The sequence below is a fragment of the Melanotaenia boesemani genome, chromosome 17 (assembly GCF_017639745.1).
Source record: "Melanotaenia boesemani isolate fMelBoe1 chromosome 17, fMelBoe1.pri, whole genome shotgun sequence".
Lineage (NCBI taxonomy): Eukaryota > Metazoa > Chordata > Actinopteri > Atheriniformes > Melanotaeniidae > Melanotaenia > Melanotaenia boesemani.
Genome location: NC_055698.1, coordinates 15,603,254 through 15,715,251, shown reverse-complemented (window position 1 = coordinate 15,715,251; position 111,998 = coordinate 15,603,254). Strand labels below are relative to the sequence as shown.

The window sequence follows — 111,998 nt, the reverse complement described above, 5'->3', positions numbered from 1 at the left end:
GTAATGGCTTAAGATGAGCCAGAGCACACAGACCAGCTGGCAAAAAAGTGCTGTTGTATAACATTATTACATCTCCCCCTTCTTACAACAGAAAAAAGCATTAGCTTCAACATATGTGAAACAGAGACTCTGTGATTTAATATATCGTAATTATGGCATCATATTGTATGTGAGGATGCTGTGGGATTAACCTGAATTTTAACTGCAAATATTTTAGGCTTACTTTAGTCAGGGTTGGGTGTTTTTTGTTTTGTTTTTTGTTTTTTTGCATGACCATTTATAGAGGTAATCTCTAACCCTCACCCAAAAAGTTGGTTTATAAAACTATAAAACTGCAAATGGATTTGGAGCAATAAGTCATAATATAATCATGGACAGATGAAGTGAAAAATGTATTTAATCTCGACACCATGCAGTGGCTAGACGATATTAGCCAGCAAAAAAAAAAAAAAAATCTCCTTGAAGTTGATGTGTTGGAAGCTGGAGGACATTGAAAAGTTTAAGGATTTGGGCTATTAGGACATGGGTCAAATTATAATGGTTTCATGGGTCATAACATCTCTACACCTCTTTTTTTTTTTTCTTGGTCTGTAGTGGTCAAAACCCACCAAAATTGATCAGAGGGGGGAAAACTGCTGAACCAATGACAAGATTATAGGCAGCCAAAGCTCAATGATGCATGTTGGGAAATAGAGTTGGCCTATGTCATTCATTATTCAGTGGGTAAATGAGCTTTTTAAAAAAGTAGCTTGTTTCCAATACAGTGCCATTACATCCCATTGTACACTGCACTGTGTTGTATGGGGCTGTGTAGCTGGAGAATGGTGAAGGTGCCCATGATCTACTGCATGCCAGCATCAGAATTGAACCATGGAGCAATGGAAAAAGTGTCTGACATTAAGTTCAAGTCATTATGACTCCAAGATTTGTAATCTCAGTCCAATTAAACATCACTTTATGATGAAGTGATCTTCTTTGCAATGAATAAAACTTATATTACAGAATTCTCACCAAAATCTCCACAGATGCAGCAGAACCAATATCTGCTGAGTAGATTAATAAGTGGTGACCTTTCTGGTTTGCGATGCCATTTAAAAAATAAATAAATAAAGCTCAGGACACCAGCTTAATGAACAATAAAAAAAAGTTTATTACAAAGTGACATCTTAAACAGATCTGCAGAATCTGAGGTCTCTAAGCCAATGTCGAGGATCCCACTGGCCATGTGTACCAGTGGGCTTATATATGTTCACTGAACTTTCCTTAAATTACTTGACGCCACCCCTGAAACCATCATATAGAAAGCAACAGGTGCAGTCTCCTGTCAATTGATTTAAAGAAACAGACCCTAATGCTTAAATGTGCTTAATGCATCTAAATGTGATTACACTGCCAACATAATGCTCATAATTGGACACTACAAAAGGCTTATGGAGAGATGTGACAGCTGCTCAATGTTGCTATAAACTTGGCTTATTGAGGCCTACTTGTAATTCCCCTCTGCCAACTCCTGTGCATTCAGAAATTGACTGACTTGGTCTGTGTACCTTAAAAATAAAGCATTAATGAAACTATTCAGAATATCGTTTATCATTAATTAAAATGAACCAATTTAATTTATAATTGCTTTTAAGTTTGTGTTTTAGTGGTGTGGTGGATAAAATATGTACATGAAAGCTGAGAAGACTGGAGATATGGTAAATAATACTAAATCAGGCCTTTTTACCTTTAATAGGTACTGAAAAGCACTTAAGAGTGCATTTCTCAATGATAGATGTCTTACTCCATATATACACACACACACACAATACTTTTGGGCAATATGGCCATTCAGTGTCTTGTCTTAGGCATTTTGACACATGGTGCTTGTAATCAAACTGCCAAATTTCTGATTGAAAGGCAGAAACTTTCCGATGGTTTTATCCATCAGTGAAATAAATAATAAAAATAAGTAAAAACATGTTTCACTACTCCCTGTTCACATGAAAGACAGAAGAGTAAAACATCACAATAGTTTCTATTACTTTCCCTTTTTATTCACATGGAATAATCAATCTTAAACACTGAAAATGCCTTTCTGTGGTTTAACAGAACTTCTTTAACTCAATAGTAGGAGCAGCAAGTATTTTAAAGTCACATCTAAGCAAGCGATGAATATAACCACTAACACAGGTATCTTGAGAGGGACCAAAAAAGAACAGAACAGTTCTCTCTTTCATACAAACACTGGCTAAGATGGCGTCTATTCCTGACCGCTAAACTAAACAGGTGAACGAACAAACCTCTCTCTCTCACACACACACACACACACACACACACAAAATGTTAAAAGTACTCAATCAGTTAAACACTGCTACTAAAAAAAATTATAACATGTTGATAAATAGGCAATTCTTATAAACTGAGTTATTTGCCCTTATTACAAATGTTACACAGAAGCTTTCAGTCAGTTGCTTTAGTTTTTTTTGTCTAAACAAACATAAATTTCTCCCTGTTGCTAAACAATGTTTATAAAAAAAAAAAAAAAAAAGAGGAAATGCTGACAAACATTATTAATAAAATGCAGCAGACTTTAGCAACATTCTGAGAAGAAAGAACCTTCTCATTGTACAATAGACAGTTTGCACCTCATCCTCTCAGAACTGCCACTGCCAGTGGGACTGGATAATTGGTCTGTGTTGAAAATGGTCTGATGACCATTGTTTGCTTCAGTGTGGTCTGGTTCATTTAGGTTTTGGGTCAGCAGAGGTTACTACTGCACTGGCAGCTTTGTTTTCAGTAGCTTTAACTGGAAGGTTGCCTCTCTCACGATTCTCAAGATTAGTTGCTGGCCGAAGCAGAGTGTACACCAGTGTGGTTCTCATACTCCAAGTCTACAGGAGCTTCTGTTTTCATCCCTTCTACTGAGTTAGAGTTTGTTTTGCTTACTGTAGCTTTAACTTGCAGACATTTTGAATCCCATCTTCTTTTGTTCATTACAGCTTCAGATTTAGTCTTCACCATTTTTGAATCCCATCTGCTTGCCACAGTTTCAGATGAGCTGCTAGCACAGGGGTTGACAGGATGATCTGGCACTGATCCAGAGGGATGTGTCTTCAACTGGAAGTTGCTTTTTTTCAACAGAGATATTAGCTCTGAAAACAAACTCCAGTTCACGGCAGATTCATTGTGAATGGGTCTTGTGTCTTCATAATTCAGAAACTGGGGGGTAGAGTTCACAGCAGGATTAACTGAAGGGAACTCAGAGATTGATGGGGAGCTAGGCTCACCCTTAACCTGCACTGGGCTGGATATACATTTAGCTGGCAAAGGATCCTCTGATGTATCCACTGGCCTTTTCCTGCTTGGAGGACATTTATTTCTGGGTAACATCTCTGGGTTTTGACTGATCGTTGAACCAACAGTGGCAAGAGAGGCCGATTCAAAGACTACTTCTTGTTTTACATCAGATTTTGGGAACTGAGAGATTGCAGGTTTGAATTCTGGTTGCAGATAAAGACCATCGCGAGTGTCTTGAAGAGTAAAACATGTGCCAACAACGGGGACTGGAGAGACAGACTCTGCCTTTACAGGAGAATAGTTCCCTTCCAGACGACTTGAGACTCCTGGAGAGACAGACAGCCTTTAGAGAGGACAGAGAACAGGTCACACCCAAATGATTTTAAGACTCCTTTGACCTCCAATCCTCCAACTGTGGACATCTTTTCAGAAAGAGACATATCTGGTTTCAGTTCAGCTTCCAAGGGAAATTGAGAAATCCCTCTCAATTGTGTCATAACCCTAACAACCAGAAGTTTGGACACGGGGTACAAGACAAAAAGCAGCAAATTTCCTTACTATTTGCAACACGGTCTCTGTGCTCTACCTGGATGCACATTTCTAGCATTTCCAGCTGTGGTGCAAATTTTAAACCAAGAATCACCTAGTGCAAAATGCAGGTGTGAACTGCAGATAAACTGAGGGAAACTGTCCAAACAGTGTCTAATTTTAACCATTATGTACAGAGCCAGAATGTATAGTATTCAAGCTTACCACTGTCACTTCTTTGGTCTGTCATCTGTTCCTTTAGGACAAGGCTATAGCAGTCTTCTGGCTGCTGGCCTGTGTAACAGAAACAGGTTTCTACCCATATTCCTGCTCTTTTGGCAATGTTATTTAGAAAACAATCGAAGACTGAGCTGGTGAGACTTACTGGATTTCTGCCTCGTATTGATGGGTAGAAAGACTATGTTTGGTTTTTCCTCATCTTTTATATCACACACCATTTTCAGAGCTTTAAAAAAAAAAAAAAAAAAAAAAAAAAAAAAAAAAAAAAAAGCAGGTTTCATCTCAGTTTTTGTACATTTCTTTCATTCATAAACTACAAAGAGTATCTAATTAATCTGGAAGATACCTTCACAAAATGAAGATGTTTTGACAAACTGGTGCAGCTCCTTTCCCAGCAATACACACTTGAAAACCCACAAACACAAAAAAAGGAATGAAATATTTAACATTTCACAGATATATGCAATTATATGAGCATATCTTAAAGTTTTCAATAAAACAATTTATATACTTAAGGAAAAACAAAAAAGGTACCTGTGCGTCCACCTTGTGGAAACGCTCCCGCTCTGAGAGCTCTTTCACAATGCGCTTTACAAGATCCTCTTTCTCAGAAGAGGGCAAACTTTCATCATGCCAGAACATCCTTAGAAACTCAGGGTGTTTTCTCCACTGAAAAATATGTAAATTATAATTTCCAAATATGTTCAAATATATGATCAATGCATTTTTTAATCCGGTCGGCAGTGCATTGAGACACATACTATGTATTTGAGCTCGTGATCAAGGCTGGCCATGTGCTGACAGATGTCGCGGCATGAAACCGTTTCCTCACAGCTTTCACAAAGAAAGAATGTTTCCAGAGACATCCCTCGACACTCCCACACCAAATCCATTCCTGATGAGGACACATCATTTACCACACTGGATGTTGGGGTAGCAAAAAGAAAGTGATGTGTAAGATGGACACACTCACCAATGATGGGTTTAGCGTCCTGTCGACTTGCTTTCAAGAAAATGGACAGATGACTGGAGCCCTGAATTATTCTCCCTGTAACATTCACCCATCATTAAAAATTCATTTAATGACTAAATTACATGATGCTTGAATGCTAAACACTAACCAGCTGAAGTTACTGTGAATGCCTGTGATATTTTGGGCTCTCTGGGTCCTTCAGAGTGGCTTGGTCCAGACAGGTCCAGCTGTCCTGTACTCACTGTAGCAGCCTCCAGATTTGGACTGTTGATTTGATAAGGTGTTAATTTCTGTTTACTTTCTAGATCATTCTGTGGCTCCCTTGAAGTTTGATCACTCTTCTGCTCTTGTCTGATGTCAGGATTCACAAGAGGCTGTGAATGATCAGTTTTTTCAACTTTGATCACTGAAATTAGATGGAAGGGTTTGTGTAAATGTGTAGTAACGCAAACTGCATATTGATCTCCTCTTTGCATACAAACATTTAATAATTAAAAATAAAAAAAAAAAAAAAAAAAACACACCACCACACAGAAAGTGAAATAACTCATTTACCAGGAGTCTGTGTCAATAGCGTGATTTCACTGTGCGGCTGAGCATCTCCATCAGGCTCAAGTGGTTCATGCTTGACGGTTTCTGAAAATCGGGCAGAGGTAGTGCAATTGTTCATATGGAAATTAACTTTTACCCACCACCAAATTCACGTGGATAATGTTGAATGACAAATTCATTTTACCTGCCTTGACCTCAGCTTGACTGCTAGCAGCTGGGATGGGCAATGGATGCTTTTTATTCAAAGCTCCGGATGACGGAAGCTGGTGATGAATCCGATCACCATCTAAGCTTTGGCCTCGTACGGACTGATATACAGCCAGATCATTTTCTGTTGTCAAACGGCACTTCTTTTCTGATGAAAAATTTACAAGGTGAAATTTGCATCACTTAGTCTTCATGAACTTTTTATATTCGAGTTCTCACCTGTGATCTGGTCCAATAGTTTTTGTCGGTCAGTTTTAGTTTCCTGCATTAGCTGGCTCTTGGCAGAAAATCCTGGCATCTCACTGAATGGGACCAGTGCTCCTGAGACTGTTTAGTTAAAATGTTAATTGAGATTAATCATCTCTGTTTTGTCATTTAGTCAAAAAAAAAGCCCAGAAACCAGGTTCTGGTTAAAAGAAAATACTAAAGTGTGGATAAAATCAGATCCAACTTTAATTTACCATCATCTGAGCTTGAAACTTCACATGGACTAGTAACTTCCCGTCTCACCACCTCTGCAGTATCTTCTGAAGAGGAAAAGGTGACCCGTGGGTCTCTCGGCCTCACCAAGACTTTTACCCTTTCAACAGCTGAGGATCAAGAGACAGAAAACCAGGACAAAATTATACAATATAAGAAATCCAACTCCACAGGATTGAAAAGCAGTTTCTGAAAGAATGCATTTATATAAATAACTGTCCAAAAAACGCTTTCATGCCAACATGTTAGTTCTTTAAGTTTTTAAATAAATCCTGACACTGTACGAGCTCAGTGAAACAATGCAATGGAAAATGTCTCCAGGAATCAAAATTAATGATGGTTTGACCAAATTTGTGAAACTCCAGTGATGTTTTTCTTTTTTTTTTTTAACAAAAAAAAACAAAACAAGAAAACAGTACTCATACCTTCATTTTCTGGAAGAAGAGCCAGCTTTTGGTACACGTCCTTCTTTACTTCCACTTTCTATACAGAGAAATAAAAATTTGATATTTTCATCCCCTCAAGATTAAGTCTGAGATGCTTTTACTAAAACATGATACTTATTAAAAAAAAACAACAAATAAAATAATAAACAAAAAATGTGGGTTAAAACAGCACTTCAACTTAGTATAGAATAGTTTAATCACTGAGGATTGTTTTAAATGTCAGTAATGGCTCCACAGTCTGAATACCACACTTATTTAGGCACAGCTACTTTTTTCTTTTCCCCAATCATGTTTCAGAAAATCAGGAGTTAAACCATTTTCCAACAATAAAAATGTTCAGCAACATTCTGCAAGAGTGACTTAATAACAAGTAAAAAATTAGCCACAAACTGCAAGTTTAGATTTGGGTGCATCACCTGGGCATTCTGAGATCCTAAATTTTTCTCAACCTCAGCCAGATGGGCTACTATATTTTTCAGCTTGCTTTCCAACTCTGCCTGAGTTGAAGTCCATCCAGGGTACTTCATTTTCTAATAAGGAGATAAAAAGCACACAGTTAACATCTGGCCTGTTTTCCCAGCCACACCCATGTCAGTCCATGGCAACTCAAGTGTTATAAAACATGATATTTTTTAAAAGATTTTAAGTTCTACCAAATAAAAATGGTCCAGTTAAAAAAAAAAAAAAAAAAGTTAAAATAATGCAAGTAGTAATATCAATCCAGGCCTCTTCAACATTTCTGTAATTTAAGCGATATGTCACAATACAAATCACAGAAGTTGAAGTAAAGAATAGCATGTACATTTTCCACAAGTCCTCATGAGCTACGTACCACATAGTTATACTGGTGGCCTAAACTGAGAGGGTGATCAGATCGTTTTAACCTGACTGAACACAGTTGACAGTAGACTTGCTGCTTTCCTTCCCATGACACAATAATGAGTTGATTTAAGCCTGTGTAGAAGAGAGAGAGGAAAAAAAAAAAAAAGGGGGGGGGGGGGCAGACTTGATAAAAAAAAAAAAAAAAATAATAATGTATTCTAGTGATTTTAGAGTTACTTATTTCTGATATTAAAAACCAAAACACTTGCCGACTTTAGGATGGTTTCCACTTTGCTTGGTCCCTGCAGATGTATGAGAAGGCTCTTTATGTTGCCTTTTGTGCTCAGATGCTGCAGGCAAGGTAGTTTTCAGGTGAGGAGCAGCAGGTGGGTTTCCCTTATGAGCATGTGGTCCAATAGCGGCATTTGCCTTCAATGAATTCTCCATATGTGCATTTTTAGAAGCATTAGCATTTTCAGAGCCAGGTTTAGGACCTTTAGGAGTAGCCACAGATGTTAACTTGGTTTGAAAGATGGTTGAGGTGTTGGCTGCAGTACTTCTGGGAGTATTTTTATGCCTTGATAAGGCGTCAGTTCTGCAGGTAGCTTCATGCAGCCCTGTGGCTCTTGCAGCATTAAATGAAGCAGATTTAGCTTTGGTTGCAGTTCTTTCTCCTTCCAGTGTTCTGGACATGGGTACAATTTTTGAGGTTGAGGCCATTCTAGAGAAGGTTGCACTTGAATTGGTTCCCATCCTTGCGGATGAAGTTTTTATACATTTAGATATGGTTGGCATACTGGGGGAGATAACTGCTGACCTTTTCATTTTAGGAGGAGTTGCAGCTTTTTTACAGATTGCACTTGGAGTAACATCTTTGGAGCCATTTCTTCTGGAATAAGGCAGCAAGCGGACAACATGCGACCCTTTTGCGGGCACATTTAAGGCCCGCTTACCAAAATTGTTAGACTGATAATGATGAAAACTGCCAGCTGACGTGGACAACTTCATAAAAGTCTTGGTTTGAGCTTCAGAGGAGGGGACTTGGACTCTCTTGGTCATTGGCATGTGTCTGACTCTGTCTGCTGGACTGTTCCTCTCCTGATCCACAACCTTTAAAAAATAAATTAAAAAATAAAAATAGACTGATCATTTTCATCTGTTATACTGCAGAAACAGTTTCACAGCAATCAGATGAATTACACATACTAATGTACAGCAAAACATTAAGCAACCAGCTTTAGTGCCATCTACACACTTAAATGTCTTTGCTTCTGTTTGAGAGTTTTCAGAACCTCTGCATTTAAACTCTCCTCTGGGCACTTGTAGGGGAATTTCTGCTTTCCTACCCGACCTGATGCACTAGTCACTATTCTCAGCTGACTTTGAACTTAGTACAACATCAGACACTTCCCCTTTGGTCCCTCTATGAGCTAAGGAAACTAGCAATCCAGTTAACATTTGTAGGATGTGTCTGAGCAACAAGTGCGTGGAACAAGAAGTTCCCTGGTCATGAAACTGTCTGGGGAGGAGAAAAAAAAAAAAAAAAAAAAAAAAAAAAAAAGAAAAAAAAAAAAGAAAAACCCTGCTTTGTAAGCTATTTTACTGTACAAGTGCCCTTTTTTTAAAAAAAAAAAAAAAAAAAAAAAAAAAAAAAAAAGACAGAAACACTAAGGGCTTTGTGCAGAGTTTTGTCTGTGCTACTCTTTTCTTTTTCACTTGACCTTTACATTTCTTGCATGTTATTCCAGTCTGACCCATTGAAGGAGAACTGAACTGCAAAAAAAAGTGTCTATTTGAAGAGATACTTTGTCTTAAGTCGTATCATAAAATTATCACCTGTACCTAAGATTGTATTTTAAATGGACTAGCTAGGTTTAAAAGATTCTTAGGTTTGCCACCTAAATTACCACATGCAGGACGACATTAGGTTTAGATCATAAATTTTCCGACCACCTCCGCACATATGCCGGGGCTGGGGGGATGGAGACAAACAAACAATTGACCTCGAAGTTGTCCACTGTAGAGCCGACATGCTGAACATGAAGTGCTGCTGAGGCGTTACCAGGTCTAGCAGATGATGGTTTTGAAGCTGAAGTGCGTATATTCAAACTGTTGCGTTGAAGATTAAGGGCCTTCAGTGTGTGAAGGGCTGTGGAGAAGAAAACTTATTAAAAATGCTGCACATCAGATGTTCAGGCTCTCATATAATAATTACGTAAAAAAAAAAAAAAAAAAAAAAACATTTGTGATTTTTTTTTTTTTTAAAAACACACACACACACACACACACACACACACACACACAGAAACTAAACCAGAAGAATCAAATCTTTGCAAAAGTTGGTTTGCCCTTACCTGTGTAAAAGCTTTGCTTTGAAATATTGTTGTATGTTTTTTCACCAACATTAACAACCTGAAGTAGACAATAAAATGCGTTAGTGAGCAGTTTTCTTACCTCGGTCATGTTAGTGTTGAAAACAAACATATGACACATTACCCCATAAACTCTTCATTGTTGACGGAAAACAGTTAGTCATACTTGTAAGTTCATTCAGAATCTGATTCTCTGTCATACTAGTGAGTTTAAAGCTATATTGAATGTCACTTATTGAACTTGAAGCTTGCCACACTGTCCTGCTTGCTGAATGAGTGAAGAGCACGTGTCATATTGTAAGGCAATGCACATGTGTGTAGCACATCTGATGTACAAGACAACTCAATGTACTTTACATAGGACATTAAAAGCATTATAGCAAGGTGCAGAAGAAACATTAATTAGGATACTTAACACTAAGAATAATTAAATGGAAACCAAACAAGCTAAAGAAAGAGAAACTGACAACGGAATATTTACAGTGAGGTAGTTATGGTACAGATGTCAATAGGAAATACATTAATACTGTCAATGTACAGTATTGATGTATATCAATTCAACATACCCCCCACCACCAATTCACACATCATTCTTTGTTTAACTTGAAACCAGTGCAGAGATCAGAGAACCAGAGTGATATGGTACAGGACAGGCTATGAACAGACAGCCAGACACTACAGAGCACACACTTAAAGTTAATTTAGAAAAGTTAAATTAACCTAACACATTTTTTCTGGACTTTGGGTGGAAGCTGGAGAGCTCAAATAAAAACCCACACAAGCAGAATGATCCAGGGAGAGCATGTGAACTCCCCAGACACTGCAATCCTTGCTTTAAGACAACAGTGGAGTTTCCACTCTGTAACCTGCATTTAAGAAGCGTCTGTTCATCCAACTCTGCCACCAACCAAGCCATAAGTTGTGTTTATTTGGAAGCCAGACCCACTAGCCCTTGCCTCCTAACCAGATAAAATGGATGTTGGTCGAGTTAAGCTAGGTACACACAAAGAATATCGGGCTGTTTTTGTCCCAATTTTGCCCCTTCCCAACCAAGGATGGCAAACACCAGATTATCTTAAGTCTTATAGAATTTTCCTCTAAAATGATTATTTGCTTTCAGGTGTGTAAAGAATGAATTCGTCCAGATAATCGGCTCCAAAACGGGTCGCGGCCAACAATCAGAAGTATTGAACATGTTCAATATTTCACGTGTGTGGAAAGTTGACGACTTCCGAGTTGTAACTGTGTGGAGTGTGACGTGGAATGGAATGTAGCCAATCAGAGAGCGAGCTGACTGGAGAGCAAGGAAGGATATAAAGTCCTTCTTCACGCTGTCCAGTCTTATTTTTTTTTCAGTTCAGGTTTTTTTTCCTGTTAATAGTCCCAAGACCACCACCATTCCCTTGTCTTGTATACCCTCTTCCATGCTGGGCGTTGCGTTTTCCAGTTGTTGCCATGGTTCTTCTTTTTTCCCTGTTTTTGATAGGTTTCTTCTTCTTTGTTTTTGTTAGATAATATTTGATCACAAGAAATTTCCGGCTCGGAGGACTAGATTCTAGATCAGCTGCGGGACAGCATTGTTATGTGTGTGTGTGTGTGTGTTCTTCTGTGCTGAGATTATTGGAGCACACCACACACAGTATGATCAAAACATTCATGTGTGAGGTCTCAAATAAATCTTTTTAGATTTATAAAAAAAAAAAAAAAAAAAAAAAATCCTTGAGTGTACCAGCTATTAGAAGATCCAACATCCAGCTCAGCATGCCACCAACAACTAGACTATTAGTTTTGTAGATTTTCTGCAGTTCTTACAGAAAGTGATTGTGGGCAGAACCATTAACAATAAACAGACTGTTTACATACAGATTACATTTAGACTAAAAAGCTAATTTTAACATCTACTCACCACTCGACGCATCTTCTGGTGGTTTAAGTCAGTAACATGGTCGACTATGTCCTCTTCTGCGATTTTCCGAGAGCACCTTCCACAGAGGTACACTGAATCATGTTTATCACGACGACATTCAAAAAGCTTAGTTGAAACTGGGAGGAGACAGACAGACAAATTCATCTAAACCAGTAATTACTGATGTCTGAATTTCATGTTTGGACAAACAAAGTGCTAATTGAGCTGAGAATATGTTAAATAAGGGAAGGAGGGAATCCAAGACTTCAAAGATTGGCAAATTTGCCAAAACCTGCTTGTGTCACTCTAAACGCCTCATTACTGTATTTGGCTTATCTTAGCCAGATTTATTTTAGGCATTGTCAGCTTAAAAAAAGGTTTTTCGTCTTCCCTTTTTGTAGATGACAAGATGACTGTTGGAATAAAAATGTTTCACTTAAAGCCAATTCAGATGAAAAAACAAAAAAAAACCAAACATATTACTTATATTCATTTTGTGTGGACAATTCCTCACGTGACTTTTTAAAAAGGTTTATTCTTCAGCTGAAGAATAAAGATAAGATGTATGAGACCCAGAACAAAAAACCCTTTTTCTGAGAGTCATTATATTAACTTTAGTACCCTCTGTGTTCTTCATCAGCATCACAAGGGAATAAGTGAGAAGTATCAAAATTTTGTTTCTGCTAAAATCAATTTACATGCTCACCTCCTGGGAACAAGTACACCTCACGGGTGGGCTTGACCATTGCTTTTTCTTTAGAAGGAAAGGATCTCTTCATTTGGGATATGGGCTGAATGAATGCTGTCCGTTTCTTCAAGCCCAGAACAGTCTCAGAATTTCGATGGAAATTATCCTACACACACACAAAAAAAAATAAAAATTTCAAGAACAGGTTAAATATCTGATGTATCAGAGACATCTATTGTACTGCCTCCTCCCCAGAGTGTTTTCAGAATTCCTCTGTTCTGACTCACCTTTAGCTAACAAGGAAAAAAAAACAAAAACAATCTCAACTCTTAATTTAAAAAACATAGATGGTTGGCAAAAACTTTCAAAAACTAAGAAATGCCTGGGTCATGAAATTAGGACAAAAAGACAAACTGCAAAGGCAAAATGTGAGAAAACAAAACCCTTCAACACAATAAGTAAAAGTTTAAGTGTAGGCAGAAAGCAGGAAACAACCAGCAATGACTGTGTGGCACCCACAGGGTCTCCGAGTAGATTCTACTATAGAACAAAATCTGCAACGGAAACCAACAACCTCTTCTGTGTGCACATCTTAGTTGCGGGACAGAAAGGCAACAGGGCTTCCCCCTTTATTTAGTCATCTGACCTGAGAACAGGAGAGATGCTTCTCAACACATTTGATATGAAAGATTAGCCAGGGTGCTCAGCAGCAGAAGCCCAATACCTTTAGATAAATGTAAAGCTAAAGCACTGTGCTGCTGAAAGCACCGCTGTGAAAGTTCTGGTTCAGTCTGGAGGGTGGCGCCAGAGTCATAAAGGCAGGAACCTGGCACGCCCTCTGACACTGAATAGAAACACAGGCCGGACAGCAACTAGTATCCAGTACTAATGGATAAAAAACAAGATCAGATTGAAACTGGCATGACAGACAACTGCGCAACTGAGCTTGGAGCAGGAGCTCACAGAGCAAATAAAGAGTTGGTACTGTCTGCTGATGAGTTAAGTGCAAATCAACTAAAAGTAATGGCAACTGCGACAACCACACTTTCAACGTGAGTCCTGGGTGTATACCTTGACTTATCTCAAGGCTTAAAGGAGGGGGAAAAAAAACTCACCTTGTTGAGGTCATCCAAATGGTATGTTGTGCCTGCTCAGCCCATATTTTGTTCAGTTTTTAATTAAAATGCTAATATTAAGTCAAAACAAAAAGGAAAATACTTAAACACAGTCACAAGAGAAGGTGAAAGAGAGTAAAGTAGGTTTAACTTAGAATCAATGTCATCCGCAAAAGAAATCATGCAGGTGATTAATAATAATATTTAAAAAAAAGTTTGGATCAAGCATGGGTTGATTTCTAGCAATAAAGAAAACAATCCAGATCCTTAACAGGACAAAGATCAGAAAGTGGATGAGTATACAAAAGAACAGAGTATTAGAGTATTGATAAGACAAGGGAACAGTACAGATATTTGCAAAGAGAAACCCTGACAAACTTCCATCTAAAAAAAAAGAAGGAAACCCAGGTGAATAAATACACAAGAAACTGGTAGATAACAAGACACAGCTGAAACTAATTAGGGCTGATTAGACCATCAAAAAGCATCAACACTTCAAGGAGAGCAAGTAAAATAACCCAAGAAATTTAAGGTAAGTGAGGATTTTGACTATAAAACAGGAAACTAACAAATAAACAATGGTTTTAAAAGTTGTATTCAGTTGCAACTTCACAATCTTTGCTAATACATGTCCTTCCCTGACAGCACTGTTGCTTTAAGGGGATGTTTGCCAACAACTGATTAGATAGCTGCACAGCCTGTTAAGGTCTTGTTGCTCTGTTTCTCTCTGGTCTCTTTCCTCTCAGTGTAAAACTGACAGCACGCAAATGCAAGTGACAGTATGTCCACATTGACTTCTGTCAGTGCTTTAACGGATTAATTACGTCTGCAGAGGAAGAGGCGCAGTGATCAGAAACGATATTCAGGCATGTTTCTGCCTCACTGTTTAGGCTTCATGTCTTTGCCTTATGATTGTTTTATTTCTAAAATGTAAAGTCCAGTTAGTATAGGATTTGTGTTGATTTACAAAGTTTCATCCCCACTGACGTTCATGGCATTTCCTTTTATTGATTGCAGTACATTTCTTGTTAATAAAATGCAGAATCTACATTAAAGTGCTCTGATTTATTTCAAGAGCTATACCGTACAGATTACTGGGCAACTGGTACCTCATTAGCACCGTTTTATCAGTTTCTGGCAGACGATCACTTTCTGGCACAGCACCGTACTCTAACCGTTGTCTTAACTGTTCGTTTGAGCGACCAGAAATTAATACTGTGATTAATAAGAGAAATATAATAAGGGGTATGAGCAAAATAAAACTGTATCGTGATATAAAGCAAAACTGACCCCCCATTGCACTTTTTAAAACCTCTTTCTTGAAACGATGTAGTTTGAATTTGTTCGTGATATTTTAGCTAGTAGCTTATTTAGCTAGTAGCGCTCGTAACTGATCGGAGCTGGAACAGCACAGATAAAGTTATTAACACTTAAATATTTGCTCACTTATACTTAGCAGCCAACCAAACCACTTAAATGTTCAATTAAATCACCTAGGTCATGATTAAAGTTGACGTTAATATAAGCAAATTTACGGCTTCGTCAAAAAGGTCGACTGTAAAAAGTTTATTAGCTAATTAATAGGTATGAAAAATGAACTGACGAAAAATGAGAAAACATAAATACATATATGACAAAGGAGATTAACAAACAACAAAAGGTCTAACAATACACATTTATTAGCACTGCGAACTACTGAAAAATCCATAACTTACCACATTTGATAAGCATTTAAGAAGCCTTATTTTGGCGGACGCGCCTCGTTGCTCCGGGTTGTTTTGATGATGCCTCTTCACTGTCGACTCCTGTGTAGGGATGTTATGCTCGAGCAGTCTGCTCGATCACGTGTCGAGCATTATCAACATCATTTGTATTAAGTATACAGCTGGGCCCTATTCTCATATTCTTGTGGTAAAGTTTATGCAATCATATTTCATTTTGCCTTGAAATAAAAGATTTATCCAACTTCCAATAATGCAGTAAATTGCACTCACTTGATGCCCTGATGAGATTAAACTGGATGCTATAAGTTTGAGTTTTTCCCAACTTCAGTGTGATGGAGGAAAAGTTCAGTAATGAAGAGCAAATGGTGTAAAGTGTTAGGAAGCTCTCACATCTTCCATAGTGTAACTTTAATCTCCATGAGCTTACCTACACAAAGATACCCGGTGAAATCTCTTTACTTGATCTCCAGTGTGTCACTCTCTCTCAAGGCGAGGTGCTTATTTCACTGCCTTTAAATAAAAAAAAATCCCTCAATCCGTCCTTTACTCATCATTTCTCAGAATCACTGCCACCACAGTGTCACAGTTGTATATTCATTAGACATATTGCATGTCATACTCGGTTGTTGTGAGGTTCTTCTTTTGTGAACAGACTCGAAGCCATTCCATATTGATCGTTTGTGTGTTAGGAAAACAGTAGTTCAGAGTTACTCTTGCAGACTGTCTCTCAGGAGAGTGTCAAGGAGAACAGTGGCTCAATAACTCATCGCAGACCAGCACTTTCACACACTCACACATAATGCAGTGGGAAAATTGTTCAAACTACCCCCCCCCCCCCTTTCCCCTACAACAGCGAGGCCCTGGGCTTTTAATAGATGCTTCGGTCCACCTTTGATGAGAGCTATCGATTGGCTACACAACCCCAGGAGCTCCAGCCAGCATAGCCCATGTGGAGTTCAAACGTCTCCGAGAAAAGTACTGAATCTAACAAACACCAGGAAATGGCTGACCAAATTATTTTAAGATAGCCAGCACAAAAAATGAGACTCCTGTACCAGAATAAAAAAATAAATTAATAAATAAAAGAGGAAGTATTTATTAGGACAGCAGAGCGGTTTTTACTTTGTTTTTTGTTAGTTTTATTCTTTTTGTTGTCTTTTTTTTTTCCACTTTTCTTTGTTTCAGCGCCGAGGAGGACATGGTCACGCCTCGCACACGCTGCTCAGTGTGTGTGATCTTTGAGAATTTATCTGTTCATCTGTGGATGTTAGGATTTGACTTGGGTTTTATGAGTTGTTTTTTCTCTCTGATGAAGCTTTCAATAAAAAAAATGTGGGAAAAAAAAAAAACGTGTCGAGCATGTGACACGGAAGTATCGTGAGCATTGTCTCTGAGCATTGATTCAGCATGCCAAAAGTCACGTGATAGACCAAACGAGGCCTCGTTACGTCATCAGCGCGTATCGAGCAGCAAGCGGGATCTTTAAAGGGACCGGGCTTGTCAATCTCTCAGATTCCAAACGCTGAGGAGATCGCGGGTTTTTGAGAGGAGATTCTGTAGCGATTGTGCGACATTACATTTTGAAAACAAATTTAAGAAAAGCATCACATCAGCACGAGCTTATATTGAATCACATTTAGCTTTTAGAGATTTGGGGAATCAAACGTCTGCTCAAGACACCGTTGCCAGAGTTAACTGCTGAAGGAGCTCGGAGTATGAGAGAAGGATGGAGCGGGTGGTGCCTTCAACATCACAGGTAAGCTTAATTCCCCTTTCTTTATATAGATGTTTTTTAAATAGCCTTGCAAAGAGCAGACTTTAAAGTTAATCATAAACTTCAACCAGAAGCATCAGAGGAAACGTCTCAGTCTACAGCTGCAGAGGAAAACCACCACCTGCAGGACCTTAGACACCAAGCTGGTTTCTGATCACCATCAGCAGAGAATTTAATGATTTTAAACTTGGTTAATTACAATTTTGTTCTTGTGTTTCTTTCAGGTGCAACCTCTCCAAAGCTGGAGCGGTAGTGTGCCAGAAGAGGAGCAGACTGAAGCCTGACAGAAAATATGTTTTTAAATAAAAATCTATGACACATCACAAAGTTACCAAAGTTTTTTTCTCATAACACATTTCAAGATTCAAAGTGTCTTTGTCATTTGCACAGTAAGGAAACAAGTTTCCCTGAACAATGAAAATCTTACTTTGCCGTCCAACCTGAATGCCATAAAACATTATAAAATAAAAATAAACAATTTGAAAAAAAAAACTAGATAGAAGATAAACAAACAAAAAAAAAAAAACTGAGTAAATAATCTATATAAATGTGCAGTGTGCTATAAACTGTTGTGCCACATTTAACAACGATCAGTTATACAAAAGAAAACTCATGAGGTACGATAACACGCATTTGCAATATCTATTATAAATAATAAGACACATGAAACAGTAAATAATTTTATTACAACTGTATAAAATAACTAACACAGTCACTATACCTGTTACACAAACACTCCTTCCCTCATGCCTTCCCACTGAGTAACTACTATCATTACAGATTGGTTTACTTAAGTTACACCACAATTCTGTTACCTAAACAAATGTTACCTAATACCCCTCCTTGTTATTTATATGAACAACAGAAAATAAGTATTCACTCGGATGGTAGATTACGTATTGTTTATTGAACATGTATTCAAAGTTGAGATAGGAATGACAGATGTGAGGTGTCAGTGCTGTCCTTCTGATACATCAGACTCCCACAGCCAGCAGATGGAGCTCTTTGGTTTGGTCAAATGATTCAGAACACTAAGCCATTTTCAAGCATTTGGGTCAAAGTTGGCTCGATGATTCATGAGGCCTCGGTTTCACCATCCCTACTCCTGTGGTCACAGATTTCTGATGGGTCACAGATTTCGGTGTAACACGGCCACACACCTGGTGTTGGATTTTTTTAAACTTTGCAAATACTGTGCTTTGCTCAATTTTTCCGTGTATTTAACTTTATTTATTGCATTGACAAGTGCTTATTGCCACAGACTGTCGCGATGTTTGTAGCGGAACTATATCATAATGGCAAAAAAAATAAAAACATAAAGCCATTTCCCGCATTGCACGAAGGAGGAAGACAATATGGGGTCCCAAACAACGGAGGAGGAGGAGGAGCAGCGGTGTCTATAATAAAAGTAGCTCCTCATGTAGTATGGAAGTATTTGTGTAGTGATCCGGGAAATGTTTTTGAGATTAGTGAAATACAAACCATTCTCATACAAGTTAAAAGAGGACACTTGAGGACAAAATTATTTGTATGTGTGTGTGTATATATATATATATATATATATAATATATATATATATAATATATTCTTCATCATCATAACAACAAGGGAATAAGTGCATTTTGCTTCTGCTAAAGTATATTAATTTACATGCTTACCGCCTGGGAACATGTACATATCCAGGTGGGCTTGACCATTGCCTTTTCTTTAGAAGGAAAGTATGTCTTCACTTGTTATATGGAGTGAATGAATGCTGCCCGTTTCTTCAAGCCCAGTATAGTCTCTGAATTTTGATGGAAATTATCTTACACACACACACAAACATAAATAAATTAATAAAATAACTACATAAATGAAAAAAATACTTAAGCACAAATAAATAACTACAATAAAGATTCAAAAACATCAACAGTCTCTGCAGCCCTTAGGTTTTCTGGTCGAGGGAAACAAAGCCTTTCTCAGTTCATCTGGATCTGATATATGAGGGATATGGGATACTACATGCATTCAAACTATGCAAAACCATGCAAACTATGCACTATCAGGCTAAAGCACTGTGTTGCTGAAAGCACCTCTGTGAAAGTGCTGGTTCAATCTGAAGGGTGGCTCCTGTAACTTGTCTGTGATTCATGATGCCCTTACTGATCTCTGGGACACTCTGCACAACTGCAACAATGCTAATTTGCCCTCTAAGGAGTGGGATTTCTGGGACTGGCTTACTAGCGGTTCCTGGCTTTTTGTTCTGACCAGAGTTGCTACTCTCCTAGCTATATTTCTCCTTTGTGTTCTGGTTGTTTTTTTGCTGTGTTCTTCCTCTGATCAAATGTATGCTTAACAGAACGTTCAATTTCCATGTTCATTATTATGCTCCAACTGATATCCCTCTATACTATGATGACGGTGATTTGGAGTTCTTTGAGTAAATTTTCCCTTTATGTGTGATTAATATGCTGCATTTTAATCAAAGGGGTGGATTGTAATGGAAAATTTTATACACATGTCTTTGCATTTGCATTGTTACAAAACCTTGTCTTGTGATTTACTAAGGAAGGAGGATGACTTCTACCCGGAATTGAGTGAGCTCCATTTACCTCCCCTTCCAATCTTCTGATAACATTCCTTTGAGACAGAGGACTAATGATTTATCTTGATGTGATCAGCTCATGCTCGTCTATATAAACCAAACCCAAATGCATCTGTTCAGATTCACGCAGCCAAAACTTCTTTGACTGTGGGATTCTCATTGCTGATCAGCTCTTAATAAAAATACTTTGTTTGATTCTCACTTCGTGTGTGACCTTTGATAAATAAAAATTCCACTACACTCCAGAATCATAAAGACAGAAACCTGGAAAGCCCTCTGACATTGAATAGAAACACAGGCCAGATGGCAACTAGTATCCAGTACTGATGGACCATAAACAAGATCAGATTGAATCAACTTTGTTGTATGTCTTATAAGACACTACACTACAGTACACTGCGTGTGTGTGTGTGTGTGTATATATATATATATATATAGCAACATAGGTATGATTTTTTCCAATTCTCCAGCTGTAGAAGTTTTGCTATATTTTTGCTATAAAGTCCAGAAATTGTATACTTCCATTCTTTCATACCTTCGTATACTTCCAAATGTTATTTTCTCTATTGACATATACTGTGCCATATACTTAATCCAAACTCATACAGTAGGCCCCATGTCTTTTTTCCCATTTCAGAGCTATCTGATGCTTTGCCTGTAATATAGCCAAATTAAAATGGGCGCTCTCTCAAATTTAGATCTGATGGATACAAATTTAAGTAATTTTGGGGTCCAAATTCATATTTACAGACAGAATCTTCTGAATTTCATCAATCACCCTTCTCCAGAACTTCTTTATTCTGTCACATTCTCAAATGCAATATATTTATACCTTTTTTCCACAGCATTTAAAATATGTGTCAGACATTTCATTGTTGTATCTATGCAATTTGACAGAGCTTATGTAGGTCCATCTTTGTCTAACGGTACTTTTAAATTGGTGTTGGCTGTTTGAAAGGAAAAAAATAAAAATATGTTATTCATCCCAAAGGGAAATTGCAGTGTTTTATTTATTTTATTAAAAGATGATAATGTCTTGTTCCAGAGGGCGATGATTGCCAGCAGGAATGATCTCCTGTACCTTCTGTCTTAAACTGGACTTAATGAAGCCTCTTACGAAACAAAAGCTTTTTTTTTTTTTTTGTTTTGTTTTATTTTGTTGTTTTTTTTTTTTTTTTTTTTTGTTTGTTTTGTTTTGTTTTGTTTTTTTTGTTTTTTGTGTTTAAAATGTGAAGAATCGTCCATTATTTTCACTTTGTGCAGCATTTTCTGGGCAATCAGCTCTTAGTACAGAACCAGCCTTCTTGATCAGTTTGTTTAGTTTGTCAGTCTCTGGCTTTGATGCTGCTGCCTCAACTGATGGCTGCAAAGCTGATTGCACTTCCACAACAGACTTATAGAAGATATGCAACACTTTGGTGCAGACATTGAATGATCTTAGCTTCCTTAAGAAGTGGAGTCTGCTCTGTCCTTTCATGTTGAAAGGCTCTGTGTTGCATTTCCACTCTAATCTGTTGCTCAGCTATTGTGAAGTTCTGACAGGTCATGAGATGATGCTGTTTTAATGAAGTTAGTTTTTCAGGATCGTGAAGAAGGTTGTGGACAAAAGGAACAATAGCCCTGTATATTGAGATATTGAGATATTGAGATCGGTGAAGCAATGAACGCTTTGGTGAATAAGTTAATTCTGTGTCCTTGCTTATTTAAGTTCCGGTTTGTCAGGTGGTGAGATCTGCTGCTCTGGCATGTTTCCTGTTGACACATACAAATTCATCATGTGATGGCGCTTTGATAGCAATGTGTGGGCAGGCGATAGCTCCGATTACATTAGGAAAACCAGCTGTCGCTGTAAATTGGGCTTTAATGTTGACGTGTTTAGCTGCATTGTATGGGGATTTGATATACCTGCTTGACATTTGTGTAATTCTGTCCCACACAGTTGGCACTGCTCGGCTCAGAGTTGACGGACACAGTCCCGACCGGTCTGCCATTTCCCTCTGGAATGCCCCATTTGCTAGGAACCCCAGTGTGGTCAGCACCTGTACGGGCACCAGCAGCGCATGGCCCCACTGTGATGCGCTCCAAGGCCGGTGGAGACGCAGCTCTGTGCACAGTTCCAGGAAGATTGTCTCTGGGAACCTAAAGTAGCTGATGAGCCAGTAAATCCTCCCTGTCTCTAAACACTCATTGTAATTTCGTTGCACGTTTGTTGCAGTAACAATAAAGTTCTATTCTTTGTATTGTACCATTTACAATGTCTTCTAATACTGCTAAAGCATCCATTGGTTTTAACGGTATTTTTTGCACCACGTTGTGCTTTTATAGCCATGTAATTGCAGACATGTGTGTTAATTGCTCATCAGTATGAATCGTTCATGTGTCTCCCATGTGCACATCACTCAGTCTAAAGACTGTTTGAGCCACTGGTGCTGTTGTTGGTGTTTCAGAAGAAAGATGCTTTCAAACTGGTGACAGATGGTTATTATTTTAAAATAATCTAATTTACAACATGACAGAACAATAGCTGCCCTTCCTGCATCACCTCTCTATACAAAACTACTGCACTTGTTGCCTGCATTCCTCTTCAGAAGTACTTCATTAAAACAGCGTCTTCTCATGATTTGTCTTAATGGCACAATAGCTCGCTGCACAGTCTATACAACATCATCATCTTAGGGTCAAAAGATTGGCATTGGTACATGCTAAAAGGTCATGTTTTCTAAGTGATACTAACTTTTTTTTTTCTCCAAATAAGTAAAACCAGATGAGGGCTTAAAAGTAGATAATGGTCCTTCATTTTTTATTAAGCATTATAAGTGAGGATTTGTATCAAGATAATCAAATAGTCAACAGAATGTGGGTATAAAACCGTCTAATAAAATAAACAAAAAAATAGAGCCATCTGCAACAAGTTCTATTTTGATGTATTTATTGCCAATTCTGATCACTTGTCGCTCTAATTTTTATTGCTAGGCTGAATAAAAGTGAGGACAGGGGTGCAACCTCTGGGGAGCCGTTTGTAATTATAAAAGGTTGGATATGTGTTAACACCTCAGCTTCAAGGCTGTGGTGCAGTTTAGTTCATCTACAGAGAGAGGCTCCAAATCTAAATTGGGTGCTGATATCAGAGATAAGCCAAGATATTAGCCAAAATTTTACTGAAGATTTTTGTGTCGTTATTTATTAATATATTTATTAAGCTTATTTTTCCTGGGGCAGACTGACAGAAACGTGGCTGCCAATCTGCGCCCACGGCCTCTCCGACCATCACCAAACATTCATCCACATTCATTCACGAGCGATGCACTGGAGGCAAGGATGGGTGAAGTGCCTTGCCCAAAGACACAATGACAGATGACTGGGGGAGTGGGAGTCGAATCACCCACCTTCGGGTCATTGGATGACCTGGTCTACCGCCTGAGCCACTGCCGTCCTCATATGCCATCAGTCAACTGCTCTCCTCTGGCAGAGGAGTGAAAACTATAAGATGAAACTGACTATAAAACTGACCAGTGATGAGTGGTTAAATATCTGCAAAACAGTCTATAACTAATAGTTTGGATCTTTGGAGGTTGTTTACCTGGAAAAAGATTATAGAGTTTTTCATAACATCACAGATTTAGATTTGTGTGTTAATCAGCAAATAAAACAGCATAATAAAAAAAAAGTTTAATTTAACACAGAACAAAGCCAACATACACGTAGCGAAACAAGCTAACATTATCAAAAATTCAAGTTTTACATTTACAATCCAGCAAAACTAAAAACTTTTATACTACATTTTGATACAGTCATTTGTTGCCTGTTGTAAACTTTACAAACACTTCTGACTCAACAGATGCAGGTCCTGCCACATACTGGCACAGAATAAGGTATAATACTATAATACAGATAGCACATAATAAGACATTATTCAAGTAATTCAAAGGATTTACAATTATGTAAACTGAGTAAAAGTGGATGTACCTTTAAAAAAACAAAATCAACATTTGACAAGGGAGCGAGCTGTGAGACAGTTTTACACTTGAGGTTTGAATTTTAAGCATTAAGATTTCTCACTTCATTGGTGGTGTGTAGTTTAACTGGCTAAGCAGCTACAGCTCCTTGGTGCAGCCGGCACAGGCTCAAGTCCCAGCCTGAGGCCCGTTGCTGCAAGTAACCCCCCCCAAAAAAAGAAAGATAAATAAAAAAGATTTCTCACTCCTGCTCAAATTTTATGACAGCTGGAGTAATTGTGAAGCACTTTGGTTAAGAGCTGTTATTTTTAAATATGCTATATAAATAAATTTCACACTGACATTTAAAAGTGATATTCATGCACATCTGTCAAAAAACTCAATTAAAATATCAATATCAAATTTGGGAAATGTCAGTTAATTTCACTAAAACAGTTGTGTTAGCTTATTAATTTTATTGGCAGGTTGAGTAACCCTTAAGATGAATCCATGTATAGACTTACTGTCTGTCTAGTAGTTTAACTCAACATATTTGGAAAACAAGCAAAACTACATTTCTTTCCTTTTTAAAACAGTCCTTTAAGTAAAAAAACAAAGACACAAAAACTTTCTGTTATAAAACATACATCTCTCACTTAAACCATCTGAGCATCAGTATTTCCATTAACACAATAAACACACCAACAAAAACAAACTGACAATCAGTGGTTACTTTGTGATCGGCTTGCCCAGTAGTGGCAGTACTTTTGCTCCTGCTGCGTTTCCAAGCTCTCCCATGGTGGAGAAATTCCAGTTGCTAAATAATGTCCATGTGATTGCTGTGAATACATCTGTTTCACTGTGTAATTGGCAGTTTGGTATGTGCCATATCCTCCAGGAGCAGGGTTAACTGAAGAGAAGTCAGAGGCTGATTGAAAGCTGGGCTCAGTCTTAACCTGTACTGGGCTGGATATATATTTAGCTGGCAAACGATCCTCTGATGTATCAGCTGGCCTTTTCCTGCTTAGAGGACATTCATTTCTGGGCGCCGCCTCTGGGTTTCGACTGATTGTAGAACTAATGGTGGCAAGAGATGCTGATTCAAAGGCTACTTCTTTTTTTACGTGCACCAGAGGATCAGATTTTGTGAGCTGAGAGACAGCTGGTTTGAGTTCTGGCTGCAGAGAAAGACCACTGCAGGTGTCCTGAGGAGTGAAACATGTGCCAACAATGGGGACTGGAGAGACAGACTCGGCCTTTACAGGTGAATAGCTCCTATCCAGATGACTCGAGGCTCCTTTGACTTCCAAACCTGCAACTGTGTACATCCTATCTCTTCTCTGTCCAGCTACTAAGAGAGAAGCAAAAAAAAAGATAACTGTAATGAGAATGTGTAATTTTCTCTGTGCTTGTCCTTGGGTGAGTACACGGTTGAAAACGGGTATCTTCCAAATACCAACATCTATACACTTACATAAGAAAAAATTATAGGAAATAGGGGAGGGAGCATATAACTTACTCTAAAATCTCAATGAACATTTTTGCATTTATGCTACCAAAAATCTAAATTATCCCCCAAGAGCAGTGATACAACCCTCGTACAACCTTGTACTTTTTTGGATGTACATTGGCTCTGTTGAATTATCACAATCCAGTATGGTATTGGACAGTGAGACATTCAGACCTCAAGCGTGCTAGCAGACTGAATGAACTGAAAAATGAGGAGAGGGATCATGTGTCTGGCTTTAAACAGCAACAGTCCAAGTGTCTTACTCAACAGTCGCTTTGACATCCTTAGATGCTACCATTCACACTGCGCCATTGTTTTGGGACTTGGACTTACACTGAGATCATTCAAAGTCCCTTCGGTCAGGCTGACCTGGCTTTGCAAGGGAGGGAGAGCAGATTTCCTGTTAAATCATTATTCTCCCGTTTCCCAGAACCATTTTCCATTGGGACGTCCCTTTACGCTTTAGTTGTTCCCAAAGAGAACATAAACCAAATGCCCAAGAGACCAAGTCAGTCTACCTGGGCCAACTTATGGCATGTGCCATCTTCTGCATTGTACTTTGGATTAATAAATATATAATGCTTCCACCTTGTTTTTCTCAGGACTATTTTTTTTTTTACACTTGCAGCTCTTTTGCCACAACAGTTCTGTATGTAACCGATCACCTTCAGGAGTTGTTTGATTAATCTTACCACTGTTTCTTCTCTGGTTTGTCTTATGTGCTTGTGCTGACAACCTCTCTATGGGAAGAGATCTGTCATCTCTCTGCTGGTCTTCATGGTGCCGGCCTGTGCAATGGAAGGCATAATTCATAGTTCATAGGGGTGTAAAAGTTTTTGCCCTGTACAGTCAATGCATTTGATCAGTTCGGTGTGCACAGTTGTATAAAGAATATTTGGTAAGAAAAAGTGCAGTTTGTAAAGTCAAATCAGATTAAAGCACCTGTTCAATTAGTAAGAGAAATGGCAAAGAATTAATGCAACAAGACATGAAGACATGGTCACAACTACTTGTTCAAACTTGTTTTAAACCTAGAATGGGAGGACTTGTTAGACAGAAAGGCAACAGTAACTCAAATAAACACACGTCACAACCAAGGTATGCTAAATACCAGCTCTGAACACACAATGAGTCAGTCCTTGAAGCAGATGGGCTACAGCAGCAGAAGACAACACCGAGTGCCACGCCTGTCATCTAAGAACAGGAAATTGAAGCTACAATTCCCAGAGACTCACCAAAATTAGAAAAACATTGTCTAGTCTGATTAGTCTCTAGATATGATAGTGTCAGAATACAGATGCTCTCATTTGTAAACAAAATAAAAGCATGGATTCATCCTGCCTTTAATCAATGGTTTAGGTTGGTAGTGATGTAATGGTGTAGGGGACATTTTCTTGGCATTTTCTTGGTCCTAAACAGTACTAACAAGTTGTATCTAATAAAGTGGTTGATGAGTGTATCTAAATTAAACCTGGCAATGTCCTGTACTTCCATTATACCATTTAGATGTGCTTAAGAGTCACTCAGAGCTGGGGTCCTAAGTCTAACAGATTACAGATGCTCTGAAGCAAGATAAAGATTTATTCCTCTGATTTAATGCTTTGTTCTGTTACAGCTATTACCTGACCTAGCATTTTCCTTTTCTCCTGCTCTCATGAACCATGCTTTTGCACATGTGTACTCAACAGCAAACTAAAAATTGGATTATTCTTTATTAACTGTTTCACATAGTTGTGTAAGAATGAAAAGATGTGAGACTTTAAATGTGCTGCTGAAACTCACTCTTCTGTTCAGTCGCAATAAGGGGTCTATGGAAGAAACTTGGTTTCTCTTCATTTCTGATGCTTTGCACAATTTGTAAAGCTGCAAAGAGAAAAAAGAATTTATACAAATTAGTGTGTATTTTTTAATCATTGCAATGAACATTCATAAATTAAGTTGACTTTTACCTTTGCTGATGGGAACTGTACGAACAACTTCATGCCACTCTGATTCAAGCAGAATACACTTAGGAGAAAAAAAAAAAAACTTTTTTCAGGAGGGGGATTAAGTTGTGAGATATACAGAGAAGCATATCAAGATAAAATGATTATTTCTGGACCTAATAAGTTACCTGTGCGTCAACCTTGAAGAAATGCTCCCGCTTTGACAGCTCATGCACAACGATCTTCAAAAAAATTTCCATTTTCATAAAATGGGGGACATCTTCCTCAAACCAGAACTTTTGCAGTAGGTCAGGGTGTTCTTTCCTCTAAAAAACATTCAACATCATACACAATAAATACAAGCATGCAATCAACACATGCGTTAATCAGGTTAGCAGGGGATCATTAAAAACAATACATACCACATATCTGAACTGGTGATCAAAGCTGACCATGTGTTGACAAATGTCACACCTGGAGAGGATCTCCTCACAGCATTCACATAGGTAGAAAGTTTTCAGAGAGTTCCCCCGACACTCCCACACAGAGCCCATACCTGATGAGGACACAGCATCTTTAAAGACACACTACGTAAAACTCTGCGTTCCAAACTCATTTCATACCACAGTAACATTTATTATGCACATTTCGTTTGCCTCTGGGACGCCGCATGATGTTGCAGCTGTGCTTTACGGACCATGTTGCACGCTAGCAAGCAGATATCAACAACACCGGTTGTTTTCAATGTGCACAATGGATGATTGAGGAAAAGGATATTAGTGGAGAAAAAGAGGAAAAGAAAGACAGAAAGAGAGAGCAAGAGTTAAGACACGAGTAAACATAGGACTGGTTTTTAGGGTCTGGAGAGACCTCCAGGATGCAAGGAAAGGGTACAAGATGGATGCCAAATTAGCCGTCGACAGGCGACACGTTACTGAGAAAATCTGCTAAAGGTCCTTAGTGGTTCTTTAACATGTTACAGGTTTCTGTAAAGTAGCAGCTGTGTGGGATGGACAAACTCACCAATGACTGCTTTATTATCCTGTTGACTTGCTTTCAGGTAAAAGGACAAATTACTGCAGCCCTTAGCTTTTTTCCCTGTAACAGCCATATATCACGACAAATTAGTTCATTAAATGACAAAATGAAATGAAACTTCAATGCTCAACACTAACCAACTGAAGTTCCTGTGAGAGCCTGCGATGCACTGAGGTTTCCAGGGCTTAAAGAGTGTTTTGGGGCCTGCAGATTTCTGCTGCTGGTTTGACCAGGGGATGATTTCTCTTCACTTTCTAGATACTTCTGTGGCCGTTGAGAAGTTGGACCACTCTTCTCCACTGTGACTCCTGTAAAAATACAATGAGACTGGTATAAATGTGTGATACTGAATGCAGTGTACAAAGAGATCAAGATTTAAAATCTAATAAGGATTAACATACAAAAACTTCAGCACAATCACTCTGATGCTTCAAATCATTTTACTTTTAAATTAATCCTCAGGTACTTATAACTTAGTATTTCCTTGTAATATTTGCTTAAACACATTTTCAGTTGGTTAACTTAGTAATGCAAAGACCATGTGAGTGTGTCTGTTTCTTTAATGATTATATTTTTAAATAGTTTCTTAAATATTTATAAAGTCAGATTTGTAATCATCATATCTTGTTCACATGGCTTGGGTACTTTGAGGTTGAAAGCAATTATGACTGAATTAGTAATTTTCCAAAAACATACAGGCTTGATATGCCTTTGATATGAGATATATGATATATGAGGTATACAATGTAAGATATGATATATATGAGATGGGATTATATATGACATGATAACAAAAAATTAGAAAAGCAGGAAAAAAAACAAACAAAAAAAAAAAAGAAAAAAAAAAACAAGGGAATACTTACCATGACTCTTGGTTGCATGCGTGACATTAACCTGAGGTTGAATCTCTGCATAAGACTGAATCTGCTGGATAGTATCTACATTGAGTAGAGGTAAAACATTAGCTCAGCAGGAAATTTTTACCCAATTATTAATTTTATAATGGAGGGAGAATCATACCTGTTATGGTTTTTACTTGAATGTCAGGAGATGGGGTGGAGTCTGGAGTTACTTGACTGAAGCTGGTACATGACTGAAACGGACTCTGAATCAGATCACTGGCAGGCGGGTCTTCGATCAACTGATCTGCAGTCAGATTTTCTTTCTCTTTTGAGCTGGACTCGACATCTGAGTTAAAGCCGTAAAATACACGAGTAAATGGTATCACTTCATATTTTGTGTGCATAAAATAACTTACATTCTTTACAGTTCTCACCTGCAATTTGAGTCAGAGGAGTCCGATGCTGATTTTTATCCTCCTGCTCTGATTGGTTATCAGTAGGTAATCCTGTCTCACTTTGCACTATTCCTATGAGACAAACATTGTAGTAACTAGTACAGTGATTGTAATTCATGCCTTTTTATGTCTAAAAAATAAATAAAAGTTTCAGAAACAAGATTTCACTCATAGCTGATGCTTTGATTTGGTTATACCATCATCTGAGCTTGAAACTTCACATGGGCTGCTGACTTCCAGTCTCAAAGAAGCCTCTGCATTGTCATTCACAGCGGATGATGAGATTCTCCTTTTCATCATTTTTTTCACGAATTCCACAGCTGAGAATCAGAAGAAAGAAAAGGAAAATTACGATCTCAATAATAGCTGGATGTGTAAGGACTCATACACCAAATAATATCAGTGGCTGGTCACTTTATATTTCCCTTAATTTCCAAGCATCTTAAAAGAAAAAAAACTACATTTGAGCACACTTAAATGGGCATCTTTTATGTCACAGTGCAGAAGGGAGCAGGAATTTATGAACTGCTCACTAAGGCAAGGCAAGGCAGTTTATTTGTATAGCACATTTCATGTACAGGACAATTCAAAGTGCTTTACATAAAACAAAGACATTACAGATATTTAGAATAGTAAAAGGCATCAACACATAATCACAATAAAATAATAAATTACATTAAAATTATTAAAAGCAAGATAAGTTTAAAAAGTTACCGTGCAGATTTCATGCATAGGCGCATGAGAAAAGAAATGTTTTTAACCTGGATTTAAAAGTGTCTACATTTGGTGAAAGTTTAATCTCCACTGGCAGTTTGTTCCACTTGTTTGCAGCATAACAGCTAAATGCTGCTTCTCCATGTTTAGTCTGGACTCTGGTCTGGACTAGTTGACCAGAGTCTTTGGATCTAAGAGCTCTGCTAGGTTTATATTCTCTGAACATATCACAGATGTATTCTGGGCCTAAACCATTCTGGGATTTGTAAACAATCAGAATGGTTTTAAAATCTATTCTGTGACTGACTGGAAGCCAGTGTAAAGATTTCAAAACTGGTGTGATGTGTTCAGATCTCTTAGTCCTGGTTAAAACTCTAACCAGGACTAAGAGATCAAATGTAAACAAAACAATTTGTAAAGTCAGCTTTACACCAGTTCAGTTTTTTATTATAATAACATAATTCTACCTTTATTAGGTGCTTATTATCATTATTACACTAAAACACAATATGCATTTTTTTGGACATGTGTGTTAAGCGTTTACCTCTTCTAAATAAGAGCACCCTGTACAGAGTGCAGCATGAGATGTGTGTAGCTTTCAGCACAGGCTGACCAGAAATATGGCAGCTCTTGTCCTATAAGGTTTAATAGCTTAAGTGAATTTACTTTTTATTGTGTATTTTTATTCTGTGTATTTTATATTCAGTGTCTTTATTTTTGTGAATGCACTGTTTATTGCATATATACATCACTCTGGGTAGCGGTGGCTGTTTTAAATGTGCTTTATATATAAAACTGACATTGGCAACAGTACAAAAAAAATCTTTGACTTTGTAGTTATAAAGATATCCTTGATTTATTTGGGATATGCCGTTTCAGACAGGAAGTAAATAAAGGCCTGATGAAGAGGTTAAGCTTCATGCACACACACAAAAAAAGGCCCCTTAAACACACATTTCCATGAAGATTAAAAAAAAAAAAAGTTGCCATAGCATACCTTTTACATGAGGTATGCTATGGCAACTTTTATTTTGTTTTTGTTGTTTCTGGGACAAGGAAAATATTTACCTTCAACTTCTGGAAGACCACCCAGTTTTTGGTAAATGTTCATCTCTACTTCTTTTTTCTAGTAGAGGAAAAAAATAACAAAAAGAACATATATACAAAGGACGTTTAAAATGGCACAAAAATGCATCCTAGTACATAACTGTGTACATAATATATACCCTTTTAATTAGATTAAAACTAATAAATATTTATTTGTAAATTTAAAGCTCATACTACTGAGTTGTTTTTCTTCTGTATCTCAATTTCTAACATTCAAATGTTATATATGTAAACTTATATAAACAAAACCCCACACACAGAAACTTTACAATTAAAAATGAACCATAAGGAGGTGTTTACAGGTTACCTGGATGGTCCGTGAGTTTGGCATGTTTTTCTCAATCGCAGCCAGGAGAGCCACAGTCTGTTGTAATTTGCTCTCCAATTCTAATGGCTTTGCACTCCACTCAGGATACCTCCTTTTCTAGTAAGAAAACACATCGAGAAACGTCTGAATCAATATCCTGTGTCATATGTTTCAGCTGTATTCAGCTTAAAAAGACTTTACAGTTACATACCACATAGTTATACCGGTGCCTGAGGCTCATCAGGTGATGGTGACTGGATGAATTTAATCTGACCAAACAGAGAAGACAGTAGACTTGTTGCTTTTGTTTCCACAACACAACTATGAGGTAACTTAATCCTAGAGATAAGTAAAAAAGAAAAAGAAAAAAAGAAACAGGCGTTTGATTAGACTCAAAGACAGAGTTTTAATACAGTGTTTTGATATAATAAAAATAATACTTGCCAACTTTAAAGCACTCTGCATTTGTTGTTGCCTTACTTGTAGAGACATTGGAAGTCTCTTGATTAGGCTTTATGTGTTCAGACCTTTCAGATTTTAGGTGGGGAGCAGCAGGTGGATTTCTCTCTTGAACATTAGCCTCCACTGAATTCTTTTCATTTAGAGTCTTTGGAGGATCATTATTGGCAGGTTTAGCAGATACTTGAGGGATTTTTATTGCAGCCACAGAAGTTATCTCGGTTTGAGGTGTTACTAAGTCTTTTGATGCAGTTTCAGCACATCTGAGGGCATTATTTTTAGAAGGCGGTGTTGTTCTGTAGGTGGCTTCTTGTATCACTGTGGGCTTTGTTTGAGGGGCGGGTGAACCATTACGTGATACTTGTTTTCCTTGTGATGAGGTTCCACTTCTTCTTTCCTGTGGTCTGGCCATGGTTGCAGATTTTGCACCTGAGGTGAGATTTGAGACAGCTGCACAGGAAGCAGAAGTACTTTCTGCTAATTTGGATGATGTTGTTGTGCATTTAGATGTGGTTGCTGGGCGGATGGAGGCTGCCACTTCCTTTCTTTTAGAAGTTTCCATCTTAAACGATTCCGTAGTTGCACATTTTGAAACACTAGCATCACATCCATTATTTATGCAATCAGGAAGCAAATCGGCTTTGTTTGTCCTACTTTTGGACACACTTATGCTTGATGCATCTTCACTTCTGGGACCAACTGAACAAGTGGGAGAGTTGTCAGCAGACTTGGAGACTTTGCTTGTTTTGGTGGTGGGTTTTGTGATTGCAGAGGTCTCTGCAGTTGCAGCAGCACAGTTTTCTGAATTGTCAGACTTCATATCCGCCACCTTCAAAATGGAAGAAGTATAATTAGTAGACTGCTGATTTTCACCAGTAAGTCATAAACAAGTCAATCCCTGCACATCAAACATTAGCCTACAGGTATATTTACTAATTTGAAACTTAAAGGTATTATTAGATTTAGATGGGTTTTCTGTCTTTAAAGCCAATACACAGAGAAATCAGATGCTGATTTAATGCTGCAAAGACGACTCTCTGGGGCTGAGTATCACCACTAATTTCCTGAATGATTTGATATTATTCATTATCAGATGTTTATGCAACACCAATTTTTCTTGAATATTAAAGACGTTCTTAACTTTTCTTATAAAACACTGATTCTGTTTACATGACCAACAAAATCCGATTTCTGGAAGTAATCAGATAATTGTAATAATCTGATTTGATGCATCTACGTGCATGCCTGAAATACGATATTTGAAAGATCATTGTTTATATTTATCAGTCCATAATCAGATGTATTTTGAAGTACGTACATGTGTGGTAATCACTTCCTGTTATTTCCACGTCTTTGCTTTAGCTGCTGATGTGGGAGGTAATAAGCTGCTAAATAGTTTATAGGTGAATTTAATCCAATGGTGAATGAAAAAAATCTGTATTAGGCATTATCTTAGTGAGTGAAGCTGATTTTGGACATACAGGTGCCTTGTCATAGCTGTAAACATTATCTACAAAAACCCATTTATTATCTCATTCATGAAGTTTGATAGTTTTCCAGTCTTAAATTTGGAATTTATTTCAACAGGTGTCCAGAAACGTTATTACAAGTGCTATTTTAAAAATGTTAGTAAAAACACTTGATGCTTTACTATTCTTACTTATTCCTTGTTGAGTGAGTCAAGATTAAACCCACAGAAGGTGCCTCAAGTTATATGACTTGCAGATGTTGAATGCAAACATGTATTTAGTCCCATTTTGCTCCCCCTAGAATAAAAAAAGTCTGGGTTCTTTGTTTGGGGTCTGATACATTTTATAGCATGTGAAGATTAACAGAGCCTTCAGCTGAAGAATGAAATTTTAAAAAAGTCCATTTTGTGTCTCCTGTACTTGACATCACCTCATCTGAAGAATAATCTGCAGAAATTTAACCTTAATAACAGGTCTGTAGAAATTTTTTTTGGCTAAAGTAAGCAGACAAACTGTGCTGCAGACTGGATGAAAGTGATGTTTGTCTGAAGGATGCCTAAATTTCTGATCATTTCTAAAGCCTAAATATACCAAAATTCACTGACCTTGACACTGTCATCAAGTGCAGCTGAGCCGTTTACAGGTTTAACACAGGAGGGAGATGAGGTTGAAGAGAGCTCACACACTCCGACTGGCCAGAGATTATGGTCCTTCAGTGTGTGAACGGCTGGAGAGATGAATACAGATAAATTGCTGCACAGTAAAAGTTCAGAGGCTGAGAAACTGCATTACACAACTTTTTCATCTGGGGCGCCATATTGACATTGCAGTAGAGTTTTGCTTTCCGTCACACCTTAGCAAACGGATATAAAAACAGTAGCCGTTTTGAACGTGCACAGTGGCTGATTCAGCAAAGAAACCCGAGAAGACATTGTCGGAGGAACAGAGGTCAAGATAAGACCGTCTTTTACTGGCTGGAGAGAGCTAACATTACAAGATGGATACATTATTAACTGTCCATAGGGGGCGCATGACTGAGAAAATTGCAAAAGTTCTGTAGTGCGTCTTTAAGTTGTGCTTATAATTTTTTTTTACCAAAATCCTCTGTCAGACTGCAAACTTGTTCGTATCTTTCCTCTCAGACGAATAGCAACCTCTTGTAAGTTGATATGAGTGGGAAGTGGGGGTTACTCCGTAGGATAAATTTTCATTATATAGCCTAACCTTATAGCCTAACAAGGGCATAACCTTGATTTCCTTATAAAACTAATCATTACAATAAAAAGATACAATTGTAGAAAATTTAATTATTAAAGACCACATTCTGCAGGTGGATATGAGAATCACTGGTGACTTGGGACAGTTTATATTTTTACGGTTGATGATCGCATTTGCAGTCTATTGCATTAATGGTGTTAGGAAGACTAGCAATAGAATTAAATCAAAATCCCGATGACTACTTGTTCTTGAATGAATGTCTAAAACATACTGTATTTCTCCCTTAAGAAAAAAATAATAATGTTGAGACACAATCTGTAATATTTCACTTTTTCTTCTAAAATAACAAAATGGCCTACAAAGTTATTTTAAAAATATGACCAAAATAATTAGTTCATACTTAGTTAATCATTTTATTTAATTAACAGAACAGCAGAAAACAACAAAAACGCTGACTTTGTTTAAACATGTCTGCACCCAAATGTAAGAGAGCACCTGAGTGTTTGTAGGAATTGTTCTTAGCTAGCAGCAAATTCAAGATAGGAAGACTTTCATGAATACCACAATCTTTGTAAAAAGTTCGTAAAATGAACTGTTGGTATGAACGGCTGGTGAATGAGGCACAATGTTTTCTATCACCTAGCCACAGATCATCAAAACTTGGGAAACTTAACCACTGCAAACATTCTGAAAAAAAAGAAAGAAATGAATCATTACAAACCTTTCACCACGACCTCGTCACAACTGGTTTCCCATTCTGCAGTCATCTCCTCTATCGCTCCGCTTTTCGGTATTTCTGTGGACTCTTCAGAAGACGTGTCATCTTTTGAACACAGCCGCCGTCTTTTAAGGCTACTCCCCACATGCTCATCTGGACACGTGTCCTCTTGTGATCCTTCAGTCAAGCTTCTTGGCCTTTTTTTGTCGCCTTGTTTGGGAATGTTACTTAACGGTGTTGGGATATGTTTGATACTTGAGTGTCCTTCTGTTCTACTTGTTGCTCCATTATTTTCCTCTGTGTTCTGGCAGGTTTTCTTAACTTCTTCGCTTGGTTTTTCAGTTTTGGGCTTCTCTGCCTTCCCATTTATTTCCTGACTCGCCTCATCTGCAGTCTTTATCTCTTTTTGACAGGTTGTTGGAGAAGCTTCCTTTTGTGTTTTCAGTTGTTTTTCTTTCGGTGTTGGTGTCTTTCTGCCATCACTTGTTTCCTCTTTCTTCTCTCTTTCTTGCCTCTCTGCGTTACTGCTGTTATTCTCACCATCTTTCTTGAGGTTTTGATCCATCTTTCCCATTCCACTTTTTTTCCTGGGAACTGAAAGATATGGAATATCACAAAGTGCACTCAATAATGATTACCTGTGATTTAATGTCATACATCCATTTTGTAATAATACTGAACTACAACAAATCAGCTGTCAAAAATCATGTTTGAAAGTATATTAATTTGACAGTGCAGACCAGAGCCTCTCCCAGCAGGACCAAGAAAGACAGCGTAGGCTCGAAGTCACAGATTTTTATGCCATCTCTTAGATAGTATTACAAATGGTCATTTGTTAAAGTGCCGTGCTACGAACAGCAAAACTATATATAGACATCTTTGTGCCACTCAGACCCTCTTTTCTCTCCCTCGAGTCATTATTTTCTGGCATTTAAATCATTTTTAGCTTGGCCTGCTGGTTATCCAAACTGCTATTATCATATATACATAAACAGCAGATACACACTAATGACTCTTCCACTGGTGTCAGCATGTCTACGGGCATGTTGACCTCAAATTATCCACGTGTGTTTTCCATTATTGGCTGTTTCTGGTTTTAACCTAGTTTGATACAAACTTAATGATTCACCTGGTTCTGTCTCACCATCAATTTACCCAATCTACCCAAAACAAAAGTTACATCAAGGAGGATTACAACAGGCCTTTTACTAGGGGAAAGTGTTTACTGTTGTTTTCAAATATTTTTGGAACTGTACACTAAAGGAAACCATTCTTAAAAAAACTATTTCTGCTGTGACAGCAATTATCTTTAAATTATTATCCATGTTTACTACACAGAGAAGACTTCAAGAGAATAAATATGGTAAATTTATCACAAGGTAGAAACAATCCATAATCCTCACGAACAGAAAAATCACTTTATACTCATACATTATAAGGCAGAGCTGAAATTAAACATATTAGAGACTAGTGTAAGATTATGGAAGATTACATGTATATCCATATGTTAAAGCATTTTAATATGAATAAACTTTGTGTATAAGTCTATTTAATTATTAGGATGTTTTGCATCTCATCTGCATCCTGGGAAAGAACTTCTGTTTCTGTCTGTTTGCATTTAATAGTTGCCCAAAGAAACAGCGACCTGTAACAAGAAACAGCTGCTGGAATAGAAACTCACACAAAGAAGAAACTGGTTCTGTAGGAAAGTTTTGTGTTCTGTCGTTAGAAAAACTATATTTTGAGGCAGGATGTTTCTTTAAAAACATTGGACTCTTCAAGATCTATGATGAGTATCCATGACAACGTAAACATTTTTTACCAGTGGAGTAAACTGATCAAACTCTCCAAAAATTGATCTAGTGAGCGAAATAACACCAAATCCTACACATGATGAAGAGGATGCAGGGCAGGAGCAAGGCAAAGAGAAAAGTGAAGGAAATTCAAACCATTTCTACACAAAAGAAATACAGAGGATGCAATATTATGTGTTTCACCAAGACACGACTGCAGTAACATATCCTAGACTGTCATTTGTTCGGCTCGGCTTACCCAGCTTCTTCATTGGTGTTATTGGTGGTTTAAGGTTCCCTTTTCTCTCTCTCTTCTTTTCATAAGCCAAACTATTCATTGCTGTGATAAAACAATACATAAATAGTAAATAAAGCAATAAATTTACAGATTCCAAAGAGGATCATTCATTACAATCAACAAACACACCTTTGTGGTAGCTGTCTGTCTCCCATATGGGCTTTTTCGGCTTCACCTTCTTAGAAAGCAGAAAACATTGACATAAAGCATGTGTATGTGTCTGTGTGTATGTGTGTGTGCAAGGCTAGAAAACACACTACTATGATACATAAATTTCTAGTAAAGAATACCTGCACGTTTGAGGGAGCGTGAATACACGCCGCCTGTTTTGCCAAGTCCATTAAGGTCTCTGCATCGACAGTGATGGAATCCAGTGACCCTGGGTGGAAAAGGTCCTGCACAGAAACACACACACACATTATTAACATGTACTGACTACAATATTTATTGCCACTAGCATACACAAAAATAAAGTCTTTGTTGTATCAAACAAATAAGTATGTTCACTCAGAGGTGCCTTCAGTTCAACAACGGTACAGGTCATACCTATCCATAGCAACCATTTTACCCAATGTTGTTTATGACAACTATTATTTGTAGAATTACTTGCACTGCAATTTGAGAGATTATATCTCTAGACTGGCTTGTAAATACCTCTGTCACTCAGAAAGAGGTGGAGGAGGTTGCTGGGTAAAGGGAGGTCTGGGGATCTATGCTTTAACTGTTTCCCCTGCAACTCAGCCTCACGTAAGCAGTAGAAAAATGGACAGATTGATAGTTAAATACAGCATCACTCAATGTAATCTTGGCTCTCACTGCTCCACAGGCATTTGCCACAACTATATCAAACTGTTAAGATTCAAAACCTAATAGCTCTTAAAAAATAGAAACGTATTATGAGCATTGTTGTCTTTACAGTAATTAGATCTAGAAGCAGAGCCATTTTACTTGCTTTTTTCCCCAACAAGGTTGTTGCTAGTTTTCTAATGAACAGAGTAACAGGGACAGATGGCTATGACAACCCAAGAATAGTGATAGTGACCGACTCATTTCCAAAATTGCTGAATTTTTGAGGAGTGTAATATGGCACGGATGGAAATATCAGAGGAATTCACAACTAGTGCAGATACCTGAAGTGAATCCCACTCTTAAACCGATATGTGATAGTATGTTTTCGTATTTCATACAATTCTCTGATTATGTCCTTGCTGAGTGATGCTGAGTAAACAGAAGGTACTCAAGTTACATATGACTTCCAGATGTTGAAAGCAAAGCTGTGCTGTCATCTATTTCCTAGTATATAACACTAGGATTTCCAGGATTTTCAGCCTCTCCTGAAGTTCTCCCTCCCTCTGCCACATTTACTAATTCAATAACCTCACTAAATAACCTATTTTTTTCTCAAATCACCAAGGCTTTTGACAGCACCTCATGGAAACGGTCACTTTTGACTTTACCTGCAGTGCAAATCTGTAGTGATGAATATGTTTGTGCTAAATCTTTATTTTCTGTACATTAGATGCATTTAACACCAGAAGAGCCAAGAGGACTGTTTTAAACTTTGCATATTCAATAACTGCTGCTCCCTGACTTTTTCCAAGAACTATATGAATTTTCTTTAAAACAAGTTTGTAATATTTAGTTTGTAGAAGAAATATAATCATTTTGACCCATTTTAGCCACAGGTGGTCTTTCCGACCATAGGGGATTTTGTGCCGTTATATTTTTAGATTCCCGCCGTTCTGGCTCAGGTAAACTGGAAGTATTCTTATCCAAAGATAGATCGATGCTGTATTTAAATCATACTGCACCTTGTAAGAATATTAGGTTTTTATCACATGCTTTTGCAACCACACCTGCTTTTATACTTAACTAATTTGGGTAAATAATCACAAGTAACACTGAGCAACAGCAAAAGTGAAACAGACACCATTAACTAAAAAATAAATAAACACACACAGGGATAAAACACTGACCAGAAATCTCGTAACATGTTCCCGACTGAAAACATGAGCTTCAGCTTCCCTGCTTGACAGCTTCCTCACACAGAGCAAGCACAGAGATGCCACTCCTTCTAAGAACAGATCATAAGTCACCATAAACTGTCTCCCTGAAAAAGTAGCAAAGAAAATTAGTATTCACGTCACTGTTCTGCAAACCAAAACAGGCTTTTTATTACTTTATTACTGTGTTTGCATTCAGTAGGAGAGAAAATCTTATTTAGTAGAAGTAGTAAGTAACTGTCTAAACCAGAAACAAAACTGAAGGAAGGAAAACTAGAAACAGACCTCCACAAAACCATTGTTATTTTTTTTTTTGGCCAATGATTGTGTGCATTACCTTTTGGTTAGAAGCTTTAATAGCAAAATTATCCCTATCTCCCCACAGTAAAGATCCACCCAGTGATCCAGATCACCCCCAAAATGTAATTACTTGTTCCTTATTCCATTTCTAAGATTTCCTGAAAAGTTTGTCTAAATCCATCTAACTTTTTGAGTTATGTTGCTAACAGACAGGCAGGCAAACCAGCGCTGCCAAATACATGACCGCAGTCTAGGCGGAGGTCATGTAAGCAAATGAGTAAAAGCTTTCTTTTAATTTTACAGCTTCTATGGAAACCTAGCTTGTAATTACAGTTTTGCTGATACCAGATTATCCACACGATTTCTTGCGAGAGCAATAACAGTACTCACCAAGCAGAGGGAATTTTTCGTTTTCTTGGAGTTTACTGAAGGTTTCGCATGGTGGAACTGTAAGGACATAAAAAACAAATGTAAATGCAAAGAATTCTAACTACTGCATTAACTATTAAAAATGAAGAAATAACTACCACAAACCTTCACGCTTTAAGATTGCACTGTGGTGCTGAAGGTTGTGTAATACTGCAGCCCAACATGAATGAAACAAGTTAATTATTAGACACCATTTTTCTGGAGAATGCATGGTGGTACATTACTGTATATGACAACCAGCTCCTATTATCCTTGTAGGTACACAACACAAACACAGGCATAAAAAGTACTTTATCACCGAGTTTACTGCAGAGATTGTAGATATATAGTCTGTCTTCTGCCGTTTCTGAATTTTAAAGCCAATTCTTACCTCGCCTGTAATCAGAATTGTCAAGGTTCCAAAATATCCAGGGTGGAATATCAAAAATCTGCAAACAAAAGACAAAACATATTTACGACTACTAAACAAACTAACCTTTTTATTCTGTTACATAAATGCCCATTAGGCTGAGCTCAGTCGTCATAAGTCTACATTTTTACCTTCAGAACAATCTGATCTTGTTTCCTTTCTCTTTCCTCCTCCAGCGCCATTGACCTCAGGATGTCCTCATCCAGCTCCTCCTCCCAGGCAAAAGGCAGCCTCCAGGGATTCTGGTACAGCTATAAGTTAAAGACGAAAGCTGGCTATTACACTGGTGAAATTTGTTCTTTGCAATCTTTAGCCTGATTTCCAAAAAGTTTGAATGAAACAGGCCTAGTTTCATATGGCTTGCTGGGTCCATGTGATACTGACCCTTTGGCCTAAGTTTGCTTAGTACATCTAATTGTGATTATAGCACCTAAATGATTCTAGTAATTAGACATTGAGTTCATTTTTAAGTATTATTTAATACTATATAGTATAATATTATTTATATATGCACACACACACACAGTTGGGCAAATGACTTGAACTTACAACTACAACCCCCATCACAGTCTGTGCTCCCTTTCCACTGCTCCTCCTGTGCCCCCTCCCTCATGACCTTTAGCTTACACCCACCCAACACCTCCAGTTCACACTTACTGCTTCCGGCGTCTTGCATTTCCTACTATTTATTTTCCACTGTGTGTCTTGCTGCTACTATACTGTGAATTTCCCCGCTGTGTGACTAATAAAAGAATCATTAAGTATCAAAGTGTGTGGGTGTGTCGGTAAGGTTAACATTCTTGCCATTACCCTACTCTACTAGGTAAAAGCAAAGGTAGTGTGTGACACGTATAGTCCCTATAAAAAAACACCAAGTTCAGTTGGACTCTAATCCCTGTAACTGTATTTCTACATCTCTGTTAACCACTTGCTATTTTAGTCCAGCTGCTGTCAGAACAAGTTCTTACTCCAGTATAACATATGTTTTTTGGGGTTTTTCCACAACAGAAGCCATGTGTAGGCAATACTGGCATGTAGCAGCGAAGCTGCGGCTTGGAACGAAGGCTCACCTTTTCTTTTATAGTTTGCATGAATAATTCATTATAGCGGCTAAAAATGCACCCACCTTCTACCTTACTACCAGTATTTGTTTGGGTTAGGGTTCATCCACACAAACAATTATTTACTTTATTTACTTTCAGAGGAAATCCAGCCAGTCTCTTCAGTTAAAGTCCTTTGATTAAACTATTAATCCACTGAATTGATTAATGAGTTAATACTGTAGTTTGTACTTATTAGTCCTATAAGTAGGACTAATAAATAATGAATAGGGTATACACACATTACAGGATTATAAAGGATAAACAGTTTTTATATACTTTTAATATATAATACTAAAAATGATTTTGTAGTGTCTAATTACTAGCATCATGTACGCAGTATAATCACAATTAAATGTAGGCATAAGGGTCAGTGTGACTGTCACATGCCCCGAGCAAACTAAATGACCATCAGAGTAGACAGTACCACATGAACTTGATAAACTCAATAAACCCTATAGGATATAGCGTCAAATGTTTCCATATACATATGATTCCAGATGTCAGCTTAGGAATATTCGTTGTCTGTGAACCTATATAAGTATGAATGGGTAGTGGGATTTCTATAATTGGCCTTAAAGATCTCACAGATTGTGTAGATCTGTTTTTGATGCCAGACTTTTCGTAATAAACTTTTTATTATTCATCGAGTTGGTGTCTGGAGACCTTTCTGTGTCTGCAAGCCATGTTTTCCACATTACCTGCCTAAGAAAGTTACATCAACTTCTAAACCTAATTTTAAAGGTTTAAATGTGTAAGAGGTTAAAAAAAAGTTGGCAAATAAAGTTGCCTTGCATTGCCTTAAATAAAAATTATTTGCATCCAAAGACATTGCAGATTGCAATCCTCACGCCGCTGTCATGGTGCACTGCCTATAATGAGCACACTGGACACTGACTCCACAATAGGCCTTTTAATGTTTTTTGGAGCCAGCATTCCAGATTTCACTGCATTGTACACAGCAGACCTTCACAAAGTTAAAGCATAGACCCCAAACAATAAATAACCTCTGCTAGATGAGTACATTAATTATTTGTTACTCAACATGGCAAATGCTGGCCGAATATATGTGATGGGAAAATCTTATTGATGATAATGAAGACACAGCTAGTCATTAAAGATTGTGATTAGGACTGTTTTTCCAGGACTGTTATCTTTAGTACCCCGCGTGAGTGAGTGAATACAGTTGTAGAACACAAAGGACTTTTTTGCCTCCTTCTGTGGTCTGTCAACATGGACCTCCCTTCAGGGGTCTAGCACCAGGGGCCAAGAGGGACCACTGTTCCCAGGAGGATGGGTTATATAAGGATGTGTCCTGAGACTGTACTTCAGTTCTAACATTGTCGGCTGGCTTGTGTTAACTTGTCTTCTGGTTGCGTTTGAACTCCTGTGATCGCAGTAAACAGCTGTGTCTTCTCATCGATCTGAGTGTCTGTCGTTCATGTGAGGAAATTTTCCTAACAATATACGTGTCACAATTGCTCACCAAAACGTTTATGAGATGTTTTTGAGACTCGAAGTGTTGTTCGACAGAGGACTGAGGGAAAGCATCCACACAAGCAAAGCACAGGCAAATCGGTTCAGCCTCACCGCATGCGTTGATACATGTCACGACCATGGCTGTTCCTAAAACAAACAGGCAAGCGAATAAATACAGACTATTATACATTTAATATATAAACAACTGCTGGGGCGAACCTTACCAACAACTGGTTTATTTCTCCTCCAGCTCGTCCTGACGTAGGCAAACAAACCCAGATAAACCTTCCCTAAGGGCATAAGGGGACAAGGAGGAAAAATACCATTCGATGAATATCAAATGCTTTTTAAAAACAAAATGTTAAAGCCATAATGCTGTGTAATGTTCAAATCTATACAAACATTAATATTAAAAATCTAAATATTGCAGAAATGCACAGTAGAAAAGAAGAATGTACCTCTCATGTCATAACCCCAGGATCCTTCAGCTGTATGGAAAATGCCATATTTAAAATACCTTATTAATATACAATAAATAAATAAATAAATTTTGATGCCAATAAGTGAACAGTACCTTTGCCAAAGTATTTCTGCAGCATCTGGGTAAGAACATTGGGAGCAGATTTAATTAATTGATTAATGCTTTATTTTGAATATAATGAAAATAATAAAACCACTAAAGCAAAGAAAAACACAACAAAACCAATGGCTAAAGGTTTGATGTAAAATCTATAATAATAATAGCTGTTGACAGACAATATTTGTACTTATTTAATTGCAAAGAGATGTCCGACAGTCCTTCAGAAAGAGTCTAGACTGTGCGAGACGGCGAGTGATGTGCATGTGGTTAGTTATAATCTCTTAAATTAAGATTTTTTTTTTTTGTGATGCCTGCAGTTATCAGTTCTGTGTTGTAGTAATTAGAACATGTGCTGTTACTGTGACATAAACCAAAGTTTATCTTCAATTCAGGGTGAGCCAAATTCAGATATTTTATATATATATATAAAAGTATTAGACAGTAGTTGTTTATGTGTTTTACTGAACTGTGAAGTTTCCAACAGCTTTCTGCACAGAAAGGGGGATTTAAAAAATAAACTCAAATACAATGTCAAGCATGAAATAAAACTTTGCATTTCAGTAGCCTGTCAGTGTAAATAAATCCTTTTAATGAGACTGTACTGAAATGAATGAATTAGATTTACCTGTTCATGTTTCCAAGATGACAGATGTTTTTGATATGTGAAAATACTGTCATAGATGTGCCTACAACTCTGTTTTAAAGAGAGAAGAGATTTTTGGTCAAATTTCTGTTCCTAATAGCAGCTGGTAAAACAATTATTACATGTTAAATTATAACTTATTACCTGACAGCAAAATTTGCATTTGTGTTTTACAGATGACGTAGGATGTGTCACGGCAGCATGATACTCTACAGAAGAAAGAGGCGGGAAAAAAACAACAAAAGTCATGAAAATGGTGCTACAAAGAGATCAATTTCCTGCCTATTGTAGAAAAAATTACCAAGACTCTGGAATGAGTAAAAGTAAATAAGGTTTATTTACAGGAGAAGTATTGAATAAACGAATTACTTGCAAATAATGAGAGTGGTCGTCCCGACTTGTGTGAAGTCGGGAGAGACTCTGATGATTCATCAGAGAAAAACTGTTTCATTAAGCTGGTCCCCAGCTGAAGGTCAAACAGCAAAATAATAAATGAGGAATAGAAGACTGAGTGGCGCCACTTTCTTCTAGTTTTCAAACAAAGCCCACATACCACAACAAACTGATATCCCAAACAACTATTGCTATCTAGCAAGAGTAAAAACCAGTCTCAACTCTGCCATATCAGAGCTCTGGGAAGAAAGTGGTCAGTCTGACCTCACACACGCATACACAATGAAAACTGTAACTTCAGTCTTCTGTAAAATGAGAACACTATATGAAAACGTAATAGTGAATGGATTAACAATAATAAATAAATAAAGAAAACTGAATATACATGTGATTATTATATGAGTATATATGAGTGATTACCATATGCAGCAAAATTTCTTTCACATGCCACAGACATTTAACATGTCATAGAAGATCATACCTAGCCTGTTCCCTGGTTCAATGTTTGTTGTCAAGCTGCTCTTTGTGATCGATTCCAGTTTCTTCAAAGCTACAAACCAACATATGATCCATTATAAAAGCATCATTGAATGTTCCACTAAAGAGCAAGTTGAGACAGAACTTTCAGAAGAAAAATTAAAAACAAAGAAAAAAAAACCTTCTGTGTAACACGTGAAATCCACAGCCTTGAATTCATTGGGCTTCAGGCTCACTTCCTGTAATACAAACATTTTTACATTAATTAATACAAATAAATGAATGGATTTCAAGAACGTGCACTTTGTAAAGGACACCTACCTTCATAGAAGCATTTCTAGTCGCATGAATTTCCTCTGTCTGCTTTGCAAAATCAAGCATCATTGGGGCGAGGAATTTGTAATCCCTGTAGGATTCCTTTGACAGCAACGTAGAGGGATGCCAGGCTTTCTGCGTAGGAAACATATAAGATGAATTATATTTATGTTCAGCTGCTTTAAGCAGAATTGTGCCAATTCATTCCCCATTCACTGCCGGATATTGACCTTACATCAGCTCAACAATTAGAGCAGCTGTTCACACAGTTATATTGCATGGAAATGGCTAGATTTAACTAACAAATGCTACCATACAGAAGAACAGGGCAACACTATAGCTTGTGAACATTCAGGAAATAAAAGCAACTTTAGGAATAATGAACCCTAGACAAATTAATTCAAAGCAGATATGCTGGACCACAGGAAACTATTAGCTCAGTTGTTGCTTCGGGTTCCCCAATGGAGACCTCAAAGCAGCTCAGAAGAGTTCCCTCCCTGAGAATCTGAGTTGTTCTTTTAAAAACTGTGAAAACATAATCCAAGATCTCCTTCAGCAGAATAATGTGATGTCATTTTTCAACCATTTTCATTTTTTTTTATTTCAGACCTAAGATGCATCTTTCTCAGGCAGGTGATGTGGAAAAATAGGATCAATGTCGAGGATCCTAGCGAGTGTTCGTACCCATGGTCTTATATAGGTTTGTAAATGGAAACACACCCCTACCAGAAATATATAACCCTGTCCAGACATGAAGCCCAGAACTCAAAGCAAATAGCTGTCTGCTACGGCTGGTCATAACCTATGCTAAGAATCAGACACTTCACCTACTTACAAAATAACAATAGATGTGATCAAAGCTCAGGACATGTTTGATGATCGCGTGGGAGGCCACGGTGAGTCTGCACAGCGTGCACAGGTAGTGTCTCTTCTCACCTGGCCCGAGACAAATGCATTCAACCAGGTGCTGCATGCCTATAAGAACGTGATCAGAGGACATGGATAAATTATAGACATTTTAATTCAACAACAGAAAACATTTTACTCAACTATTCTAATATCAGATAAGCAAATACACAAAAGCCTTTTTTAAAATTATTTCAAATCAGGTAACAGTTTGGAAACACATGAACAGTTAAAATGGAAAAATGTGTTTAAAAAATAGAGTTTAATTTCATATTTACAGACCAAGAAGTGGATGCTTCCTACTGCTGCTGTTTTGGTAGGCATGGATTGTCGTCCTCTTTGGCTGGGTAGCTAGAAAGAAAACAGAAATGTTAAAGAACAGACTGAAACCAAGCAGAGTATATTTAACATATAAATTCAGATATAGTGAGGAATCAGTCGCATTTCAAGCTCAATTAAAGGCTTGTGAAATTTTAAAAACTTGATTTTCATATCACATTAATTTCCTCTGCAGATCTGCACTGTTTTAATACATTATGACTTCTTGCTCATCCATTTCAGAACCTTAAAAATGAGAGTTGAACTGACTTAGTTTCCCTCCACTTGTGAAACATTTGTTGTTATAGGAGGGAACATTCCTTGGGCATATGCCTGGAACACCTTGATAACCAATTGAAAACAGCTCACATCTCCATAGCACATTCATGTTTTGCCAGCTGCAAGCACCAACAGGAACAAGTCTAATGACTTTGGCACACAATCAGGTAGTCACGCAAAGACGCTGTCAAACACAAGTATATTCAACTGTTCAAAAGACACGGATTGTTTGTGTGTTGACATTCTGGCCATACATAAAGCTCAGGTTTAATCCATTTTCATTGTGAAGGATAAATCTGAGTGGATATATTTACCTTAACTGGGTGGAATAAATGTACATTGTGGTTACACAGAGAGAGGCGCAGTGGTTTGGATTACATGTGAATGACTGGTATAGCAGCGTTTGATTTCCACATAAAAGTAGATGAAATGCTTTACTTTGTGCCCTGTTTCTATGCAAAAAATGGAATATATTTTTCTTTTGCATTAAAAAAAAAAGTGTCATTTTGTTATTGTGTCCTCAAGAACAAGAAAAAAGTCCTTGCTTCTTGCAGCGTATGTAACAGCCTTAAGACTGCAAAACACAACAGAAGCGTGTCAACTGCTAATTATCTGGCGCGTGTAACCTATGCGTCTTCGCTGACGGCATAAATACTCTACCAGAAACTGGTTTTGCTTCAACAGACATCTTTAATTTACTTGGTAACGGCACAAGCATGACACGCAGGTCCACCATTGTTGTTGTGCTTTTCGCGGGTTAAGGCGGGTTGACGGGACTCGCCTTGCAAGAAAATTTCACCCTGGAGGCCACTGTCAAATCTTTGTGGTTTAATCCACCCAAAACTCTGTAACTGAGTAAATAAAAAGCAAGAACGCAACAAAACTTTTGCTTTTTACTGTCTCAGCATTGTGGTGTAAACAGGGCCTTAGTCATGGTATTCAGAGTATTTCTCAGAGTCCTGAATAATCAGAGATTTCAACTCACCTTCAAACAGCTTAATAAGTCTGTCATTTTCACTTAGAATCTGCATCGCTGCAAAGAATTAGATCATTTTCATTAATATACAGCTTTATAAAATTCTCAGATACAACATGGAAAAATGAAAGAACCATACCTTCAGAGTAGGTTTTTGAATTAAGTTGATCCACCAGATTTACAGGTAACTGTAACATCTGCAAAAACATAAAGTGATTCAAATGCAAAACATCCAGCAGTTGCTCATAATGCTGCTAAAACAGCTCTGAAGCACTGAGGCCTCGACTACACAAAAAGTCTGAGGATGTCCTGCAGCCTTCTCCACCAAGACATTAGCAGACATCAACCCCTGTAAAGACTCCTCCTTCAACCGGCCCATTGTTCAGCTCCGTCCTTCACATTCTCCATTTCAACATTTTTGGTAACTTACAGCAATCAGCATTAACAGTAGCTGAACATTTGCATATTTACAAATTTGCTGTAAAACACTGGTTCCCTCTAACAAAAAGTCCAGCCTTTCTTTAAGTCGGCAAACACTCCTTCACTCAGCTACAAAAATTTCCTAAAGCCGAAGTCCCCCCGGCCCCCTGCAGTTCCATTTCACAGCTCAGCAACTGTGTGTTCTCATGCTTTCTTGGAAGAATACCCCCTCTTCATTTCTAACTTCTAGTCTCAGTTAATTAAGGTTTTTACTGAGTAGACTAAAGAAGCCTATATTTGTCATCTGCGGTTTCAATAGATGAATGATTTCTACAGCAGCTGAGAAAAAGTCAGGGACCAGCAATGCTTTATGATTTTATTGGACAAAGTTATTCACTATACAAATTTTAAAATGGTCAAAATGACAGTCTTGACCATTCTTGTGTTAAATGCATCTAATGTATACAAAATAAAGATTTAGCACAAAGATGTATTCATCACTACACATCTGAACTGCAGGTAAAGTAAAAAATGACCATTTCTGTGAGGTGCAGCCAAAAGGATTGGTTGAGTATCTGATTTAAAAAACAATAGTTCATTTGGTGAGGTGATTAAATGTGGGCTATTTATTTCTTTGGAACATTTGCAGCTTCTATACACTAACCTGCAGCCATAGTACGTCTTCGGTACCCCTGAGCTTTGGCCGCAACGCTGCTCTCATGTTCATGCCGGCAATCCAAGAGAAACTCAGGTTGTTGGGGTTTGTGTAGTTCTGCAAAGCAAAACTCAAATTAAATATCCAAATGTTTAAAATACTTTACTTTGTGCCTTTTAATGACATTCAGCACTTACAAAGTAGTTACTGTAGTGGTCCTGAGAAAAAATGTGGCTTAAAATGTTTTTAACTGGACAATGTTGCTCACAAACATGGCACAGGTAAAAAGATGTACACGTCGAGCTGAAACACATCGTCAACAGAGACAGGCCTGCAAGAGAGTACATTTAAGATAGGTCAGTTACTGTACCATCAAACAGTGGGTCTTAAATTTGTTTAAATGAAAGTGATCCAGCAAAAATACACAAATAATTCAAACCAGAGAATTATGTTAATCTTTCTTACATCAAAAATCTGTGTAAAATCATATCAGTTTTAATATTGTTTGTTTTATAGGATTCATTATTCTTCAATTCTCTGAAGAACTAGCATTTTCCACATGTACAAGAAAAGTTTCCTGCATTATGTTAGCCACAATATCTCAAAATTGTCAATATGGGGTGTGGACAATGCACATAATGGCTTAAAGTCAGGATAAAAAAAATAAAAAAAATATATATTTTTTTTTTTTACCAGATCATCTCTTGAAGACAGTGGACAAGACATGCTATAACAAGAAGATATGCTTGAGTTGGGACGATTCTCAGGGTGAACAACATGACCCTTTTGCTGTAAATGTCCATTTTTGCTCCCTCACGTACGTAAATAGGAACATCCGTTTCCAAACGTTGCAGTCCTCATACATCCATGTGTGTTTCGCGTTGCCATAGTTATTAAGTCAATTCCTCTACTAGCTGGCAGTGCTAAATTCAGAGCTCACCCCGGCGAGCCGGCGTCAGTTTCACAAACTGTTTAGCAGCAGTAATGCATCACTTTAAAGTTGTTTTCCAACACTCTAAACACTGGTGCAATTTCTACAGTTGTGCTCGTCTTCATTCTTCTGCTTTTTTGTTCTCTTTCTGATTTTCTTCTTTTATTCTGGTTCGTTTCTTTCCCTGGTCCCATGTCAGCTATTCTGCTCAGAACTGCCTTGCGATTTCCGGTGGTATTCCCCCTTCTTCTGCATCATGCAACAGATAGCTAAGCTCCCTGAAAACAGACCAAATTACGCGAGTAACCGGCACGTTAACAGATGCCGTCCGCATATCCGTCTTCTGCGTTGAGCATGAATGCGCCTGAAGTCTGCACACATCCAATGTGCACATGGGGACAATTTACTCACCTACGACGGGTTCGTTGATTGCAGATTTGGTTTGTGGGTCCACAAAAACGATGGTAGGTATGAAACCTTGAGCAAAATAAAATAATAATAATAAAAAAAAAACATTAATTCAAAAGGGAAAACCTTTTATGAATTCTGAGTTCATTGGAATGGAGTGCATTTATTAATTCTTAAAGTTAAAATACACTCACTAGACACTTTATTATGTACACCTGTTCAACAGCTTTTTAACACATCAGCTAATAGCCAATCACACGGCAGCACTTCAGTGCATTTATAATCATGTACAAGATCAAGACAACTTGCTGAAGTTCAAACTGAGCATCAGAATGGAGAAGAAAGGGTCTTTGAACGTGCCATGGCTGTTGGTGCCACATGGGCTGGTCTCAATATTTCAGAAACTGCTTCTCTACTGGGATTTTCACACACACAACCATCTCTAGGGTTTACAGAGAACAGTCTGAAAAACAGAAAATATCCAGTGAGCAGCAGGTGTCCAGCAGAATATGCTTTGTTGATGTTAAAAGTAATAAAATAATGGACAGAACTCAAATCACCACTAGTTACAACCAAGGTATGCACAATACCAGCTCTGAACACAAAACACGTCAAACCTTGAAGCAGATGGAAAAACATTGCATGGTCTGATAAAACAATATGAAGCCATGAATCCACTCTGCCTTGTACAGTTTAGGCTGGTGCTGCTATAATAGTGTCAAGGATATTCATTAGCACACTTTATGCCAACTGAGCATTGTTGAAACACCACGGCTGGCTTAAGTATTGTTACTGACCTTTTACATCCTTTTATAAACTACAGTGTACCCATAATGCACCATGTTACAAAGCTCAAATCATCTTAAACTTGTTTCTTGAGCATGACCATGAGTTCACTGTACTCCAATGTCCCCAGATCTCAATCCAATTAAGCACCTTTGTAATGAAGTGCAACAGGAGACTGTCCTCATAGATGTACAGCCGACAAATGTGCAGCATCTGCATGATGCCATCATGTCAATATGGAATAAAATCTCTAAAGAATCTTGCCAACAGGTTGTTCTAATTATGCCACGAAGAATGAGGGCAGTTCTGAAGGTAGAGGGGTCGAGCCGGGTACTAGCAAGGTGTACATAATAAAGTGGCTGCGAGTGTATAAGCAGATGTGGCTGTGGAAGTGCAGCATGCACTTGGATTTGTTACAAACAAAAAAGCAATGTTATCCTTCTCAAAATAAACTTTTGGCTTGAAATTTCTGGTAAGCTTATAATAAAGTAGGCAATATGAGCACTAAAGCACATGAAAAAGCATGTCGGATGAGGAAACATCTTTCAAAAGAATCAGAAGCACTTCTCTAAGGCATATACCAAGACCTACAGGACTCATCTTTAAAACTAGATGGTGGAAGAAGAGGAAATTATCTCACCACTTCTCATTGTGTCTAGAAAAAAAACAACAACAAAAAAAAACACATCAGCAAAAACAAAATCAGTGTAACAGACATTAGGTATAAGTGAGTCTTCTAAAACTTTAACCTACAAAGAGATAAAGACAATGAACATTACCTTTCTGGAAAGTGTCTATCATTTTCTGTGTAAAAACAATAGAAACAGGTATGAATTAAATATAGAGGTAACATCACGAAGTGGAACAAAGTTTTTTATTTGCACATGCTGTGGAAAAATCAGAACATTTTGGAAAAGTTTTCAGACTTGATTAGTACTTTGTACCAGGATATTTATCCAAGCTATTTACATGATCCAAATTATGGAGGAGCTAAGGGGAGTTCAGCTCCCCTTAAAAGCATATGAGCTCCCTTAAAAAAAAAAAAAAAAAACTCAACTGAAAACTAAGGATGAGCTCTAAAAAAAAGAAATGCTACATAAGTAATATTTTATTTCATTTTCAATAAAGTTCTTGATGTTTCTTAAAGAAAAATATAGCATTAACTTCTCTGTATGGTTGGTTCATTCAGTTAATAAATTCAATTTTTTGATTGATTTTTTCACAGATAATTCATAAAATTTCTTTGAGCACTGTGGACAGCAGCATTATCCATTTCTTCAGTACTGTGAGATGCCAAAACAGCAACTACTTAATTTAGTCGTTTAAATAAAAAAAATAAAAAAAAATCCCTATATGAGATTTTTCCAACTGCATCAGCAGCATACAACAGTAGCGAAAGGTTTTTGGCAGTAACCCTAATTATCACTTCTCTGCCATACACCAGTGGCCTTGGAGAAATGTGTGCGTCTGCATTTACACTTTGGTTTAAAGACAAACTAGCTTCTTTGTTTTTTTTGTTGTGTTAAAAACAAAAAAATTTTGCTTCCGTTGTAGCATGAAAGTACTCAAAAACTGATGTTTAATCGCATCTGTGTTGTTCTAGAGTCAATATGACAAAGTGTCCTAGAAGACAAAAGTATGTAAGCACGGAGCATTTATTAAGTTAATATTAAAATACAGGTACAAAAAAACAAGCAATGAAACGACCAGAATCGACTAACTTAACTCTCCTGGCGTTTCATCTTTCATTTACTAAAAGGGCTCCTCCCCTTTTCAGTTTCTTTTTAAAGGCTTTACTCTGAATTGTATACATCAATGACATAGAGTATTATTCTCAAAGGGTTTGTTTGTCTGTTTAAAAGCACAAGCTTTAAGTGACCATAAGGGTACAGGGGTTATAGGGAGGGTAACGCATATACAATTCTTCAAGAGTTCATCCATCATACTTTCTTATATCTGCAGCACCCAATCATAAACGGCTCTATGATTACACTATTTGAAGCGATTAGTTTCCCCACCTCATTGTGTCCTCTAGTCTTTCCCTCTTCTACTGACAACATCCCAACAACCCAGATAAACCCTCCTAACATGGATGTAAATGTTTTACCTAGTGTGGGAGCTGCCGACATTAAACTGCAGCTGCTGGTCATTTATCTAACTTCTTGGTAATTGTTACCTTATATCACAGGTTTCCCTTTTTCACAAAAACATCTTTTGCAGAAGGACCAGTTTAACCATTTTTCAAAGGAATAAAGTAACCATAAAGCTCCAGTAAAAGATTCCACAATCTTGTGTTAATGTAAAATGACAGCAGCAACACACTTTCAGCGTCCTCTCAATTCAGTTGTCTTTACGTTTGTGGAGAGATGCTGTAATGGGAAGATGGAAGCCTGTGGTTTCCAAAAAGTAAACTGCTTTATCATGGAACAACTTAAGTTTACTTTTGTTTGCTGGGTGTTTTAAAGTAAGAATTTTGTGCCATTTTTCAAAAAAATAAGCCATTGTTTTTACTCTGTCCACCTCACTGAGATCATTGATATGTCTAAAACCATATGATGAGGCAATCATTTATGAATTTAAAAACAACCATGTGCCAGGAGAGACCTTAAAACTGGCCAGTTGTGAGAGAATCTAGACTAGTTTTCAGCCTCAACTTTGATCTGTTCCAATTAACTTCAATTAATTCAATTTACATGTTAAAATGTAAGTAAAGTCAAATACACACCAGTTGATGTTCCAGTGAAAGCAAATGTTTCTTGAAAGCAAATACCTTGGGAAAATCAGTACGACACACCTACAAGAAGGAAAAAGAAAATTTAGAGGCTCATCATATATACATACATAGAATAATATAAGTAACATAAGTAGCCGTCGTTTGAACAAGTCAAGTAAGGTACTTTATGTTAAAAAGGAAACCATTATATTTTCCTCTCCAGGAAAATTAAGGGTACATTTACACCAGCCATTCTGATTAGGATTGAAGTTTTTTATGAAGTTCAAGGTGTGAATGTGCGACGGAGCTCTGGTCTGTTCTACTTCAAGTGAACCAAATGCAGGAAGCAGACAACACAAAGCATTGCGGGTACAGTGGAAGGTCCTGTGGGTAAACACAAACAGAACAGAAAGCCGAGAGCTATAGCTCACAGTCAGACATGGAAGAACGCTATAAAAGCTCTGTTATCAGATACTTCTTACCAGTCAGAGGTTGCCGTAACAAATCAGCAGAGCTGAATGAAGCACAATAGAGATGGCATCCTCTGCAGACCTGTTAGCTCCATAAGTCAACTAGTGCCCATCCACATCTGCACAGTGTCTTTGATGCAAGATAGTGTCAGTCTCTCAAAGCACTACAATTCTCTGAGGGACTCTTCTGAAAGTGTACAGGACTATGATGACTATGTGACTGGGTACATCAGCACTTGTGTGGATAACAAATCAGAAAGGTCCTGAACCAAAAGACCTGGATAAACAATCAGGTACGTCATATGCTGCGTGCTCGCTCCACTGCATTTAAATCGGACAATGAGACTGAGTACAAAGCTGCAAAGTATGGACTGAGGAAGGCCATCACCAGGACTCTGCTGAACTCTCTGCAGAGCATCGACCAGCACTGAGTCCACAGGGGAGCTGCCTACATCATCAAATAGCCCACCCACCCCCATCATGAACTGTTCACTCTCCTCCCCTCAGGCAGGAGATACTGGAGTCTGAAATGCAGGACATCCAGACTCAGAAACTCTTTTTCAGAAACTCCATCAGACTCCTAAACAGCTGATAGGAGTCTGTAACAACAGCCTGTACCCTGCACACAATATTATTTACCGTTTATGTGTCTTGTTACTTAAAATAGATATTGCATATGCATCTTACCGTCTACCTCAAGATAGTTTTTGCACAGCTAATCATTCATTGTTGAATGTGGCAGAATAGTTTATGTAACACATTGCACATTTATGTACATAGATTATTTACTCAGTTTCTTTTTTTATCTTATCTTTAATCTAGTTTTCTTAAGTTGTTTTTCTTCTATTTTATAAACTTTGATGGCATTCAGTTTGGTTGGCAAAGTAAGAATTTCATTGTTCAGGGAAACTTGTTTCCTTACTGTACAAATGACAATAAACGCTTTGAATCTATCACAAGTGTAAGGTAACTTCCAGTAGTCATTGAGGCAGGTAACTGCTGTCTTTCTGAGCAGAGGGATGATGGTGTGGGCTTTGACAGAACCTTGGCAAAAATAAGGATTTGTGCAGCATTTCCATCCCTGAAGGCTAAGAGCTCTGCAAACTGGAACCTCCATGAGAATATAAAGCACACTCAAGTTTGCATTTATCAACTCCCACAAACTTCACGTATTGTTCATTTACACACCACTGTGTTCTTCATTTCTTTAAGAAGGACTCCCCATTTCTTATATGTTTAAAACCCCCAAACAAGCATTTATAACCATCTACTCTTTCAGTTTTTTCTTTCAGCCACAATTGCTCTCCCATGTAGAAGACCCTATGCACAAATAGATGTAAACTATTAACTCCATGAGCAAAGCGATATGAAGCCGAAATAAATTTTTTAATAGAACCCCCCAACCCATGATTTTTGCTGTTACACCCTGCATCTTTAATAATATCCCTCTACCATGCTGCTTCAAGTAGGTATTTAATATTTCCTGTATTTTTAATAACTCCATAGTCCAAGTTAAGGGAAAGAAAAGCACATTCCTCAAGGTGCTAGCCCAACATGTTCCTACCCTACCAGCTTTGCCTCAAACATTTCCCATTCCACCTCTGGATATTAACAAAAAAAAAAAGTTTTTTTATTAACAATGTGGAAAGTACATGATATACACTGCTCACAAAAAGTTAAGGATTCTCAACTTTTGGGTGAGATTTACAGAAGATGTAAAAAGTACATGATGCACTGATTTTATAATCATGAATGTATTTGCATTTAATAAAAACACAAAAAACTTCATAGAGAACAGCCTGAGACTGCAGACATGTCTGGACCAAATCTGGAATACTTTTGGCACTTATGGCTCAGTTGTGGCACTGGCCTGGGTTGTGTGGACCAGAAACGGACCAGAAGTCAGTTGCCAGCCTGACTTGGATAATGGCAAGTCCCCTGTGGCCACATGTGGTCCAGATGTCAGCTGTTGGTCTAGATATGGATTACGGCAAGTATTTTGTGGAGTGTGGAAGCCTGTCTTGACATAGATTATGGTAATTTCCTTTTGGGCCATATCTGGTGGTAATGTGGCCAAGTTTCAATAGCCACATTCACAGTTAGTCAAAGCAGCAAGTCAAGGCCAAACTTGGGCCAAACAAAACTGCACATTTGGGACAGACATGTTTTTTGCTATTTGGGGCATGTTGTGTGATAAGTACTTAAACAGTTGTATGTGTCAATTAAATTTTAGTCAAGGTCAAATTAAGTTCAAATGTAAAGCTTATAGTGGATTTTAAGTTCATTCTGACATACAAAAAAAAAAAAAAAAGCCAAATCTTTGGCGGCGGGGGGGGGGGGGCGACGATTGGCTAACAACCTCACTCTATTCTTCAATAGATTTGATCAGCCATCTGTCCCTCCCCCTGTCCATCTATGGCCTCTAGTGGGCCCATCAATGGACCACCTATCAGCCTGGCATTGTGGTGGATGAAGCTGTTATCTACCCCCTACGGAGATCCTTCTCTCACATGGAAAAGGCTGGGAGCACTGTGAGAATCATGTTTTTTTTATTTTTTCAGTGCCTTTAACACCATACAGCCCACACTTCTGAGAGACATATTGGAAATCACAGGGGTAGACCTCCATCTCACAACATGGATCCTGGACTACCTCACCAACCGACCACAGTATGTGAGGACACAAGACTGTGAGTCCGACAGGGTTGTCTGCAGCACAGTTCTCCAGGGAACAGTTCTGGCTCCCTTCCTCTTCACCACTGAACAACAAACTGGACTGGACAGACAACACTAACGTACTGTACAAGAAAGGCCAGAGTAGGCTGTATCTCCTAAGGAGACTCAGGTCTTTTGGGGTGCAGGGAACACTGCTGAGATCCTTTTTTGACTCTGTGGTGGCATCAGCTATTTATTATGGTGTGGTCTTCTTGGGAGCAGACTGCTGACAGGAAGAGACTGAACAAACTGGTTAAGAAGGCCAGCTCTGTCCTGGGGTGCTCCCTCGATCCTGTGGAGGTGGTGGCGGAGCAGAGAATGATGGCTAAGCTTTCATCTCTGATGGAGAAAATGCCCCACCCCAAGCAGGACTTTTTAACAACACTGAGCAGCTCCTGCAGTGACAAACTGCTTCACCCGAGTGTGTGAAGGACAGATAACACAAGTCCTTCCTTCTGCTGCGGTCAGATTGTACAATCTGCACTGCTCCAAGTAGCCACACAGCCACAACAGGAAACTAATAATGCACACAGACGAGCAAAATCAATACTTGTGCAATACTATTAATTTTTTTTATTTTTTTTTTGACACACGCTTCTATATAGATTGTTTTTATATTGACTTTTTAATATAGTTTTTGTTCTGTACAGTTTTTGTTCTTATCTCTAATCCTGTTTTTTACACTGGTTTTGCACTATCATCTTTGCTGCTGTAACACCGAAATTTCCCCAGGATTATCTTATCTTATCTTTACCCACTTGTCACTTATTAGAGGCCTGTCTGCCCTGGGGTATGGATCCAGCTTGTTTTTTTTTTTTCTCTCTTTAATTTGTTCTTGCTTTTTTTAAAGCCACTTTACCTGTACATTAAACCCTGTATGAGGGTTTTGTTTCCAAAAGCTTGCATCAATTGACTGCAGTGCTCAGAGATATGCATCTGCTCTAACTCTGTTTAGAAAAGCAAGAGCTTGCCCATGCTGAACAACCAAATTTGCTTTTCATTTACCAAGCTTCACACATGTGGGCTCCAAATCAGACAGTACAGACTCAGATGAAAAGACAAAACAAACTACACCAGTCTGCAAACTCTCAAGCTCAATGTTTAGGTACAATTCCTGCAGTCCATAATACAAACAACCATTTTCTTTTCATAAGGTCCACCAGGGTTTATAAGATATAGTGAAATACTTTGCCCTCTTGCAGAGGCTGACAGCAGTGGTTCCCAGCCTATTTTCCTTGGGGACCCCCTTCATGCAAATATGAAAAAGCCATGGACCCCCTGCCCCGCCCCATGCTGATACCGTGCTTGGTTTTCTGATTTCAAAAGTGAGATTCTCACCATAAATACTGTATTCTGGCTGAGTCCTGTCCTTCCATAAAGCCAAAGTTAAACTAACAACATATAGCCTTACCTTTTTTTTTTTTATTTTTTAAATTAAAATAGCAAAGATGTGTGGACATTAATCACAGTGGCTCTGAATGTTGAGACCTCGGGGAGTCCCAACTCCAGGCTGGGAACCACTGAGTTTCCAAGCTTGTCTCCTGACAGGAAATTGTAGTTATGGGAGATAACTCGGTTCTGTGACATGTACACCAATGGTTAAAACTCCACTTTAAACAATGGAAGGAGGATTTAAATGCCTTGTTTTAAAAGGGGTGTCCATATTTTTAAAATTTGCATCTATTTTTGGTATCCTATGGGTTCATTAATTGTGTTTCCCATTTAATACATTCAAGGGAGGCTTTCCCACATCCGAATCAAGAAACACATGATGCTGTATAATGAAGACAAAACATCTGCCTGTATAAATTAATAACTGATAAGATTAACTTTATACAGAGTAAACTAATGAAAACAAGAGTCTAATAGCTAATCATGAAGCTGAAAAGTCCTGGAGGCGACAGCGTGGAGGTAGCAAATGTTTCTGACCCTCTTCTGAGTATTGTTGATGGGAATCAATGTCTGTTAGCTGGAGGAGTTGAATCTTTTAGATCCACATCGCTCTACTGGTATCTCTCATTTCAGTTATCCAGCATCAAAAGGTCAGTGGTTATCAGCCACGGTAGTGTAATCTTCCTGCTGCAGAGCCTTCCTGTTGGCTATTACCTGCATTGCTCAATGTGCAACAGTAGAAAAACCATGAACTTAACAGACCAAAAAAAAAAAAAAACAACAAAAACAAAAAACAACCCACCTTCATTTATTAGAAAAAAAAAGCAAAAAAAGCAAAAAGCCTTTTAAAATCTTTGTTTTTTGACAACCTTAAGGTAGAATCAGCCATTTAGCCTTTTTTTTTTGAAGGGGGGAGGTACTCTTCGATTGAGGGTATCAAGGGTACTCTCTAAGTATCCTCAATGACAACACTGCCCATGTCCAAACATCTCACTGGGAGATGCTGCTGCTGCCCCCTCCATGTCCCTTTAAAAAAAAAAAACGGCTCAAAGCTCAGGGATGGCTTGGGTCACAAGGCACAAGGCCAACGCACAGGATTGATTTGGGCTCCAAACTGCACAGAGTTCAGTCTGATTTGGTATCAGTAGGGTGCTCCAAAACAAGTGTTGTGGAAATTTCATATATTCACTTTAATATTGTGTTATACTGATCACTCTCAAGGTAAACAGATTGTTTAAGATCGTAGTACCAGAGATTTATGCTGAGTGGCTTGTTGCTATCGTAAAGTTGTTGCATTCCTTAGAGCAGTTCACACTGACCTGTGTGACTTATCTGATACTAGATACCTTCAGGATGACCCAGCAGGGCATCCTGCCTTAATGTCAATGGGGTTGTTTATGTGCTCAATAAAATGCAAAAGCTCATTTGGTTTGTTGAAGTGTCTAATCCTGTGTGAGAAACAGACAATCTCTTCGTTTTTATCTTACAAGATATATGATGTGCTGTGACGTGATCATTCTGCTTAAAAGATTTCTTAAAGGATCTACTGCAAAACACCACAGGTCCTCAGCCTTTCCTGTTCCCATCTCAATGATTCAAAGCAGTTTTAGTGGCATTAATGTGTCCTACACAATATCAGACAGGTGGTTTAAAGGTCCCATATTATGCAAAATTCACTTTTTAATGGTTTTGGAACAGTCATACTGGTCCCCCCGCATGTGTAGGAGACCCGTAAGTGTGAAACTCTTTCAGGCGCTCTCTCTCCCCCCTGCTCCACCTCTAGGGAAGTAAGCGCTGAAATGAGCTTGTTTGAAAGCGTGTACGTTATGACGTCATAAGGGACAACAACCACTCCCCACAGAGCGATGGACCCGTCTACCGGCTCTCAAAGCCCGCCCTCTAAAAATCACCTAGCGCCCAGTGTTTTTCCCTCTTCGGCAACCCTCGTTAGCGGACATGGCTAAGCGACAGAAGCACTGTTCTGTTTGTGGCTGCATAAATGAACACGAAAACGTTTTTTTACTTCCATCCACTGAACCCACGAGGACTGAGTGGATTAATTTTATTTTTGGAGGAAATGTACCCGGAAAACTTCCAAAGGTTTTGCATGTCTGTGGCCAGCATTTCAAAGAGGACTGTTTCCACAACATGGGGGCATGGAAAGCAGGCTTCGCCAACCGTTTGAAGCTGAAGCCAGGTTCAATACCAACTGTCCGTGACACAGCTGGAGAGGTAAGAGCTGGCAGTTATTTTATCGTTTCGGCCTTATTAGTCTGATAGCTTGAAAATATATTAACCTGTCAATCACCTCATGACGGGCGATGCGATGGGCGGAGCCAACAGCTGAGCTGCTCCACCAGGGTTCCGCCCACCATAAACGGCACATTTCTGAAGCTGCTAAAAAGAGGGAGGTGAAGAGAAGCCGCTGCACTCAAACTGAGGGTTGATTTGTCCATACCATGGCGGAAATATTTCATTTAGATATTAATGAATGGTCTCAGATTGGGAATAAAGTGTATAATATGGGACCTTTAAATAAATATTGTGGCCAACAGATGTGCAAATCATGTAAATTGTTTACTTGATAAATTCTCCAGAGGGGTTCTGCTATGGTATGCAATGGAAATTTTTTGCTTTTGAAACAAACTTTTGTTTTGCATTGCAAATAAAAAGAGATGAAATTTGAGGAGAAGTTACCAAGCAGAACAGGTCTCTTACACATTTGATTCTCAAATACAAAATCTCCATCTTGTGTTAGTTCTACACATGACATTCCCTATCAGGTTCACATAAACAAAACATCACTGAAGAATAGGCAAACTTACATTTTTCCACTGTTTATTGCATCGTGTACAGCATGATGCAATGGTATGGCTTCAACACATGCAAGCAGCCAGCAGAGTTTCTAAAGAACTGCACGCAATCCAAACAACTGAAACCAGGCAGATATGAGCACCAGACATGCATGCATCAGGATATCAACCTCCAAAGAGGAGCAGAAGAACAACATGGCCTAAGGTTTTAAGGAGAAATTATGTAAAAGAAGTTACCTACAATTGCACAAGATTCTGCTAAAACAGACTGTATTAAAAGCTTGCATGCAGCTGACTCAGACTGTAGTATAATTAGAACTGCATGCAGATTTACCATGACTCTTGTGATGACCACAAATGTGTAACCACGCAGTGCAGACGGGCCAATGGCCGGCACTGCAAAGCCATTATCGAAACTGTGTTGATTAAATAAAGTTGATAAATTAAGTGACAAAAAGGCATTGCTGGTCCCCGACTTAATCCACACCCCATCGCTCTACTTGAGGTTTCATTACAGGGTATCTACTAGACCTGAAGCCCAGGTTGCTTTTAAGTGGCCTTCAGGTCATCTGCATTGTTGGGTCTGGTGTCTCATCTTTCTCTTGACAATGCTCTGTAGATTCTGTACGAGGTTCTGGTCAGGCGAGTTTGCTGGCCAATCATGCATAGTAACGCCATGGTCACTGAACCACCTTTTGGTACCGTTGGCAGCTATTGCTGCAGCCCTGCACATCTCCCTCTTACACGTGGAGGATAAAGACTCCTACATCAGGATGCTCTTTATTGAATACAGCTTGACTTTCAATACGTTCATCCCCCACGAGCTCACCCACAAACTGTTTTCCCTGGGACTACACCCCATCCTCTGTGACTTGCTCCAGGACTTTGACTGGCAGGCCTCAGTCTGTCAGGATCAGAAAAAGGACTTCAGCCAGCATCATCATTAACATTGGCACACCACAGGGGTGTGTCCTCAGTCCCATCCTCTACACCCTGTTCACCCATGACTGTGTGGCCTCCCACAAGGACAACCCCATCCTGAAGTTTGCGGATGACACCGCTGTGATAGGATGCATCGCTGGCGGGGACGAAGCAGCCCAACAAGGACAACAACCTCACCCTCAACACGGACAAGACCAAGGAGATGATTGTGGGCATGAGGAAAGAGAGAAACGCTCATCAGCCACTGCTTATCAGCGGGCTGGAATTGGAGAGGGTGAGCAGCTTTAAATATCTGGGGGTCCACATCAATGAGGACCTCACCTGGACACTCAACAATACACAGCTGGTGAAGAGAGCTCAGTAGCAGCTGTACCTCTGAGGAAGGCTGAGGAAGTTCGGCATGTCACCAAATATCCTCAGAAACTTCTACAGCTGCCTTGTTGAGTCCATCCTGACCAGCTGCATCACTGTGTGTGGTACAGCAGCTCTACTGTCACAGCAAATGCCTGCAGAGAGTGATGAAGACTGCATGCAAGATCACCAGGACTCCTCTCCTCATCATTCATTGTTGAATGTGGCACAACAGCTTGTTGTGGCTTTTGCCGGTCGAGTTCCCTGCTCCGAGACCGTGCTCCGTCCACGAGAAGGGGCGCGCCTCCCAACCGGAGTCTCGGTCGGCTCCGGCTTTGACAGTTAACTTCACTCGCGCGTTAAAGAGAATCTGACTCCGATACCTTTCTTTAAATGGTTTATTGCCTGTCACTGTTCAACATCTGTTTCCTTTCAGACCTTTCACACACATTCACACACATATAACCATTCTTACAACATCCCTGATTTGGGGAAAGAACTGGCCTTCTTCCCAGCTTTTCTCGGAACCCTTAGGCCGCTCTGCTCTCCTGGTTCGTGTGTGTTTATCATCTGGATCTGGTCCCGGCCGGCTGCTCACGTACGCTGTTTTTAAAGGTCATCCTGCGAACAGTGTCCTTAACTGACTTTTTCTCCACAAGCTTATGTAGCAAACTGCACATTTATGTACATAGATTATTTACTCAGTTTTTTTTTTTAATCTTAGCAAAGTAAGAATTTCTTTGTTCAGGGAAACTAGTTTCCTTACTGTGTAAATGAAGCTAAACAAGTTACAACTATTTGGGGACTACTCATCTTAAACGCAAAGAAAAACCCCTTGACTATTTTAGAAATAAATTATTCAACTGTCGTATAAAGCAGAGCTGTTTTATTTAAGCAGCATCCGCCTCATCAAAGCTCAATTCAAGTAGTTTGCACTTTCCTGTTTAAAAGGCTCAGCACTACAGCAGAGGAAATGGCAGGTCTTCCTGCTACTGAAGGTTTTATTTATAGTAAACGGAGTAGCAGCCAATAAACCACGGACTATGTCGTGGCAAATTTCTTCCTAAGCATCGGGATACATGTGGTAGTGGGATCGGGAATGACAATACTGCTGTCGATAAAAATGAGAGGGCGCGCAGAAAATTTGGGAACCATTGATATAATGCATTGCCGACTCATACTCGTTTCACACAGTTTTTCTCTCGTTAGGATCCTTCTGACAGAAAGACAGACCACACTGCCCTTTACTTTTCTCTTCCTTTCTGAAATCGAACAATTTCTGAAAAAGAAAAAGAAGTTCCACATCCAATGTGAACTTTAACAACCAAAGACTGCACCGGATGCTGTTTTTTTTACTGCGTGCCGCTCTGTGCCAAGCTGACTTTCTACACATGACTGATTGATGACTCAGAAAGACTCAGCCTCTTCCGCGTGCATGAAAACGGTTAGAAAGCAGAAGGCAGCTTTTTCTATACGGTGTCGCTCAATTTAGTTGCAGCCTCTGAGATTTTTTTAAATATAAAAGTATCACTCACCTGACAATAGAGGCTGCAGTCCATGGTGGAAAACTTTAATAATTTTCTTGGCGGGAAATCAACAGAAAGTTGCCATCAGCTCATTAGTCTCCTGTCTGCACGCTCCTCTCAGTTCTGGGGTGGAGACCTTCCTCTGTAGGGGTATTTGTGTGCCTGCTGGTCGGGCTCCTCCCCTGTCTGGTGGGACGGGTCCACACAGAGAACACATAATGCTAATAATTAGACACTACATGGATACAGTTATTGAGGTTAATAAAATAAAATATAGTGAATGTGCAAATGTCAATGGGACAAAATAAATTATGAATTTATGCTTTTGTTAGAGTCCATCCTGATATATGAATATGACTGGGTGTCAAGGCTGAATCTAGAATATTTCTGAAGGGCGGCCAAGCACAGACACAGAAAAAAAGAAGAAAGGGGTCTGGGTTTTATCTGATTAATACAAATTAATAAAAAAATAATGGCTTATTAGCAGACTTCAGCAAAGCTTGTCAGAGAACCATTTAATTTGAATCAGGTGTGTTGCAATGGGGAGCGATCAAAAACCTGCAGGATAGTGGGCCTAGAGGACCAAGGTTGGGAATCTCTGCATTAGTGGTAACCTTGCTTCAACACACCTGAATTAAATTATTTGGCTTTATATATTTATATTGTAGAAGTTATCAATGTATATTGTGTGGAAAAACAACAGGTGTCTCCTCTCTCAGGAAAGTCTGTAAGCAGGATATTAATAGTATGACATTATAACATGATATCAAAATGATCAACCAGTCAGCCCTAAAAGGCTGTGTGTGTGTGTATACAGAAATAGAGTCAGGGAGACTATATAAGCTTGGGGAAATGCATGTACGTGGTCTTCTGATCCTGAAGGGGTGTCCCCCTATTCGGCCGAATAAAGGAAGATCATTAAGACCTCTGTCTGCAGACTCTTAATATCAGCAGCCCTTTTGATAAAGAATTTATCTACAACAATATATATATAGATATAGATATATATAGGTATATATATAGTTTCATTTGGAGAATAAGAATCAATGTATTATAGCAACCATAGTAAAATGGTCAAAATTCAAAACAGTAATGAAATTACAAATACTTCCACTTTAGGGTTGTGGGGAAACTGGAGCCTATCCCAGCAATTAGCAGCCAAAAGCCAGGGTACACCCTGAACAGATGGCCAGTCCATCACAGGGCCAACAAAGAGAAACAACATTCATTCACGCTCACACTCACTCCTGAGGAAGATTTAGTGTCAGGGTTTTCCTAACATAAAATAAGACACAAGAACTCAGGATAAGTTTTCAGCATATCATGATGGGGAGAGACCAGAGTCAGATAAGTTCTAAGTCTTGTAAATATTGAAATTTTTATACTGTTTTTCATTTTTTTTGCTACCTTAAGAAGCACAACTGCTAAATGACTGTACCGCTGCAACACCTAAATTTCCCAGCTTGGGATGAATAAAGTACTTCTATTCTATTCTATTCTATAATCACTCAAGAGTGTCTGTCTGTCAACTCGAAAGTCTTCACCACAGCTGAACCTCTTTATTGAGTGGATTGTGTAAATGAGCCAAACCAGATATGCGAATATACTTCAGAGAAGAAGTGCAGTCATCTTGTATATCAGCACCCACCACATCATGTCTACATTGTTATGTGGGTGGTGGGCCAGTTGTTAGAAACGTCAAAGAGGAACTTTAAATGTCAAAAGGTTAAAAGTTTCTAACATTTAGAGTGACCTATTAACCTAAAATGCATGTCTTTGGACAGTGGGGGGAAGCCAGACAACCCAGAGAGAACTCACACATACACAGGAAGAACATCCAAACACAGAAAGGGTATTGCTCCAACACATCCCCAGCTGAGGCTCGAACCACAACCTTCTTGCTGTGAGGTCAGTGCTGTATCTATATTAAATAAGTACACACACTACTGTTGCATATTACCAAAGTGTAAGGAAAAGCAAAAGGATTATCATTATTTTTATAATACCTTGATCATGATTGATATTTTTTCAATTTTATACTTTGAACTAATAATTTATTTGTCTTAGAAATCACTTTAGTATTCACTTATATGTACTTTGTACTAATGGTATTTTAATCATCAAGGAATGTATTCAGCTGCATTTATACTCAGTGTGTGTGCTCGGGAACCAAGACTGAAATATGATAAGAAGAAGAGATCACTGTGCCAGACTCCCTATATTTTATCTTAGTAGAGAATGCTTAAACCTGTAAGCCTTCAAGTTGTTTAACTCTGTACCTTTCTTTGTGCAAGGGAAGGACTTCATGAACCTCCCCTATAAATGCTTTGTAATGTGTGAAACAGCTCAGCGTATGTATCATACTCTTATGGTGCATACACTCCTTCCATTAAAATTGTATACATGAAGTAATGCTCTGTGTTTTTCCTGTGTTGAAAGGTTTAGCTTTGCAGTGCTTGTGTTGTTATAAGAGACATTAAAGATGAACTGAGAGGACAAATTGACAAATCAACTGAATTTATTTAAAATATTAAATGCACTGAAAATCTTACACATCCAACAACTGCATGTACAAACTCAAATAATTTAACAGGACATCACTTTATTCAAAAGCCAGTAGAAAATGAAAAAGACGCTACATGAACTTACCTTGTAAAAACAATTGTGGCCACTACAGCACCTAATTGTAACAGTCACTGTAAGATGGCAGACCTTTTCACAAACACTATAAGAGCTGTGCATATATTTTGGTCATGTAAAAACCTCCCTGGTTGGTATGCTGGCACCAGATTACGACCCAAAGGTTCTATGAACAGAGATTGTCCTTGCCAGTCCAATAAGAAAAACTGCTAATATGGTTGAGTCCACATTCTTATGCTTTCCATTTGAAAATCCATTTGATGTACTGCTATTTCATCAAATTTCTGTCACTGAACCACAGCAGGACGTGAGTATATGCTGGGTTTTTAGTTGTGCTTGTCGTTGAACAACCACAGACCAAGTGTCATTTTCTAACCTTTCATGTCCTTTTTGTCCATAGACTATTTACTGTATAAAAGCCACTGTGAGAAAACATGTTAGTATTTGGAACAACACTTTTTAAAGCCTCAATACTTGCTTGTATTGTAGATATCAAAGGTTAAACACATCTTAATGTGTAGTTTGCTGTAATCCAAATGAGACCACAGTTTCCTCATGCAGGGGTTGTATCGTTAGCAAATGTAGCATAATGCAGTTAAACTTCTTTTGGTCTACTCTTCACAGTGATGTGGTTGATGGAGCACACTGTTAGGAATGCTGAGCTACCTTTTTTTAGGATTTATGGGATAAAGCAGAATGGAGCTAGTAGTGAATCAAAATCTGTCACTGTTCTTATCTGGGTGCTACACTGTGCTTTAGTTTTGGTCAAAGCACCCAGAAGGTCATATAAGATGAAGAACAACTGAGTGATTGTTCTTTTCACACAGAACATGCCATACCTTCATAGTCCATTTTCAGTTAACTGGCGTCAGTTTCCTTCACAATTTGGAGAAAACAAAAAGCTTTGTATTGCTGTAAACAACATCTGGAAATAGACTAACCATGTAGTAACACTTGCATCAAAACCAGATTTATATCAAAATCTCACAGGGTCTATGTTTGCTATTTTGTGCTTAATGACTGACATAAAATCTGTGTTGTTCTATATCTTCATGTATAAATGAAAGAATCATGATAAATCATGCAAAACTTTAAAAAGGGAAGACTCTTATGTGGGTGGGACAGTCTCTTGGACTGGACAGCCATCTTTTTCAGCTCTTTCCATTTCCCTCATCCATTTCCTGTTTGATGACTGGGGTGCCTTAAAATAAAACAGAAATCACCAGTTATACCAGTTGTATACATCTCAGAGAAGCAACTTCTTACTGTAATGTGCAACTAAAGTTGTAACTGACAACTTTTTTTTCTTTTCTTTTGCTAACCTTTGAAGGTCTACAGCAGAGTCAAGCCAGATGTTCATTTCTATAATAATATTCAGTTAAAGAGACAGAAGGGTGTGTCGGTGTGTGTGGCTGTGTGAATGAATGTTGTGTATAGGTGTATGTGTATGAGTGATTATGATCAGGTAACTTCAGGGTTAAACTGGTGTGTTCTGTACTACGAAGCTGGTTCACTTCTTCCCAGAGTCAATCACCATGGTAACTTACGCTGAATGGCTAACCTGCTCTGGAGGAGGTAATGTTCTGGATAAGAGATCAATGTGTATAAGGCACCACCTCTTGACCAATAAGTTCTCTTGGAAAGTGACCTGCACATTTTTTAGAAGATCCTGTTGTTTGATGGAAAAATAAAGAATTGTGATTGTCTGCTGTAAAGTATGTTAAAGCAGCCGTTTAGCTCCACTACGATTGAATCTGAAATAATGAGATTAACAATAATGGTCACACATGGCATAACTACAGAACCATGAATTTATGGAACACTCTTGTGCCTTCAAGGTGAAGAATTAATATTTCACACACCCACATGAAGTGCTGAGTCGCAAAAAACTGAATGGAAAATTTAAACAAAGGGGACTGAGGAAGCGCTCTGCCCGAATTGTCTGGGCCATAACAAAGTGAAATTGAGTGATAAGAGTGCCGTTCATTTATGTTGCCCCATGAAATAATATTGTATAATCTCACAAATTTACTCATTAACAGAGTGGGCCATTTTCTGCCAGCATTACTTCCTGGCATTTGCTGTAGTAACAGTGTTGCTTCTGGCCTGGATGATGTGTTAAAATTTTTCATATTTCTAAAAAATAATTGTTTCCATGGTGGGGTTTCTCCATGTCTGCGATTGCTCAGATGCTGCAAACACCACCCCTTTTAAGTGAGTGAGAGACTGATCAGGATGGGATAACCCTGGGTTGAATTACCGAGTTGATAACCAGCTTCGTAGTACCTCTTATCCAGATCCTGAATGTCTGGGTAAGTCAACCCAGGTAACAGAGAGATATCGTAAAGGCCTCAGGTGGGTGTTTTTAAAATTATTAGTTGTTCTGTTTTTTTTTATGTTGTGAAGGCCATGCTCTTCAGGGAGTGACGGGAACACTGCTCTGCCCAGAGAGCGTTGCTAAGGCAACAATCAGGGGAAGCAGAGGCCCTTATCTTTACAGATAACTCACACCTGGAAACCACCACTTTGGTTCTCAGTGTGTCAGAAGGGAGAGAAGTTTTTATTAAAGTTTGAATCTATGACTGCTATGACACATATGATGTGAGATGATGTTTATAATCAAAGACTGAGTCTATGGATTGCCTGATCAATACTCAGTTATATTTTTCTATGTTTTATGCATTACTTATTCACATTTTATACATTCTTGTTCATTTACTCAGTTACATTTTATCCTTAGACTCTAGTGACATTGGGTTTTGCTTTTAGTTAATAGAGCTACAGCTTAGTTGTTATTATTAATCTACAGCTTACAGACAGAGCATTCACAAACAAGACACAAACAGGAGACAGGGTTTTTTACACTACTGGGAAAATAGCAATACCAACAATAAAAAACTTGAATAAAAGGGTTATAGTTAACTTCGGTTAACTTCCCAACCAAACTCATTTCTCTTATATTCTTCTACCCCCACTGAAGGGAAGAGAGAGCACCACTACGAGCAGGTAAGCCCAAGATTCCCCAATGCCCGAAGAGACATAAGAATTCGCTAGGTTATTACTTCGACACCAGGTAGTGATCCTGTTAGGACGATAGTACGGTAGCTTCATACTCCTAGACCCAAAGGTTGGCTTATCTACCAGAATAACTCCTCAGGTCTATCTTCGCATGAGCGGACGATAATAATCAGGAATTCTAAAGGGGTAAAATTGCTTGTTTCCGCGCCAAAAGAATCGAGGTGGAAAGGTTCGCCCATCACCTCGCGACTGGAGTCTCACCGGTCGTTAAAGATCCAAGAGAGGAAGCAACAGGACGTGAGCCTGAAAGGTCGGTCAAAGAATTGACAATAGGGTAAATATTCGTCAGCGGTTTCGACAATGTTGAGCACTTTGTATCACTTTTTGTGTGAAAAGTGCTTTTAAATAAAATTTGATTTGAATACAATTTATGAAACAATTGTCTACAGTTATGTACAAGAAACCTTGTAGTTGGGTACAAAAAATTAAGCGAAAATTCAAGTGTAGATTTAACAGTTCAGATAACTGAAATTAACAAGAAGTCTGAGTTACCACAATGTTCTTTTTATTAAAGTAGCAGCTAATCTTGGCAACCTCAGTACATTCCCAATATGTCTGTAAAAAAGAACAGACTACTAATAGTAACTGTTTGGCTTATGTTGTTGAGCTTTGCTAAATGAAGAATTCAGTAAAATCTCTTACCATCTAGTTTCTTGAGATTAGGCATCCTTTTGCAAGCTTCATCCATCCAGGTTCCCTCAGCAGAATATTTTTCCTGCAGAGGATTTCCAACGAAAACCAGGTCTGCGAGACATGGTAGGTCAGCTAGCTTCACAAACTCCGCTACACGACACAGAGAAGACATTGTACATCACATCGAGTGCCACTTTTGGACTGTGGACAAATTCTTGTGAATTTGAAAAATATTAACAACTTGGAACAAACTTTAAGCAATATAAAAGCTAATTAAAATTCATATATGTTGATTGTGTTTATTTGTGTTTCATACCCCAATCTTTGACCAGGTTGTTGGACATGTAGAGGACTTTTAGGTTCTTCATGCTGTTGATTCCCTTCATTTTATCAATCAAATTATAAGAAATCCACAACTCCTCCAACGTGTCCCCCACTGCTTCCTGAAAACAGACAGAGAGAAAGCTTATGTAAGAATAATAAACATGTAGAGTTGATTAAGTACGTGTAACCTCTATTCAAATCAAGAGAAAATGTTTCACAAAAATATAATAAAAAAAAAGACAATAAAGATGAGAGATAGGCAAAAAATGAATAAAGTAATCATTTTTTTGTCAATAAGGTTTTTATCTAACTTACCAGCCCAGTGAATGACTTTATATTATTTCTACCTAATGACAATATCTTCAAGTTTTCTGGAAGGACAAGAAATGAAAACACAGGGACACATTTTCGTTTGTGAACCAAGTAAACTATGATGATGTTACACAGATAGTGGATAGGCTGTCAATACTCACTGAGCCCACTGAGACTGCTAATTTTCTCAATGCTGTTTGATGACAGAGACAGTTTCCTGAGGAGGGTAGAAGGCAATAACATATCAGGTAATTGAAAGATGATCATATGCGTTAACAGGCATGCAGCCTTTTAAGTCACTCCTTCCCTTTCTGTACTTTTAACTCCGTTTATCTCCTTTTCTAATTCATTTTTCCTCTGTACTTATTGTTTTGTTGGCCATAAGTAGCTCCCCTCTCAATATGTGGGTTGAGAGAGTTTTTGTACTTGTTATCGCAGCAGAACTTTTACTTTCATGGGGAGTTGGGACGGCGCAGCAACTACACACCGCTCTCTTTGTTTACTCCAGGGATCAACTGATAGCCCTGAAGCTGGCCGGTGTTATAGAAAAATTACCAAGAGTCTGAATGAGTAAAAGTAATTAGAAGATTTATTACAGGAGAAGTATAAAATACAAACAATTTTACTTGCAAGTTGAGAGTGTCGTCCAGACTCGCGTGAAGTCCAGAGAGACTCTGGCTCTTGCATCATTAACATCAGTTTAAATTCAACCTGGTTCCAGCTGAAGATCAGTCTCTCAAACTAATAGTAAGAGAAAGGGAGATTGAGAGGCGCCATTCTCGCCCAATCAGGCTGTAATCTTCTAAACAACTGTTTTCTATCAGCTGCCTATCAGTCTCATCTTTCCCCACGTCATGAATCTGACAGAGTGGTAAGCCTGACCTCACATACAATGACCCAACAACAGAATAATAATGTCAATGTTCTATATCAGAAGGAAAAGAAAACACACGTCATGAAATGTAATTGAGAATAATAAATGAATAAATGCATTTTATAAGTAAAAAAAATGTACTGTGTTTCCCGTCTATTATAATAGGGAACGTGAGGTCACTGGCGAATAAGAAGGATGAGCTGACGTTCTTGTCAAAAACTGGTGGTGTAACCCCGCCCACATAACCATCAAAGAGCGAAGCTGTGGACTGGACATTGAACTGTGTGCTGTTGGACTCAGACCATATTAAAGCCTAGGGAATTTTCCCTTATCATCTTAGTGGCTGTTTATGTCCCTCCTTTGGCAAACCCTACTGTAACAAGTGAATTTCTCCACTGTGAGATAATAAAGTCTAATCTAATCTAATCTAATCTAATCTATCATAGCCCGGTTACAGACTCAACATCCAAGTGCTTTCAATGTGATCTCGGGTGACTTCAACCATGTCACCATTGACACTATTAAAACTTTGTGCAAGACGTGGACTGTCCCACCAGAGAGGAGAGAACACTAGACCGGTGGTATGCAAATACTAAGGATGCCTACAGTTCCTCCCCCCTCCCCACACTGGTAGATCAGACCACAACCTCATTCATCTGTCTTTAATATGCTAAGTGCCTGTTGTGAAGAGGCAGCCTGTGAACACAAAGGCTGTTAGGAGATGGTCGGATGAGGTGCTGGAGAAATTACAGGGATGCTTTGAAGCGACAGACTGGCAAGCACTCTGTGAGCCCCACGGTGAGGACATCAATGGGTTCAATGAGCACACTACATAGATTTCTGTACTGGTAGCATTGTCCCAACACAGACAGTTAATTACCCAAATAGCAAGCCATGGGTGACAAAAGACATGAAAGCCCTCCTCAATGACAAGAAGAGGGCCTTCAGGGTTGGAGATAGAGATGAGATGAGAACGATCCGAAGTTTACTTAGGGTCAAGATTAGGGAAGCTAAGGACAATTACAGGAGAAAGCTGGAGTGGAAACTTCAACAAAAGAAAATGAGAGGTTTGGAGCGGTATGAAGACCATCACTGGTTTCAAGCGTTCCAACAGCGGAGGAGCAGAGGGCAATGAGGACAGGGCCAACAAGCTGAATCTGTTTTTTGCTGCTGTGGACTCCTTTGTCACATGGTGTGAGCAAAATTATCTGCAGCTTAATGTGACAAAGAGTAAGGAACTGATTGTGGATTTTAGGAGATCCAAAACACCAGCGACACCTGTTTCAATACAGGCCGTCAATGGGGAAGTGGTGAAGGATTACAAATACCTTGGAGTGCATATTGACAATAAACTGGACTGGGTTAAGAACACTACTGCACTTAAAAGAAGGGCCAAAGCCGTTTCTATTATTTGAGGCGGCTAAGGTGGTTTAACATCTGCCAAACACTGCTCAGGATGTTTTATGAGTCTGTTGTGGCCAGTCCTATCCTCTATGCTGTTGCATGCTGGGGCAGCAGGCTGAGGGTTGCAGACGCAAACAAACTGATGTGGAAGTCATTTTAATGCATATGGCAATCAGTCATATTTACTCATACAATAACCACAAGTGTAATAATTCTTTTACTTAAATTCTTTACTTTACTTAAAATGCATTTATTCATTTATTATTCTCAATCACATGTCATGATGTGTGTTTGCTTTTCCTTCTGATATAGAACATTACTGATATAGAACATTGACGTTATTATTCTCCTGTTGGGTCATTGTATGTGAGGTCAGGCTGACCACTCTTTCAGATTCATGACGTGGGAAAAGATGAGACTGATAGGGAGCTGATAAAAAACGGTTGTTTAGAAAATTACAGCCTGATTGGGCGAGAATGGCGCCTCTCAATCTCCCTTTCTCCTACTATCAGTCTGAGAGACTGATCTTCAGCTGGAATTGAATAAAAACTTATGTTAATGATGCAAGAGCCAGAGTCTCTCTGGACTTCACGCGAGTCTGGACAACACTCTCAACTTGCAAGTAAAATTGTTTGTATTTTATACTTCTCCTGTAATAAATCTTCTAATTACTTTTACTCATTCAGACTCTTGGTAATTTTCTAAAACACTGAACAAACTGATCCGCAAAGCCAGTAACGTTGTGGGGATGGAGCTGGACTCTTTGACGGTGGTGTCGGAGAGGAGAATGTTGTCCATAATAAAGACAATACTGAACAATACCTCCCACCCACTCCATGTACAGAGGGTGACACTTTTCAGTGCAGTCAGCCTGGGTTTGAATTCAGTTCTGGTAATTGTTCTCGGTGTGTGTGCTATTATTGTCCAGGTAAACAGTTTCTGTTTCAAACGAAGCTCAGACAACTCTGACCCACAACCCTTGGTCACCATGGGAACCAGTTCCATACAGGATGAATAAAAGGATATGATCTTTTTTCCCACATACTGAATCCTATTTTGTTTTTTTGTTTGTTTTTTTTTTTTTGTTCTTTGGGGGGGGGGGGGGGGGGGGGTCATAAATATGTGGATTTAATCTGTTACACTCATCATAGTTGCTGGCAATGAGGTGGTGTAAGTCAGTGTGTGTATGAATATACATGTCTATTGCTCAGGGTTTGGTTTTTGTACAAAAAAATTTAAAAAAATCATGGAAACAAACATCTTAGATTCACTTATGTCTCTGGGAACAGTTGTGTTTTACTCCTAAAAGAAAACAGCACATTCACAAATGTGCATTAAGATGCAGATATAGAGTGTGCCCTTGAATCTAGAAACATATAACAAAAACACTAAATGATCATTGGGAAGACAAAACAACAACGATACAGTTGGGATAAGTTAATATATCACGACAGGACTCACTCGCAGTTTGTCAGTGTGCCGAGGAATGCATCCATCTTTTCAATAGGAGGCATTTGACCGTACAGTTTGATCTCTTTAGCTTCACTCGCTTTATTCCCTGATTTTTCCTCCTGCACACACACACAACTGATGCAATTACACTTTATTCATTCAGTTATATAACATCTTCTCATTTATACCTGTACATGTACACAGACTGATAAATATTGTACAATATGGTATAGAGGTCTGAGCAAGAGTTGTCTGTTTGCCACTCACCCATTTGCTCAGCGCTTCTTTTATCGTTGTTGCTTTGGCCTGAAGACATCACATTGAATTTAATTAGACAGCGAGAGGCTGAATGTTGTCTACACAAAATAAGAGACTGATAGAATTGATATTACAACTGCACTCCGTAAACATGCTCTATTTCTTACGCTACCAATTTTGAATACATACTGTCTAATACCAATGCATCATTAGTATTTCCTGGGATTCGACCACCTGAGAAACAAAACATAAACAAGCGTGCCTTGACTGTCTGGGCTGAGCTAATACTAGCCAGCGATCAGCTAACTTGCTAATAACAGCTACACGAGTGTTTCATGTAACGCCCATTATAACCTTCAGACAGGTGTCACTACTTGTTTTGATAGGTAGTAACAACTTCCACGAAATGAATCACCAAATAATTATAGTATTAATAAAAAAATGTGCCGAAACTACACTCACCATGTTGACGATTGATGTCTGCTCTGGTTGCTATGGCACTGACAAGATACAAATTGCGCCTGCGTAGTATTACTCGGTTGCACGTGTTGTGCCGAAAAAAGCCCCCCTGCCGGGAAAAGCCTCACCCCCGCTAGTTGAAACCTTTCGCCTGTGGGCGGCATTTAGACGTGCAAACTGCTCACATTCACTACCATAACAAAGTCCTCTACTGTCGTCGACTTTGAAACAAACTTTAAGAGCTAAATAACAGCAACCGCTACCAGCTTGTTAACCCTTTGTTATCCTGCTCTACCGTTTGGTAGAGCAAATCTTTCCGTGTTTATTATGAATGTTAGTGAAGAATTGATTAACTAAGCCTTCCTGAACAGTTTCTACCAATATGTTTGGGTATGCAATACTAAAAGAAAGTGTTTGCTATCCTGTAGCTGTTTCAAATTTTTACCATTTCACTGTCACTACTTACTTGTCAACTTTTATCTCGACTATTTGCTAGAAATCATGTACTTGTATTTTTCTAGTTCAAAAGAAGAGAATATGCAAAACAAAATTTCTCTCTTGCTTTTTTCTTAATGTGAAAGTCAAAGGGTTAATATTGATCCAAATAGTCATTTTTGCAGACTGTTGGGTGCGTTCTATTGTGAGTGCGCATATGTTAAGAATTACTAACAGTCAAACGTTTGATCACCAAGACATCGCTATTGTACTATATTAAAATAATACATTATGTTATGAACACCGCAAACATTTTATACTTTAATTATTTATTTTACACGTAGTTCAAGTATAGATCCTCTGCATCATTTTCAGTAAAACTTTTTCAAATGTCAAGACTTAATTTGATTTAATTAATATTACACTTCACTAATACATATAAATAAATTGAATATTACTTAGATAGATAGATAGATAGATAGATAGATAGATAGATAGATAGATAGATAGATAGATAGATAGATAGATAGATAGATAGATAGATAGATAGATAGATGGACGGACGGACGGACAGACAGATTTCATTATTAAAATAATACTATAGTGTCTATTTTTTAAGGTTTACTGTGACAAGTGTCAGAAGATGTGTAAATAGACCTCCACTGGATAAGGAGCACTTACCAATTACACTTATTGCCTCCCTTCTGAAATTAGAAAGCTGATCAGTTTGCGCAGCAAAAAATTAAGAATATTTATTTATTTATTTATTGCTACATTCGTTTAGATCAGATTAGATTAGATTGGTTAGACTTTTAGGCTTGAGAGTCACTTAATTTGACAAATTTTATTATAACATTTGCTTTTTGGAAGAAATTTCAAGTAGGTTCATTTGACCAATTGCAAAGGGAGAAGTCTTCCGTTCCGAATTTGAGTCCTGTTCTTCATCATAACAAAGGATCTTTAATTATTTATCTGTAGTGTGTCTTCTTTTCTCTTTGACACCTGGGATGTGAGTTTTGTTATAAATACACATGACTCAGATTTAACCAACAACCAGCAGCTAATGACCAGCAAGGCGGTGTCAGTACCTTGAGCCGATAGAGAATAATAGTACCCCCCCCCCCCTTAAAATAAAGAAGAAGTGAAAAGAATAACAAAATAAATATATAATTAAATAAATAAATAGTTTCAATTGTTTAGTGGCCTTCACTTCTTTTTTTTTTAAACAAACCTTTAGATTAATTAACATAAGAGACACTACAGAGATACATCAGACACAGGTCAAGGTTAATAGAGACACATGTGGTGAGTCAAACATAAAAAGACAGACACAATCTGAGCATGTATTTAAGTCAGATCATTTATCAAATAAAATTTTCAGCTGACACTTCCACTATCCAGCCGTCTCATGAAATAAAAACAGTGATGCCAAAATAATCACACATTTCTCCCTTCCTCTCACACACACATAAACACATGAACACACAAAATCCTAAATAAAATCTGCCATTTGCAGAAGACAAAAACAAGCACTGTGTGGCAAAAGTGACAAAAGTAATGTAGCATCCACTCTTTAGCATTACATAGGTTTATAATTAGATCCAGAAGTACTGGTCTGTGTTCTGTACAAGTCTCATGTCTGATAGATGTGAACTGAGGAACGTCTTTGTTTGCCTTCCCTATATAAGTGGCCTAAAACAGGGGACAGTAGAATTTCCATGATTTGACTTTTTTCTGCATATCTGTTTTAGATGTCAGACTTTTTGTAATAACCCTTTGTTTGGAATTCATTAAGCTGGTGTCTGGAGCTGTTTTTACCTCCCAACCATCTGTAATGGATAGCCATAGCAACCATTTACCCCTTCCAGTGTCATGTGGATGATTTTCAATGGTGAAAAATAGAAAACAAGGTGTTGCTACTAACTATGGGGAAAGAAAAATATTACTATACTTAACATTCTCACTTAAATCAGCATTTTAAAATAATGGTGCATTCCATTTAAACTTGGAAGTGTCAATTTCTAAGTTCAATATATTAAAAACTGGAAATAACCCTGAAGTCAGAGTTGTGACTTGGAAAGAAGGGGAAACCTCACCAGCTCTACCATAACAATCCAACATGGCTGAGATAAAAAGTGATGATTGGATCAACAGGCCGTTGATTAGCACATCTTCCTACTTACAGTTACAACTTTTAAAGCAAATGGAATGCAGCATCAATGAAGCTCAACTCAATGCACCAGGAAGACAACAGGTTAATACTCACTGATCATAAAGCAAACTTAGACTCAACAACAAACAAGCCTGTAAACAGTGTTGAACATGCAGAGCATGGTTTGTTCTTTCACACACAGGAGTGCTTGTATACCCTTCAAAAAGATTAAAAACTCACATAAAACAAGAACTTGATGAACAAGGAGGTAAAAAATCATTCACTGTCATCACAATCCTCAAATCAAATGTTTTCTTGAAATAATTCCTTTTTACCTAAACCTTCCTCTTTCATATCAAACTTGTGCGAATCAGATTTTATTTGATCATCATCATCTCAGTCCCCAACATATATAAAAAACAGACAAAGCTCTCTTAAAGAGAGATTCCCATTCCACACTTGCTTGTTCCCCATATAAAACCACACCTGTTGCTACTATGCCCCCACATATTTCCTAAAAGCACTCATCTCCTCAGCTGTCTGACCCTTGGCTCTTCACCCTGATCTGTTTTACTCTCAGTCCGTCATAGCTCATCATGGGCAGCAGCTTCATCCGCTTTGAGCTTGAACTCTGCTTCTGTGATCTTTCCGTCTCCGTTGCGGTCCTGGTTAGAGAACATGTTGTCGATGATGCGGTAAGGATCAAAGCCAGGAGCAAGGCGGCCTTTACCATCGTTCACCTGCTGCATGATGTAGTCAGTAAACTGTGGAGGCAAAAAAGGATCAAAGAGGGCGAATGGAGGGTATGAAGATGTAGTGAAAACAGTCAGTTGGGGACACGCTGTCCGCTGAACAACCTGTCTGGGAATTGGGGAAAACAAGTTGATAAGCCAAGATAAGGGCAATATAACCAAGAACAACATGACCTGCCAAGTACAAGGTGACCGGTCAAGATAAGGGCAATATAACTGTTTTCTGGGAATTGTGAAAGGTGTGGGAGTATGACTGAGTGGAAAACAGATGTTCTCTGATTGGCTGAAAAAGATAGGGTGAGATGGTGCGAGGGAAAAGGGGGGTCGAACGGGCTTAAAAAGTTCTGCGTGGCAGAACTCTGGCAGTTCGTGTGGTCTGAATTCACCAGCAGCCTTTGTGCACTGCAATAAACCATTTAAAGGAAGTATCGGAGTCAGATTCTTTTTAAAGCGCGAGTGAAGTTAACTGTCAAAGCAGGAGCCGACCGGGGAAGAGACAGAGAAGGAGAAGAAGGAGGCTCCAGCCGGGAGGCACGCTCCTTCTCGTGGTCGGAGTACGGTCCCGGAGCAGGGAGCCCGACCGGACAAAAGCCACAACAAAGAAATGAAGAAAGTTTCCCATTGAGTGATTTCGTACCTCAGAGGGCTCCACCTGCTTGTCATTGTTTTTGTCCATCTCGGCAAAAAGGTCAGGTGACACCTCATCATTCCAGATGAACATGTAGCCTTCAGGAAGTCCTTCCTCCACGTCAATCAACTCAACGTCAAACAGCATCACAGCGCTCCCTGGAACCTTATCAGCTACACACACACACACATACATAATTTTCTATAGCTAAACTGACACACATAAAACCAATTAACTTTCTTATTGTGGTTCATAATTTAATTTTAGCTCCTGTCTGAAAGGAAAAACTCATTATCTGCTGTGTGACTGAGTTGGGTAAAACAGCACAGCATTTTGGCTAAAAGTTCAACTGTAAATCAGGATTGTTTAATTTACAGATTATAGAATGGCACATTTCTGGGGAGATTTTGTGTGCAAGTCTGGAATAGTCATACGTTTTCAAACTTTTTCATTTAGTGACTTACAGACTCCTCTCTCCCCATAGCCCAGGTGAGGAGGGATAACAAGGTGCCTTTTCTCTCCCACACACATGTCCATCATTCCGTCCTCCATCCCCGGCACAATCTGGTTGGCTCCCAGGACGATATTGTATGTCTTTCCATAATTATACCTGATGTAATTTAAGTAAAAAAAAAGATAAGAAATCAGGATACCCTTAAAAAAATTTGAATTTTTTTAATCAATATCTGGGTTTTATCTGTATGATGACTCGCCAGCTTCCAATATGGTGATGATACAATGTTTCCTAATGGTGCTGATGGGACCATTAATAAAAGCAAAAATGTAAATTTAACATGTTTTTAAACAAAAACATTTTTAACTCAAGAGGTGTCTTGGTTTAGAGATTTTTTTTTATCTATTTTCTCTTTGATCATTTTCCATTTAACAAAAAAGAAAAGAGCCCCAAACCTTTGCAATCAAGAATTTTTGAATATAACAGCAGCGGCTACACTGCCTAAGGAACATCTGAACACACAGCTGCTGGTGACCTTTTATCGCCCTCTGCCCTCCATGTCTGACATCCACCCATACTACCTCAGACTGTTGTAATAATACCAACTAGGTGTAATAACACCTACACACACAAGTGCAATCCATTCGTTTTGAGTCTTGAGTGCTTTTTATAGCTGCAGTTTATATCATGTTCTTAAATTGTGTTTTTTATTTACATTGTACTACTATGTGTGCACTTTTGTGAGCTGCTTTTAAATCTCATTGTACCCTGTATAATGACAATAAAAGCTTTCTATACTATTCTATTCTACTCTATAGAATAAACCCAGATTACTATATTCAAAATACTTTTTTGTCATTTTGACAGACTTTTTAACAAAGACATGTACATTGCAATGGCTAGAAAAAGATGGAAAATTATTAAAGAGACACGAAAGTGTTAGTGTGGTACAAAATGACCAAAAAGAAAGTTAGGAAAGTAAAGCAAAATGTGAAACAACCTAAAAAGAATATATATAAAATTCATAACAGCTCTGAAGACAAACACAAAGACACACAAAATGTCGACATAAAACAGGTTAATAACACAGGTTAGGGAGAATTGGTTAAAATGTGACACAAACTAATTTATATATGAACTATTAAGAGATGCAATTTACCCACAAAGCACATAAACATCTCAAACCATAATAAAGCCTGACTATGCTGCTCCCATGAGGGCGGGCTGGGCACACTACTTAGTTTCAGAAAACAGCAATGGCGTCTCCACATGTGATTAAAATGCAACTGATCACAAATAATAGTCTCAAGCCCATGGAAATCAGCATTAAAAAAAATCATAAAGAATAGGTGAGGCTAACATAAAAAGCAAAACCTCAAGAGATTTTGTCAGTCTAAACCTGGGTTTTGACTCAATACATTTTGGTCCTGTATGTTGAATCAGGGAAAATAAATGCACCCTTCATTTTTGACAGAATCCTGATTCAAGTTTTGGAATTCACGTTTATGAGCAAAACAAACAACAAACAACACTACACAGCTGGAAACACAAAACGAGCAACAACCATATCTTCATGGATTGTAACTCTTTCCTATGAACCTTAGCTGACATAATAAAACATTGCTGAAATAATGAATATAACTACAGCTGTTACATCTGCATTAGCCTTGTCAATGTGAGCATGTTAATGTACTTTAAAGCACTGCAGACCCAGCAGCCTCTCATACTCCCCTCTGACCACGTTAACACTGGTTCTTTGAACTGGTTTTGCTCAGGATTCATGGAATCTTGGTGCTTTAGTGAATCAGCCTACAATTGCACTATTTGTTGTGAGGGCATGAAATCACATAAGAGGAAATGATTAGACATCCTGCTCTTCCTGGAGAGCCTCTAAAAGTAGTTTACTCACGTGGAGTCAATAGATGTTCCGTCCATTAGCGAGGCATTGTAGTGATATTTGATAAAGTCTCCTTTCTTGGTAATTTTACCACATTGTTCTGGCTTGAAGGTGACAGAGACCTCAGTGTTGTCTGAAGGGTTGTGGAAGTCAATGATATGGACGTCAAATACCAGCACGGCTGAACCAGGAATCTTAGTGCCTGAAAGAGGCGTGGCATGAAAAATCAGCAGAATTTATTATTTAATGTGGCAAAGATAGAAATGCAGTTATCAACCTTTTTACACACACATACCTGTGCCCTCCTCTCCATAGGCAAGATGTGGTGGGATGGTGATAGTAAGCCTCTCTCCAACACAGACTCCAATCAGACCCTCATCCATGCCAGCAATCACATAGCCTCGTCCAACATAGGTGTCATAAGTACGATTACGAGAGTAGCTGTGGAGCAAAAGATTATCTTATTGAAAATGCTAAAAACCCTTTGTTTGTGCAGCAACCGGCATCTTGTTTTGCAGGATTCAACTGTGCAATTTCTTTTCATGAACATGGAATATAATGACAAACTGAAAATTGATTAGTTTGACATTTCCAGCCTGAGCACACACGTATAAAGTTAGAAAAATGTGTGTGCTCAGAACTAAACATGAACTTAGAATCACTTCCTTTTGCATGTTTCAGAAACATGAGCTCAGAATCATTTCCTGTTTTTATGGGGTGATCAGGGAGAGTGGGCTGAACGGGATGCACAGGCAGAAATGACTGACAGACAGCAGCTCAGCTCACATCTCTTCATATGCGTTGGTGGCCGTGGTTTTCTATGCCTGCAAGGCGATGACCCGTCTATCTGCTTCTGGAGGAAGGGTCTGTGTGGTTTTTAAAAAATTTCTTGTGACGTAGATACCTCTCTATGTCATGAAAAACAAAACCTGGTTTTACCCTGTGGAGGGCGTCATGAGCCATTTTTTACCCACAAAATCTTGTTTTTAACATAAACTAAAAAAAAATACTAATTTTATTAACAGTATATGTGATTTTTCATCACAATTAAGTAATTCTGTGTTGTTTACAGCTCAAAAAACACATTTTTTGGTGCACTACCCCTTTAAGTTTCATTTCATCTTGCTATTATCTTCAATGCACTGAGAGATGCTGCCACCATGAGGCTACTGAAGGAAAAGCAGACATTAAACCTCTGGGCAGATTATAACATTTATATGATGTGTTTGTTTTTTTGTGTTTTTTTTTTTTTTCATAAATAACTTAATGAATACATACCTGGAATCAAAAAATGTTCCATCCAACAAACTACCATTGTAGTGGTAACGCACAAAGTCGCCAGCAACTGTCTTCCTTGTGCAGGAGTCAGGCACAATCTGATTTGTCAATGTGATGCCATCTCTAGGGTTGTGGAGGTCCAACAGCACAACATCAAACACCAGTGACGCCTGTCCTGGGATGTCGCTACCTGAAGGGAGAAGAAAATTATTTTTTTCTCATGCAAGCAACCGGGGCTAAACTAAAAAATGCTGATGTTCATTGTAAATCTGTTAGAAGCACTGTTTAAAAAAAGCTGACACAAACAGCAGAAAAGATATATACATATGTATATATATATATATATATATATATATATATATATATATATATAGAGAGAGAGAGAGAGAGAGAGAGAGAGAGAGAGAGAGAAGTTTTATGTTAGTTATTTTTTTTTATTGTCAGTCACGTGCAGAAACAAAATTGAAAACTTTCCTGTGGTCTCAAGAATCCAAATTCAGCCTTGTGATCAGTCCACAATCAAAATACAAACATCTGTGATGATATGGAGGTGCATTACCACACATAGAATGGGTGATTTGTGTATCTGTGAAAAAAGTATTAATATTGACCAATATCAAAAGGTTTTGGAGGAGCGTACACTGCCATCTAGATTATGCCTTTTTCAGGCAAGGTTTTTCTTATTTCAGCAAGACAGCTTCAAACCACAGTAATCACATTTTACAACAACATGGCCCCTAACATTCAGATTTCTAAACTGACCTGTTTGGAGTCCAGATTTTTCACCCTTACTTAAAAAAATCACCAGGAAACAAGAAATATAACAAAGGCACTTCAATTTTAAAGTTTTAATCCTTAAACAAAGAAGAATGGGGGAAAAATGACTTCAACACAACAGCAACTGGGGCCTGTTCCAGAAAGAGGGTTATGCTGAAACTCTGAGTATGTTAACCCTGAGTTGGGGAAAACTCTGGGTTTTCCGTTCCTGAAAGCGAGGTAAGTCTTACCCCAAGTCTGTTACCGTGGTAACTAACCCTGTGAACCTCCTTGCTTGCAGGATCACCACGAAGAAACCCAGAGTTTCTACCTGCCTTCTCCCACCTGAAGCAGCTGTCAGACATGGGTTGCACTTACTAATGCAATTCCAAAGATTTAGAAGCTGAATGAATACACAATGATTTATGTATGGGAGAAGATTTTTCAGACATGTTCGATATAGATCAGTTTCTGATAAATATCTCATCAAATGGCACCATTTTGCAGTCACTTGAATTCTCGGGCATTCAACATGACAAGTCCTCACATGTCTGAAATCATAATTCCATAAATGTGTGATGGTAGAGATCTACTGTATAGATCTCTGGGTTTCAGCAGGGTCTCCTCACTATCCTCTTTCCCCTCCTGTAATGTAATCTATCTATCTATCTATCTATCTATCTATCTATCTATCTATCTATCTATCTATCTATCTATCTATCTATCTATCTATCTAAACTCTTCCCTTACGCACCACCCATCTCCCCTGGGTGGAATATGTGGCTGTTCATCTCAAGCTGGAATCATTATCTACTGGGATTTTACAGAGAATCGTCCAATAAAGAGAAACTATCTAGTGAGCAGTAGTTGTCTGGATGAAAATACCTTGTTGATGTCAGAGGAGAATGGGCAGACTAGTTGGAGATGATAGAAAGGCAACATGAACTCAATTAACCACTGGTTACATCCAATGTATGCAGAATACCACAATCCAGCTGCAGCAACCATTGCTTACTAATTCAAAAATCAATTTCTATCGAAGGACTCAAGGATTTACCTCCAAATGCAATCACAACCAAACTGCACACTTACCATCTCCATTCTCTCCATAACCAAGTGATGGCGGCATCTTGATGATGCGTCTCTCTCTAACACACATTCCCAGAAGTCCCTGATCCATGCCAGCGATCAGCCACCCAATCCCAACGTAGGTGTCATAGGTGCGCATACGGGTATGACTGCAGTAGAGAATGAAAAACAGATGTGGATGCATGTTTGAGTGATTGTGTGAATGTGAGATTATGAAGACCAAACCTGGAATCAAAGAGGGTCCCATCCAGTAGGGTCCCATTATAGTGGTAGCGGACAAAGTCAGAAACCTCCACCTTTCTGCTGCAGACAGAAGGTATGTGGTACGTGTTGATCTGGACGCCATCGTCCGGGTTCCACACATCAAGCAGCAGAACGTCAAAGTGGAGGATAGAGTCAGGAGGGATGATGTCACCTGCAGAGGAGAGGGGAACAAGTGGCTCAAAAGTATTTTATCACATCTGGTGTGAAAAACTCAAGCACATCCTGGGTAACATTACCCAAAATCTGTATCTGAATGAATAATTTATAAAACTAAAACTGTCTACTTGAGTTATTAAGAGATACACAATCTATTAAAAAAGAGTATTTTGTAAGCGGAAACGTTCCAAATAGAGTAAGTTTTGTTTTTGTTCATTTTCTACAACTAACCAGCATGCACAGGTGCAGAAGTGGAACACCGCTCCATTTTTACATTTAAGATTAGAACCATGTATTAAGTATTTGTTTCATTATTTTAAGTCATATCTTCATTGCATTATTTAACACTGAAATGTTTCCTTTTATCGTACAGCATTATTAAGACACTTAAACAAAGGTTTTGCTTAATATATGAGTCAATCAGCAGCTAAATAATATGAAGCTTTTCTAGCAGTTGTTGAGTCTAATTGTCCCTAAATTTTCTTCTTCCTACTTCTCAGTTAATTATTCTCTTTATTGAGTCACTTAAAAGGTTTCTTGTTGGTTGGAAAAAAAAAACAAGAATTAAAACAGCACTGAACAACAAGACTCTTGTAATCTCCTAAATATCCTGTTTGTGAAATGTTTGATGTCTGTTACAGTGTTTAAGATTAAAGAAAAACACCTTTTCTATGAGGAAAGATTAACTGGAAAAAGATGTTATAAAAGTTGTTAGTTAGATGCTCAAAGTCCTGTCTGTCAGATTTGGGCATAATAAAAACAAAACATCTCCATAAAAGCCATTAATTCATTCAGGGGGTTTGATTTATTTTTCTTTGGTGCATTAGAAATTATTTTAACAATATATAATGTAATCTATGTAATCCTGTCTGTGATGGACTGGCATCCTGTCCAGGGTGTAGCCTGCCTGTTGTCTAGTAGCTGCTGGGATAGGCTCCAGTCCCCTGTGATCCTGAATTTAAATAAATATATATAGAAAATTGATGGATGGATGTTTCCTGTTTCTTTCTTTTAACTTACTATTGGACAGAGACTGTAACCAGATGATTTAAAAATATTTAAGTAATGAGTTCAAGCTAAAGTATCTTAAATCAAGGAGATGAACTCAGTGTGAGTGGACACCCCTGTTAATTATTGTTAGGTTATTAGGACCTCAGAAGAGGAGTTTGTGAATCTATTCTTGTTGGAAAATGCTGTAAAACCATGAGTTTGAGCTGCACTAATCCCCAGTCACACAGACTGTACAAATGGAGAAAGCTCCAAACCCCTGTTACACTCCTCAGAGGTGTTGACCAATAAAGATCAGTCCAAGAACAATAAGTGTTACTGTCCACAGGGTCACACAGGAATGCAGGTCACTTCTAAACAACCATCGCAGCACTGAATAATGCAGGAGACGGCTGCAAAAGTCTGGCAGTTAAACTGCAGTTTGATGAAGATTTCATGGACAAAGCAGAAGGTTGTTGGACAAATCCATTATGGACAGATTAAACCAAATAAGACATTATTGGTTAAATGAGAAGTGTTTGTTTAGAGAAATAAAAACATTGCATTCCAGCATGTAAACCTCATCCCATCTGTGAGACTAGATGATGATAGCATCTTCGTTTGAGCCTGTTTTCCTGCAACTCGGTCTGAACATCTTTTAATTGTTTACTAAACAATACATTCTGAATTATACAGTGAAGTCTAAATAAAAACATATCCGTTCATCTGCTTGTTCATAAACATCCCTGAGTCAAAGAACTGGGATAAAATTGCTCCAAAGTGATTATCAGGACTGATCAACTGTTATTAGAACATCTTAATCCTAAATAAATAAATGACCAAAATTATATTTTTTTTTTTCTTTTGTTCATTTGTTCAATCGAGTTAAAGGACTTGATTAGAATATGTAAAGTTTTAGGATGTAGGTATGCAGAAACAATCTAAAGAGTTCCTAAGGTGAAGAAAGTGATGCTAAGAAGGAGGGAGGAGGAGCTAAAGCAGAGCAGGGCGTATGTGGATGGGAGTTGTAAACCTTTACTACTGGTGAGTTGGCAGTCTCTCGTTCTGTCTCTCTCATGTAAATCCATTTCTACCTCCATCTCACCTCTTTCATCCTATGTGATTTCACACACACACACAAAAAACAACGGTGGTGAAGGACGCAGCCCCATCTTTCACATGCCCATGCATGTCCTCTCTTTTTTCTCTCTCTGATTATCTAACTTTACACACACAAATGAGACACTGTAGTCTACATGTAAACAGCCTCAGCAGACCCTCTCCTTATTAACTGTAAACGTAATAATTTTCTAACTATTGTTATTGTTGGTATTTTATGTTCTTTAAAACAAAATTGCTCTGGAAAAGTTGGTCTCCTGTTGTTGAGGCTGATACATTAGCAGCTGCGCAGCAACTAATGGTAAAAAAAAATAAAAACTTGATTAAAAGCAGTTTCCTCTGATCTGCTTCCTGGTATGTGATGTCCCTCTGACATCACCCTACATAGAGGCTTGGGAGCAGCCCATTTCCTTTTTATTTAACAGACTCTAGTACAACAGCCTTGTTGAAATGTCCAACAAAGTTCTCACACTGTTAAGGTGAGCTGTGACAGTTCTGTGTATTCATATCAAACTTTATAGAAAGATTTATCCTTTGGTTTTCATTCATCTAAGTTAGAGAAGTGATGGGACAAAGGGATATGCTAATATGAATATGACACACATTCAACTACACATACCGTATCCTTGCTTTCCATAGGCGAGGTGAGGTGGGATCTTGACCAGCCTCCTCTCATTGACACACATTCCCACCAAAGCTTTGTCCATCCCTTCAATCAACTGCTTTTTGCCAACAAACACATTGTATGTGCTGTCACGATCATAGCTGAAATGACAACACAAGCCAACTTTCTTAAAATTATCTGAGAACAAATAATGATCAAATATTTTCTTGCTTGTCCTACAAATGTAATGACATTATAAAAGGAACCTTGCTCCCCTTGAGCAAAAAGAAAAAAGTGAAAGAATGACAGAATATGAAAATTTTTTTCATTATGACACGATTCTCACTACAATTCTAGTCATTTAGCAGATGCTTTTCTCCAAATCTACATCTGATGGTAAAATATATTTTTACTCTAAAGAATGTAGATTAAAGTTTTTTTGTTCAATTTGAGATTTTTATGAGTATTTCTAATATAGCATAACCACATAATTAGCTGATAATTCAGACACCACATTAGACGATTCTACTCAAATATGTAGTGCATCTGGGTCTTTTGGGCCATTGAGAATCTCATCAGTTGTTGGTCAGATCAGTGGATTCCAAAGTGGTGTTCAGGAATCCTCAAAAAAAGGCAAATTAAGTACAGAGTGTCCACGTTTCACATCCAGTGAGATTCGTCTAATTTAATTGCAGAAATCTGGATCTGATCAGGTTTTAGTAGTGTGTAAACTTTTTTATGGCAGTTTATGTAGTTTGAAGACAATGGATTAACAAACAGACCTCACTTTGCCTGTTTGCCTGCGTGGCTCACAAGGACGAACCACAACGCGCACTTTTACGCATCACGCACGCTGTTCGCACCGCGCAGCCAGGTTGCTCTGCAGGAAATTTGACCTGTGAATAAAACAATCCCAAATGCGTGATACTCACCTCGAGTCGAACTTTTTACCGTCCGGAAACATGCCGATGTAGTGATACCTGACATAGTCCCCTACTTTGACTGACCGCACGCACTGTTCTGGTTCGAAAGTTTTCTCAATGAGGATGTCGTCTAACGGTACCGGAGGAGCGTTGCAGGCGGCGAATGTCACCAGGACCGACAGAGACAACACCCCCTGCGCACACTTGATCATTTTCACTACAGACAAAGTTTGCAACGATGGAGATAACGGTGGTAAAAAGCTTGTCGCATATGAGTGAGAGCTGACTCCTTGCTGCCCCAGTACGTTTGTTCTTCGCTTGGGAAGAAGCCCATCCCCTAGTCCCAGCGTCGGTTTGGTCAATAGGCTGAAAACTTTATAACATCCGGTTAACTTTTAAAAAAGAAAAGCCTCAACGATTATTCAAATGCCAAATTTGTCTAATAAATTACAAGCATATTTGGCCAAACACAAGAATTTTTGTATATATGACGCACAAGCATTTAAAACATATGTTTAAGTAGCCACCTTTGCTATTGATTTGAAATCACACGCAAGGTTTCCTGTCTTTTTCTAGTTTGCCGTAGCTGACTTGATACACTTTGCTTTTGAATGGGATAGCTCGGGGCACCACGTATTGGCCTTGCGCAGTGCAGCCTCCAAGATGTGTCAACGTGGTAACGTAGGGGTCTCATCAGGAGACACATCCCCTCCTTCCGCACTTATGTAGATAATGGCAACGCCTCTTAATTAAAGTGAAATAGAACCTATTAAAATAGTATTTATTTTAGTTATTACGCCCGGGTACAGCTGCTTTTGTGTTACTCAGGTCTTATGGAGGGGGCATATCGAGCAGGAATGTTCCTACGTGGCAGTGGGAGTGGGAGGGACGCTCTCAACAGGGGCTTAATTAGTAGTGACTGGGAAGAATCGGGTTTGAAGTAAAAAAAAAAAAAAAAAAAAGAAAAGAAAAGAAAAACTTAACTAGGGTCTGTGACGCAGTAGAAATGGGAAAAGTTGCTTTGCTCCATGACTGAGTTATCACATGAATTTCCACAGAACGGTACAAAAGGGCAAATTTCACTTCATTATTACAATATAAAACCAGAGAGCAGCTGTGATTTACTTTGCGATTTAGTGGGAGGAGCAGCTCCAGTTGCTCCACATCCCTGAGCAACTATTCCTCCTTTGTGCCCGGGGGAGGGGAGGCTTTGTCCGGATACGTGGTCGAAGTTGAGGCGGTCCCAGAGACCCCCACGCACCGACAGTTTGGGATCATCCCATCCGACACAAAGTTGAAAAAAATGGCACCCTTCACGTCTTCTTGTGTCTTTTCTGCGTTGTTAGTCGCCTTTTTCGTCTCCGCAGTGGACTCTCAGTATGAAAAATACAGCTTCAGGAGCTTCCCAAGGCACGAACTGATGCCTTTAGAGTCCGCTTACAAGTACGCACTGGATCAGTACACCGGGGAGAAGTGGCAGGAGACGGTGGAGTACATGGAGGTGTCTCTGCGACTTTATCGGCTGCTGCGGGACAGCGAGGCCTTTTGCAACCTGAACTGCAGCTCCGTCAGACTGGACGACGAGCAGAAGTTTGCAGAGTTTCCAGAGCTGCGGGCTTTTGGGAACGTGATGAAAAGGGCACAATGTTTGAAGCGCTGCAAACAGGGGCTGCCAGCTTTCAGACAGACCATGCCCAGCCGGGACACCGTAGAGGAATTTGAGCGTAGAGAGCCGTACAGATACCTCCAGTATGCCTACTTCAAGGTAAGGCAAGTTTATTTGTATAGAATATTTAACGTACAGGACGATACAAAATGCTTTACATAAAACATTAAAGCATTACAGGACTTTATAATTGTTATCCATAAGCCCACAATTTTATATATTTAAGCAAGAGCAGTAAATCTTTCATTAAAGCGTCCTGACGTCAGCTGTGTGCCACGGAAGCACAAGGTATGGCGCAAATCCCAGTTAGTTTAGAGATTAAAACACAAATGAAAACCTATGCTAATGCCTGATACATTTAGGAGGTATACGAATGTAAACAGAATATTTGCTTTGACCTCTTTAAGTATAAAGAAAACAAATGATAGGTAATGAGTGAGTGACAAAAAGGGCAACTTAATAATAGATGAATTGTTAATTGTTCCTCAAAAACACGAAATCTGTAGCTTTATTGGGTTTATGGATTTACATTGAGTCATTTTCCACCATCTAATCTCTTACAAATATTTAGGTTACTTTATAGAGTTGTGTATGCCATATAGTGCTACCAGCATATTTCTATGTGGCTGTCTTTATTTATCAATTACAAAATAAATCCACAAAAATATATACTTGTTGTGAAATGTCTTTTGTTGTTTTGTGCCCCAGTCAAACAACCTGGCGAAGGCAGTGTCTGCTGCTCACACCTTCCTGCTGAAGCACCCAGATGATGAGATGATGCAGAGGAACATGGCTTATTACAAGAGTCTGCCTGGAGCAGAAGAACACCTTAAAGACCTGGAGACCAAATCATATGAGGTACACACACAGACCAGGTCATCGTTATATGTACCCCTAAATCATAAGTATGATTTATAATGTCCTCAAATAAATGCAAAAGAGCCCATTCTGTAAAATTAGAAGATTTTGATAAAATGTCGATAAAAATATAACAATTATACCCAATTATTGGTGCACGAGTACTTAATTTGACTTTGCTCCTCACATAATATAAACTATCAACTGATCCAGTGCACAATGTTGAAGACAACTCAGTGATGCATTTATTAAAAAAAGAAAACATACTATTTTAAAGGCTTTTACTAAACACAGTGAAATCCCTTCCTCAATAGTTTGTGATGGTTTAGTTTTAAAATTTGTGAGATGCTTATTTGATGTGGTGGTAAGAGGAAAGTTTGACAGCATGCAGATATTTGAAGACTTCCAGGCTCAACTAGAACAATCCGGAGTCGTGGTTTCAGTTTGTACCACACAAGGCATAATCATGTGTGGCTTTGTAAGCGAAGACTACGGTTTCCTGAAGGTATAAAAAGAAAGGCATAAAAGACATGTTTGCAGGAACTGTCACAGCCAACCTTTCTGGATTATTGCTCTGTGGACACAGAGGACAGCGCAGGCCACATTGGGAGTATAGATAAGATTATGTGTAGGTAAATACAGCCCAACACAGTGGAGGTTCTTTCATGCTGTGGAGTCATTTTGCTTTTTTTTTTTTAGTTCTGGAAGCCTCACATGTGTCAAAGAACAGATTACCAAATGTTTTTGTATTTATTTTTTCTTTTAGCAAAATGTATTACCCAGTGTCAGATAAATAAGGATTCCTGCAAACTTTAAAGAGCCTAAATGTACATCAGAGACTATCACCAGACAGATGCAAAAAACTCCAACATTTAGTGTCACTGTAAAGGTTCTGCAGACATATTATTGTAGGGTGCTGATCATTGTGTTATTATACAGTCAATTCTATGTTTGTGTTTTTTCACTATTGTTAAAAAATAGTTTGTTTAGTAACCTTGAAAAATACAATTTTATAGAATTGGTTAATATGTATCTGTTTCTGTAGAAATTCTGATTTGTTTGTCTTCTTTTTATGAAACATTATTGAGATTTTACTCCTCATCACACCCAAAAGCTTTTACACAAGGTAGAATTTTATCATCAACTACAGTCAAGTGAGGCAATTGAGGTCTAATTTACACAAAACATTGGTGTGAGCACCTAAAGAGGAACCCTGATTTGAACTGTTACACTTAAGTGTAAGGTAGAGAAACAACTAATTAAATGAGTGAAAGACAGTTAACACAAGCAAGCGAATACGCATAGAGCCGCCGTAACATTAAGACTACTCACAGATCAAGTGAAAAACACTGATTATCTCATTCTAATGACACCGGCCTATAGGTAGGATATATGAGGCAGCAAGAGAGCAGTGCTGCTGACCTCTACAGTATTCCTTGGTGCTAGTGGTCTCTTTTAGTAGGTAACTGCAAAAATGGTTCAAGAACGAGTACAATGTGTTGACTTTGCATTCAAATTTGCACCTTATGTCTTGTGGCAAAGACAACAGCATAGCTTTGGCAATGAAGCAGATGCCATGTCTTGACATGTCACAGCTGTTTTGGCTAAAAAAATCTCACCTATTCAATAACAAACATAAAGTTATGGTTTATCAATATATATTATTATTCATGGATGCCAGTAATCATGACCAGGGCTTTAAAGCTGTGATAATATGCTCTTTAGTTTGGATATTTTCTGACCCACACCCATAAATATTCCTAAACACACACACAAACTGATCTTGTTATGGCCTCCAGGAGTGTGCTAATATGATAGCAACCTGTGCCTTGTAGGTCAAACTGGCTTTTTAGCATCATAAGTTTGCCCAATGTTGGTCAGGCACCCTGTACCTTTTTTCTTTCACATTACAAAATCCAATGTGTTCTGGTGTTTGTTGTTTTTGTTGCTAGTGCTCCTTTTCAACTACAGATCATGTATCCTAAACACAATCTCTGCAAGCTACTGATATGTTTTGGCATCTTTTATGGTTTACAGAATTGTTCTTATTTTCTAATTAGACTAACATAATAGTAAAAATATCTATCTATTTAAAAAGTGTTGAATTTGCCAATAAATGAATACAGTTACAGTTGTGTTTTCATCATGTTGCGTTCCAGACCTTGTTTGTGCGTGCAGTGAGGGCATATAATGGGGATAACTTCCGTACCTCGGTGTCAGACATGGAGTTGGCATTGAGGGACTTCTTCAAGGTCTATGATGAGTGTCTGGCTGCATCTGAGGGTCCAAGGGACGTCAAAGACTTTAAAGACTTCTACCCCTCAATAGCTGGTCAGTTCATGTCTGTTTCACGTGCGTTTCTGATTGTGCCACTATCTCGTCTGTCTTCTACTAAGTATATTTTTAAAATCATATTATATGCAAACTTGTCAGATTTTCAGAAGAAATGGCATGTTGCGCTTTCATTTTTTTCCAGACCATTACATAGAAGTCCTTGAGAGAAAGGTGAGGTGTGAAAGTGACCTGACGCCTGTTGTTGGAGGCTTTGTCGTTGAGAAGTTTGTGGCTACCATGTACCATTACTTGCAGTTTGCCTACTACAAATGTGAGTAGCCGGAGTTCCAGGGTTTGTGGCGTTTGTGTTTTATCAAGAAAATTTGCTGGATTAAAATGTTCATTTTTATGCTTTTAGTGAATGACCTGAAGAACGCGGTGCCATGCGCAGCTAGCTACATGCTGTTTGACCCCAGTGATGAAGTTATGAGGAACAATGTGGCCTACTACAAGTACCACAAAAACCAGTGGGGCCTGACAGAAGAGGATTTCCTCCCCAGATCAGTGAGTTATATTGATGCATTCAGCCAAAGCTTTCAAATCTATGTTAGAAGCATGTATGATGTTACAGAGATTGCTTTCCCCACATAAATGATTCAAAATATAACTTTAATTTTTCTTAGTGAGTCTTTTTTATAATTTCTTTGCCTGGAAATTTTTAACTTGACCTAAAAAGTAAAAAAATGAATGTTTGGTTGATTGTTTTTCCCCTTTGATTTATCTGTATTATAGATAACTGGAAAGCTTGTTTAGTCACCATTGTGAAGTATAACTTGTAAGAATAATTCTTTTGTGGAATGATTAACTCAGATAAATGTGTACTTACACATTTTTTGGGGATACTACCCACATGTGTAGCTGTGTTGCTCATTGAACAGATCCTTACTAGTGATTCCTTGTTGTAAAGATGACTAATGGACAAAAAAATATAATATTGTATAATGATAAAATGTTACAGTAATCTACTGTTAATGGTTAACTTGGTATTTTAAGCTTCTGATTTTTGCACATGTGACAAATATTTAACTATTAATGTCATTATCTTCATGTGTATATATAAAATCTACAGTAAATCTGCAGTAAATGTACAGTAACTCATTATAGTGAAGCAGGTTGTAGCTTCAGAAATAATTAAGTTTAGTTTCATGTGATTTTCTTACTTTTAATTTTCTTAAAGACGCAAATAAGTGCATTTTGAAAAAATGTAAAACATTTTATTTATGCCTCATGTTCTTGTTTTTACATTCCTTATCATTTTTTTGTACATTATCATTGTGTGTGTGTGTGTGTGTGTGTGTGTGTGTTTGCTGCAGGAGGCAGTGCGGTACTACAATCAAACCACCATGCAGCTACAGATGCTGGAGTTCTCCAAGCAGCGGCTGTCAAGTGATGATGAGGTGTGTGCCTATGTTTACATATTTTTATGAGTGAGTGTGTCACAGGATGCTCTCAGCCAGCAGGGTTGTTGCTAAGATGAAGGAAAATATAAAAGGAAACAGGCTACTTGTAAAAATTGGTTAGATTATGAATTGAGTTAATGATGTCTCTCATTGGCTCTGGCCTTGTTGATTTTATGGAAAAACCCTGGATTATTCAGTCTGGTCACATGACAGCCTGCAGCACAATGTACCCAGTGTTTATAAGGCTGCAATATCACAGACAGGCATGGGGTGGCAGCATGACACAGCACTTATTGACATTATTTTGATGCAGTCCAAGTGGCTATCAGGGCAACCCTGCTATAAACTACGATTACAGGTTGTATGTGATGAATGTCACTCTGTTTTTGGCTTTAATCTCGTTGGTAATGCATGATATGAGAAATCACTGAACATGTGAGTGGGAGGATATCTGATCACACAGTCTGAATCCAAACAGGCCCGACTAAGCTGGTTTTTATGTGTGTCCACAGGGGGAGGTGGTGGAGTTTATAGATGAGTTCCTGGACGAGGATGAATAGCCCATGTTTGCCGAAACACTGAAACACTAATGGCAAAACATTCCACACGTTTGTATTTATTGGGATTCTCCAGAGTGTTTATTTGATCACAATTATCCTGAATATTGTTTCTGATTAGTAATTTTTGCTCTAAATATCTTGTTCAGTGTCTGTGTTGACTGAACAGAGAGGTCACTGATTTAAAAGCATTGATATTAAGGACAGATTTTATTTTTAATTCACTGTTTTATGAATTTGTTCCTTAACTGTTGATCCACTGTGTGATTTTTCTGAGGTTTTTTACAAAAAAAGTTTTTTTTTTTTTTTTTTTTTAATAATTATTAAGTAATATTATTGAAATATTACTGTTTGGTCCACATGAAATATGCTGAAATATAAATGCCCTTCCTCCCATTCAAACACAAATGAGAGGTATATCTTGTAAGAACTACTGTTTCAATTTCCATGCTTTTAAAAATGCCTTAAAGGATTAGTTCATCTGTTAATTCTCTGTTTTAGTCCATTGATTTCTAACAAGAGACTTAATAGAAAAAAAAATCACAGAAAGAGGACAGCAGGATGTGATGGGAGAGCTGAGCCGAGGCATTCAGAGAAAACACTGACTTGTTTAAAAATGTTTGAACATTGAGTCTCTGTGCAGTTTGTCACACGGTGGTGTTGAAAACCCACAGCAGAACGTTCCCTCTGTGTTACTGTGTCTGTGTTCTCCCTGTCTTCTGTCTCTTTTATGACTTCTTCACTGCCCAAACTTTGCCTTTCAATTTTCCATATTCTCATCTTTTTGGGCATTTTTGGAAAAAAAAAGAAACATGTAATAGCTGATAAACGGATTAAACTGATTTAATGGAAGGACGATTGTCCAGTGCTCTCAAACGTTGATCCTTGAGGGCCACTGTCCTTAGACGTTTATCTGCTTCAACACACCTGTCTCAAATTAATGGGTTATTGTGCAGAACTTGACTACAAGTTGTTGGATCAGTTTAATTTGAATGAGGTGTGTTGCAGTGGGGAAACATCTAAAACTTGCAGGACAGAGGCCCTCGAGGACCAGAGTTTGAGATCCCTGTCCTAAGATGTTGTTTACTCAAAAACCAGTGCAGATGTAAAGCACGACCATAACAGTTTCATCCTTAATAAAAACAGAAAACCACAGTTAAAACAAACAAACAAAAAAAACCCAACATGTTTTATATGTTTATTGGGTCTTAGAGAACAACTAACACACAAGGCTGTTAAACAGGATGTAATCTGTTAAATGAGTCAGCAGTTCAGCACAAAACTGAGCAGTAATGATTTTAAAAAGCCTAAATGTGAAGTTGCAGATGATCTTTAGGCATGGATTGTGTGAAATATGTGTTGTATGATCAGAAAAATAAGTTCCTAATTATCTAAAGCATGGTTTGGTCGGGACAGTACTTAACAGTGTTGCAAAAAAAAAGCAGCAGAGTTTCTTACTGACAGTGAAGGAGTATGACTGATATCATCCTAGCTTTGCTGTCTCTGTGAGAAAACACTAATTTCCCTCTCACCAGTAGCACTACAGTATATATAGCAAGTTAATACAATCATAGATTCTTATTTACAGAAACATAAAAATATTAATTAGGTCAGGTTGGGAAAGACACTGTGTCAAATGCAACAAATCATATCCTTCACACCCAAGTTTTAAATAACTGTAATAAAAGTGCTTTTTAATAGAACTGAGGAGGCTTGACTTGGAAACAAAAAAGGAAAAAAAAGTGACCAGTAATGATGACACCCTCTCTTATACTCACTTTTAACAACAATTACAAGAAATTCACTTGCTGCAGTTTTTTTTCTAAGCATTTCTAAAATTACAAAGTTTGTTTCTGGGATTTAAACTATTTAATTCCTATTCAAATTTATTTACATTTGCACTTTTTAAATGTCAGTTTCTATATTAAACAATTCCTTTTAAACATTTTACACAGTAAAGAAAAAATGACAAATATCACACAATCATGGAAAACTACAGTACACGGTGAATACATTTTATGTTCTTATGGCAGGGTATGAAACTAAACCAAGTTCATGCAGGTAACTGATTTCTAACCAAAGAAACAAGCAAGAAATGATCACATAGCTCATGACTGGAAGTTCTGATAGGAAAGTGAAAGTATTTCCTGAAGTCAGGTCCAAATTGTTTTCTCACATGTGAAATAAAAATATTGAAAAAAAAAAAAACCAGAAAGTCATCCAGCGTGTTTTTTTTTTTTTTTTTTTTTTTAGTTCCTTTTTCACAATGCAAGAATGAATTTGTTTTTAAAAAGAAAAAGAGTAAAAAAAAAAAAAAAGTACTATCCCTGCTAAACTTTTATTTATTTATTTTCTACATGTAAATCCTATATTTAGGACAGCTCAAACCAAGAAAACAGATTATCAGAAACTGTTTTTTCTCATTTGCCTTACAGGGCTACTCTATCAATCAGACATTAAATAAACCCCTAAAATTCCTATAGCTCCCACCAGAAGAGCCTTTGTAACTACTCATTCAGTTAATAAAAAAGAGACATGACAGAAGATAAAAGAATAATCAACTGATACATAAAAACCTGAAGGTATGATGTTATATGGGTTTTGCACTTGACCAAGAGACTAACTCCAAAACAAATACTGATTTTACACCAAACGATGTTCAAACACACTTTTTAAATTAGGCTAAGACACAGTGATCATTTTAACACCGTCAGATTTAACATGCTTTATCACTGCCCTGATAAAAGGGCCACAACGTACCAAGAACTTGGGAGATGTTAAGTAGCTGCCACTGCCTCTCTGGAACAAGCCTGTATGAAAACATGAATGGAGGTACACTGTATCTTGTCGGCCATGTCGTACAAGAGTTTCCAGTAAGCACCACTTTCTGGTTAGTTTATTATGCTTGACCAGACTGTTGCCAGCTGCCTGTAAGACAGGTTAAAAGACTTTATCTTGTGTCTTTCTGTCTATGAAATGCTGGCAGTGTCAGAGCATCTATGTAAAATGTCATGAGCTGATTCAAAGTCATGACTACTATAAAAAAAAGAAAGAAATAAAAACAAAATATATTAGATTCCTATAAATAGATTAAAAGCTGAAACTTTAACATATGAGGGTTTGATTCTCTGTTGCCATGGCAGCACCATCGTGTTTAATCTGGTTGGTTTGAATGCCTCTCAGGTTCCTTAGTTGCACTTCAAACACAAAACACCGCTGCAAACTGCACAAAACCTGACACACACACATACACACACACACACACACCCTCCTTATCACACATATGCAATGGCTGAGTCTGCGGCCTGGATTCCTCTATATGTCTCACAAGCTGACTGTCAAAATCCACAGAGGAAAAAAATGTTCTCCCATCACACAGTACCTTTTAACCTCTTAATTTCTCTGTCTGCCCTCAGTTCTACCGTTCATTATCATCTCATCTAACTGTCATAATTTTTCTTTTCCTTTGGACCAGAAGCCTTAATTGCCTGTGAAGGCTTGACATATAATGTAATTCAGAACTCCTGTTGTTTAACAAGAGGAATGAAGTTTTCAAAAACATAATAATAGAAAAATTATTGACACTGAAAAATAGAACAATTAACATCAAGCATAAAAAAGAGCACTCAATGATGTCAACAGAAATAACAACAAAGTGACAGAAAATCTTTACCACAATGTCCAAATGTTTTAAAGGTTCTTTAGTTCATATATTCAGGCAGACAGGCCTTCTGTTGTGGTTTTCCTACATGGTTAAAAATCGTTTTTTTAGTTTCTGGAGTTGAGGCACAGCTCATTAATGTGTCCAACAAGATGAAGAGCTTTCAATATAATTGATAGGTACAACAAAGGGGTATTTAGAACTGAAAGATGAGGGAACTCTTATCTTGTTTTACTTGAATTTCATTATCAAGTCTTCCTGTTTCACAATATTTTCTGTTTGCACTGCCAGGTTTTGCTCTTTGAAACAGAGCCGGTGCGAGTTATCTGTTCATGCCTATTCAAACTCTTCACATCTTCAATAGCGTCCACAAGAAAAAGAACTGTGCGTTACTCCCATATTTATCTGAATCCACCTATCCGTCCTGAATGTCTCTGCCCTTTATCATTATCCTCATCACCATCTCCTAAACTTTTTGCTGCATCTCTATCTGTTGGCCCTGTCTGGTTTGACTTTGGCCCTTCCCATTCATCTCATACATGGAGCTCTTCTGCTGTTGCCGTCGGTAACACCAAACTCCAATGATGACTGCTGTGGCAACAGCACACAATGCCACAATTATGGCTGCCACTTTGGGACCTTGACTAGAGGGGTTCGGAGGGTGAGGGGGACAGTCCTCACCCACGCAAATGGTCTCACGCATCTCTCCCTCTGCCTCACCCCTCTCACCAGTCTCACCAGGCAGGTTGTGTACTGTGTGCTCCCCTATCACTCCATTGAAGATGTCATCATCCTGCACTGGAGGAGCTGGCCCATGATCCAGGAAGGGGTGCTCGGTGAGATCATCCAGCCAGGAGTGGGTGGGAGCTGCCTGTTGTGTGTCATAATCTAGGGTGTCGGAGTATGAGGGAGTGTCTGAAGGTTGTAAATGGTCAGGGGAGGCAGCAGGAGATCCAGTGAAGCTTGGCTTCACCTCCTCCACCATCTTGTGATCTAGTTTGGGTGCTTTAGTGGGAGACTCATGTGTGTCTGGTGAGCTGGTGTAAGGAACTGGTCTACGTATTTCCACCTCATTGGGTCTATCTGTTGTCTTGACAACACTCTTACCATCCACTGGTCCTGTTTGACCTGTTGTGGCTTTACCATTTTCAGTTTGTTCCAGGATAACAGGATAGCCATCCAGCCAACTTTCATCCTTGGTGCCCTTGCCTCCTGGCACCCTCTGAGTGATGTTCTGGTGCCCCTCTGTGGCACCTGAAATGATTGCATACAAATGATCATCATCCTCGTGGCTATCATGATTGTCGTAAAGTTCGTCGTCTTTGTGTTCGTGATCATCGTGATCATCATGATCATCATGATCAATATCATGGTCTTTATCGTCATCACTGTCATGGTCATCATGGTTTTGATGTTCCTCAGAACCATCAGGATGTTCTCCGTCATCATCGCTATGATCATCTATTGGATTATCATGATCCTCGTAGCTTTGGTGTTCATCATGAGCATCATCTCTATCGTCGTACTCCTGGCTGCCATATCGAATGCGATCACGGTCTTCCTCATTTTCACCCATGTCATAATGATCATCATGGTCTTTGTAGCGGTCTTGTCTATCCAGATCACCATGCTGAGCTGGGCGCTTTACATGATCATCATGGTCCTCTTCCTGACTATGACTGTCGACGTCGTCTTGATCATCATAATGGTCGTCATTATGGATGTCTAGGTCATCATGACGGCTGTTGTCTTCATCTCTGTCATCATTATCATGTTCATGATTATCATTGGCTTCTGGCTCATCATCATGATCATCAACATCAATAGGGATTGGATGGCGACGTTTCTCCTGGCTCTCATGCTCTTTACTTTCCTCAGACTGGCCTCCAGAGGCTCTCTGTGTTATCTGTGTGGCAGGATTCTGTGTGACAGAGTCGGTGAAGACAGGAGGTTCCTCTTCTGGGAATGCCTCAGGGGGAAACCAGAACATATGTTTTTGAGACAGAACAGAGACGGGTTCCTCTGTGGCTGCAGCTACATCGACAGTGACTAACCCGATCCTTTCCTCCTCCCACCTCGGACGGCTGGTGAAATCCTCAAAAGCAGATTCCTGGTTTGTTGCTCCTTCTACCGTCCCTTCAAGTGCTCTGATATTCTCTGTCACCTTTCCTTCCACATCATGCCCTCCATGCGGCTCATGATGCCTCTGCTGTACTTTAACATTGAATATTTTCTCCTGCTGCTCCATGCTCCTCTTCCCATCATATGCTTCCTCTGACATCTCATCTTGTGCCTCCTCTAGACTCTCATGGTCACGGTCTGCTTCTTCATAGGAGTCTGTGAATTTGTCCTCATAGTCAACATGGCTTTCCAGCTCATCTACAGGGACACAGATGAAGCAAATAAATGATTAAAAGCTACATCAATTTAAAGAAAACATTAAGAACAGTTTGGTTCCATATGGTTCATATTCTGAAAGAAAATGGTTGCAAAAAAAAAAAAAAAAAGGTAGGTTCAAGTTAAGAAATAAAGCATTGACGTGCTTAAACTGTTATTTTAAATTAAAGCCCCAGCTTTGTAATGACTGCCTGTCTTTTGTGTTGTTTTTTTTTGGGGGGGGGGGGGGGGGGGGGGGGGGGGATTGTTCTATCAGATCAGATTTGGTTTCTGGGCCAAGCTTGTCTTCCCTGGTTGGATGAATGGAAAGGAACACCTCTAGGAATTCCCTATCTGAGTTGAAGTATTTGAGCCCTGCTAACTGTCCAGTTTGCATTTCAGATTATCACCTGTCCACCTGTTGTCTGTCAGCTTGCTTGAGAGGATCCCTGCAAAGATCTCATCATTTCCACTGGAGAGCCAGCTGCCAGAGCCAGACATTGCTTTTTAGAAACACCTGCCTCAGTTATAATAAAATCTTAATTATCTGATCGGGAGGTTTCTGATCTTTTGTGGGTTCGATCTGATGAGCTGTTACACAGCCTTGGGCAGACACCGAGAGCAAAGAGCTTGAAAGTAGAAAAACTATATATATATATATATATATATGTGTGTGTGTGTGTGTGTGTAGTTTATTGTTTTATGTTACAGGTAACATAAAACAATAGACATACATAGGTAATTTGCAGACTGTTTAATTAGAACAGATAATTAGCAAATAACCATCAAGACATTAGTCATTTAGAAAATCTTTATGATTTTAAAACAAGTTAATTGTTCTCTTTGAGTTCACTTTGTGACACAGGATGATGGGTTGTAATTGATTTAATTGTTTATCACTATTGCAAGAAAACTCTAGAGACCATGTAGGTTACAGTAGCAGGATTTTTTTCTAGTTGTGGCTCAAAGTCCTTACATATAGACAGAACCACAACTTTAGAAGACAAACTATGATTCTGTCAATTAACCATCCATACAGGCCGTTTGCTCTCACACCTTTTATCCCTCCTCAATCAACATGGCCACTTTATGGCATGTCACAGTAAGGTGTCAAGGCAGCCATTTTTATTCCAACTCACTACTAAGACTCTGTTTTACAAGAGCCTGGAATCAAGTACTTAAAAGCTTTGAAGAATGGAAAGTAAAGGCAAAGCATTTTACTTTCCAACATTTCTATTTCTGCAAGTTAACATAAACATTCAAAAACCTTATTACCTTTGACACAAATCTGCACTGTCCCATACCACTCCCCACAGCTGTCACACAGCAGGCTGAAGGCGGTGTTTCCACTTGGCATCACATATCCTGAGACACATGTGTACACCAGCTCATCTCCCATCTCAAACCCAGAGTGCTCCTGCAAAATAGCATTAGGAAAGGAAGGAGGGTCTCCACAAGGCAGGCCTGCAAACCACAAAGTGACATTTTAATTGCAATAAACAGTAAGAATGTTATTTTTTTAAGATGCTTGTTAATGTTCTTAGAGGACAGGTTTAATATAGTGAATATAACTAATTTTCCTGTTGCAGACATTTTTGCCTGATGTATTTACCCTCATTAGAATCAATACTTATTTCAAAACAAGAATTTTATTCACTGCTTCTTCCATCATAGAGACAAAAGTGTTGCAAATCTGTGTTTACCCTGCTAGATAATACTGTTGTGTAAATGTTTTCCTAAGGTTTATGATAACAGAAAATTAATCGTTATATTTGCAATATAACAATAGTGTAATTTCATTATGTTCTTGTGACAATATATGATGATTTATTCATTTAAAATGCTTAAAAATACTAATGTGAAGGTAAATTATATTAAAAGTTTAAATAAACAACTTACACCAGATACTTGAGAAACAAAGGAAACTTCCTTGTCCCTGATTGATAAAGATTAGCCTTAAAGTAAAATTGCATGATTCGTACGACAACCTTTTCATGTCAAATTCTTTAACATATTCCCTTTTTTCAGTAACCTTATTTTTCCTTTGCACTTATTTTTTGTTGCACAGCTTTGACTCCATGCACAACAGCAATAACTGAAGCCACAATCATACCCCTGGCTGTGAAGCTGTATGATTAATTTACCAGTATTAAGTGGATCTGTGTGATTTTCCATTGTAGGATGTTTGTACAGGTGTTGATGATGGAAACTTTGACTCTTTTAAGATAGCTAGATCAACTGGCTCCTTTGGCTTCCAAATAACATTTTACTTAGCACCACTAGTAGCACTGCTCATAATTTAGCCATTTTAGCAAAGTTTTGACATATGATTAATATGTAGGATTACACATACAGAAGGGGCTTGTGTAGGTAAGCAACTTCAATCGCTTGTTAGCACAAATAGCTAATTAGCACAAATAGCTATTTAGCACATCACATGGCAGCAACTCAGTGCATTTAATCATGTAGACATGGTCAAGACAACATGCTGAAATTCAAAGCAAGCATCAGGATGGGGAAGAAAGGGGATTTAAGTGACTTTGAACGTGACATGGTTGCTATTTTGTCAATATGGAGCAAAGTATCTGTGGAAGGTAACAAGGTGTGATAAAGTGGTTGCTGAGAGCAAGTGTATATATTGCTCAAATTATGCAGAGTAATCATACTAAACCTTAAACAGTGTTCAAATACACTAATTTTATGTTATGTTTAGTCTAAAAAGATCTCAAGGTACAATCTGGTTGCATGACATCGACACAATCAGTGTGAGTGTGAGGCAACGTAACAGAGCTGGCACATCAAGCATGCGTAACACTGTCAGGTACTGTGGTTTGTGGTTAAATAAAACAGTTACAATACAGTAATTCTGTTGTAGTGTTTATGAGAGAGCTAGAAACCCCATCCGACAGCATTCAATACTAAATGTGAAAATAAATGAGCCGTGACAAACTAAAATGTGCCTGGATCAAGTTATATCAGACATACAAGCACATTTATGAGCAAGATGAAAGATGGACTAAACACACAACCACAACCTGTTTCACACTAATGTGACTCTCAAGGAGAAGAGCTTACACACATACACTGCCAACATAGCACTTATTCATTTATATCCTTATCACTACTCCCAACCTTGTCTATGGATTTATAAGTTACCTGAATTTCTGAGTGTTTACTGACCTTTGTCTTTGATGCAGAAGGCATCCAGGTGTGTCATGTCCTCTGTAGCATTTTCTGTCCTCACAACCACTGCTTTCAATAAACTGCCCACAACATTACACACTGTGGTTCTATAAATAGATAAGCAGAATCAGATATCATATGATAAATATATCACAATGTCAAGTGAAATACATGAAAACACTCATTAATTACAATGTGACATGAGACTGAGTGGCCTACAACTGAGTTTTTCACTACCTCTAGCATAGAGGATGGTCAAAATTAAACAGTGTGTTTACTTCTAATACAGCAAAAACACTCCAACAAATACTCCTTTTGTATTTCATTGAATCTAACTATTGTGCATATATATCCTTTCTGAAGTTATTTGCTATTTTAAAACGCATCTGCTCATCATTTACCTTTGCAAAGGCCTGATGAAGATCAGAAGATGGGTTTTCAGCCTTGTCCCATATATACAAAAAATCTCTGACTCTATTAATGATGTTAATTGCAAAAGATAGCATCCCCTATATTCAAATGCTATCCATTTTTATGTTGAGAAATTTTTGCCCACACTCTATATGCAGGGAGAGGAGATATGCTACGTATTACCTCTGATGCATAACTACTGTAACTTTGCACATCTAAAGCGCTCTGTTTATATCATGTCTTTGTGTAGATGACCTTTGGAAAAGAAATTCAGAAAGACATTATGTGGTCATTTAATTTTCTGCATCTCAGGCTGCGTATGTCTGATATCTGAGCCTGCGTTGAGATGGGTTTGGTTTTAAAACTTTAATTAATGCTTAATCTCCACTACTGAGATGAAAAGTGCAAAGTGAGTATGACACTTACAGACCAATAATAGCCTTATTAATGGGAAAAATACACAGGATGGGAAAAAGACACTTTCATGAAGAAAGAAACCAAATAGTAACAGATTAACTTAAAAGAACTTTGGTTTTACTCCATCTCTCTCTAATTAATCATCTCAGGACCCTTCAGATTTATCTTGTAACCCTTATAGTTTTGTCAGTCTTTTATTTCTTTTATCATCTTTTAGATTATGGATACAAGTCTTTTACACCTAATGTAACATGAGAAAAAGCTTCATAATATTACAGCTGGGTATGAACTCCTGCTCTGGTTTATGAACAGGAAACAGGACAGCACATAGACTTAAACAGTAGTGCAGCAGTCTCATAGTTACCACCTGATTTTCTGCTTATTCAAATATTATTTCAGTATGACATCAGGGTCCAGGAACACGCATCATGGCTCAAATATGCTTCGGTATCAGCAGCTGTAGCATGTGTCACAATGACACATGAGGGGTGGATGCCTTAAATTACAGCCAATTTCATTAAAATAATCATAACATAGTAGATTTAATATGTCCTAAAAACTGCAGTGTTATAGTGTTAAAGCATTATAATCTATACGCTAAACATACTGAGTAAATACTTTATTTTTATTTTAGTATAAGCTCATTTGTCATCCTAAGAAAAGCCTATTAATGCTCCCATAGCAGCTATCTGCAACAGTCAACCTTGTGTAGGAAAATGTCATTTCAAATTAGATTGATCACACTCTTCATTCATTAATATCTGACTGGATTGGTCTTCTTGTTAAAGAAGCATTCATTAGAAAAGATACTGGCCAAGAAGGACAATGTGTGTGCAAGTGTGAGTGTAAGTGAGCTAACCAAAGCCTGGAAAGAATTTGACTGGCAGCGGATAGAGACTGTGACTCATTGTGCATGTGTGTGCCGTGCTAACTTTAGCTTATAAGGGCAAAAGACTGAGAGGAAAATAAACAGAAATCACCAAGAAAAACACTGATAACAAAGACTATCAAAACACCAAACTGAAACCATTAAGAACTGTGTGTGAGAGGGAGGCATGTGAAAGAAGAACTATTTATTCAACCTATAATGAGAGAATGTTAAGCAAAAAAGTGTCTGGACACAAGACATTGTTGTCCATGTGGTGCACGTCTCAGCTCCATGGACTCTAAAACAAATTTCTCTTTGTATTTTTCTAACATCGGAAAATCACTATTGTTGTTAAGACCTTGAATTTTCATGTTATGTTATACTTTACCATATTACTGTATTTACATTTTACACTTTAAGCCTCAATATGCCCTACGTTAAATACATTTATGCATGCAGAAAGTGCCTTTTGTCTGTCTTCTTTACGTAATAATTTCTTTCCAGGGAGCTTGCAGATGCATAGTCGGATGTAACAAATGGAGCAGGACCACTGGAAACAGTGGGGGCATTCTTGCATGCTATAGCTCACACGCAACCAGCAAAAGGAACAAAGAAGAAGAAGCCACATTATTTTTATACGCCTTCCAGACCACTGCTGTCTACTGTGTTGCCTCTTTTATGCCTTTTTTTTTTTTTTAGGAGAATGTACATTATCTTGATTTAGTCCACCGTCGCCATGGTAACTATTGTATGAAACTGACCTTGGCACTAGATCTCAATATATAAGAGAAGATGTCCAGCATTTTGCTTGGTGAACTTAATGGATCATTTGAAAAGTTTTATGTATTTAATGAATAAATGCATAACGCTGACAAATGAATGATATTCTTTTTATTTAAGTACCATCAGGACCCTTATAGAAAATAAAATTAGATATAACCTGAAAGTGGATTATCTTTAGAGCTCCCCCCTAAGTGTCTCAGGTGAGTGTTTTAGGGGAATTTATTGGCTATTTAGGGGAGCCGAGCTCCCTTTAGCTCCCCTGTAATTCCAACTATGGGGCCTTTCAAAGTTAAGTGTTCCAAGTCTTACTCAGAACACATGAATCAGTCCTGATAAGCAACAATAAGACATGGCTATGGTTCTATCTTAAACTACATCATACACACAACAACTCCAAAAACTACTGTTTAGTGACTCCTTAACAACCATCTTATTATTGGCATTATTTACCTCCTTAAAAATGTATATTATACTCTACATTGCAACTGTGTCAGCCCATCTTCCATCTGCCTAATCTTTCACATCTGCAAATGATAGTGGGGGCATAAAATAAATACAAAAGCATCTTTAACATTTCACAGAAGGATTATAACCTTCTGAGAATATTTTTCATCGTAACAGTCCTTCAGTAAAATCTGATAAAATCTAATCATTAAGGACCCTTTTTTGGGTTTGAAAAGTACCAACTGTGTTTCCTTCATAGAGTTGTTTTAAACAATGCCAATTAAAAGAATAATGTGTATACTAACAGTGAAAGGCCATTTCTATGTCATCTCATTCGTGTTGCTTTAAATAATCCCATGCTTCACGTCAATCAGTTTTGCTACTTTTCTTCTCAGTGGCAGTCAGCAGTGTTGCACAGATTCAGTACGTAAAAAACTGTGTAAAATACTCATTTCTAAATGAATGAAGAACTGATAGCTGAATATATGATGTGAAATTCAACACATTCAGCATGTTCATTGTCACTACTCTACTGAGTCATTAGAAATGGACAGGGGTGAGGTCTGGAGCACCTGACAGAGTCATAAGAAGGATGATACACTGTGAAACATGGTGGGTGAGTGTGAAAGCTGATGAGCGACACATAGAGAGGAGAAGAAAACAGAGTAAATAAAGGTGTCAGCTTTTCCTCTGACCAGATATTTTTTATTTTCAGGGCAGATGGAATTTGAAGTAGGCTCAGTTTTACAACGTTTATAGTTATTACTTTGAATTATAATGTAGGCAAACTAGTCTTATATGTACTGTAGATTAATTTTTTGCATTTTATTTGAACCTTATCAAGACAACATGTTTCATTACAGCTCATTCTGTTTTTGTTTGCCTGCCTGCTTTTTTGGCATATTAAACCTGATTTTATGAGTAAAATTGACATTTAGTTTTGTGGTCTGCCTCTTGAGTCATGTTTTCGGGTCCTTTTAAGTGAAAGTCGTTTGCTTACAAGAGCTTATTAAGCCTAGTTTATACAAAAACACAAGCTTTGGCATATTTTAGCATTAGCACAATTAAAAATTTAACTTTTGACTGAAAAGTACTTTTATAAATAAATGTCTGAGAGGATGAAATGTAGGAACCTATGATGATAACTTCTTTTTTTAAGTTTCAAGGAGATTTTTTTTAAATAATACATTTTTATAACAAATTAGAATAAATAGCAGCTATCAAGCAAAATAAAGTGGTGAAAACCTCACTAAACACCTGTGTATTAACTTTGTTACCATGACTTTCTGCCTTAAATTTGAACAATGGAGACTAAAACTACAATAACGGGTTAAAGATCCTTATCAGCCACAGAAAAACATGGCACATTCTGCCAATCATCTCCATCTAAGCTGAAGTATACCTGGCTTCCTCCAGGCCCAAACTGTGTGTCTATTGCTTTCTCTTGGTGATGAAAGCTGTGTGTCATGTTGCCGTGGAGATGAGGAGTGTAAATGGAGGCACTTGTCGACATGACACCCTGGCTCAGAATTCCCTCATCCTCCAGGAGGAAACAGAGGAGTCTTTCTCCATCTCTTCCTCTCTGCCTTTTCTCTTCTCCTCCTGAAATGTGACACTCTTCTATCTTCCTGCTCCCTCTAAAGCTGCCGCTCCCTTTACTTCCTTTTTCTTTCATCCGTTCCAGGAATCTCCATAACAAACATGCACAAGCACACACACTAAGATGACCTCTGACATCTCAAGAAATCTCAAGTCTTGCTGCACACCTCTTAAAACCATGAAGAAAAAATACTTCTCTTCTTACCCTACTGTGCCTCCATAGAGCCACCCACGAGTACACTGAGAGAAGAAGCACTCCATCACAGCATGACGGAGCTCCTCTACTGATGCCAAGCGGGCTTGCTTTGAGGCGCATGCTTGCTCAGCATCCCTGAAGCCTTGCACACCGGAGGAGTTCCTCAGGTCCAACACAAAAACTCGACCTAAGGAGAGGAGTCAAAGGAGTCTCTAACTAATGCCAAATAACTTCTTGTATGGAAAAAGTGGATCTCATTGTTTATTGACTACTGTATAAATTCAGTCAGTGTCTTTAAAGTAGAATCTGCACAGAGTAAAAACTTAATCTAGTAATAAAATATAAATATATTTTTGATCATGGTCTTCTTTTGTCATTAACTATATATATCTTCAGTCATATTTTAAGTGCACTTATTTTGATATTAAAAAGAAAACAAAAAAAAAACACACAAATGAGCAGATACTTTCTTGTTTCTGACTTATTTCCATACAAAGTTTTACAATTTTACATGGAGAAAAATCAGTAAGGTGTATGAAAGTAACCTTTTCTTCTTTTTTTTTTAAAGAAAATCTAAATTACAAATAAATTTTTACCATTATAAGAGAAAGAATAATATTTGACTAAAGCATGCTGGAAGTACACTTGTGACTCTTTGCAGTGCTAAGGATAGTTGTGTGAGTCTCTGGAGAAGAGCTCAGCATGAGATGTTTGCGCTTTGTCCACCGTCATCTGATGGGTATTTAACTACACATGGGTTCACAGCAGCATATTATCCCTTTCATTACCAATTTATCGACATACTAATATGTGTTACAAAACACCAAGAACACGCTCTAAGCCTGATGTCTAACAGAAATGTCTAAATGCATAAGTTTGGAGTAAAAGTGTCTGTGCGCAACTCCGACCGATAAAACTCAAGATAAGACTAAACTTTTACGCACAGGTTTATTAAATTGAATAAAGACTGTTTTACCCACGTGTTTATTGTAAATATTGAGTTATTGTTATAACAATAAAAAAAAACAAGTTGTATGAAAATTATTCTCTGGAGATGACCATGAAACGCAAAAGATAAGAATGTGCGTGGCAAACGACCTGCGCGCTCTGACTGACAGTTTGTGCATCACAAGTTGCTTTAATATTTTAGGGTAAGCTTATGGATGTTTTTGGAAAAAACTTCACATTTAACAAGTTACTATAGTTTTTTTCCCCCCAGAATTATCTTTTTCCAATAACTGTCACTTACCATCTGCGTTCACAACAGAGGTCACAACAAGACAAGCCAGGCATCCAAAGAGCAAAGACTGGACATTTAGGTTAGACTGATCAATCATCTTTTTTCTCTCTCTCTTTGTCTTTTTCTTTCTTTTTCTTTTTCTTTTTTTCTTTTTCTTTTTCTTTCCTTTTTTTTTTTTTTTTTGGTCCTGTGGACTAAATGTGTCTAAAAAAACTTGAGTTCACAAACTTGCAGGTCAAAGTGACGATAAAGAGCAAAGTCCTGATTTTCCTCTCCCGGACGCAGAGACCGTCTGAGCTGTAGGAAAGTATTCTTGTTAACAAGTGAGAATATCAGCGGAAAAAGAAAACGGCTGAAGCGACTGAAGAGCGAGGAGGCGCAGTTTATCTTCCCAAATAGTCGCACTGGCAAGCAGATGAAGCACCTGTGTGAAAACTCGCGTGCTCCCGTTAGTAAATACGTCACGGTTCAAAATCTTCAGGGTGGTTAGAGGGCGGTGAGATGGACAGCAGGACTCCTCCTTTACAGAAAGACTGTGAAATATCCCCCAGCTCCACCTGCTCATATTGATTTAAAGGTGGTGAGCCAAAATGTTAAAATATGTATGGGAGGAAGTATTAAAATATAAAGTACTTATAAAACTTTGTAAAGTCCTTAATTTAGAATGTATTGACTTGCAAGGAAATGCTCTTGTTTTCATACTCTGTTGATATTATCCGCAAAATCAATTAATTTTTTGGTTTGTGAAAATAGATTTAGGAAAAAAAAATGATTGTGTTTGGTCCAGCCAATGGTCCAAACCTTAGAAATATTATAGATACATTAAAATAATCCAGAGGTGCACCACTGTATAAACTTCCATTTCATGCTT

At 38.2% G+C, this 111,998-nt stretch overlaps 6 protein-coding genes across 9 annotated transcripts; 1 reads left to right on the top strand and 5 right to left on the bottom strand.

The window, feature by feature from the left end:
* Nucleotides 1–3,431: 3,431 nt before the first annotated feature.
* On the bottom strand, nt 3,432–15,412 carry LOC121628195. Its single transcript, XM_041967153.1, has 21 exons — nt 15,324–15,412; nt 12,512–12,659; nt 11,806–11,942; nt 9,882–9,939; nt 9,531–9,676; nt 7,797–8,637; nt 7,538–7,659; nt 7,122–7,235; nt 6,685–6,742; nt 6,241–6,369; nt 5,999–6,106; nt 5,757–5,927; nt 5,576–5,656; nt 5,169–5,426; nt 5,021–5,095; nt 4,809–4,942; nt 4,582–4,716; nt 4,394–4,451; nt 4,193–4,273; nt 4,033–4,101; nt 3,432–3,622 (listed from the first exon to the last, which is right to left on the bottom strand). Exons 2-21 carry the CDS (start codon nt 12,582–12,584, stop codon nt 3,567–3,569), a joined length of 2,904 nt encoding a protein of 967 aa, XP_041823087.1. The 5' UTR covers nt 12,585–12,659; nt 15,324–15,412; the 3' UTR covers nt 3,432–3,566.
* Nucleotides 15,413–23,344: 7,932 nt separating this feature from the next.
* On the bottom strand, nt 23,345–64,330 carry LOC121628194. 4 transcript variants are annotated; one of them, XM_041967152.1, is made up of 47 exons: nt 64,216–64,319; nt 54,011–54,079; nt 52,065–52,089; nt 51,926–51,940; nt 50,503–50,568; nt 49,358–49,491; nt 49,170–49,277; nt 48,225–48,282; nt 48,095–48,142; nt 46,795–46,863; nt 46,442–46,581; nt 45,613–45,741; nt 45,473–45,530; nt 45,296–45,364; nt 44,566–44,630; nt 44,404–44,472; nt 43,773–43,797; nt 43,657–43,686; nt 43,423–43,488; nt 43,206–43,345; nt 40,751–40,870; nt 40,581–40,638; nt 40,316–40,360; nt 40,172–40,228; nt 39,455–39,588; nt 37,769–37,873; nt 37,608–37,656; nt 37,440–37,520; nt 35,391–35,981; nt 34,057–34,178; nt 32,146–32,811; nt 31,968–32,112; nt 31,735–31,862; nt 31,524–31,640; nt 31,178–31,235; nt 29,593–29,715; nt 29,375–29,467; nt 29,119–29,286; nt 28,962–29,036; nt 28,236–28,406; nt 28,084–28,158; nt 27,483–27,616; nt 27,249–27,386; nt 27,085–27,142; nt 26,918–26,998; nt 25,828–25,923; nt 23,345–24,976 (listed from the first exon to the last, which is right to left on the bottom strand). In XM_041967152.1, the coding sequence occupies exons 1-47, from the start codon at nt 64,237–64,239 to the stop codon at nt 24,348–24,350; spliced, it is 5,724 nt and encodes a 1,907-aa protein (XP_041823086.1). In that variant the 5' UTR covers nt 64,240–64,319; the 3' UTR covers nt 23,345–24,347. The 4 variants fall into 4 exon arrangements, with proteins under 4 accessions (XP_041823086.1, XP_041823083.1, XP_041823085.1 ...); XM_041967149.1 differs by having other exon boundaries at nt 31,968–32,811; nt 64,216–64,330; XM_041967151.1 differs by having other exon boundaries at nt 23,345–24,973; nt 31,968–32,811.
* Nucleotides 64,331–67,392: 3,062 nt separating this feature from the next.
* dnal1 (dynein, axonemal, light chain 1) lies at nt 67,393–75,758 on the bottom strand. Its single transcript, XM_041967417.1, has 8 exons — nt 75,644–75,758; nt 75,191–75,229; nt 74,933–75,042; nt 71,355–71,410; nt 71,197–71,252; nt 70,874–71,000; nt 70,567–70,707; nt 67,393–68,047 (listed from the first exon to the last, which is right to left on the bottom strand). The coding sequence occupies exons 1-8, from the start codon at nt 75,644–75,646 to the stop codon at nt 67,998–68,000; spliced, it is 582 nt and encodes a 193-aa protein (XP_041823351.1). The 5' UTR covers nt 75,647–75,758; the 3' UTR covers nt 67,393–67,997.
* Nucleotides 75,759–77,379: 1,621 nt separating this feature from the next.
* fkbp9 (FKBP prolyl isomerase 9) lies at nt 77,380–89,456 on the bottom strand. The gene is made up of 10 exons (XM_041967244.1): nt 89,144–89,456; nt 88,227–88,372; nt 85,307–85,496; nt 85,085–85,230; nt 83,237–83,426; nt 82,254–82,399; nt 81,971–82,160; nt 80,072–80,217; nt 79,617–79,780; nt 77,380–78,991 (listed from the first exon to the last, which is right to left on the bottom strand). Exons 1-10 carry the CDS (start codon nt 89,344–89,346, stop codon nt 78,812–78,814), a joined length of 1,701 nt encoding a protein of 566 aa, XP_041823178.1. The 5' UTR covers nt 89,347–89,456; the 3' UTR covers nt 77,380–78,811.
* Nucleotides 89,457–90,152: 696 nt separating this feature from the next.
* On the top strand, nt 90,153–97,118 carry LOC121628316 (cartilage associated protein). Its single transcript, XM_041967335.1, has 7 exons — nt 90,153–90,899; nt 91,509–91,658; nt 93,818–93,989; nt 94,135–94,263; nt 94,351–94,496; nt 95,306–95,389; nt 95,905–97,118. Exons 1-7 carry the CDS (start codon nt 90,438–90,440, stop codon nt 95,950–95,952), a joined length of 1,191 nt encoding a protein of 396 aa, XP_041823269.1. The 5' UTR covers nt 90,153–90,437; the 3' UTR covers nt 95,953–97,118.
* Nucleotides 97,119–100,076: 2,958 nt separating this feature from the next.
* Nucleotides 100,077–111,513, bottom strand: susd5 (sushi domain containing 5). Its single transcript, XM_042011301.1, has 5 exons — nt 111,137–111,513; nt 109,897–110,074; nt 105,167–105,276; nt 103,262–103,450; nt 100,077–101,989 (listed from the first exon to the last, which is right to left on the bottom strand). Exons 1-5 carry the CDS (start codon nt 111,222–111,224, stop codon nt 100,077–100,079), a joined length of 2,478 nt encoding a protein of 825 aa, XP_041867235.1. The 5' UTR covers nt 111,225–111,513.
* Nucleotides 111,514–111,998: the final 485 nt, after the last annotated feature.

What these genes read in the sequence shown, in the direction of transcription:
- LOC121628194 (XM_041967149.1), bottom strand. Translation starts at nt 64,239, where the DNA reads ATGGACTGCAGCCTCTATTGTCAG. An exon ending in TTTCACGTGTTACACAGAAG is followed by an intron (nt 45,365 to 45,472) that starts GTTTTTTTTTCT and finishes GTTGGTTTGTAG; the next exon opens with CTTTGAAGAAACTGGAATCG. An exon ending in AACACCAATGAAGAAGCTGG is followed by an intron (nt 35,982 to 37,439) that starts GTAAGCCGAGCC and finishes CATATCTTTCAG; the next exon opens with TTCCCAGGAAAAAAAGTGGA.
- LOC121628316 (XM_041967335.1), top strand. Translation starts at nt 90,438, where the DNA reads ATGGCACCCTTCACGTCTTCTTGTGTCTTTTCTGCGTTGTTAGTCGCC. An exon ending in GCAGTTTGCCTACTACAAAT is followed by an intron (nt 94,264 to 94,350) that starts GTGAGTAGCCGG and finishes TTATGCTTTTAG; the next exon opens with TGAATGACCTGAAGAACGCG. An exon ending in GGCTGTCAAGTGATGATGAG is followed by an intron (nt 95,390 to 95,904) that starts GTGTGTGCCTAT and finishes GTGTGTCCACAG; the next exon opens with GGGGAGGTGGTGGAGTTTAT.
- dnal1 (XM_041967417.1), bottom strand. An exon ending in AAGAAGCGCTGAGCAAATGG is followed by an intron (nt 75,043 to 75,190) that starts GTGAGTGGCAAA and finishes GTGTGTGTGCAG; the next exon opens with GAGGAAAAATCAGGGAATAA. An exon ending in TAATCTCAAGAAACTAGATG is followed by an intron (nt 68,048 to 70,566) that starts GTAAGAGATTTT and finishes TTTTATTTTAAG; the next exon opens with GCACCCCAGTCATCAAACAG.
- susd5 (XM_042011301.1), bottom strand. Translation starts at nt 111,224, where the DNA reads ATGATTGATCAGTCTAACCTAAATGTCCAGTCTTTGCTCTTTGGATGC. An exon ending in CTTCTGCATCAAAGACAAAG is followed by an intron (nt 103,451 to 105,166) that starts GTCAGTAAACAC and finishes TGTGGTTTGCAG; the next exon opens with GCCTGCCTTGTGGAGACCCT. An exon ending in AGTGCAGATTTGTGTCAAAG is followed by an intron (nt 101,990 to 103,261) that starts GTAATAAGGTTT and finishes GTGTCCCTGTAG; the next exon opens with ATGAGCTGGAAAGCCATGTT.
- fkbp9 (XM_041967244.1), bottom strand. Translation starts at nt 89,346, where the DNA reads ATGATCAAGTGTGCGCAGGGGGTGTTGTCTCTGTCGGTCCTGGTGACA. An exon ending in CTATGGAAAGCAAGGATACG is followed by an intron (nt 85,497 to 88,226) that starts GTATGTGTAGTT and finishes TCTCCTCTGCAG; the next exon opens with GTGACATCATCCCTCCTGAC. An exon ending in AGCAGGTGGAGCCCTCTGAG is followed by an intron (nt 78,992 to 79,616) that starts GTACGAAATCAC and finishes TTGCCTCCACAG; the next exon opens with TTTACTGACTACATCATGCA.
- LOC121628195 (XM_041967153.1), bottom strand. Translation starts at nt 12,584, where the DNA reads ATGAAGAGATCCTTTCCTTCTAAAGAAAAAGCAATGGTCAAGCCCACC. An exon ending in ACCAGAAGATGCGTCGAGTG is followed by an intron (nt 9,940 to 11,805) that starts GTGAGTAGATGT and finishes TGTCTACTTCAG; the next exon opens with GTTGTTAATGTTGGTGAAAA. An exon ending in CTACAGTGGACAACTTCGAG is followed by an intron (nt 8,638 to 9,530) that starts GTCAATTGTTTG and finishes TATTTTTTAAAG; the next exon opens with GTTGTGGATCAGGAGAGGAA.